General features: G+C 54.9%; 7 protein-coding genes across 14 annotated transcripts; 4 read left to right on the top strand and 3 right to left on the bottom strand.

The window, feature by feature from the left end:
* Positions 1-6399: 6399 nt before the first annotated feature.
* On the top strand, positions 6400-38188 carry ZAN (zonadhesin; the record flags this gene model as incomplete). The annotated part of the gene is made up of 46 exons (XM_079945242.1): positions 6400-6747; positions 7229-7375; positions 7517-7788; positions 7965-8052; positions 8846-8998; positions 10906-11070; positions 11408-11499; positions 11685-11763; positions 11855-12001; positions 12535-12806; positions 13116-13200; positions 13674-14786; positions 15445-15629; positions 17883-18024; positions 18189-18305; positions 18806-18930; positions 19126-19271; positions 19931-20074; positions 20441-20548; positions 20670-20839; positions 21691-21893; positions 23089-23230; positions 23524-23771; positions 23978-24158; positions 24426-24537; positions 24849-24943; positions 25241-25417; positions 26554-26762; positions 27027-27171; positions 27481-27725; positions 27813-27977; positions 28120-28244; positions 28588-28883; positions 31671-31882; positions 32395-32536; positions 32875-33122; positions 33618-33747; positions 33941-34115; positions 34423-34596; positions 34869-35008; positions 35452-35651; positions 35751-35889; positions 36406-36546; positions 37816-37915; positions 38019-38056; positions 38148-38188. Exons 1-46 carry the CDS (start codon positions 6645-6647, stop codon positions 38186-38188), a joined length of 8076 nt encoding a protein of 2691 aa, XP_079801368.1. The 5' UTR covers positions 6400-6644.
* Positions 38189-40209: 2021 nt separating this feature from the next.
* On the bottom strand, positions 40210-57311 carry EPHB4 (EPH receptor B4). Its single transcript, XM_079944949.1, has 17 exons — positions 56746-57311; positions 53915-53985; positions 53412-53699; positions 52316-52712; positions 51172-51327; positions 50656-50988; positions 49953-50077; positions 49276-49441; positions 47678-47780; positions 47418-47482; positions 47197-47310; positions 46816-47063; positions 44013-44228; positions 43553-43702; positions 42933-43126; positions 42584-42739; positions 40210-41498 (listed from the first exon to the last, which is right to left on the bottom strand). The coding sequence occupies exons 1-17, from the start codon at positions 56795-56797 to the stop codon at positions 41369-41371; spliced, it is 2964 nt and encodes a 987-aa protein (XP_079801075.1). The 5' UTR covers positions 56798-57311; the 3' UTR covers positions 40210-41368.
* Positions 57312-67201: 9890 nt separating this feature from the next.
* Positions 67202-76634, top strand: SLC12A9 (solute carrier family 12 member 9). Its single transcript, XM_079946351.1, has 14 exons — positions 67202-67302; positions 68049-68271; positions 68429-68563; positions 69027-69158; positions 69572-69880; positions 70764-70871; positions 70993-71104; positions 71680-71837; positions 71946-72028; positions 72213-72337; positions 72484-72676; positions 72869-73043; positions 73267-73413; positions 75345-76634. Exons 2-14 carry the CDS (start codon positions 68091-68093, stop codon positions 76235-76237), a joined length of 2751 nt encoding a protein of 916 aa, XP_079802477.1. The 5' UTR covers positions 67202-67302; positions 68049-68090; the 3' UTR covers positions 76238-76634.
* A 278-nt stretch (positions 76635-76912) lies between these two features.
* Positions 76913-80927, top strand: TRIP6 (thyroid hormone receptor interactor 6). 2 transcript variants are annotated; one of them, XM_079946221.1, is made up of 9 exons: positions 76914-77224; positions 77515-77642; positions 77732-77857; positions 78154-78540; positions 78855-78948; positions 79066-79235; positions 79986-80164; positions 80438-80558; positions 80673-80927. In XM_079946221.1, exons 1-9 carry the CDS (start codon positions 77116-77118, stop codon positions 80802-80804), a joined length of 1446 nt encoding a protein of 481 aa, XP_079802347.1. In that variant the 5' UTR covers positions 76914-77115; the 3' UTR covers positions 80805-80927. The 2 variants fall into 2 exon arrangements, with proteins under 2 accessions (XP_079802348.1, XP_079802347.1); XM_079946222.1 differs by lacking the exon at positions 77732-77857 and having other exon boundaries at positions 76913-77224.
* A 1072-nt stretch (positions 80928-81999) lies between these two features.
* Positions 82000-95733, top strand: SRRT (serrate, RNA effector molecule). 5 transcript variants are annotated; one of them, XM_079944562.1, is made up of 20 exons: positions 82000-82194; positions 82541-82680; positions 87876-88004; positions 88266-88412; positions 88670-88858; positions 90704-90873; positions 91005-91189; positions 91376-91474; positions 91556-91673; positions 91870-92027; positions 92364-92425; positions 92537-92615; positions 92914-93102; positions 93450-93623; positions 93723-93876; positions 94101-94225; positions 94422-94578; positions 95111-95212; positions 95325-95451; positions 95553-95733. In XM_079944562.1, exons 2-20 carry the CDS (start codon positions 82559-82561, stop codon positions 95626-95628), a joined length of 2562 nt encoding a protein of 853 aa, XP_079800688.1. In that variant the 5' UTR covers positions 82000-82194; positions 82541-82558; the 3' UTR covers positions 95629-95733. The 5 variants fall into 5 exon arrangements, with proteins under 5 accessions (XP_079800688.1, XP_079800687.1, XP_079800689.1 ...); XM_079944561.1 differs by having other exon boundaries at positions 94032-94225; positions 95123-95212; XM_079944563.1 differs by having other exon boundaries at positions 94032-94225; positions 95609-95733.
* A 16-nt stretch (positions 95734-95749) lies between these two features.
* On the bottom strand, positions 95750-96519 carry UFSP1 (UFM1 specific peptidase 1). Its single transcript, XM_079944564.1, has one exon. The coding sequence runs from the start codon at positions 96370-96372 to the stop codon at positions 95944-95946; it is 429 nt and encodes a 142-aa protein (XP_079800690.1). The 5' UTR covers positions 96373-96519; the 3' UTR covers positions 95750-95943.
* Positions 96520-97052: 533 nt separating this feature from the next.
* On the bottom strand, positions 97053-102826 carry ACHE (acetylcholinesterase (Yt blood group)). 3 transcript variants are annotated; one of them, XM_079945427.1, is made up of 5 exons: positions 102743-102826; positions 100067-101153; positions 99222-99706; positions 98279-98448; positions 97053-97387 (listed from the first exon to the last, which is right to left on the bottom strand). In XM_079945427.1, exons 2-5 carry the CDS (start codon positions 101129-101131, stop codon positions 97266-97268), a joined length of 1842 nt encoding a protein of 613 aa, XP_079801553.1. In that variant the 5' UTR covers positions 101132-101153; positions 102743-102826; the 3' UTR covers positions 97053-97265. The 3 variants fall into 3 exon arrangements, with proteins under 3 accessions (XP_079801553.1, XP_079801552.1, XP_079801554.1); XM_079945426.1 differs by lacking the exon at positions 97053-97387 and adding an exon at positions 97907-98166; XM_079945428.1 differs by lacking the exon at positions 97053-97387 and adding an exon at positions 97907-98166 and having other exon boundaries at positions 99222-99574.
* Positions 102827-121896: the final 19070 nt, after the last annotated feature.

The following is a 121896-nucleotide window of genomic DNA, read 5'->3' as shown; positions in this document are numbered from 1 at the left end:
ATTAAAAAAATTATACCACACACACACAATTTCTGGTTTTTAAAAAACCTTAGCTGTGCTGGTCTCTCCATCTTACAGATGAGGAAACTGAAGCCCAGAGCAGATAAGCAAAGTGTCCAAGGACACACAGGGAAGCCTGGACTGGCTGCAGCTTCCTGGAGTGATTCCCAGGTTCTTCCACATCCCAGGGTCCCTCACACCTATTCCTGTCAGTCTTGTCAGGTGACAAAGCCTCTGGGGCCTTGCCCATTCTGGACTCCCCAAAAGGCAGAGCCCGTGGTTCCCTCCCACACCACATTCCTTCCTGTCCTGCCCGAGCACCAACCCCCCACCACCAGACAGGCTGGAAGCTGTGACCGTCCAGCTCTGCGGCGCCAGAGGGAGGTCAGCGAGAGCAGCCCTCAGAGGACTTATTGCCTAACCTGGAGGGGCTGGGGATCAATTGGCTTCTGCTGCTTTTCCCTGGGTTAACCCTTTCCTGGCTTTGTCCCTTTGTTGAATGCTCTCCTAACCTGCTCTGGAGGAAGGGGAGATCGGGGTTTGGGCTGGACATCCTTTACACCCCCAGCTTTGATATAAAGGGGCAGAGGATCTCTCTTTTTCGGGATTGACCCCCTCCGTGGGCTCTGTGGGTGCTCACTTGGGCAGAAGGAGCGCCCAGGACTCCGAAGGGGGTTGGGACTTCCCGCTCCAACACCTGGGGCATGACAGCACCGGCCCCTCCCTGACAGCTCATGAGAATGGCTGGCCCAGGCAACCCTGTCACATGTCAGGGGCCAAGGCCAGGCACACTGGGCATAGATTTGACAGTAGGGATGGGGGCTGCCAAAGTAAAGGGAATGAAACTGAAGATTTCTAGGAACACCTGGGCGTGGGATACAGGAACTCTGGATTCACGATAGTTCATCTTGCTGCCAGGCCAGCCCACCAGCCAAGATAGAGCCATGAGCAAGCGTCAATGCTGTTTTTAAGAAGCGGCAAAACCACCCTCTTAGCTGCATTCTCATGTAGACTTGCTATTGATGAAACTGACAAAGGCAGATCTGCTCTGGCTGGGATGGAACCTTGGCCCCATTTAGATGCACTTCAGGGAACCATGGGACTTGGCAGGACACCTCGTAGGGACCGTCAGCACCATGCCCTTCTGCTGGGCAACTGACATCATTTCTCTAGAGCTCAGTTTCCACATGCAGGAAATGAGGATAAGAATTTTGCGATGAAGAGAACATGAGATTGGCACGTGAAACAGGCACATGAAAATATGCTCAACATAGCTAATTATTAGAGAAATGCAAATCAAAATTACAATGAGGTATCACCTCACACTGGTCAGAATGGCCATCATCAAAAAAATCTACAAATAGCAAATGCTGGAGAGGATGGGGAGAAAAGGGAACCCTCCTACACTGTTGGTGGGAACGTACACCTGTGCAGCCACTATGGAAAACAGTATGGAGGTTCCTCAAAAAACTAAAAATAGGGCTTCCCTGGTGGTGCAGTGGTTGAGAGTCCGCCTGCTGATGCAGGGGACATGGGTTTGTGCCCCGTTCCGGGAAGATCCCACATGCCGCGGAGGGGCTGGGCCCGTGAGCCATGGCCGCTGAGCCTGCGCGTCCGGAGCCTGTTGCTCCGCAACGGGAGAGGCCACAACAGTGAGAGGCCCGCGTACCGCAAAAAAAAAAAACCAAAAAAAACTAAAAATAGAGTTGCTGTATGATCCAGCAATCCCACTCCTGGGCACATATCTGGACAAAACTATAATTCAAAAAGATACATGCACTCCTATGTTCATAGCAGCATTATTCACAATAGCCAAGACATGGAAAGCACTTAAATGTCCACCGACAGATGAATGAATTAAGAAGATGTGGTACATATATACAATGGAATACTACTCAGCCATAAAAAATAACGAAATAATGCCATTTGCAGCAACATGGATGGACCTAGAGATTATCATGCCAAGTGAAGTAAGTCAGAAAGAGAAAGACAGGGACTTCTCTGGTGGTCCAGTGGTTAAGACTCCAAGGCAGGGGGCCTGGGTTCAATCTCTGGTCAGGGAACTAGATCCTGCATGCCGCAACTAAAAGATCCCGCATGCCACAACTAAAGACCCGGCGCAGCTAAATAAATAAATATTTTTTAAAAAAGAAAGAAAGGCAAATACCATATGATATCATTTATATGTAGAATCTGAAATTTGACACAAATGAACTTATCTATGAAACAAAAACAAATGAAACAGACTCACAGATATAGAGAACAGACTTGTGGTTGCCAAGGGGGAGGGGGCTGGGGGAGGAATGGAGTGGGAGTTTGGAAGTAGCAGATGCAAACTATTATATATAGGATGGATAAACAACAAGGTTCTACTGTATAGCACAGGGAACTATATTCAATAGCCTGTGAAAAACCATAATGGAAAAGAATATGAAAAAGTATATATATATATACAACTGAATCACTTTGCTGTACAGCAGATTAACACAACATTGTAAATCAACTATACTTCAATAAAATACATTTTTTTAAGAAAGAGGGAGAACATGAGATTCAGTTAGGTGAGCCGGCAAGAATTGCTATTTCCGGCTCCTGGAAAGATCTCGATCCACTTGCATCCCCCACTCCCGCTACCTTGACATCAGCGTCCATCGGCCCCTCCCATCTCTCACCTTCCACAACCTCCTCTCCCATCTCCCTAGCTCTGCCCAGCCCCTCCTTCATCCATATCCACCTGGGGATGCTGGAGTAGCCTTTTGAAAACGCAAGTGGAATCAAGTCACACCCACTGCTTCAAAACTGTTGGTGGCTCCACAAAGCTATGGCATTCAAGGTCCTCCAAGACAGGGCCCCTGCCTACACACACACACACACACACACACACACACACACACACACACACGCTCAGCTATCCTCCAAGTGTCATGCTCCCTCTAAGCTTGAACATTCCCTCTTCCTGGAATGTGCCTTCCCAACTTCTTTGCCTAGTTACCATCTCTTGGTATTTTTTTTTTGGCCACACCGCGTGGCATGGGGGATCTTAGTTCCCCGACCAGGGATCGAACCTGCGCCCCCTGCAGCGGAAGCTCAGCGTCTAACCGCTGGACCGCCATGGAAGTCCCTCTTGATACTTCAGAAAGCCCCTCAGGTGTCACCTCTTGCCAAAAGCCTTCCCCAACCAGCTCCCTTCCCTTCCTGTCATCAGTGACCTGAGTCACGGATTCCTTTTCCACGCTCCGCTCCGTAGCAAAGCACTTACCTGTCCAGCCCCAGGAATGCACATTGATACAGCTGTCGAGCCTGGCAGAAGGTGGGAAGGGGTGGGCGGCGGAGGGAGGGCTAGCATTGGCAGGGCTGGGAGGTAGGGACTTGCTGGCTGTGGGCAGCACCACCAGGGAGCTTGCCTGGGAGGGGCGCTCCTGTGACCTTCTTGCCAGCAGAACCTTCTCCATTCACCTGCCACTTCACAGATAAAATGGAAGCCGCTAGATGTGCACTGGCATGGTGCATCCCCCCACCGCCCCCCATCACAGAGCTGGCTTTTGCCCCTCCTGCTGTTTTCGTTCTGAACTCTTCCCACCCACCTTCCCATGAGTATTTATACAGGCTCAAATTTCTCTTATTTTGAAAAGACCTTACCTCATCCTAACTTCAGCACCTGCCCTCCGAGTCCCCTCTAGATGGCCAAACAGCCCCAAAACGCTGTCCCCTCCTGGTGGGATTCCTTCTTCAACTTCCGCTCCCTCCTTGAACCCTCCAGTCTGATTTCCTCCCAACCAGGCTCCTCAAATGGCTTTCACTAAGGTCCCTATAATGAACCACACCCGTTACACAGGAAGGCCTGGAAACATCCTTGTCGTGTGCATAAGTATGCAGAATGCATGGAGAGCCCGGCCACCCCCTCCCGGAGGGAGCCACCATGAACAGCTGTCTGTGTGTCCTAGTTCCATCTCTACACCTCTACTCAAAACACGTGCATATGAAATTAACACAACATTGTAAATCAACTACATCTCAGTAAAAAAAAAAAAAACTCATCTGTCTATGGGCCCTTGGGTTGCTGTCACCTTTCGGCTATTTTGATAACACCACTATAAACATAGGTGTACAAGTATCTGTTCAAGTCCCTGCTTTCAATTCTTTTGGGCATATACCCAGAAGTGGAATTGCTGGGCAATATGGTAATTCTACTGTCAATTTTTTGAGGAGTGCCATTCTTTTTAATACCTGTATAATATTCCTTTGTATAAATAATATTCCTTGAATACGATCCAAACACACAACTCCTGGCAAACATTTAGGTAACCTCGATTTCTTTTCCTATTGTAAATGATGCTGCAATTAACGTCTTTAAGGTATGTACATCTTTGTGAAAATACGCACGTATTTATGTGGGAAGATTCCTACAAAGGTATCGCTGGGTCAAAGATAAGCACATTTGAAAGTTAAACGGTCATTGTCAAATTATCTTCTAAGACGTTTTCACCAACATGCAGTCTTAGCATCAATGTATTTTAGTGTGTCTACCTGCATTCTGGCCAACACTCAATGCTTCAATCTTTTAAATTGTTGTCAACATGAAAGTTGTAGTTTTGACTAGCATTTCCCCTCTTATAACAGAAGCAGAACATTTAAAAAATTTTTAATTTCATATTTATTTATTTATTTTTATTTGGTTGTGTCAGGTCTTACTTGTGGCTTGCTGGCTCCTTAGTTGCCGTATGTGGGCTCCTTAATTGTGGCTCACCTGCTCCTTAGTTGTGGCATGCAAACTCTTAGTTGTGGCACTCATGTGGGATCTAGTTCCCTGACCAGGGATCAAACCCGGGCCCCCTGCATTGGGAGCATGGAGTTTTAACCACTGCACCACCAGGGAAGTCCCAGAAGCAGAAAATCTTTTCCAACGTATACTGGCTGCTTGTAGGTCTTCCTCTGTGACTTGTCTTTTTCAATTCTTTGCCAAGAAGCATTTTCAGTCCTCACTTTACTCCATCTTTCCGTCGCCTTGGATACTGTTGCTAGCTATAGCACTTTAGGTTTGAAATGGTTTTCTGTTGGAATTCTGCAGACAATGTTCCACTGCCTCATAGAATCCGTGGTTGCTAGTGAAAAGTCCCGTGTCACGCTGATTCCTGATCCTTAGTACGTGACCTGCTTTCTTCTGTCTGAAAGTGTTTAGGATCTTCTCTTCAGCCCTGATGTTCTGAAATTTCATGACGTGCCTTTCATGGGTCTCTCTGCATTCATCGTACCAGACCCCTTTTAATCAAGAGGCTCCTACATCTGTTCCGGGAAATCTTCTTCTGTGGTTTTTCTTAAGTAATTTCTTTTCCTTTGTTCTTTCTTTTTTGAACCCTTCTGGTTGAATGTTAGGCTTCCTGGACCAACCCTCCAAGTCCCTCCTTTCTTTCTTTCTTTCCTTCTCTCTTGCTCTCGTTTTGATTTCTCTTGATTTCAATGTATAACTCTTCTACTGGCTTTTACATTTCAGCGCTCACAGTTTTCATTTCCCAGAGCTTTCTTGTGTTCTCTGTCCAGTGTTCATGGCATCCTCAGGAGGGTGCCAAGTGAGGAGGGGTGGGGGTGAATAAGGTGGCCTGGGCCCCTCACTCCGCCTTTCTCCTCTCCCCTGAGAGCTGCTTCTGAGGTCCCGCATGGCTCCTCCAGTCTGGACTCTGCTGCTGCTGCTGGGGGCTGCCTGGGGCCAGGGCCTCATGCCTACCCCTGCCCGGTAAGCTGGGCTCAGGGGGCAGCTGGGGGTGGCTCTGAGGAAGAGCGAGGGGCGAAGCTGGAAGGGGCAAGTGGGCTAGCGATGAAGGGCACGGCCCTGGTAAGGAAGGCGGGAGTGATGGGTGTGAGAAGGATGCTGAACAGGAATGGGTGGAGCCCCGCAGCCCACAAGCCTGGACCTGAGATGCGTGAGCAGCTCAGTGCGAGCAGGACAGAGCTGAAGGGCGAGGAGAGAGGAAGGAGGTGCAGAGCCGGGGAGACAGGTCTGAGCATGGCAGGGGAGGAGAGAGAGGTCGAGCCTTCAGAAAAAGGACAACACCCAGAGCAGACCCAGCGGACAGACAGACAGCAAGTAGGAAGCAGCAAGAAATGATGGGTGGCTTGGTGTCCTGGAGCTTGTTTGAGGGGATTTGAACGAGCAGGACTTGAACTACTAAAACAAAGGGCTGTTCTACGTGGCCCACACCACCTGGAAAAGGGCAGCTGGCTTCTCTGTGGAATTTCTAAGGTGTTGCTCATCTGTGTGTTCAGTTGGGGCAATAACATCCCTGACACCTACCTGGCAACATGGGACCCATACAGTCCCTACTCTGTGGGGAACACTGCCAAACGCTTAGGCGCTGCGTGAGAATTCCCATACAAAGAAACTGGTTCTTTCTCATGCGAGAGAACCCCCTCGTGACATCCAGGGCATGGAGGGGTGGAGGGACCAGTGGGGATGTGAGGAACTTGGAGGGGAGATGCTTTCTAGGAGACAGATGACAGCTTAAGGTGAGAAGGCTGTGAGTGACCTATTTGAAAACCTTCAAGTAAATACATGTCACTGCATACACGTTGATACAATATGGATAAAAAGAAAGGAACAATCCTCCAGAAAGCTCACAGTCCTGGAGGCTTAACAGTTCTTGGTAACGATGAGGATCACATTTATTTTTTTTCTCTCTGTCTCCAAATCAATGCCAAGGAAAGAGAAGCCTCTGGACTGGAAGCCCGTCTCTAGCAGCTCGAGGGAAAACTGTGAGTTGGAAGCCGGGGCTGCTCAGTCCCTCCCAGGGGTGGCCACCCCAGGTGCCCTCAGGCAGGGTGATGACATAAATATGTAATAAATGTGTGAAGGGCAGCCCTCAGAGGATGGGGCGGGGAGGGAACCGGGGAGGAGTAGAGTACAAGTCCTGCCTGAAACATCCACATTCAAATGAACAACAACAAATGTATGCTTCCCAGACAAGCCTGCCTGCCTGCGACCTCCGTTTGCAACCCCTGACCTAGTCATTCTGCCCCTCACCGACCCCAGCCCTGAATTTCTCCTAAGAGAAGACTTATTTCTCAGCTTCCCTTTCCCAAATCTCTGCTCTGGACCCTAAATCTTAGTGGCCACCTTGCAACCCTTTTCTGCTTCCCTCCCCCCACCTCCTAACCCCCCCCAGCCCCACTGGCTCTGCAGCCGACCCCCTCCCCTCTGCCCTCTCCTGGCCTCACGGTGGCCCTTTCTTCCCAGCCGTTCTCACCCAGTGTGATTTTGAGGATGACTCCAAACCCCTCTGTGATTGGAGCCAAGTGTCTAAAGATGACGGGGCCTGGACTCGGGCCAGTGAGCCCTCCCCCACCAGCAGCACCGCGCCCCCCGGCGGGTACCCCAATGGAAGTGAGGAAGCCGAAGGTTTAGGGAGGCATCTGGGAGGTGGACACTGGTGGATCTGGGTGCAGGGAGGCGGCCGGAAGTGATACCCGGGCTCTGGGAAGGGGGGCGGCAGGGCCTCACCATCCCTGGCTCTGCCTCCCCCAGAGGGCTACTACCTGCGCATGGACTCCAACACCTTCCGCCCGGGCGGGGTGGCGCGCCTGCGCAGCCCCCCCGTGTGGGAGCAAGGCCTCCTCTGCGTGCGCTTCGCCTACTACATGTTCGGGCCGTCGTGGGGCGCCCAGCTCAAGCTGCTGTTGACCACGGACCCCAAGGGCAAGCGCCCCAACGTGCTCTGGAAACACAGGAACACCCAGAGCCCCTCCTGGATACCCACCGCCGTCACGGTGCCCATCGGGCGCATCCTGCCCAGTCGGGTGAGGCCGAAGACACGGCCTTGGGTCCCAGTGGGACTCTGGCTGTGGGGGGTCCAGGAGGGGCTGGGCTGGGACAAGGAGGGGCACGGGGGCTGGGCCACCTGAATTCAGGCAGGAAAGTGGGAGCCCGAGGCAAAGGGGCTCACAGCGTGGGTGATCCCCCCTCCCTCCCGCAGCTGACATTTGAAGGAGTCAGGGGCAGCACGGCTTATCTGGACATCGCTCTGGATGCCATCTCTATCCGTCGGGGCTCCTGCAGTCGGGGTGAGCCCCCGTCCCTCCTCCTCTTCCCCCCACGCCTATACATCTGCCCAGGTGGCAGGAGTAGCTCAGGGACCGAGACCCTGGTTTCTTCCAGAGCTGGGGCGACTTGCTTCCCCTTACTTCCACACGCCACACCTTTGACCACTGAAGCAGCCACATCTACAGAGACGTTCTCCTGGAACACAGAATTGTGGTGACACCTGTCCTAGAGTGGCCAGCGTTCTGATTTGTCCTGGGCGGTCCCTCTTTTAGCACGGAAGTGCTGCATCTCAGGAAACCCCTCAGTCTCTGGCAAACCTGGACATTTGGTCAACCTGGCTGTTACCCCAGATCTATCCAGAATTAGCACTCTAGGCTGATGTTAGAGGTTTGAGGGGAGCGAATTCAAGGGAAGGGACATTCCAGAAGCTGCATGCAAGGAGCCAACACTTACTGAGCACAGGAACTGTGCCAGATGCTCCCACACGGGGTGTAACTTACAACAGGCCAGTGCTGTTGTTCCCAGTTTATCGATGGGGAAACTGAGGTTTGGGCAGCCTAAGTAATCCGTGCCAGGAACACAGCCACGGGGGAGCAAGTCCATATCTGGCTTGCAAGCCGGCCGTGGCTCACATTAGGACCCAGGCTGAGACTCAAGAGTTCTGACTCCAGACTGAGGCATACTTTTCTTTTTTTAAAAATTTTTATCTTATATTGGAGTATAGTTGATTAACAATGTTGTGTTTGAGGCATACTTTTCTGAGCTGCCTCCCCTTAGAAAAAGCTAAATCCTTCCTCTTTCCTTTTCCCTCAGTCTGCAAGACGCAAACGTGCAGTTTTGACACTCCAAATGATCTCTGTGGCTGGAGCTGGATCCCGACGGCCTCTGGGGCCAAGTGGGTCCAGAAGAAGGGGTCAACAGGGGTGCCGAACGTGGGGCCTGAGGATGACTTCTCTAGCCCTGGTAGTGAGTAATGGCCATGCTTCTTCCGTCCTTTGACTTTCTGAGCTTCTAGTGACCTTTGCGGGAGTTTACGATGCTTGCCTGACCACCCTACAATAACTCTCTTGGGATGGCCTGGGGCGAAAGTCAGCGAGCTCAGACCTCCATCAGCTTAAGTTACAGGACAGAAAACAGATTTAAGCACCCAGCCAGCTTCCCCCACTGCCACCCCAAAAGCCCTACAGCCGGTAGACCCAACACAGCCGACTCCTCACCTCTTTTCCCTGACACCCTTCCTTCTTCATTCATCCAACAAATATTTATTGAGCACCTACAATATGCCAAGTCCCAGGCCGTTGAGATGCATCAGCTTACAAAACAGACAGAGGATGGTGGGGGACAAGGAGGAGACAGTTCCTGAAACAATAAAGAAGTAAATTATATAAGCTTTAAGATGACCAGCGCTATCAGAAAAAAAAAAAAAAGTTGAACAAAGTAAGGGGATCGGGAGAGCAGGGTAGGGTGGGTTGTAAGTTTTAAATAGGGTGGTCAGAGTAGATCTCAGACAGGTCACATTTGAGCACAAACTTTTAGGAGGTGAGGGAGTGAGGCACGAAATTATCGAGGGGAAGAACATTCTAAGCAGAGGGGCCAGCCATGCAAAGACCCTGAGGTAGCAGTGGCTTGGGGGGTGGGTGTTGAAGTGCAGCAAGGAGCCACGTGGCTGGGATGGAAAGAATGAGCTCAGATGGGTCCTAGGAGGGGCAGACCATTGTCAGGACTGATTGTGGCTTTTATTCTATGTGGATGGGGAGCCCTTGCAGGATTTGGAGCAGAGGAGTGACCTTATCTACTTACCTTTAAAAGGATCACCTGGGTTTTTTTGTATGAGAATCCACTGAAGGGATGGGGCAAGGACAGAGGCCATTCTTCTCCATCCTTCCCTCCCCCCAAATCCTTGCTCTCCTTCCTCTGATCTTTCCTGCTGCCTGAGGTTTGCTTTCTAGAAAGACCTGGTGAAAACCCCACCCCACGTTCATTCTAAGCCCCTGGAGAACAGGGCAGGGCCAGCCCATCTCTGCATTCCCCTTAGATTTAGCACCAAATCCCGTGCCCAGCAGTTTCAGTAAACGTTGTTGGGTTTGTTTGTTTGTTTGTTTGTTTCCATTTTCTCTCTCTTCCTTTTTCCACCTTGCTCCCTTCCTTATGTTTTTCCATCTTTCCTCTTTCTCTCCCGCATCTCCTTTTCCATTTCTCAGACGTCCCAGCATGGACACTTGTTGCGTTCTTTCACCATTTTACTCTTTCCCTCCTTCTTCCCTGTTGGCTCCTTTCTTTTCTCTCTCACTTCTGCCCACTCCCTCCTCTTCGGCCGTCTTCTCTCCCTTTCAGAAGGCCACCTTTCCGGGTTTCACTCTCCAGGCAGAACCCCGTGGGGCGTCCGGCACGTGCGTGCGCGCGGTCGGAGGCCTCTTTAATTCCCCCCTCCTTCCCACGGCTACCAGTTGCGTCACGGAGCGGGGTCCGGGCTGATTGGCTGCGTGAGCTGGCGGCAGGGGGCGGGAAATCCCTGCCGGTCCGCATCAGATCGGGACTCTCACCACTTTGCGTGAAGCAGCTATGTCTAGTGGGTTAAGAAAAGGAAGAGGATGTGCCTGTGGGGGGACCTCAAAAGTCTGAATCCAAAGGACAGGATTCTGGCTGCTTCTGAGAGGATGCCGCGTTTCTTGGGCGGCGCCCGCGTCCTCACCGAGACCTGCCAAGCACTTCTGGAAGGAACCAAGGCCTCAGCCAGTCGTGTGATGGGTTTAGGCCCATCTCAGCGCCGGCTGATCCTAGGCAACTGTTAGGGCTCCCCAGGGCCAGGCTCCCTGCCCTCGCAGCCCCTATCCCTGTGCCATCCCCCACTTTACTGGCCTTTTCCTTCCCAGGCGGCTTCTACATGCTCCTGGACCCCAAGAATGCAAAACCGAGGCAGAGCTCTGCCCTCCTGAGCCCTGTGCTCCAGTCCTTCGGCTGCCTGAGCCTGTCCTTTCACTACACCCTACGTGGCCAGTCTCCTGGCGCAGCCCTCACGGTCTATGCTTCTGACTTGGGTGAGAGTGACAACGTCATGGCATTTACACTGTCCTGAGGCTCTTCTCCCAGGGTTGGGTTGACGAGGAAACGTGGGGGCATCTCTTGGGGTCTGGGGAAACCTGGGATACTTGCAAGATGATTCTGCGGAGTGGAATTTGGGAGCGGAAGGCACAGGGTTCTGGAAAAATAGATAAAAACGCCAGGAGAGTGAGAGAGAGAAAGACGTGCTTGCACGTCGGGGAGGGGAATCCACTCCAAGTGGTCCCTCTGCTACTCATCCTTCTGAGTATAGGTTTGAAGTCATTTTCCAGCCCCCAGTCATCTCACTGCTCTCTTGGGTTCCTTCCATTGTAGGCAGCCGCCGGAAACACACACTCTTTTCAGGACAACCCGGACCCAACTGGCAGCCCGTTTCTGTCAATTACACAGGCCAGGGACAGATTCAGGTACAGAGGAGCAGGAGGTGTCAGGTCTCCTTGGACGTGGGAGGCGCACCTGTTATTGACAAGGACTGAAGATCTGGGCCCTGGAAGCCGGGTGCCTGGGTCCCTGAAGAGAGTAAAATCAAATGGAGGGGGCTGAACATTTGGGCTGTTTGCTCACTCCCGGCCCCTTCTCCCTCTCTCTTCAGTTCACCGTGGTGGGCGTGTTTGGGGAGATCCCAGAGCCAGTGGTGGCGGTGGATGCAATCAGCATTGCTCCCTGCGGGGGTGAGAGCAGCTCTGAGAATGGGGGTTGGGGATGGGGGAGGAATAGAGAGCATGGCCCAGATTTCTCCCATCTCCCATTTTGATCCCCCAGAGAGCTTTCCTCAGTGTGACTTTGAAGATGAGGCCCATCCCTTCTGTGACTGGGTCCAGGCATTACAGGATGGCGGACACTGGACCCAGGGAAGTAAAAACACGCTCATCCAGGGTACAGGCCCCTCGGGAGCCTCCCTTAATGGAGGTGAGGAGATGGAGGACCCCTCAAGCCAACGAGTTACTGAATCTGCTCCCAGCGAGGGGGTGGACTGGTATGATTGACGCAAGGTGTAGGCGGTGAGGGTCAGCCAGCGGGTGTTTCCTGGGAAGCCGCCATGGGGCCAGAGCTGTGGAGGCCACAGAGGTAGAGTGAGCTGAGGATTCTCGTGGTTCTGGGGTCACTTGAAACCCCCAGAAGATCCAGGTATAGTGCTTCATTGAGCCCAAGGCCTCAAAATCCACTGGGTCATTTTCAGTCAAGACATTGACTGGTACAGCCAACAAAGGAATCTGGGTTGCTGGCTTGGTTTTCCCTTTCTTTCTGATCCTGCCTTCTTAGTTAGAAGTCTAAAATGAGCAGAGAAAAAAACAAAACAAACAAACAAACACCCCACTGCAATGTGGGGAGTTTGGGTGTTTGCATCAGATCCCCATTTGGAAAGCAAGATGTCGCTCAAGAAAGCACCAGACTTGTCCTCTGCAGGTTTCTCACCGTGCCTGTTCCCTTCTTTTGCCCAGAGGGTCACTTTGTCTACCTTGAGGCTGACAAGTTCTCCCAGGCAGGCCAGTCTTTCAGACTGACGAGCCGGACCTTCTGTGCCCCGGGTGCGATCTGTGTGGAGTTTACCTACCACATGTATGGCCTCGGGAATGGCACAAAGCTCAGGCTTCTGCTGGGGAGCCCTGCGGACAGTTCCCCAACTCCTCTCTGGGAACGAGTTGGGTCTCAAAGCGCTGACTGGCTGAACGTCTCCATCACCGTCCCTTCGGGACATCAACAGCCCATGCAGGTGAGAGACAGAGAGAGTCGCTCTTTAAGTGTCACTGTGAGGCCAGGTGAGGGGGACATAACGCCTGGGATCAGGGAGCACAACCAGGGCTGAGAGGATGAGACACTGGAAAAACAGCAGAGCAGAGGGTGCTCTGTGTTCCCTGTGAGGCTCTCTGGCTCCTGGAAGGGGCCCGGGCCCCCGTTGCACTGTTGAGGCCAGAACAAGGCGACATCTTAGCAGAGGACAGACCCTCTGCCCGGAGAGTCGCTGAGTTGACGGGGATTCACTTTCATCTCTCTCTTGCTTCTTTCTCCCTCGTACCTTCAGCTGATGTTTGAGGCCGAGAGGGGCACCAGCACCGCCTTCATTGTTGCTCTGGGTTTCATCTTGATCAGTCACGGGACCTGTCAAGGTAAGACAAAACCCCAGGTCCCGGAAAGCGGGCCATGCTCCAGGATGACCATCTCTTGGGCTTCTCTGCGTGAGCTGCTTAAAATGCAAGTCCTCTTTTGTGTCGAGTCCTCACGCAGCTTTGTTTCCTATATTCTGCCCACCCGTACCTTCCCAGCCCCATCAGAATGCTTGCTTGAGTGAGTGGGACTTTGACGCCGTGGATTTCTGGGGTCAGACCCCTCACCTAGTGAATGGTGATCCCGAAGGGAAGGCTGATATCCTATTTGTTATTTGTTTCCTGTACCCGGCGCAAGATCGGGCGTATGTTAGGAATGGTGTTGGTCAGTGTTACCTGAGTGGAGGCTGGGGCGGGGAGGAGAAGGAGAGGCGTGAATGAGTTACTGCTTTGAGCGCACCCATTCCAATTAGATGTGAGTCAAGGGCGGGGTGGTACGATTCTGACTAAACTCCAGGGATTTATTTTCTTTGCAGGACCTGCATCAGTAGCGCCTCCTTCCAAACCTGCCGTTACCTGCACTGGCCCTCCTGAAACCCCTGTCTGCACAGAGAAACTTGTGGCCCCTGAGGAAACACCCACCGTCCCCACTGAAATATTCACCATCCCCACAGGGAAACCTGTGGCCCCCACCGAAAGGACCACCTTCCCCACTAAAAAGACCACCATCCCCACAGAAAAACCCACGGTCCCCACCGAAAGGACCACCTTCCCCACTAAAAAGACCACCATCCCCACAGAAAAACCCACGGTCCCCACCGAAAGGACCACCTTCCCCACTAAAAAGACCACCATCCCCACAGAAAAACCCACGGTCCCCACAGAAAGGACCACCTTCCCCACTAAAAAGACCACCATCCCCACAGAAAAACCCACGGTCCCCACAGAAAGGACCACCTTCCCCACTAAAAAGACCACCATCCCCACAGAAAAACCCACGGTCCCCACAGAAAGGACCACCTTCCCCACTAAAAAGACCACCATCCCCACAGAAAAACCCACGGTCCCCACAGAAAGGACCACCTTCCCCACTAAAAAGACCACCATCCCCACAGAAAAACCCACGGTCCCCACAGAAAGGACCACCTTCCCCACTAAAAAGACCACCATCCCCACAGAAAAACCCACGGTCCCCACAGAAAGGACCACCTTCCCCACTAAAAAGACCACCATCCCCACAGAAAAACCCACGGTCCCCACCGAAAGGACCACCATCCCCACTAAAAAGACCACCATCCCCACAGAAAAACCCACGGTCCCCACCGAAAGGACCACCATCCCCACTAAAAAGACCACCATCCCCACAGAAAAACCCACGGTCCCCACCGAAAGGACCACCATCCCCACTAAAAAGACCACCATCCCCACGGAAAAACCCACAGTCCCCACTGAAAGGCCCACAGTTCCCACCGAAAGGACCACCATCCGCACGGAAAAACCCACAGTCCCCACTGAAAGGCCCACAGTTCCCACGACACCCCAGCCCAGCCCAACTCTTGTACCCACCTGGCCAACAGTTTTCATGATGCCAAGTACCTCCATGACCACCGTGACCCCGGCCACCACTGCAACCCCAAGACCTACTCCAGGTTTGTGGTGGAGCATTGGACAAAGAGCTGAAAGTCAGAGACAGTGATGAGGGGAGAGGGCTGGGGAAACGGACGCTTCCAGTAGAAAACTGCAGTCTCAGAGGAGAGGGGAACCAGACACGATGACTTTAGAAAGGATGATGAGGACGACCCTGAGTGAGAGGGCCGCGGTGGGGTGGGCATGGGGGAGCGGGAGTTGTTGGGAACCAAGCACTAGACTTACTATTGCTTTTTTTTTTAATTGAGATATAATTCACTGCTGTAAAAATTCATCCTTTCAAAGTGTATGATTTGGTGGTTTTAGCATATCCACAAGACTGTGCAGCCATCCTCACTTTTCCATGTCAGGACATTTGCATCACCCCATAAGGAAAGCCCGTACCCGTTAGCGGTCACTCCCATTCCCCCCGCCCCCCAGCCCCTGGCAACCACGAATCTGCGTTCTGTCTGTTCGGTACATTTCATACCGAGGACCTGGTTTCTTTTTTCTCAGCATATGTTGTTGTCAAGGTTCATCCAGATTGTAGTTTGTGTCAGGACTTCCTTCCTTTGAATGGTGGAGTAACATGGACCTCCTTCTTCAAGAAGAACGGGAGTGGGGGGTAGAGGGGAGACAGGAGGAAAGCCGGTGGCTTGACGGAGGCTGTTTTCCCCTCAGCGAGCTGCCCGCCGAATGCCCACTACGAGCGCTGCGCCTGCGCAGCATCCTGCCAGAGCCCCGCGCCCAGCTGTGGGCTCCTTTGCAAGTCCGGCTGTGTCTGCGATCCTGGCTTTCTGTTCAGCGACTCCCGCTGCATCAATGCCTCTTCCTGCAATTGCTCCTACAAAGACAATTACTATAAGGTGAGACCCCAGGATGCCCAGATCCTCTGAGGGAGACTGAGAGCAGAACACCTGGGGTCCAGCGCCACCTGCTCCCCAGGTGACATGAATTTGGCTCCATGGGACATTCCCAAGGGGTCAGCTCGCCGGCAGCTGTGACACGGTGGTGGAGTCATTCATTCGGTGTGTGGTTTTTTGCCTTAACTTTATTATTTTCTTTTCTTGGCCACGCCACACGGCATGTGGGATCTTAGTTCCCTGACCAGGGATTGAACCTGTGCCCCTTGCAGTGGAAGTGCAGAGTCTTAACCACTGGACCACCAGGGAAGTCCCTCAGCTCTGTTCACACAGTAAATACTTGTGAAGCACCTGCTTTGGCCCAGCCTGACACTAGGCTGTGTGGAAGATCTTGTCAGCCCGTGGCCCTGTCCTCGGTGCTCCTGGCAGCTTTGATATTTCTGTATTTCTCCGTCCTGCACTGGCAGCCATGATGCATTAGACGATAGACCAGCCAGGTGGTGCAGGGTCCTCATCTCCATCCTGAGGAAAGTCAGGGGTCCCTGAGTATACAGAGAGCCCTGGACACTGAGTGTGTTCAGGCATTTTCAGGGCAGAATGAGGCATTCCAGAACCTTCTTCCAACGGAACTTGCCAATTTTGATAGGCTAGGTCAAAGGAGAGGAGATACTGTTCTTGTCTCTCCTAATTGATGCCCATCCCCATCCCCCCGGGAGATTCTGGTGGAGCACAGGCTCTGGGCCAGCGCTGTCTAAGAGGGATGGCATGCAAGCCTCACACAGCATTTACTTGTCCTAATAGCCACATTAAAAAAAAAAAAACTACAAGGAGGGAATTCCCTGGTGGCCCAGTGGTTAGGACTCCACACTCTCACTGCTGAGGGCCCGGGTTCAATCCCTGCTTGGGGAACTAAGATCCCGCAAGCCACGAGTGAGGCCAAAAAACAAAAAAAAGAAAAAGTACAAGGAAACAGGTTAAGTTAACTCCAGTCATCTACCCGTTTTAGCCTGTAATCAATGGTTATCAATGAGATCATTTGCGTACCTTTTTTTTTTTTTTCCTACTAAGTCTTCAAACTCCAGTGTGTATTTTCCACTTACAGCCTGTGTCAGTTTGCACCGGCCACATCTCAGGAGCTCAGTGGCATGTGGCTGGTGGCCACTGTATTGGACAGAGCCGCCCAAGAGTCAGGCCAATCTGAGGTCAAATCCCCGCTCCGCCACTCGTTTGCAGAGTGACCCTGGGCGAAGTTCTTTCTTGCCTTCTTCAGATCTGTTCCCATATCTATAAAATGGGCACGACAAGATTTTCTACCTCATTAGGTTGTTGTGAAGGTGAGGTTAGATCCTGACACAGAGCAATTACTTAATAAATGCTAATCACCATTGTTAGCAATTTATGGTAAATATATGCGACCTGTGAAGCAGAAGTTCAGTCAGCTATTCATTAGCATCAGTTCCTCTTCTCAGCTCCGGCATTCTCCCCACGGGGCGTCCGAGTTTCTTGCTTGCCTCTTCGGGGGCCCCTTCCTCCTCCAGCCGTCTTGACCGGTCTCCCGGGCGTCCCTGCGTCAGTGTTGGGAGTAGCTTCAGCTGCAGCCTGGGTAGAACTATCTGTCACAACCATCAGTACCAAGCATCTCTTCCCTCTGCCCCGGGAGACACATACGAACTTATTGTATGTTCATTTATGCATTCAATAAACGTTTATTGGGTACCTTCAAACCTCTCGGCATTGGGGTAACCACGAATAGGGCATGTCCTTGCTCTCCGATTCCGGGGGGCACATAGGATGTTGGTTCGTTCTTTCATTCAGTAAGTATTTATTAAATGAGAACTCTTTGCCAGGCACTGTGCTACGTGTTGGCGCTGAGATAGTGAGTAAAGATAGACATGGTCCCTCGCAGGGGCGCTTATCAAATAATCACAAAGATGAATATAAAAGTGCAATTGTGGTAAGTCCTGGGAAGGAAAGGTACCCAGAGGTAGTCAAGGAGGTCTGGAGAGTCTTCCTGAGAAGGTAGCAACCCTTGAGCTGAACCCCGCTAGTTGCACAGGAATGGGTTAGAGAGAGGGAGAGGGACACGTTCCAGCACAGCATGTGCAAAGGGCCTGGGTTGAGCAGGAATATCTGATAGGCAATGAGGAGAGGAGTCTGAGCAAGGTGAGGTCTGCAGGAGGAGAGGGGACTACAGCATGGGATGACAGAGTCTGCCCAGGAGCTACGGCCTCGTGACTCCGGCCCCCTTTCCCTCAGCCAGGGACGGGGTGGTTCAGCCCCAACTGCACAGAACGTTGCCGCTGCCAGCCTGGCGGTCGGACGGAGTGCCAGCCCTATAAGTGCGGGACACATACAGTGTGCCAGCTGAAGAATGGCCAGTACGGATGCCACCCCTATGGTGAGACCCTCAGGCTGTTCCCACCTGTCCACGTGGGTGTGACTCCAGGGTCCCCATCCCTCCCTCGACCAGGGGAGCCCGGGCAGGCCACTGGGTGGGTGAGGTGGGCCCTGGGGCCTGGCCTGGTGAACCAGCTTCACATGTCCCCGGTGTCCCCTCGGCAGGCACTGCCACCTGCTTCATCTACGGAGACCCTCATTACCTGACCTTCGACGGGAGGCACTTTAGCTTCATGGGCAAGTGCACCCACATCCTGGCCCAACCCTGTGGCAACTCGACGGGTAGGCCCCTGGAGATGCCCCCCGACGGCCTGGGCGTGGGGTCTGAGATTAGAAGAGCTGGGCATGGGGCGCACTGGCCGGCAGGAAAGGGCCAGAGCCGCTGGCAGGGGCAAGATGGGAGCAAGGCCGGCGGTCGAGCAAGGGATGACACGTCCATCCCCAAGCAGGACTTTGTGAGGACCAGACCATGGGGAAAATGCGGGTTAGGACTCCTCTCTGGATCCGTCGCTTCCTTGGCTGGCTTGGACTAGGGAGTGCCTGGCAGAGGAGGTCCCTGTGCCCTGGGGGGACAGATTCGTGGCACACAGCCCCACGCTGTTCTGGACGACGCCCCACTCCTGCCAGGGTCCTTCCTCCCCTCTTGAACCGTAGAGCCGCCACCTTTGTGGCCCTTTATCCTCGCAGGGCGCAGGGCCGGTTGGGGGTGGCACCCTCAGTGGGTGCTCAGAAATGCTTCTGGAATGAGCCCCTGGGCGCTCTCCGCCCCTCTCCCTGCCCAGAGCCATTCTTCAGGCTGACGGTGAAGAATGAGGAGCGAGGACAGGAGGGCGTGTCCTGCCTGAGCAAGGTCTACGTGACTCTGCCCGAAACCACCATCACCCTGCTCAAGGGCAGACACACGCTGGTGAGTCCGTTCTCCACTCAGCCCTGCAGGGCTGCCGGCCTTGGCTGTGGCCTTGTCCCGCCCATCTCCTCCAGAGCATTCCACGTGGAGCAGAAGAGGTCATTAGCGTGGCGATGGGGATCTGGGAGTCCGCTGGGGGTCCTCCTTGACCCCCGGATCTGTCTCTCGGTCTCTTCCCTCGGCCCCGCCTTCCAGGTTGGGGATCAGCGAGTCACCCTCCCAGCCATACCTTCTAAAGGCATCTTCCTGACTCCAAGCGGGCGATCTGTGCAGCTGCAGACGGCATTCGGTCTGCGGGTGAGATGGGATGGTGACCAGCAGCTGTCTGTGAGCGTGCCCAGGTGAGGGGGCGACCCAGCAAGGCAGCTACCACTCCTCCCACCCTGCCCCTCCCTCTCCCGGGACCCTCCCATCCCCGGCCCCTGCCATCCCAGGCGCTAATTCTCAGTCGTGGGTAGGAGACACCTAGCTCAACGGACAGGCCTCCCTTTGGTTGAGGAGGGGGAGGAAATGGTTTCAGGGCAGTGTGATAGTAGCAGGATATATACACAAGGCTTTGGGAATGTTCTAGAAGGGGTTGCTAATGAGTCGTGGGAGCCTTCAGAAGAGTGGTCCCTTGACTGCAGTCTTCAAGGATGAGTAGCTCCTCAGATGGCCAAACAAGGGAAAGAAAGACTATAGAAATAGTGAACAGTCATTGCGAGGGAAAAAGTAGAATGTCTTAGGGCCAGCAAGAAGTTTGTTATGGCTGGAAGATGAAGTGTGAGCAGAAGAGGACGAGGGGAGACGTCAGGGTGGCTCGAGAGTGAGAGCTTGGGGCCCTTGCGTGCCTGGTGCCTGGCGTGGAACCCTTGTTCCGAGTCTGCACCTCTGCATCCTCCACCCGCCTCGTGCCAGTGGCCCCCGCGACTCATCTCCTCTCTGCTGTGGTCCCTCAGATGCCGGAGGCCCCTTCTCTCCACTAACGCCTCCTCCTCCCCTCCCCCCGGCCCCCCCGCAGCACCTACTCTGGCAAACTCTGCGGTTTCTGTGGCAACTATGATGGAGACAGTAGCAACGACAACCAGAAGCCGGATGGTAGACCAGCGCGAGATGAGACGGAGCTGGGTATCAGCTGGCGGGCCTCGGAGGATGAAGACCACGAGTGAGGGCCTCCCCGCCTCTGTCTCCACCCTCCTGCTCCTTTGCCCCTTCGAGGAACCAAGAATCCCGACTGGCATCACCCCTTTTCTCCTCTGCTGCACACCCCCACGTCTGTCATTCTTCTCCCCGCTCCCATTCCCAGCAGAGTTCATTGCCACCACGTTCACCCCCAGCCCCACCATCAGTTAGTCGTCCCCAGGCGACTGTGGGCAGCCCCGCCTCTTGCTTGCCCGGCTCCAAGTTTTCCCGCCTCTTGGTGTTCAGATGTTCTCCACTAGGGGATGCCGAGAGCCGGGAGACTGTTGGGGCGGGCTGGGCGTGGAGGTGAGCCTCGGTCCTTAGGGCGTTTGGGGTGGGTCTCTTCCAGGTGCCAGGAGAATCGGGCATCTCCCCCATCTTGCGACACTGCCTTGCAGAACACTGTGTCAGGGCCAGAGTTCTGTGGACGGCTCACGGTCGCTCACGGACCTTTTGAGTATGTGCGGGGGCCCGGGGTGGGGGGACAGGAAGGGCCATGGCGGGGGGACCAGGTCCTCTGTGGCAGGAGGCGGGAAGTTCTGCCCCCTCATTCCTTCTGACCTGGCCTCTCTCCTCAGGGCCTGCCTGCCTCACCTCAGAGCCTCTTCCTTCTTCGACAACTGCGTGTTTGACATGTGTAATTTCCAGGGGCTGCAGCAGATGCTGTGTGCCCACATGTCGGCCTTGACCGAGACCTGCCAGGATGCCGGCTACGTGGTGAAGCCCTGGAGAGGACCCCAGTTCTGCCGTGAGTTGTACCAAGATGAAGGGCCCCTTCTTTCAGACGCAAACGCAGTGGAGGGCCGGCGGCATCTGAGAGTGGTGGCACAGGCTGGGCGGCGCCCTGGTGGAACCCCTTTGCCTCCACACTAGGACAGGGAAATCTGCAGAGTCAGAAACATGCACTGAGAAAATCACACGGTCACCTGCAAACTCAGAAAGCCTTCCCAGGGTTTGCTCCCAGCTGTGGATTTTCCAGGCAACACTTTCAGCCTGCATCCAGCTTGGTTTTGTTACCTCTGATTTGGGCCCTGACGACACTTTGACCTCTTTTTGCTCTATTAAAGTCTTAATTAAAGCTCTTTGGGGGGAAAAAAAAAAAAAAAGAAAGAAAGCTTTCCCAGCTACCTGAAGGTACGGGTATGCAGAGCAATGCGTATGTGTGTAAATTCACACCCAGGTCGAGGGATGCACACGTAGAATACACAGGATGTGGGTACAGTACAGACTGGTGGGGGGGATGGCGCGTCATGACGGCCCCACAGCCCCTGGGCGTGGCCCAGCCCTCTGGGGAGCCTGCTTTGGGGCCTTGATGGGACCACTTGGGTTCCCTCTGCTCCCCTGCACCCTCCACAGCAGTGCCGCTGAGGCTTCTGGGTCAGTCTGCTCCCGTGGTCCTGCCTCTTGGCGGTTCCCTGCAGGCCCCCTTCCAGGCCCGGGACGTGGAAGCTGAGCTCCTCGGTGGTTTCTCCCAGTCACTGTCTTCTTCTCGAGATGGGGCGGAAGCCTCTAGCCACCGGCCTTCTGAACTCTGGGCTGGGAGCTGCCTCTTTCCTCTTTTCCCCATCCCGCCTCACCTGTGCTCCCCCCCTCTGCCAGCGCTGGCCTGTCCACCCAACAGCCGATACACCCTGTGTGCCAAGCTGTGCCCCGACACCTGCCATTCCGAGCTCTCGGGCATGGCCTGCCAGAACCGCTGCGTGGAGGGCTGCGAGTGCGACCCGGGCTTCGTCCTCAGCGGTCTCCAGTGCGTCCCCAGGTCCGAATGTGGCTGCCTTGACCCCACGGCCGGCTACTTCAAGGTGAGCCGCTGGGGCTGGGACTCTCTCAGTCCTGCAGCCAGAAGGCACTCATCCCAGCTCTGAAGTCTATGGCCAGCTCGTGGGCAAGAGAGAAAAAGCAGGGGGAGGGGGCAGGGGCAGGGGGAGGGGTGGGGGGGCGGGCTGGGATTAAGGAACTTCGGGCTTAGGTCTAATTTCCCTTTTCCTTTCTTCAGTTCTAGTACTTTTCATCCCTGCAGACCGGGATGGAGTCACAGCACAGTTATTTCCCACGCTGCCCAGCAGAGCCTGGGACCCCTAGTTCTCTCCCCTCCTATCTTCCCCGCCCATCACATCCCTGAGTCACTTTCTCGGTTTCTCATCCTCTGAAGGCCCAGGCATGTCTGCATCTCACCTGTACTCTCTCTCTCCTACTGAGGGTCCCTTTCTCTGCTGAAGGATTTCAGCTGCTACCTGGGCCCCGTCTTCACCATCTTCTCAGAGGCAGCACTTGGAGCTAGACTCTCACCCTTGAAACTTCTCTCTCTCTTCCTTTGCCCGTCCCTCACCCGAGGCCTGGGGTGACACTGATGTCCATCCCAGCCCCCTCCCACCTGGTGTCCCCTGGGCTCTCCCTGCTCGGTGCCGCATTCCAGGCTGGCCCACGGAACTCTCCTCGTCTGCGCTTTGCTCTCTCAGTTTCACCTTCTTTTCAGCCCTTCCCCGCTGCTCTGCCTCCCAGGCACTATGCCTGTTAGCCACTCTCACCTCCTTTGAGGCCCTGTTGAAATGCTGCTTCTTCCTCGAAGCCCTCCTGAGAAGCATCTCTAAGCTCTCGCGGCGAGTGCCGATCGCCTGTGTCAATGGCACGAAACTCTCCCTGGGTGCCCTGATTGTCGTCTTTGGGTGCAGAGTGTGTTGGACCACGTGATCTATCTGTTTACATGTTGACTGCCCTCTCTGGACTGTGAGTTCTGTTAGGGCAGGGACCTCATCCATCCAGCTCATTACTGAATCCCTGACGCCTGGCACAAGGCAGATGATAACTGTCTGTTGAACTAGTGAACAAACAAACAGTGGAATGACTGAACGAGTGAGCGGATGCCAGGGTTTTGCAACCAAGCCTGGAGCTTTGGGATGACACGAATGCCTTCCTGGTGAGCAGGCCGGTGATCTGAATAGCAGTGCTAATCGATCAGGGGATAACTTATTTCCCTTCCTTCGGTCCGTCCGCCAGGTAGGGGAGCGGTGGCTCAAGCCAGGCTGCAGACAGCTCTGCATCTGCGAGGGCAGCAACAGAACTCGCTGTGAGCAGTGGAGGTGCCAGGCCCAGGAGGTGTGTGGTCGGCAGGATGGCATCTATGGCTGCCACGCTCAAGGTGAGCAGTCGAAAGAAGGTGCTCATGGGGGCTGCCCATGTGGCCTCGAGCAAAGGCATGGTCCTGTCCTAACGCAGAGAGCTGGAGCATAACCAGGGGGCTGGAAGGCAATTGCCCAGAGCCAAAGCCGCGTCTTCAAGGACCCAGAGAGTGAGGCTGGGGCGGTCCCTGACCTTGACCTCTCCAAGTCACACCAACCACCCCGTTGAGCCGTGGGTACCATTCCAATGTGGACTCGCCAAGATGGCAGCTCATGGTCAGTGCCTCTCTGAACGCCATCTCCTCCTGCCCAGGGTCCGCTACCTGCACTGTCTCGGGGGACCCCCATTACCTGACATTCGACGGAGCCCTGCACCACTTCATGGGCACCTGCACCTACACCCTGACCCAGCCTTGTTGGTTGAGGTCCCCAGAAAATTACTTCGTCGTGAGCGCCACCAACGAGTTCCGCGGCGGAAACTTGGAGGCCTCCTATGTCAAAACCGTCCAAGTGCAGGTCTTCAACCTCAGAATCTCCATGATCAAAGGCCGCAAGGTCATGGTGCGTGCCTGCGCCGGCCTCCCCGGCCCCACCCCCAGCCCACGCTGCATCTCTTCTCCGCGTCTCCTTGCCTGCAGGCCCTGTCTGGCAGACGCAGCCCCAGTTTCTGAGACACCCCCGCCACCCCCTCCTGCTCCCTGGTCTTGGCCTCGTTGTTGTCCTTGTCCCAGGCGCCTTTCCCTACAGTGTCCTCCCTGCCTCTGTAGCTGGATGGTCGCCGGGTGGCCCTGCCCGTGTGGCCTGCACAAGGCCGGGTGAACGTGAGGTCCAGTGGCTCCTTTATCCTCCTCTACACGGACTTCGGGCTTCAAGTTCGCTATGATGGGAACCACCTGGTGGAAGTGACCGTGCCCTCCTCCTATGCTGGCCGGCTCTGCGGGTTGTGCGGTGAGTTCCTAGGGCACCAGCAGGTGAGGCCGGGGTCATGGGCTGGAGCCTGTCCCGGTCCTGCTCATCCACACATCTGATTAGGCGTCCTTGGTGCTTGTCGACCTCTTACTTGGTTGAAGGTGTCGTGCGCTAGGGTAGGCATGAAGGGAAGCCGAAGATGAAGGAAGAGAAAGGGCTCATCTTGGTTGGTTGCATGAAGAGGGAGGGATGCTTCTTGGTCCCGAGGCTGAGTTCAAGGCCTCTGCTGACTGTTCCGTCCTGCAGGGAACTTCAACAACAACAGCCTAGATGACAATCTGCAGCCTGATAAAAGGCCTGCGGTCAGCTCTGTGAAGCTGGGGGCCTCCTGGAAGCTAAATGAGTTGTCTGAACCTGGGTGAGCCGGAACGGGGGCGGGGTGGGGCGGAGCCGGACCAGGGGCGCAGGCTTGGCGGGCAGCCTGGAGGTGTTCCCTGTGCATCCCCAGTCTTTCCTGGAGCTGATGACTGATCTGTCTCTTGGGAAGTCCACCCTGAGATCTAACCTTGTGCTTTCCTGCTGCATCTGCTGACCTTACTACTTGAGGCCATCACTGTTCTCCTCTCCCGTCCTTACTCCCCTCCCTGTTTCCCTCTCCACTTTTGCTCTGGCTTTTGGAAAGCTTCCTCCAATCCTAAACTCCTGTCCTTTCCCCTCCTCCTCTGTCAGCTGCTTTGCTGCGGGTGGCGGGCCCCCCAGGTGCCTGGGGAAGAAAGTGACGGAGGCCTGGAATAAGAACTGTGATATCTTAATGAACCCTCAGGGTAAGCCACGCAGGGGGCCCCTTTTTGCTCCCCGGGGGCAGGAGACAGAGGAGGGGCACTGAGCAGGGAGGGAGGAAGGGTGAGACAGGAAGTAGTGGCCCTCAAGAGGCAGGCAGAGGGAATGCAGAGGCAGTGGTCACCTGGGAACGCTGACGGATCTGTGGCGTTTTTTTGCATCTCAGGCAGTAGGTTCTCAATAATTACGGGTTCTGATGGAAATGGATGTTGAATTTGCCCCAGAGCAGCCGCGTGGTTCTGCTCCCTCCCCAAGCTTAGTCTCACCTACGTTTCATCCAGGACCCTTCTCCCAGTGCCACGGGGTGGTGGCCCCGCACTCCAGCTTCACCAGTTGCGTGTACGGCCAGTGTGGGACCAAGGGCGACACCTCGACCCTGTGCCGCTCCCTGCAGGCCTACGCGTCCCTGTGCGCCCGCGCAGGCCAGGCCCTCGCCTGGCGGAACACCACCTTCTGCCGTGAGTGACCTGACAGCCAGGGGGAGTCCCGAGAGCCCTGCCCTCTCTCCCTCTCCCTAAACTCTGCTCCTTCACTCTTCCCTTCGCAGCCCGGCCCCCAGGCCCCACGTGGGACCCTCCTCTGTTCCCGTCTCCCCGGTCTCTCGGAGCCCAGCCCCCAGCCTCTACTTGTCTCCCTCTTCTGGGAGCCTCCCTCCGATTCTCACTTCACCAGAAAGTTCTGACCTCCCAGGAATTCCCTGGCGGTCCAGTGGTTAGGACTCCGCGCGTCCGCCTCAGGGGGCACCGTTTCGATCCCTGGTTCAGATCCCACATGCCATGGGGCGTGGCCCAAAAAAAAGTTCTGATCTCATTTGGTTACTGCCTCCTTCCCTTCTTCCCTGGGCCAGCTCTGTGACCTTTCTTCTTTCCCAGAAACGCTTTTTTTTTTAATTGTAGTAAAACATACAGAACATAAAAATGACCATTGTGACCATTTTTAAGTGTCCGGCGGCATTGAGCGCACTCACCTCATTGTGCGACCATCACCACCATCGCCCCCAGAGCTTTTTCATCTTCCCAAACTGAAACTCTGTCCGCATTAAACACTGTGAGTCCCCATCCCCTCCCCCAGCCCCTGGCAACCACCATCTACTCTCTGTCTTTGTGAATTCGAAGACTCTAGGGACCTCGTCTAAGTGGAATCACACGGTATTCATCTCTTTGTGACTCGCTTATTTCACTTAGCGTTATATTCCCAGGGTTCACCATGTCGTAGCGAGTACCAGAATGTCCTTCTTTTTAAGGCTGAACCATATTCCGTTGTCTGATTGGACCCCATTTTGTTTATCCATTCGTCTGATGGACGTTCCCAGGAACTCTTTTTTTTTTTTTAAGAGTTTTTTGATATGGACCATTTTTAAAGTCTTTATTGAATTTGTTACAGTATTGTTTCTGTTTTATGTTTTTGATTTTTTTGGACTCGAGGCATGTGGGATCTTAGCTCCCCAACCAGGGATGAAACCCGTACCTCCTGCAGTGGAAGGCCAAGTCTTAACCACTGGACCACCAGGGAAGTCCCTCCCAGGAACTCTTGATGCCCCAAGGTCAGAGAGCTGGAAGTCACTCTTCCTTCCTAAACACCGATTTCTTCTTAGCTCTGAACTGCCCACTGGGCAGCAGCTACAGCACCTGTGCCAACCCCTGCCCGGCCACCTGCCTCAGCCTGAGCGCTCCATCATACTGCCCGTCCTCGCTGCCCTGTGCCGAGGGCTGTGAGTGCCAGAAAGGCCACATCCTGAGTGGGACCTCCTGTGTGCCCCTCAGCCAGTGTGGCTGTACCAGCCAGAGGGGCTCCTACCACCCGGTGAGAGGCCAGACCACAGGGGGTGCCCTGCCCTTCCCAGCTCCCCGAGTTTGGGGGCCAGAGGGCTTAGAGCCTGAAAAGGGGCAGGGTGGGCCAGTGCTGGGGGCTGAGGGGCAAATCAGAAGCCAAGAGCCTGAGGAAGGCTAGCGATGGAGGCGGGCAGCCAAGGGCAGCGAGCCTCATGCGGGCCCTGGGGTGCGGGTGGCTCCGACCACCTCTGGCTTCCAAGTTTCTATCGGCTCCACTGATGCCTGCGCCCCACAGGTCGGGGAGAGCTGGTACACAGACACCACCTGCTCCAGGCTCTGCACCTGCTCCGCTCACAACAACATCTCCTGCCTCCAGACCGCCTGCGAGCCTGGCCAGATGTGCGGGTCCCGGGATGGGCTGATACGGTGCCGGGCGGCAGGTAGGCCTCCACTGAGTGTGGAGGAGGACCTTCAGCCACCAAGGCCAACGCTCCCCAACTCCCCCTCTATCAAGAAGGGCTCCTTGGGGTTCACTCACGGTTCCCCGTGGCAGCCGTGGACTTAGACGGGATAGTAGAAGTCTCTCCCTGGCCGAATGACACCTGCCCCACCTCCTCGTGTCTTGACTCTCTTCTTTGTCTCCTTCCCTTCTGAGGCTCCCTCTCCTCCCATCCTTTCCTTGAGGCAGGGGAGAAGGCCTGTTCTCGCTAGAGGCTGGACCACTCCTCAGCCACCTGTCTGCCCTCCAGGGATGGGAGAGTGCCACCTCCGCAACGCGTCCCACTACGCAAGCTTCGATGGCAGTTACCATGCGGTCAGGGGCACCTGCACTTACGTCTTGGTGAAAATATGCCACTCCACCGTGGACCTGCCTTTCTTCAAGATCAGTGGCAAGAATGGGAAGCGGAAAGACCAGCCCCACACTTTCTACCTCCGCCAGGTCCACGTGGACATCTTCAATACCCTGGTCACCCTGAAGAAGGACCAAGTGCTGGTGAGCGAGGCCGGCGGGGAGGACATGGGCTCTGGGGACGGGGCTCTGGTCCTTCTTCCTGCTCACGGGTCCTGCCCTCCTCTGTAGATCAATGGCACACGGGTCACCCTCCCGGCGACCACCCAGATCCGGGGAGTCAAAGTCATTTCCAGGGACGGCTACACCGTGCTCACCATCAACATTGGGGTGCAAGTCAAGTTTGACGGCAATGGTTTCCTAGAGGTCGAAATCCCCAAAGCCTATTATGAAAAGGTGAGGAAAACACCTGGGTCTCTTCGTAGGGGGAGTCAGCCTGCAGGGAGGGGGGCGCCTTTCTCTTAAAGGGGATGCCGACAAAAAATGCCCTCTGCCATCCCTGGCACTGAAGATCTTTGGATCCCCTCTGCCCACACAGACCTGCGGCATGTGCGGGAACTTCAACGGCGAGGAAGAAGACGAACTATTGATGCCTAATGACGAACTAGCCCTGGATGACGTCATGTATGTGGACAGTTGGCAAGACGAGGAGATCGACCCAAAGTAATTGTCCCCGAAGAACCTCTGCCTTTGCATAGGAACACGAGTTGGGATTCTAGACCGTATGGCCCACCTGGATGGGAAGACCAGAGTGGTCCTTTGTGCGTGTAACTTGACAGGCAATGGCGTCTGGGTCCCAGGAACCTATATGGGGAAACGAGAAAGTCTTCCTGTCTTGGCTTCGAAACGTGGGAGGAGACCGAGGCCACATGGAAGGCTGGCCAGAGCTCAGGCCAGCTTCCCGGTGAAGACAGGAGGCGTCTTCAGGGTGTGGTTTGGGAGCGCCAAGTCATTATCATAGATGAGGCAGTGGCTGTCCCTATGATGACGCCCTTTCCCTTCCCAGTTGCCAAGAAGATGACAAGAAGACTGAAGCAGAACCTCAGGAGAAGCCAAACACGAACTGCCGGGCAGCTGACCTGGCAAGAGCCCGGGAGCAATGCCAGGCGGCTTTCCAGGCTCCAGCCTGGGCGAAGTGTGCCACCCGCGTGATTCCCAGTCCCTTCCTGCTCAGATGTACCCACAGCCTCTGTGAGTCTGGAGGCCTCAACCATGCTCTCTGCCAGTCTCTACAAGCCTTCGGGGCCGCCTGCCAGGCCCAGGGGATCAAGCCTCCGATCTGGAGAAACAGCAGCTTCTGCCGTGAGTGTGTCCTCGGGCCGCCCCCAAACCGCTCCCAAACCCTCTTTCCGTCTGTGTATCTCCGAAAGCGCCCCCATTCTCCATTTCAGTTGTTCCCGACCTATTTCTGACCTCATTTTCTCTGATGTGGACCATTTACGGCAAGCTCTTAGCTAGTGCCCCACACCACCAGGACCGCACGGGCTGCTTGTCAGCAGCTCCTTTCCAAAAGAAATGTGATCGTGTTAGGCCCCTGCACGGCTGTTGCCTGCAAGTCCAAGCTCCTCTCTGAGATGTCTGAGAGATCCTGCAAGCTGTGCCCCTCCCCCACGCCCCTTTCCTGTGCGCCAGCATCACCTGCATCAAACCATCCCATTCTCCACACAGGCCTCGCTTTCCCACACCCCTCCCTGCCTTTATACATACCATGCCCTGCACCCGAAAGGTTCTTTCTTCTCCCCTCCTGGCAGACTCTGAGGCATCCTCCTCTAGCTCTTTCCTTTAAAAAATTTTTAAAAAAATTATTATTCACATACCATATTCTTCTACCCTTTAAAAGGATACAGTTTACTGATTTTCAGGATCTTCACAAAGTTGTACAACCAGCACCACTATCTAATTCCAGAACCTTTTATTTTTATTTATTTATTTAGGCTGCGCCGGGTCTTAGTTGCGGCGTGCGTGTGGGTTCTAGTTCCCTGACCAGGGATTGAACCCCGGGCCCCCTGCTTTGGGAGCGCAGAGTCTTACCCACTGCACCACCAGGGAAGTCCCCAAGAACATTTTAAATTTTAAAACAGTGATTACGGTGTTTTTCCTATGTGATGCATTCCTATGGTTCAAAAACTTTGAAAGTATTAAAAGGTCCCCAGTGAAAAGTCTCCCTCTCGCCTGACCCCAGGGGCCCTGGTCCCAGCCTGCTCTTTTCAGCGTCTGAGTATTTTTCCAAAAGTCTTTTATTTCTGCACATACAGACAAATGCAAATTTATTTTCTGTATTTTCTTACAAACAGCAGACGGGACACAGTAGTTTGCACTTTATTTTTTTTCACTTGACAAACTAGCTTGGCGGTCCTTCCCCGTCAGATATGTAAAGAGTATCCTCATTCTCTTTTGCAGCTACGTCATAATTCATTTATCATAATTTATTTAACTCGTCTTCTAGCGATGGACTTTCTAGTTGTTTCCAGTCTTTGGCTATTGCAAACAGTGCTGCAAGGATAACCTCACGCAGATACAATTCTCTACGTGTGTGTCTCTTATCTGTGGGATAAATTTGTAGACCTGGAATTGTTGGATCAAGGATTGTGTGGATTTGTGCTTTTGAGAGATGTTGCCAAATGGCCTTCCATAGGGATTGAGGAATTTACATTCCCACCAGCAACATACGAGAGTGCCCATTTCCCCACAGACTGGCCAACACACAGCATTATCGTGCTTTTGGATTTTTGCCTATCTGATATGTGAAAGATAAAAAGAGCCTTAATTTGTATTTTTCCTATTATGAGTGAAGTTGTGCATTCTTTCCTATGTTCGGGAGCAATGTGGATTTCCCTTTCTGTGATTTCTTCGTACCCATTCACCATTTTTTCCACTGGTTTGTTGGTCTTTGTTGAAATGTTTTATAGATGTCCTTTGTCTGCTGCGGAGAGTAGCCCTTCATTAGTGCCATGAGTTACAAAAATTTTGTCCAGGTCTCTTTTTTTCATCTTTCACTCTTTTTTACCATGCAGAAAAAAAAATATATATATATATATGTGTATTTGTGAGGTCAAATATAATAATCTTTGTTTTATGGCTTCTGCAGTTTGAGCCTTAGTTACAAACGGCTTCCCCACTCTGAAGTTAAAAAAGAATTTGCCTGTGTTTTGCTCTAGTATTTGTATTGTTTCTTTTTTTTTTTATATTTAAATGTTTGATCCATGGGGATTTACCCTGGTGTGGAGGATGAGAACTGAATCAACTTTGTGTTTATTTTTTCTCAGTATTATTAAATGACCATTCTCTCTTTTTCCACTGACTCAGATGCCATGATTTATATTAAATTCCCACACGTATTTGGATCCCTCTCTGGGCCTTTTTCTCCGCTTCCACTGCTCCATTTATCTTCATTTACCAGCAGCACAATGTTGTGGTCATTGAGAGTTTAGATAGTGTTTAGATTTCTGGTAAGGACATACACTACCTACTGCTGTTTTTTTTTTTTCCCAGTTTTTTTTTGGTTTGTTTTAGAATTTTCCCAGCTTTTCTGCTTTGTTTAGATCCTCATTTCCACATTAATATCATCTTGTCCTATTAAAAAACAAAACAAAATCCTGTTGGTGTATTTTGGGGGTATCGTATTAAATGTATAATTAGGGAGGGACTTCCCTGGCAGTCCAGTGGTTAGGATTCTGCGCTTCCATGGGGGGCACAAGTTCGATCCCTGGTCGGGGAACTAAGATCCCACATGGCGCGTGGCGCGGCCAAAAAACTAAATAATAATTAAATTAACTTAGGGAAGACTGACATCTTCCCATCTGTGAACAGTTCCATTTGTTTGCAACTACTTCTACTTAAAGGGCTTTATGTAGCTCCTCCAGCACAGTGGATACCTCCCTGCCCTGTGCTCCTGTCACACCTCGTACACACACACGCCAGTCACATGCTTACTGACCAGATGCACCAGGGTCGCGCTGCTGCGGCTGCGGGCTGACCCCGGATTCCCACGCTGAGCGGGGAGAACCAGTTCTTGCTCTCTTCTGTCCTCGGAGCCAGCACACAGCCCACGCTCAGTCAATGTTCCCCCCCCCCCGCCCCCGCCTCCAGCTCTGGACTGCTCCGCCCACAGCGTCTACACCACCTGCGTTCCCTCCTGCCCTCCTTCCTGCTGGGACCCGGAAGGCCAGTGCAAAGGCTCCAGAGTGCCCTCCACCTGCGAGGAGGGCTGTGACTGTGAGCCCGGCTACGTGCTCAGTGGACAGCAGTGTGTGCCCAGGAGCCAGTGCAGCTGCAGGGACGCCCAGGGCAACTCCCTCCCTGTGAGTGGGGCCAGGAAGTAGGGGTGGGGGTAACATACCTTCGGGATGCCATGTTCTCCTTTCCCGTGCCTCTCTAGGCCTGGGCCACCCACGCCTCCACCGCTGGCCCTGGGTGTGAAGGCTGGTGATGGGGCAGGGTGGCCTCCTGGGTGGGCTAGAGGGTGTGTGGTTTGGGTTTGGGGACTGAGAAATGCAAACCACAGGGATGCAGCCGGTAGGGTGGCTTTGATTTGAATCCTGATGGTACCACTCACGAGTCAGGGGACCTCTGTGACCTCAGTTTCCTCATCTGTAAGATGGGTTCAGCAGTACCTCCTGAGCAGCCTGTGTGAGACACACCCAGCACAACGCCTCTAGGGGGCGCTACAGGTCCATAAGGGTGCAGATGGCGCGGGGACTGCCTCTGGCCCGTGCCCAGTGAGCCATCAGACTGTAGGCTTAGGCTGAAGTCGTCGAGGAAAGGGAGCTGGCCCTTCGCTTCTCACTCCCCGTTCTTCCTGCGGCGTCTGCAGGCGGGTAAGTCCTGGTTCTCCGGAGGCTGCTCCAAGAGGTGTGCCTGCAGAGCGGGCGTCATTCAGTGCGGGCCCTTCGCCTGCCCCTCGGGCTCCCAGTGCCAGCCCAACAAGGACGGCAAAGACTTCTGCGCACCCGAGAGTAAGGGGGCCCTCGGGGAGGTGGAGCCAGAGGGGCCTGGGCTGGGGGCTCTGGAGAGGGAGGGACCCGGCGCGGGCAGGAGTGGGCCTAGGCTCTCAGGCTCTTACCAGCTCCCTGGTCGCCTGCATGATCCTCTCTGGGATCTGCTATCTTCAGGGCAAAAAGAGGGAACCAGACAAGGAGATCCTCTCAAGCTGGGAGAGGGAGAAAGTGGACGATCAAGTCCACGGGGAGCCCAGGGCTAAGAGGGAAGGTGACAGGAGGCCCCAGGCAGGTGAGGGGCTCTGGGGCAGTTACATCACTCAGGGTGCCTTCTCAGCGTTGGCCCTTCTTTTCAGAGTCGGAGCAATGCACAATTTATGGGGACCCCACTTACCGCACATTTGATGGCTTCAGCTACCGCTTCCAGGGCCGCATGACCTACTTTCTGATCAAGACCTTGGACGTGCTCCCTGATGGGGTGGAGCCCTTGGTCGTGGAGGGCCGCAACAAGGTGTTTCCGTCCTTCAACCCCATCTTCCTGCACGAAATCATCGTGACGGTCTACGGCTACACAGTCCAGCTCCAGACGGAACTGGGACTTGTAGTAAGAGCCAGGCCAGGCCGGGAGGGTCTGGGGAGGCAGGTCGGGCCATGGGAGGCCACCTGGAGCAGGTGAAGCCAGGACTCTGTGTTCCCTGGGAAGGTCCCAGCAGAGGCTGCCTAGTTTTGGAAATCAGAATCAGTGCCACACTCACCTCCTTGTGGGGGGGAGGGCAGAGGAGGGCAGTGGGATTACACACAAGGTGGGAGAGAGGCAGGGGAGAGAGAGAAGGGAAACTCATGCAGTGTGAGGGTGGAGCTGTGCTGAAGTACCAGGGCACCCACCTGCCAGTTTCTTTGCAAGGAAGGGGCTGAGGCTGCAACAGGAGCAGACCTCAGGGAGGCCTTTGCCACTCGGGGTAGCAAAGCTTCCTGCGGTATCTTTTTCCCCGGGATGACGGCACCGAGCGGTACCAAGATGTGCAGAGAGACAGAGGCCAAAGCGGCAGAGGGTCACCTTGATTCAGGCCTCCGTGCGGCTCCTGTCTGCCTTCTCCAGGTCAACGGTCAGAAGGTGACCATCCCCTACGAGCCCAACGACCAGCTGCGGGTCACCATGCGAGGCCACCGCCTGTATCTGATCACAGACTTTGAGCTGGTCATCAGCTTCAATGGAAAGAACAACGCAGGTACCTGAGCGTGGGGACCGGAGGGCCGCAGGGACATTCCAAGGATGGGGGTAGGGAAAACCACGTCTTGGGCCGAACATAGTGAAAGGACCTCTGCCTGGGAGTGGGGCCCCCGAGCTCCAGGGGAGGACCCAGGAGGGGTGGGAAGTGACGAGGTGGGGAGTTTTGATGCTGGGACCCCTTCCTCCTGCAGTGATCTCCCTGCCCATCACGTACCGAAGGCTTGTGCGCGGCCTGTGCGGCAACTACGACCAGAACAAGAGGAATGATTTTATGCTGCCCGACGGTGCCCTCACCCAGAACCTCCTTGTCTTTGGCAACAGTTGGGAGGTGAAGAAGACCAAGGGAGGCCTCCCCCGCTTCTCAAGGTGAAAGGCCTGGGGCTCTGAGCAGGGAGGCCCAGCCTGGGCTGGAGGGGCGATGAGCGACACCATAGTATCTGTTTACACCCTGCTCACCCCCATATCCTCAGCAGAGGAGGAACCCCGAGGTCAAGGGCTCAGACTGGCCTGATTCTCCTAATCCCATCGTTTCTTTCCCCTCCCACTGACTGTGGGGCACCTGCCCTGTGGATCCCGGTCCGTGCCCGAGCCCTCCCCTCCCCTCCCCCCCCAGTTCTTCCTAAGTTCACAGCCATGGTGGGCCTCACCTGGCCCTTCACTATCTCTGCCCCAGGGAGGTACAAGAGGAGGAAGTGAAAGAAGAGGAGGCGTCAGGCTTTCATGTGTCAGAATGCAGCCCGGAGCAGCTGGAGCTCATCGAGCACACACGGGCGTGTAGCGTGCTGGTGGACCCCCAGGGCCCCTTCGCTGCCTGCCACGAGCCTGTGGCCCCGGAACCCTTCCTGGAGTGAGTCGGGGACCCAGGCCACGTGGGAATGGCCTTTCTCCAGGTCCTGGGGCCTGTTCTCTGATCGGCTCTCTGTTGGGCACAGTTCTCTCTGTGGCCTTGGTACTTGTCTCACACACACACACACACACACGCACGCACGCACACACACACACACACACACATGCACACACGCACACTGCCTGGTGGGCTTCCAGGGCCTCTTCTGTGGGGCCGGGTCTCCTTGCCTCCCCCTCTCTGACAGCACCCAACTGTCCCTGCCATCCCCCCAGGCACTGTGTGTCTGATCTGTGTGCCGCCCGGGACCCCAAAGAGCAGGACGAGCGGCGTTGCCAGGTCCTCAGCGGGTACGCCATCATCTGCCAGGAGGTGGGCGCCAACCCAGTCAGCTGGCGGAACCACACCCACTGCGGTGAGGCCCTGACCTTCCCCAGCCGCGGGCTCCTGGCCTCCTCCCCTGCCCCCGGCCATTTCCGCCCTCTGCTCCGCTCTGAGCCCCCACCGGTACCCGCACCTTGGCTTCCTGCCTTGCTTCCCCCAGCCCTGAACTTTCCCCTTGTCAACGCCCTCCCGAACTAACTCCTTCTGTGCCCTCACCCGAAGCCTCAGCCCCGTCACCCCGTCACCCCGTCACCCCATCACCCCGTCCTGCTCCTTCTCGCCGGTGCCCATCCTCGCTCCACCTCATGCGCTGGCGTCACAGACAAAAAGACACGTCAAGCTGGTCCACTCTTCCGGCTCCCCTGCCTCCACCAAGCTCTGTGCTCTGTTGGGTGACCTCGTTGCCCACACGTGGGGGGCCAGCCCCAGCGCAGCCACCTTCTGACTATGACTCTGTCCCCTCTGTCCCCTCAGCCTTGCCGTGTCCAGCCAATACCGTCTATCAGAGCTGCATGACACCCTGCCCAGCCTCCTGTGCCACCCTGGCAGCTCCCAGGGACTGCAAGGGCCCCTGCATGGAGGGCTGTGCCAGCCTCCCGGGCTACATCTACAGCGGTGCCCAGAGCCTCCCCCTGGCCCACTGCGGCTGCGCCAACAATGGCATCTACTACCAGGTCCGGGCTGGAAGTGGGAGGCCTCGGGAGAGCAGACAAGGAGAGCCAGACTCTGGAGGTGAACCAGAACCCCACCTCCCGCCCCTTCTCCCTCTCCAGCAGGGTGACGGCTTCGTGACCGAGGATTGCTCCCAGCGCTGCACCTGTGCCAGCTCGGGGGTCCTGCTGTGTGAGCCCCTCAGCTGCAGCCCTGGGGAGATCTGCACCCTGGGGAACCTCACTCGTGGCTGCTTCCGAGGTGAGCCTGGACCGGCCCTTGACAGCGGGCTGGGGGTGGGGGTGGGGGTGAGGGTGGAGGTGTCCCTGGACCGAGGAGCATCCCTCCCAGTCCTGTGCCTGGGACTCCATCTCATCAGTGTCAGGAAGTTCGTGCCATGCGATCCCACTCTGTCTTCTTCGGGAGGGGCAAAGGCACAGGCCCTGCCTTCTCTGAGCCTCTGCTCTCTGCCGGGCACCGTGCTGGGCCCTTTGCCCAGCGTTAGCTTCCCGGGATCTCCTTTAGTCCTTACTCACCACCTGGGGGTAAGCACAGCATCCCCACTTTATAGGTAAAGAAAATGGAGTTCAGAGAGGGTGAGCAGTTTCCCCAGAGCTCGGGGAGTGTAGAGCCAGGACTGGAAACCCGGCCAGCGGACCTGGCGAGTCTCTGTCAGCTGCTGCTTTCTTCCCTGGCGTCCCAGCCCCCAGGCCCCTCTCCCTGGCTGTGGAGAAGCCCCTCTCAGAACCCCCCTCCCAACCCCTTCCAACCTTGCAGACAGCCCATGCCTACAGAACCCCTGTCAGAATGACGGTCGCTGCCAGGAGCAGGGAACCCACTTCACCTGTGAGTGTGAGCTTGGTTACGGGGGACACCTCTGCACGGAGCCTCGGGATGTGCCACCCCCCAAAAAGCCAGGCAAGAACTTCATCCCAGCCTGTATCCTCACAGCCTGTATCCCAGCCCGTATCCTTCATCCCAGCCTGTATCCTCACAGCCTGTATATCCCAGCCCGTATCCTTCATCCCAGCCTGTATCCTCACAGCCTGTATCCCAGCCTGTATCCTTCATCCCAGCCTGTATCCTCACAGCCTGTATCCCAGCCTGTATCCTTCATCCCAGCCTGTATCCTCACAGCCTGTATCCCAGCCTGTATCCTTCATCCCAGCCTGTATCCTCACAGCCTGTATCCCAGCCTGTATCCTTCATCCCAGCCTGTATCCTCACAGCCTGTATATCCCAGCCCGTATCCTTCATCCAGGCTGTATCCTCACAGCCTGTATATCCCAGCCCGTATCCTTCATCCCAGCCTGTATCCTCACAGCCTGTATCCCAGCCTGTATCCTTCATCCCAGCCTGTATCCTCACAGCCCCTTCCCCACAATGGCCGCAGAATTATCCCATATAATATAGTATTACCCTATAATATCTATTATAGATGTATAATAGATAGTATAGTATCAATGTGGTATATTACTATATGAAATGTAATAATATTATAATATGATCCCTACAGATTAGCCGGGTCAGTGTCCTTCAAGGATCTCAGAGTCCCTTTGCCCATCTCCTACCCACACACTCTGGAATCTTCTGTCTGATCCTGAGCTCCCCACTTCTGAGCTCTGTATGCCTCACCCTGCTGTTATTCCCCTCCCTTGTGTCCCTCTGAGCCTCCAGTACCTTTTATTGGTATTCTCCATCCCAAACTGTAATTCCTGTGAGCCTCTGGGCCAGCGGTTCTCCAACTTTATCCTCGTGCCTAAGATCGGGGTGGAGCAGGGCTGTCTTGTTTACCTTGTTCATTCCGGGACTCATCCCCAGAGATTTGCATTCAGTAGGTCTGGAGGGGGCCCCAGAGATCTGCATTTTTCACAAGCTCCCAGGTGACCGATGGAAGTGATGCCTGGGCTACTCTTTGAGAAGCACGGACTGACATAATACCCTGGACTCTAGCGGACCAACTGGATAAACATCCCCTTAGAAGGTTCATGGGAGTTGTGTGTCCAGAAGCAGGAGGGCAGCACCAAGGCCTTGAAACCCCTGGGAGCAGCAGCCTCCTTGAGGGAGAAACAGCCACCAGGGATGTAGGGGATGCAATCCCTCCAGGGTGGCAGCCGAGGACTGAAAGGGAGTGTCTCTGCCACCTCTTCCTATCCCACATCCCTATTTCTCTTCCCCATGTCCCAGAAGCCTCCAACTTTGCGGTCATCCTGTTGGGATTGCTGGTGACTGTGCTGGTCATAGTGTCAGCAGTGACCAGAGAATGCATTTCCAGGAAGAGGAGGGGGTGAGTTTCAGGAAAGGGGAAGAGGAGGGGCGGCTGGTAGGGGAGCAAACACGGGGAGCGGGCGCCGACCTTCAAGCTGGTGTCTGTTCCCCACGCCCTCTAGGGAGAAAATGCAGGGCCAGACCAGAGACGAGCTGCCAGGTACCGGCGAGCACCAGCCCCACCGTCCACAGCTTTGGCTCCGGGAAGTCGGGTCTGCTTCTAATACAAGGTTTTCTCGCTTTCTCCTCAGATTTTGCTCCAGACCATGCCTTCAAAGTCGCTCAGTTTTGAGTTGTCCACAGAAGAAGGAGACATAAAATTATTTATTTTTGAGACGTGAATTTGTACATGATTCTGGTGGAGAAAGGCTCTGTGAGGGGGGTCTTGAGGGGAGAAGTAGGAGGGAGACGGGGTGTGAGGGTCTAGGGCTGGGGGCTCCACAGAGCGTCCAGAGGGGAGGGGAACAGAGGTCTGCGGAGGTGAGGGGCTGTCTGTCCCTTAGACAAAGCCACGTGAGGGTGGACCACCCGCCCTCTGCTTCAGGGATACAGGAGAAAAGACTTCATGCCAGGAATCCTTGTTCTTGGCGGACTTGGCCTCAGAGCTCCCCACCGGCAGGTAGTGAAAGGTAATCCTGAGGTTTTCCATTTCTAACGATGCGACTAAGGCGCTGGGCAGAGGCTAAGGACTGGGGATGTGGCTTTTTCCAAAGGGTGAACCGGCCGGCCTGTGACCAAAAGGGCCTTGGGGTTCCTATGGTAACTGAGGGTGGAGTCTGAGGGCCGGCTTGGGAGGAGTTTGGAGCTCCATCCTATTAGGAGTGAGCAGCTCACCTCGGCCAAAGGCCAAAGTGCAAACATTCCCACCCTGACCCCCGTGCCTCGCGCCTCTCACCAGGCAGGTCCTGGGGGAAGGGGTGGGACATCCTGCTTGGGCTCCAAGAAAAAGAAGGTTGTCAACGGGGGTGCTCAGGATGTGGGACCCCCAAGGACAGGGGATGCCAAAACAGGCAGGACCCTGGGTTCTAGAAAGGAATCCTTATTCTGTGCTTGTCCTCCAAATGACCCCAGAAGCCACCTTCATGTAAGGAAGCAGGACCCAAGCTGGCTGGGGAACGGGCTCCAAGGGAGGGGTGCCCCTGGCCAGGCCACCCAGCCCCTTAGCTGGGGGGAGCAGCTCACACTCTGGAGCTTGTGACAGGAAGGCTCAGGCATTCTGGAACTGGACTGGCCGTGCTTTAACCTGGGCATCACGGGGCTCCCGGCGGCATGCCTGCCCGCACTGAGCTCCCTTCTGCTCTTTGATCCTCTGCCTCTCTGTTCTTCATCTATATCCTGCCCCCTTGATCTCGGTTCCTCCCCTCACCCAGCTAAGGTCTCCTTATCTAGCCTGGATGTCTGGTTGGCAGCGAAGGAGGTGGCCTGGACCAGCATCCTCGAGATAGACTTCCTCTTTCTGGAAGTAGGGGGACCCAGACCCCCGCTGTCATCGGCAGGACGGACTCCCATCCACCCGCTTTTAGGGGTACAACACCTGGGCCGTGTCATCGAGGGAGGGAACAGAGGATTCCAGAGTATTATACTCCCGAAGGCAGGAAATTGGGGACAGGATCACTGCCGGAGGCTTCCTGGGCTGGGAGAGGCAGAGATTGTGATTTGGGGTCCTGTACTGACCCCAACACGACAACAGGGGTCAGCTGAGATGCAAAAATGGCAGGGCTGCACCAGCTTGACAAACCTGACCCGGTCCAGGGCTGCCCCTGCAGTTGTCTCCTGGGGCGGGCAGGCTGGGAAACCAAAGATGCTGAGAGACTTCGGGGGATTGACCCCCACCCTCATCTCATCTTCCTGTTTGGGAGGGAGAAGTTAGGGGAAGATACTCAGGTGGTTTCCCCTCCCTTCCCAAGAGGCTGGGAGAACCTGCCTGGGCAGCATCTTGAAAGGGGGAATTGTCCTCCCAACCTAGCGCAGCATCTGTACACGTGTGTGTGTGTGTGTGTGTGTGTGTGTGTGTGTGTGTGTGTGTACTTGTGGGGGGTCCACGTCCTCCACTCCAGCCTCTGCCCCTCCTCCACAGCCGATGCAGACACTCCCCCCACATTGCCTCTAAACCAACCCCAGCTGTCAACATCTGGCCCACATCTGTCTCTTTCATGCGACTGGACCTCCACCCCAGATTCCCCCCTCCCCCCTTCAGGGGGCTGTAGGGCCAGGCTCCGAGCTCAAGGCCTCCCCTGCCTCACAAAGCCCCCTGCCAGGGCTAGGGAACCAGGGCAGGGGAGGGAGGGCAACCCCATCCCGGAGGTGCCCCAGGCTATTGGCAGAGCCGTCTGGAGCCGTTAGAAGCAGCTGCCGATGACTCATCTTCCACTGCCCCCACCCTACCACCTCAAACACACCGTGGGGCTGGGAACCAAACACCCAGCCCCGTCTCCAGACCTCCGACCCCTCTCAGCCTGGCTCAAAAGCTCCTTCACACCAGTCCCCACCCTCCACAGAAGTCTATTCCCCCACCCACCCCACTCCCAATCATCCCCAGAGCCAGGACGCTTTCCATTTTCTTTTATTTATACAAAACAATTGTTTTAAATATAATTTAAGAACCCCTCCAAGCACCAGTGTCTGTCTCTTGTTTCTAACACCACTGCCCCCCACACCCCCTCATGGACACAGCTTAGGGGTACTTGGGGGGGCAGGGAAATGTCTGGGGTTGCGGCATGACCAAGGCACTGTTCTGGAAACACACAACGATGGGTCCGTTTCAACTTGGGCAAAGGAGGCGATAAACAGGTCCCCTCTAACACAAAAAGTTACAAGGACGGTATAAAAAAAAAAAAAAAAGGGAAGGAAAAATAAGACCGAAAACAAAAAATAAAACTCAAAAACCTTCAATATGAAGGCAGCAGATGGGGGAGGGGCATTTACAAGGGAAAACCGAATTCGGTGGAGACAGCAGCAAGGTTGGGACATCCAAGTCCAATGATTTTGTCACTGGGCCATGCCGCCCCTTCCTGCCTCACGACTCGCAGGCTAGTCCCCCCTTCTCTTTGGTCTGCAGGGTCGCTGCCCTTCAAGGTGAGGAGGGGCACCTGGGGGCTCTAATTGGGGATCGGAGGGAGGCCGTGGGATTGTGCCCAACCCCCCCCCCCCCGGGGTGTTGGCAGATTCTGGGCACTTCTTTTCCTCTGGTCAGACCCAATCCCGAGGGAAGGGCTCCCACACCCTCAGTTTGGGGTTCCCCGCTTGGGGAGGGTCTGATTTCTACACTCCCGTACGGCCGAATCCCCAAATCCCTTCTCTCCAAATTACCAGCTCCCCGCCCCCATGGGTTCAAAGTGCAATCCAGTGGGGCCCGGGGATGGGAGCCTCTTGGGTCCCCACCCGATTCTGCCCCGGGAATAAGGGGAGCGGTGTCCCCAGCGTGGGAGTTCCTGCCGCTCCAGAGCTGGGGGGCCAGGCGAGGAGGCGCAGGTCAGTACTGGGGCGCTGGTGCCCCCGACCCTCCTGAGGCTCCAGGCTTGGCCTGGGACTTCATGTGCTGCACACTGGCCAGGATTTTTTTCTGATGCCCCGCCAGAGTGACTCCGATTCGGAGCAGGTCCCTGGGGAAGAATGAACAGCTAGGTGAGGCCACTGGGCTCCCGGGCGGCTCTCCTACCAAAACCCCATCCTCGCCTCGGGACTGTCCGCCAATCAGAATGGCCGGCGGGAAAGGGGGCTGACGTCAATAGTTGCCAGTCAGTTTCCGGAGGATTTAGGAGCCGCCACAGTTCTGCGCAGCCGCAGTAAGGAGCGGGGCTAGGTACCCGCGGGGGTCGAGATGCAGGAGGTGGGGCGGGCTGAGAGAGAGAGAGAGAGAGAGAGAGAGAGAGAGAAGGAAAGAAAGAGCTGGGTGGGTGGAGAGGAAGGGGCGGGAGAGGACAAAAACAAACTGCTCCCAGCCCCATCCTGATGCGGGGAGACGGGGATAAGGAAAAAAGAGGTGAGAAATGGAGGGCAAGAGCTCGTGTCAGGGAACCCGTGTCAAGGCGAGGCTAGAGCAAGTCAGGGAGGAGATGCCCAGACCTGGTGGGGCAGACTGGCCCGGGACCTGCCTTCCAGGGAGAGGAAGGGCCTCCTGGACCCTCTGTGTCTGGGTTTATAGTCCTTCTATTTCTGTGATTCAAACCTGGGGCAAGAAGAGTCGTTGGGAGAGAAATGGAAAGGCAGAAAGGAGGACCAGGGAGAGGCCAGCTAGGGAAAACCAGTATTGCGGAGGCGTTGGAATCATAAAACCATTTAACATTAAAGCTGGAAAGGCTCTCCAAAACCTAGTCCAACCTTCTCCTTTTATGGGTGGGAAAGCATCCAGAGTTGACACGTCGTTAATGTGAGAGCAGGGTCTGGAATGCAGACAGATGCACGAAGATACATACAGATTGCGAGGTGGGAGCGAGATGGCCCCGGGCTGAGATGGTGCAAGGGGGTGAGGCGCGCACAGCTGACCGGGAAGAATCCTGGGGCTCTCAGCCCCTGCAGCTGTTACTGCTTTGGCAGGGGAGGGGCTTTAGAAAACAGAGTTGGCACCAGGAGTTGACCCCAAAGGCCCCTGCTGAAACTGTGGACCTGATTCTGGTCCCCAGACACCACCCCTCCTGGCTGCTTGGCCCTCACCACTCCCCCACCTCCATCTCCTGCCACGACTTACTCAGTGGAGATCTGGCTGACCAGCTCGAAGGAGCCAAACCCAGCGGCTGCAAAACTTTCTTCGTATCTTCCCATCTTGATGGCTCGAAGCCACTCTCCCACAGAGCCAAAAGCTGAGTAGTGAGGCTGCCGCTGATCCAGGAGGGGGTGCGAGGCCCTGGGAGGCAAGGATGGGGAGGACACACTGAGAACCAGCCCGTGTCAGGGTGGCGACGTAGAGCCCAGCCCTGGAGAGGTGGACAGGGACCATCCCACATACCACCAACGGGACGGATACTTCTCAGGGGGAAGCGAGGTTCTCAGGGGATGGCAGAGTGCAGGAAAGAGGGCCCATCCTCTGGGGTCCTCACCCGCCATTCTCGCGGGCCACGATTTTGAGGCTGGCAGGGTTCCGGATCATCTTGTCGAGGGCACTGACCACCTGGGGGAAGCGGGGCCGCGCGTTCCGGTCTTTCTGCCAACAGTCCAGCATAAGCTGATGCAGGGAGGTGGGGCAGTCTGGGGGCGGGGGCAACCGGTAGTCCTGTTCAATGGCATTGATCACCTGCAATGACAGGTAGACGCACTGGGTGAGGACGTCAGGGAAAACGAGGCTGCCAAAGGACCCCAGGGAAACGGCGACTTAACAGATGCCGGGATGGCTGCTACAGCCCCCCCAGAAGGGCAGTTCTGGGGGGCTCCTGGCCAGGGCCGAGGCCACTGGCTGTGGCTCAGCGTCCCAGAAGCGCGTGAGCTATGATCCAGACATGTAACTTCCCAAGGCTGCCCTCCATCACTGTGTCCTTCTGTGACCAGATAGGCTGTATTGAGCCCTTGGATACAGAGATCAGCTCCTCACAGCGCCACCCTCACCACCTCAAGGACCAAGCAGTGATGAGCTCTCTGAGAACCAACCCCACCCCCCCACCCCCCCCACCGCCCCATATCCCAAGAGAGAGGACGTTCCAGGAAAGCTTGGTAGGACACTTACATCCTGATTGCTCATATCCCAGTACGGCCGTTCCCCAAATGACATGACCTCCCACATCACAATCCCATAGCTCCAGGCATCACTGGCAGATGTGAACTTCCGGAATGCAATGGCCTCAGGGGCTGTCCATCGGATGGGAATCTTTCCTCCCTAAAGATGGGGGAGGAAAAGGTGAGCTGGGGGACTCACAGGACTCAGGCATTCTGCCCCCCACCTTTGCGTTTCCCCCAGCTCAGGCCTCCTTTCTTTCTGGGACCCAAACACCCAGCTCCCCGACTCTGTTCTTTTCCTAGACACCCGGTAGCCAGGTTCCTTAAGCTGCCCCCCCTGCCCCCACAAAGTCTACTCTTACAACCTGTCTTGGACCAGAGCTGTCAAGCCCTCAGCCTCCCAACTTTCCAACCTGCCCTGCTCACCTGGCCCTAAGAACCTAGTTCATATGCCTGCGCCCCAGCCTCACCAGAGAGCTCGTGTAGGTGGGATCAGAAGAGTTCTCCTCCAGGAATCGGGAGAGGCCAAAGTCTGAAACCTTGCAGACGAGGTTGCTGTTGACCAAGATGTTGCGGGCAGCCAGGTCTCGGTGGACGTAGCTCATCTCAGCAAGGTACCGCATGCCCGAAGCGATGCCCCGTAACATGCCCACGAGCTGGATGACGGTGAACTGGCCGTCGTTCAGCTGGAGATGGACATGGCGGGGGCGTGGTTCGGACAGCTCACCCACCGCTCCCCCTTCCTTCCACGTTCTAAACAGTATTTGTCCCTCCCAGACCCAACTCACAGACCCACCTGTAGGACTGGCCTGCTGACATCCCAGGGAAACCACCCCCTTTCTTTAAAAAAAAAAAAAAAATTTCTTTATTTTTATTTATTTTCTTATTTTTAAATTTTATTATTTGAAATCTATAGACGGTTTATTTTATTTTATTTTTTGGTCGTGCATGCGGGATCTTAGTTCCCCGACCAGGTATCGAACCTGGGCTCCCTGCATTGGGAATGCGGAGTCTTAACCACTGGACCGCCAGGGAAGTCCCTCCCTCCTTTCTTTTACCCTGAGTTCTCTCAGCTCTTACTATGGTATCGTGACACAATGCTTACAGTTGTCCCACTTTCAAATATTTGCTTTCAGTCTCTCGTAATTAGATTATAAGGAGACATTTTAAGATTTTCTTCCATTTAACCTTTACATCCAGTGCTTTACATCCAGGAAATACTCAACAAATGCCTTTGATCTATGTTCTCTTTATTTGACAGCAACAGAGCGCTGACAGTTACGAGCGTGCTCTGAAGCCGCCCTTCGACAGGTGGAGATGCGTGCGTCGGCGCTGAACCTGCCACAGTCTCGCTCGGCCCTCTTGGACCAACTGTATGCAGGACGCAAGAGAACAGTGAGGAATCGGGTGTGATCAGTGACCACAGCACCAAACCCAAGGTCTAAAGCCCGGCCTTGAGCTCTATAGAGTTGCCTCTCACCAGGTAAGCCGACCAGTCATGGACAGTTAACTCAGCCCACCTTCTGGGTCCAGCTAGCACGCAGGGGACCCTCGGCAGCCCTCCAGGGCCAGCAACACAGAGTTCAGAAACCGAACTCTGAATCCATCCTCCAAGCCTGCACCCACCCCACGCCTCACATCTCAGCTGGTGGACTCACTTCCAGACGCTCAGGGTAGAGACCTCGGAGTCTCCCACTCCCACGGCTTACAGTCCATCAGCAAGTTCTGCTGACCGTGCCTCCACAACGCACCCCAAACCAACCACTTGTGCGCATTCACTGCAGCCCCCGTGGCCTGAATGATGCCAGTGTTCTCATCGGCTCCTATCCCCCAGCATCCGTCAGAGGGATCTCCTCAAATCACCTCCCTCTCCTGCTGAAAAGCTTCCCCTCAGACTTCTAATCGCATCCAAACTTCTAAGGTCACGAGGCCCAGCCGCCAACCGCAACGTGATCCACTATCACTCCTCTGCTGACCTGGTTCAGCTTCACCGGCCTCTCTGCTTCTTAAACAGGCTGGGATCCCGCCCACCCTGGGTTGCTACTCTCTGCCCCTGACACGCTTCCCCCCATCTTCTCATGGCCGGCTTTCTCATCTACCCAAACGTCATCTCTTCTAAGATAGACCCCCTTCCCTTTCCTGCAACCGGACAATGGAACAGACTCCCGTATCCACAAGGGAGGGTCAGGCCATTCTGGCAGTGCTCCAGGCCTCAGCATCCCTCGTGTTGGCAGCCGGGTAGCCTGTGTCTCCTGATGCGGTGCCACGGGAAGTACACGGCTCCCCCTGATGTAGGCTGGCCACAGACGTTTAATTTTGAACTTAGCACAACATTAATAGACATTGCTTCCCTTACAGGAAACACAGAGAAACAAGCTAGATGACCCCACAGGGAAGAATCCGATAAATCCCGAAGATAAGACATTCAAGTGGACAAGTGGCCCAGCCCTTCAGTGTATCAGAACCCCAGCAAGGGACTGTCCTGGATGTAGAAAAGGCTCAAAACAATAACCACAGGTGCAATGCTTGATCCTGAACTGGATGCTGGGACATTCTGGGGACAACTAGGGAAATATGAGTATCAAGCTGGCATTAGGTGATACCAAGGAATTGTTGTAATTCTGTTAAACGCAATGTTACTTTGTTATGTAGAAAAACGTTTTGGGGACTTCCCTGGTGGTCCAGTGGTTAAGACGCCGCACTTCCACTGCAGGGGGGAGCGGCTTCAATCCCGGGTCAGGGAAATTCCGCACGCCGCGTGAAGCGGCCAAAAAAAATAGTTTTGGTTTTTTACAGAAGATGCATAGGAAAGTTTAAAAAATAATAAAATTCATACAGTTTTGTTAAGGTAGCAAAAATGAGCTCTTCTCTCTCATTTCTATGATCCTGTTTCATTTTTTTCACATCTGAAATCATGTTTACTTTTTGTAAAACCTTGTTTGTACTTGTTAATCTTCAGTCTCCCCCATTACGCCACCAACTCTCCAAGAGCAGAGATGGTCACGGCTCTATCCCCCGAGGCCCAGTACGGTGGCTGGTACACAACGAGGCGCTCAGTAAATATCTGTCACAAGGCCAGACGACACCCCTCCTTGTCCCAGGGTCAGCCGGCCCCACAGGGAGACCAATCCCAGGACTCCACCTTCCCTGATGGAGAATGAAGGGTAGAGGGGCAGTGACGCAGGACCCACTGTCTGTCCCGGGTTCTGAGCTCCTTGCTTGCACTACGGGAGCACAGGGTGGACGCGGAAAGCTGGGAGCAGGGGGTCTCACCCTCAGGAAGGAGTCCAGGGCGCCGTTCTCCATGAACTCGGTGAGAATCATGACGGGCACGCTGTTGGTGACCACGCCCTCCAGGCGGATGATGTTGGGGTGCTCGAACTGGCCCATGATGGAGGCCTCGCTCAGGAACTCCCGCCGCTGCCGCTCCGTGTAGCCGCCCTTCAGAGTCTTGATGGCCACACAGCTCTCCTTCTTCCCTGGGGCCTTCAGCCGCCCCCGGCACACCTCCCCAAACTCGCCTTCAGGAAGGAGGCCGAGGGTCAGCTCTCCTGACCCGCCCCCCCCAGCCCCGGCCCCAACCCCAGGTCCGGCCCTGCAGTCCCTTTCCCCACCCCTCCCCCCGACCCAGGCACCCAGGCATCTTCCTCTCACCTGCGCCAATCACCTCTTCAATCTTGACATAGGAGACATCGATCTCTTTGGCAAATTCCCTCACAGCCTCATTAGGGTCTTCGTAAGTGAAGGGGTCAATGTAGACCTTAGTACCTGAGGAACCATGCGGGGCTTGTCAGCCACCACTGCATTCAGATGCCCTGGTCCCTGGCTCACAGCTCGCACCCCAGCCCTATCTCCTCCAGGATGGGCCTACCCACCATGCCCAATGAGATACTGTCCGTGTTTGTCTGAGTATTCAGCTTCTCTCCCATTGCTCTGCTTCCTGTAGCCGATGGGAAAGAAGAGGTAAACTGAGTCACGCATCTCGATGTTTCCAGAGGGGAAGGATGGGAATCAGAGAAGGTTCCAGGTGAAAACAGGCTCCCGGGACATCGGGGGAGGTTTGCCCTGGAGCAGGAGAGCAGGTGGCCAGCTACACAGGGCTTCGCAGGGGCCCCCGGGTGCCCAGAGCCCTCACCTGAGGCAAAGGACAGCAATGACGACGACCACGAGGACCAGCACCGCGCCCACGACCGCCGTGCCAGCAATCAGGGCCAGCTGCTCCCGCCAGCTCTCGTTCTCTGGAGAAGAACTGGTGATCAGGGGGACCTGGCGGGCCCGTGGGCTCCCCTCAAGTCCCTCAGGGCAAGCAAAGAAGTTTCCCAGCCCTGGTGGGTTTGATTTTGTTCTGTTATAAATACTGGAAACCACAAAATGTTCCACTTGAACAGAAGGTTCCAAAGGCTAAAAATGAAAAGGTTCGTAGACAAAAAGTGGAAACAACCCAAATGTCCATCAACGGATGAATGGATAAATAAAATGTGCCGCAGCCATTCAATGGAGTATTTTTCAGCCACGAGACGGAATGAAGTCCTGACACGTTCTACAACACGGATGAACCTTGAAAACATCATGCCACGTAAAAGAAGCCAGTCCCAAAAGACCGTATCGTGTGCCTGCATTTGTATGAAAGGTCCAGAACAGGCAAACTACAGACACAAAAAGTAGACTAGGCTTCCCCGTGGCGCAGTGGTTGAGAGGCCGCCTGCCGATGCAGGGGACTCGGGTTCGTGCCCCGGTCCGGGAAGATCCCACATGCCGCGGAGCGGCTGGGCCCGTGAGCCATGGCCGCTGAGCCTGCGTGTCCGGAGCCTGTGCTCCGCAACGGGAGAGGTCACAACAGTGAGAGGCCCGCGTACCGCCAAAAAAAAAAAAAAAGTAGACTAGTGTTTGCCAGGGGCTGGGAGGTAATGGAAGAGTTATAAGCATCTCTTTTTTGAGGTGCTGAAATGATCTAAAATTAATTGCGGTGATGGTTGCACAACTCTGTGAATATATTATAAGTCAATGAATTATACATTTTATTTTATTTTAAAATTTATTTATTTTTATTTTTGGCTGTGTTGGGTCTTTGTTTCTGTGCGAGGGCTTTCTCTAGTTGTGGCAAGTGGGGGCCCCTCTTCCTTGCGGTGCGCGGGCCTCTCACTATCCCAGCCTCTCTTGTTGCGGAGCACAGGCTCCAGACGCACAGGCTCAGTAGTTGTGGCTCACGGGCCTAGTTGCTCTGCAGCATGTGGGATCATCCCAGACCAGGACTCGAACCCGTGTCCCCTGCATTGGCAGGCAGATTCTCAACCACTGCGCCACCAGGGGAGCCCATGAATTATACATGTTAAATGGGTGAATCATGGTGTATGAGTCATATCTCAATAAAATGGTTAAAAAAGTTCAAAAGTTTAGAAAACCACTGAGCCAGCATACAAAATCTATCATAGTGTCACCTCAGTTAATCCTGGGAGCCCTGTGAGAGAGGCCTCATATTTCCATTTTTTTGGATGAGAGAGCTGGGGCTCAGGGGTCAACTTTTTGCTGAAGGTCACATAGCTGGAGAGCCGCTGAGCTGGCCTTCACACCCAGCTGTTGCTTTTGGTTTCTACATCTTATCCCCAGGCCAAAATGCCTCGTGGTTGAAAGAGAAGCGTGGGGCTGTGGCTTTGGGGGTCCTGAGGGCAGAGCCAAGGCCTCCCGCCTGGTCAGGTCAGCCAACCCCACCTGCATCCGGCTCCCCGGGCTCACCGTCCAGCTGGGTCTGGCTGTGGTGCTCCTGGCCGAAGGGCCCGTAGCCAGCCTCGGAGCGCGCCCGCACCTGGACCAGGTAGCTGGCTCCCCGCTTCAGTCCCCGCAGCTCTGCCCGGTTCTCCGATGTCTTCAGGAACCGCACACTGCTGGGGCCCTCTGCGCCCTGTTCAGGAGAGGGGACTGGCCGTGAGCCAGGGCCTCCAGATTCCGCTGCTCTTCCTGCCTCCCCCCGCCCTGGGCCCGCATCCCTAGCATCTCTGTCCTGCTGAGTGCCAGGTGCGGCCTTTGTGCTCACTTATGTATGCACTGTGCCTTCTGTTCTGCATTAATTATATCATTTAATCCTTGTAGCGCTTCTGTGGGATAGGTTCCATTATCCTAAGCATTTTTGGGGGGTGGGGGAGGCCTCGCCGCGTGGCATGCGGGATCTTAGTTCCCCGACCAGGGATCGAACCCATGCCCCCTGCAGTGGAAGCACAGAGTCTTAACCACTGGACTGCCAGGGAAGTCCCACCCTAAGCATTTTACAATGAGGATATTAAGCTCAGAGAGGCCAAGGGGTTGACACAAGGTCACTTGGCTAGTACGTGGCAGAGGGCTGCAATTCAGGCGTCCTGGTCCCTGGAGCAGGTCCCACTGCCCACCCCCACCCCTGGGGCGGGGCCTGGTCTCACCTTCTCGTGATACTTGACCTCGTAGTCCAGCACTGCCCCGCTGGGTGCCCGGGGAACAGCCCATGCCAGGCTCAAGCTGCTGGGTGATGACCGAGTCACCCTGATGTCGGACACTGGGGGCGGCACTGCAAGAGACAGATGCCTTGGGGCCCTTGATCGTGGCAGGTCTGTCTCTCATCTTTCCCAGCTCTTCCTCTACTGGCCACACTTGTCTCGGTCCCCCAGCTGTTTCCGGAATTCCTTGTGGCTCTCTCTGCCCCGTCCTGAACTCTCCAGTCCACCTCTGCATCTTTTTTTTTTTTTTTTTTTTGCGGTATGCAGGCCTCTCACTGTTGTGGCCTCTCCCGTTGCGGAGCACAGGCTCCAGACGCGCAGGGCCAGCGGCCATGGCCCACGGGCCCAGCAACTCCGCGGCATGCGGGATCCTCCTGGACCAGGGCACGAACCCGCGTCCCCTGCATCGTCAGGCGGACTCTCAACCACTGTGCCACCAGGGAAGCCCCACTTTTGCATCTTTTTAATTCTCTTTCTGCCTCTTGCCCCAAAGGCCTTGACCCGCTATATTTCCTGGGGACCCCACTCCCCAGCTGCTGCCTTTTCCCCCTCAGGCCTTTAGACTGTCCATATCCCTCGCGAGCCTTTCCCACCAACGCCTCTCCCATCCGACCACAGGCTGCCCCCTGCCCCCAGCCCCCAGTCTCACCCTCACGGTCAGTGGTGACATTCACAGCCTCAAATGGAACTGGCCCGCTGGCTAAGGAGGACACCCCGTTCACGGCGGTGACCTCGAAGGTATAGGTGAAGTCAGGACGCAACCCACGAATGGCCACCCAGGGCTCCATCAGGTCCCGGGGGCCGGGGTCGAAGGTCAGGTCTCCCCCGCAGGGCGTGCAGGAGCCGCCGGGGCGGCACTCCCGGCACCGGAGCGCATAGGTGAGGTCCTCTCGGCCTCCCGACTCGAGGGGGGCACTCCATTCCAGGCGCAGGGAAGAGCCGTTCAGGCGGGGAACCACGCTTCTCGGGGCGGACGGAGGGGCTGCAGGAGACCAGGACGTCAGGCAGAGGCTGAGCAGACGGGCAGGGGACGGGCAGTGGGACAGACAGGCAGCCACACTGACGTCTTGTCTTGGCCGGGCACCAGACCAGGGTCAAGAGGAGGAAGGTGTGGGAGGATGGGACTGGGGTCGGGGGTCCACCCCAGGGGTCACTGGCCACTTACTGGTACAGGGTGCACCTCGGGGGTCTGTGCGGGCCCTGAAGTACCCGATGCGACACTGGCAGACGGGCGAGCCAATGGTGTTGGAGTGGCTGTTGGCTGGGCACGGCTGGCAGGACCCCTCCCCAGACAGGGGCTTGAAGGTGCCCTGAGCACAGGCTGCGAGAAAGTGTCCGTCAGAGACATTCAGCGGGGCGGGGGGGGGGGGACCAAAAAAAGGACATTCGGCAGCTACTAAAGTCGCACGAGGTGCAAAAGGGAGAACAGGGAGGGAGAAGCACCTCTGAGAGAAGACCTCCCTCCAGACCAGGGGTCTGAACCCGGACGTGTACCCCCGGCCGCTCCACGGCAGCCAGGTGAAACCCAGACCCCTGCTCCGAGGAATGATTTTAAATGCACACCACAAAATACACAGATTACCAAGCAAACCAAATAACTAAAAATACAGTGATCGAAACGTGAAGAAACTTCGCAACACAGCAACGTGTGTTTCTGTACGAACAAGATACAGCGGCAAGGCTGACAGGCGAGGAAATACTGAAGTCACCATGAGCGAAAAACAACATTTTGCCAGTCTTGCGTCATCTCTAATGGGCTGTGAAAACACCCAGGATTTGAATGGGGCCCAAGTCTCAGGTCCTGCTCGACCGCTGGGCTGTGGCTGACACTCCGTGAGAGGAGTGGCCAATTTCAGGTAAAGATGAGTGCAAAGAAATGGTCATTTATTTTCCTTTCCACCAAAGTTCACAGATTCCCCTACATTTTACCTACAAAACCCAGGTTAAGAAACTCTGCTCTGGAGAAAAGGCTACGTGAGAATTCAATATCAGTAAATTTGACGAAACCATAACAAAAAAGACTACAGACCGTGAAGCCTTTGTCCTCTGAGTCCAATAAGGTCCCCCAGCCCCGAGGACAGTCCCACAGCCCAGAAAGGAATTGGACATAGATAGAAGGATGAGTGTGGAAATGATGGAGAGCTCAGAACTGTGCTGGGGGCCCTGAAAACACACCCTCCAGTAACTGAGTGCCCAGGAGAATAAAGAACTTTTAAAATGGAAATTTAAGAAGCGGATCCAAGAGCAGGGTACCAGCCAGGCCTCCTGCAGACATAGGCAAGCTCTGTGGGGGAAGGGCTAGCCCTCACCTCGGCACCTGGTATTCCCCTCGGCGGCCTCAAACCCTGGAGCACAGCTGCAGCCCGTGACCGGCTGCTCAGCCCACTGGCCATCCTCCCGGCAGTAGAGGCTCGGGCTGGGGCCAGGGGCGGGCACGGCATCGGCCACGCAGCTCCCCGCCACGGGAACCACCAGCTCACGAGGCACGGTCTCCGGGAAGCAGGTGAGGTTCACGGTCAGCTGGGCGCACTTCTTATAGAAGAGGTGCAGGGACAGCAGGGCCATGCAGGCGCCCTGGTCCTGGAAGGCCAGATAGAAGCCGGCCTTGGTGAGCGGGCCCAGACGCAGCGTCTTGACGTTCACCTTCCCGGTGGCCTCGGCCCCGGGGCGCTTCCGGGTCAGGTGCTCAGCAGCAACTGTGTCCACCTGCCAGGTTGGGGAAGAGACTCACTGCCGCTGTCCTCCACTCCCCCAGGACCCCGCTGGACTGTCTTCTTCCCAGCTCACCCTCTCCCTGACCTGCCTGGCTCCTGTTCCAGAACCTTCTCTCCACCGTTCCCAACGTACGCTTTCCTGCAGGCCCCAACATTGTCCATTAACACCCGCCGAGCTCCTATGATGCATCCAGCCACTGTCCCGCACCCCCTTTCTGTGCATTCACTCGTCCTACAGACACTTATCAACACCCACTCTGTGCCAGGCCCTGGCCTCCACGCCAAGGAACCAGAAATGAAGGCAACGCTGATGAACTAATGATAAATTAAAAGTATGATGAGTGCTACGGCAGGCGGGACCCCAGGGCAGGGCACGGCACATCAGCAAAGGCGTCCCGGGGGGCACCTCGGAGCTGGAAGTTACAAGGCGAGGAGTTGGGTGGGAGAGGCAGAGAGAAGGCATTCTAGGGTGAGGCATCAGCTGGTGCGAAGGCGGGGGGCTGGAAAGGGGCGAAGTGTACTCAGAGAATGGGGAAGTGAAGGGGGGCACAGCACATGGAGTAGAGCGGCTGTCCCACCTAGCAGGCCACCCTCTCCCCTCCTCAGACCCGGGCCTCTTGCTCCTCGCCCCCAGCACCTCTAGACCACAGGCCGGCCCCAGACCCCACCTTGGCCTGGGGCACCTGGGTACCTTGATGTAGGGGTTCTCCATCCAGGCTGGCGTGTGGGCCGTGGCCGTGTCCGCGTCGCTCTCAAAGTAGAAGACGGTGAAGGTCTCCTTGCAGGAGCGGCCGGCCCGCGGCAGGGAGAGGCATTCCAGCATGGTGAAGCGCAGCGTGGCATACACGTGCACGGCGCCCCGGCGGGGCACCCAGCCCGTGCGCAGCCAGTGGGCCAGGCCCGGGGCCCGCTGCACGTCACACACCTCGTAGGTCCGAACACTGTGCTGCTCCTCGTCCAGGCCGCTCAGCTCCTCCCACTGCGGGGAGAAGGGCGCTCAGTCTGGGGGCTGCTAAGTGGGTGGGTGAAGGTCAGTGCCATAAAGCCACGAGGGTTGGGGGACCCTGGAGAGCAAGGGCTCAGAGGATACCTGCTTCGGCTGCTGCGATGGCTGTGTGTGTATGTGTGGGGCCTGGGAAGCAGGAGCACAGGTGGACCCCCTCCCTCGGTTTCTCTCCAAGCCCCAGCTCTTACCTGTCCCTCCACCTGAGGGAATGTCACCCACTTCAGATCGGCAGTTTCCAATTTTGTGTTCAGTAGGGTCTCTAAGACAGACAGACAGAGTCAGTAAGCGCTTGGGAGAGACACCAGGAAGCCCAGACGCCTGGGAGCTGAGACAGACAGACAGGCCGAGGAGGGGAGCGAGCCCTGCCCTCTGTCCCCCCAGCAAGCCCAGACACCTGGGAGCTGAGACAGACAGACAGGCCGAGGAGGGGAGCGAGCCCTGCCCTCTGTCCCCCCAGCAAGCCCAGATTCCCAGCCTCTTTTCTGAGTGCCAGCCCCGCCCCTGACAGCTGACAGGCAGGGAGCTGACCTTCGGGACTCCCAGATCTAGGCCTCTGTGAACTGCTGTGCCCCAGAGGAGAAGGGGGGACACAGATGCTGAAAGGGGAAAAAGGCAAACAGCTCAGAAAGGGCTAAGCTAGAGCCCAGACCTGACCCTGACCCCGAGGTGGGATACAGGGACACCCTTCCCACCAGGGCCTGCCTCAGCCTCTGCAGTCCGTTCCCAAATCCAGAGAGCGTGCTGCCTCCGTCCCCACCCCCTTCAGACCAAACACCCCAGCCCTTCAGATCCGTGAAGGCGGTGCTGACCTCCTGAGGCCCAGCCCTGACCCCCCATTCCCTCCCCACCAGCTAGCTGCCCTCGGAGGAGGAAGCGCTGGAGGCCGGGACGCTCGGGTTCCTGCCCTGGGCCCCTGTGTGCAGGGGCCTCACATCTGGATTTGGTTACGGGAAGGAAAAGGGGAGGAGATTTTAGGGGTGTGTGTACGGGGGGGGGGGTGAGCACACCTGGCTCTGCTCTGGCCTCTCTCTGGGGAGGAGAGGGGCGCGGCTCTGGCGGAAGGTGGGGATTAGGAGAAACTGCACAGCCCCCCCCACGCCCCCCGCCCCTGGCTGAGGAGGGGGGGAGGGTAGGGGAATCCCCTCGGAGATTTGTGGGTGGGGTGCTGCAGGCCTGCCCTGGGAGGAGCCGAGAGGGGGCCCCCAGGGGAGCCAGCAGCACACCTCAGACCAGGGCCCCCCTCCCTGGTGGGAGCTGCAGGAGAGAAGGGAAGGCAGGTGGGCGGGCAGCCTCCTCCCAGGGACCAGGTGATGTCCACGGAGGGCAAGGGGTCAGGCGGGACCCCGGCCAGGCAGCTGGGGGTGAGGCCTGGGCCCCCATGGATGGCGGGAGATAGCCCAGCACGCTGGGGACAGGATGCCCGGGTTCTGGGAAGGGGGCGGATAGAGGCTGCCGTCTCCACCCTCCATTGTTCCAGACTGGATAGTGTTTTCCTGTCTCCAATTTATACACTGTCTCTGTTTCAGGCTGTCCCGGGTGCTCTGAGCGGCTCACTTTCTCTCACCCTCTCTCTTTGATCTGTCACTTCTTTTGCCTCCCACCTCTCTCTCCCACTCTCCGTCCACCTCCATTTCTCTTTCTGACTGTCACTCTGCTTTCTGTCTCCCACCTTTCACCATCCCTGGGGCACAGAGCCTTGGATAAAAGACTGAACTCGTCTCAGTCTCCTCATCTGTAAAATGGGAGCAACAATACATCCCACCCACAGGGTTGTTGGAACCCTGAAAACATAAAGCACTCAGCATGGGCCTCGGGCCCAGAAAGCACTGAGGTAATAGAAATTAGAAGTTACTCCCTGTTCCTCTTTGCATCTTTCTTTCTCTCTCACCACACATCATCCCGACGGGTTTTCTCCCTGCTTTACTTTCCCCTTTCTCTCCCACAGTTCTTTCCCCATCTTTCCCCGAGCCCAGCAAGTCTCTCCTCTTCCCCCACACCCAGCCTTTGATCCCCAGCCCAGAGCAGCACTGCCCAGCCTGGGAGAGAGGGCTTTCTAACTGCCTTTGATTCCTTCTCCTCAGTAGCCCCCCATGGCCCACTCCCCAGAGACCCCTTTGATTCCAGGCAGTGAAGGAGGGGAAGGAGGCAGCTCATTGAAAGGAGATTAGGGCCATGGGAGGAGGGTTTACAGGGCTCTTGGCTCCCCCTCTAGGGGTTGGGGGGAGGGCAGAGACTCATGGATAAAGTAACATTTTGGCTGGGGTGGGGGGATGCAGAAAAATTAGAAGTTTAAGAGAGACAAGTAGACAGCAGTTAAGCTGAGTTCAGGGGACACGAGGGCTGTGTAGGTCAGTTTCTGCCGGCCTAGGGTTAGAGGAAAGGACTCTGGTGGGACTGAGGCAGGGTCTAGACAGCATTTAAAGGGCTGGGGTGCAGCTTGGGGAAACCAGGGAAGGGGCCTCCCTGGCGCAGGGGCCGTGGCTTTGGGAGAGATTTGGAGGTCTGGAGTGTGAGTGCAGAAGGTGGCCATCCCCACGGCGGTGTGTGGAATTGTAGGGTCAAGGTGTGAATGCTCCGGAATGGGGGGGGTGGGGTAGTTTTATGGGCTACCACAAAGTTCTGCCTTGTCTTCTTGTTCCTCCAGAAGTGTTTCCTCCTGTTTGGCAGAGGTGGGAGGAGAGGACAGCAACTTTGGAAAGAGTTTTGAAGATGGGAGTAGAAAATTGGAGAGAAAAGGAAAGGCTGCCAAGGGCGTCTGGAGTCCGGAGTAAGAGTGTGGGGAGCCGGGACCGGGGCATGTCCCGGGACAGAGCTCGCCTCCATCTCTTTCCCAAACAAAAGAAAACTCCACTCCCCGCTGGGCCGCCTCCTCCCCGCCCCCCTCCCGGGCTAGCACTATTGGTCCGGAGTGTTCGCTGTTGGGGTGCCGGGTTTGGGGGAGACAGATGTCGGCCCTTCCACCCCGAGGCCCATCTTCGGGGGGCCCCAGAAATGGCGGGGTGACTCCAAGGAAACTCACCTTCTAAAGCGGCTACAAGCGAAGCCCAGCAGAGCAGAGCCCGGAGCTCCATGGCGCCGCCTCACTCTGGTTGGATCCGATCCGAGTTTGGGGGGCCCTAGCCCCCCCAGGTCTAAACCCCCCCCGAGCGGGTGGACGTCGACTCCCCGCGCTGAACTCGGTCGGGGCCCTCAGCGCGGGCCCATGCGGGCGCGCCGGGCACCCGGTGGCGGCGCCCAGGTGTGGCCCCGCGTCCCAGCCGCGCACGCAGACGGGAGGGCGGGGGCGTCCTGGCAGCGGCCGCGCCGGGCGCGAGCAGAGCAAGACGTGGCTGGAGTCGGGGTCCCTCCGGGGCCTCGGGGTCCCGCCCCGGGTAGCTGGGGGTGGGCCGGCCGCTCGCGCTCTCCCCCCCTCCCTGGAGTGGCGCTGCTCGCGCCGCCGGGCCGAGTGCGCTCCGCGTCGGCAGGGAGGGTGGGAGCGGAGCGGGGACGGGAGCGGGAGGGAGGGGACTGCGGCGCGGGGCCGAGCAGGCTGGGGCTGGGCCGGGCGGCGCCTGGCCGGGGAGGGCCGGGCGCGCGGGGAGCGGGGGGAGTTACCCCCCAGCCCAGGCGAGGCGAGGGGGCCGGGGCGTGCTGATTGGAGCGCGCGCTGCTGAATAATTCATGAGGGAAGCGGAGCGGGGCGTCGAGCTGAGCAGGTCGGGAAGTTGGGAGAAAGTTTGGAGAAGGGGGAGGGGCGGCGGGTGCGGAGCCCGGGGACCGCCCAGACCTGCCCCGTGGCCGTGCGCCCCTGATCCGGACCGCGCGTGTCGGGGCCGGAGCCCAGGGAACCCCGGGTCAGGTCCGAGCCCGGCAGACACCAGGGAGCAGAGAAACACACCCCGCAGCATGGAGGGCCGCACGCTCGAAGCCCTATCCGATCTTCCTGCGGACTTCGGATTCCCACCACCCCCTGGTTGGCGCAGGGGACCGTGTTTGGGGGAAAATTTTAAAGATGGAGGGTGGCCCAGCGGGCCCCAAGGCAGAGGTCTCAGCTTAGATACGCCTGGAGCGAACGTTCACACAATCATTCAACAAACATTAAGTATTGGGGACCTACTGTGCGCGCAACGCAGCGCTGAAAAATGTGCAGAGGAAGAGGGGCACCTGGGTTGAGATGGGGAGTGTAGAAAACCCAGGAAGCAGGGGTAAGTAAAAGGTAGTTGGGTCCGAGAGAGTGAGGGGCCCAGACGGATTCCCAGATCATGGTCCACACTCTCTCCGTCGCGATTAGGAGGGCTCCGCGACACCCTCAGTCCTGACCCCTGGGGCTCGGGCCGGGGCTGCTGCTGTCTGTCTTTCCTAAGGCTGTTTCCTGTCGGGCTCCTGGGGGCCCTCGGCATGGCTGGGAGGGCCTTTCCTCTCGTCGCCATCCACCCCCTACCAAATCTCGTGAGTTAGAGGGGAGGGTCCAGGAAAGCAGCTCCTCCCAGAAGAGCTGGAAGGAAAGAGCTTAGACTCAGAAGGTATTTAAGGGGGGGCGAGTAAGAGGAGCTGAGCAGCCGAGAGAGGGAAAGAGGAGTCCTTGGTGCTTGGGGGGTTGCCAAGCCCCTCTAACCCACAGCGAGGACAGCCAGGCCTGCAGTGACCTCTTGTCCCAGTGCACTTATCTTGCTGCCACAAGTGGTGCTCCCCACACCCTTGCCCTTCCTCGTAGCCCTGCCTGGGTCCTGCTCCGGGGTGGGGGGGGGGGTCACAGGGGGCAGGAAACAGCCAGCTTGGCTGGAGCCAGGCAGACCAGGCCAGGGCTGGGAATTCCCTCCTCCCTCCCCGATCCAAGCCCAGTATCCCTTGTTCAGTTTCTCCTCCAGGCTATCCATCTCCTGCGGACTCACCTTTCCCTGCTCTCACTCTGCACTCATTCTCTAGCCTCTAAGAGTTATGATTGTGTCTCCTCCTGGGCCCTGCCCTCAACCCCACCTCAGGCTCTTGGTTGCTTGAATTGTCTCCTTTGATGGGGGATGTAGTTCATCATCATGGTTGGGGCGGGGGGAGTCGGTGCATGGCCGGAATTGAAGAGAAACCCAGGTGCACGGAGAAATGAGGCTGGGTGGAGCAAGGGGCTGATGAGACTGGAGGGGTGAAGAGATGGAACAGCTCACCGCAGATTCAAACCCTGTATTTCTGACCCCCTGAGCACCAGGACTCCCTCAGCTAGAGCGAGCAAAGCACCACAGCTAAGAAGATACCCAGTTGGTCCCGCATCATAGGTCATCAGCCCCCATCCCCCAGCAGGTAATTCAGTTCCTAATATCTAGTGTACACCAAACAAGGAATGATTAAAATGAAACCTTTATTGAACATCTACTGTGTGCCAGTTTGCAAGATTTGTAAAACAGGGCTTCTCACCTCAAAGGTCGATACTCTGGTGGAATTCCCATTATTTCCCTCTTCCATGGAGATGACAGCTGAGACTTTTCACTCCTATCCTCAAAAATCATCCTCGGTCTCTCCTGGGGGTGTGAGGTCATTTCCTCCACCCTCGGACCACTTCGCAGGCAAGCGAATTCAGTCTCCACTGAGTGTCATCACACAGGCGAGCACCCATGTCACTACCTGGTTTGATGCTTGCTCCACAGACCCAAACAAATGTCAAGCCCTCCTTCCTTCATTATTAGAGCACTTAGAGCACTTCACTGTCCTCCCAGCCCAAATATGTGGCTGTCCTCCCTGTTGCCTGTCCATGATCAATATATTGCTGTGGCAGTGCCTGTGTGGAGCACACCTCTCCCCCAGCAGCTGGTAGGGTTTTCTCTTTGCTATCCACCTGGTTACAGTTGTTTGGAGTGGGCTTGGAGTTCGGACTTTTTTCTATATGTAATAAACAAACAACAAACAAATCACCCCTTTCACCATCAGTTGTAGAAATCATCACTCCTTTTCCCATATCCAAGTCCCCCTTGTAAGGCCCACCTGACCCCGTCAAGTCTAGAGTTAAGTTTACCTGGGAGCACAGCAAGTTTAAATTTAGGCACCCCTCACCTTCCAGGCTCCTCTCACCACCCTGGTTAATGAGTGCCGTCAATTTAAACAGTTTTCAAGGTGACTCACAGTAGGAGAATGTTTGAAATGGCCCCAAATCTCGCACCTCTTACACGAAAGGAATTTGATAGAGATTCTGACAGTACCAATAATAAGCTGTAGAGCTCAATGAGGTTTTTATAAACTCTCAACAATGAAAGAAAAAAAATTGAATTGGCCACACTAGAGAAAGACAGAGAGACAAAGAGAATAGAAAATAATATTATAAAATCATTATCATATGAAGAGGTGGTCAAAGAGTTCGTATCTAAGAAACAGGACATGAAATTATTATAGCGATGTGCTGGCAGCTATTAACTACAAATATTTCTAGATTTTGTAATATTTATGGTGTTTTATCACCTTAACATTGCAACTGGTTGTGATTTCTCAATCTAGGTAAACATTAACTTTTACACCTAATTTTATATTCATGGTTTTGTTTTTGTTTTCTTAAGGAGGGTTCCCCCAAATTGTAAAAACATCAGGACCGGGCTTCCCTGGTGGCTCAGTAGTTAAGAATCCGCCTGCTGATGCAGGGGACACGGGTTCGAGCCCTGGTCCGGTAAGATCCCACATGCCTCGGAGCAGCTAAGCCTGTGCGCCACAACTACTGAGCCTGTGCTCCAGAGCCCGCGAGGCACAACTCCTGAAGCCCGGGCGCCTAGAGCCTGTGCTCTGCAACAAGGGAAGCCACCGCAATGAGAAGCCCGCGCACTGCAACAAAGACCCAATGCAGCCAAAAATAAATTAATTAAATAAATAAATTAAACAAACAAACAAAAGCATCAGGACCCAAAAAACCTGAATCCACTGCTCCTATGACCACCACAAACCTTCCTGAACTCATCATATGCAAAGTTGTAATAGACACATGCCTTAATTTATTAGTGATTGTATATTTGCTTGTATGTGGTTCTAAGCTTCATGAAAGCAGGTGCAACATACGTTGTGTTCACTGCTTTAAGTCCCACGCAAGGCTTTCTCATAGTAAATGCTCAATAAATATTTGTGGACTATTTATCCCCTTATTGATTAGTCATTCTTTAATTTACTCAGCAATAATTTTTTGTATATATATATATATATATATATATATATATATACACACACACACATGGGGTTTTTCTTGGCCACGCCGCGAGGCATGTGGGATCTTAGTTCCCTGACCAGGGATCGAACCCGTGCCCCTCTGAAGTGGAAGTGCAGAGTCCCAACCACTGGACTGCCCGGGAAGTGCCCCAATAATTACTTTTTGAAGAATTACTATGAACCAGGCCTGGAAATACAAAGTTATCCTCTACCTTCTAGGACTTGACAGCCCAGGGGTAGAAATTGCCATAAAACCTCAACAGAACACAGGAGGCGACGTGTTGAGCATAAAGGGTGGCAGGCAGAGGGTCCTATGGGATCACAGAGGAAGCACACGAATCCAGCCTGCAGGTTCAAGGTGAGCTTTCTGGAGAAGATGATGCTATCTGAATGAGTCCTGGAGGAGACTGGTGGGAAAGGTTGCTTTCAAGGCAGAAGGAACAGCAAGTACAAAAGCATGGATGTGGTGAGATTGTCCTCAAGCTGCCAGCGTTCACATCGCCAGGGTGTGGGGTGCAGAGATAGTGACAATGGGTGAGCTGCAGACCTGAAACCGAAGGGTTTTTGGCAAAGAAGCAACATCGTCAGATTTGTTCCCACTTGTACAACTTTGGAGAATCGATTGAAAGTGATCAAGGTTGAAGGTAGAGAAACCAAATGCAGTTCTCCAAATGACAGTGAGGACTTGAACTGACATGGATGAGTGTGTGGGGTGGGGAGAGGGGGGAGGATTCAAAAGACGCCAAGGAGCTAGAGTGGGCAGGACCTGGAGCCTGGCTGGGACGGTGAGGGACTGGGCAGCTCGGTGGGAGCTAGTGAAACGGGCCGGAAGATGATGGGCATGTTGCGTTTCAGATCCCTGTGCACCATCCAGGCGGGGCCAGAAGTGAGCTAGATCTGAGCTCAATGGGTCTGCAGCTCAGAGACAGGTTTTTGGCTGGAGATACCAGTTTGGGAGTTATTGGCATATGATGGCGATGGAAACTGCGGGGAGTGGGAATGGGGGTGTGGGGGAGGCTGTAGAGATTGGGAAGACTGAGGAAAGCTTTACTACTTCACCTTTTTTTTTTCTAAACAAGCATTATCGAATTTAAATCATCATAGGAACCCCGTAAGCGGATGGGCGTTATCATGACATCCACTTTAAAAATGAGACAGGCTCGGAAGGTTAAGTGACCTGTGCAATGCACTCAGCTAGTAGCCAGCAGGTGGGCCTGACTCCGCACTCAGCATACAGGACAGCCTTCCAGCCCCACCCCCAAGGACCTGTAGGACACACGTGTCCTTTTCCTCCTTCCTCGCTCACCCAGGCCAGGCCGGGCACTTCCCTCCCTCAGCCTTGGACCCTTTCTCTTGTGGAGCCCCTACTTCCCACTAGACATTAAAGGGGTGTGATTTGGCCCCTAACAGTCACCAGAGCCTGGCTCAGCCAGCCCCCAATCTTGGTGATGGGGAAGAGGAAGGACCCTGAGCACTGATGGAGTGGCAGAGGACCGAAACTGCCAAGACTGGGAGAAAGCATCTGTGCGAGCTGATAAGAAGGAGGGCGGGGGAAGGGCAGAGCTCACCACAGAGGCCAAGGCTACCAGAAGGCAAGGAGGTAGAGAGAACGGAGGCAAGGGGGCTGGGGACCAGAGCTTAAAGGGAGGGCTGGGGGTGGGTAGTGCGGGAGGGGGGGAGAGAGGTAATGGGAGGCTCATTGTCCCAGCAGGGGGAAGTCTTTTGTTTCCTCTCTTCCCTTGGCAGCCTGACAGGATATGAGGCCAAGCCCCCCGCTCCATGCCAGCATCCCCCCCACCCACTGGACAGGGCCCTTCCCTTACCATTGTATCCTTGACAGGGATGGGGGCAGGGGCAATGGCTCTAGGCGGGAATATAAGGACTATTCGTGGCTGGGGGCTAGGCTACCGAGGTCCTGATGGGACCAGAAGCCCCCGGGCTAGTTCGTGGAGCTTGGCAGGGAAAGCTTCGTGCCTGGGGAGGAGCAGGAAGCCAGGCCAGGGTGGGGCCTGCACCGAGGGTAGCAGGTCGGGCCAGGGGGCGGTAGGCTGGGCCCAGAGGAGATGACGCAGCCCTTCAGGCCTCTCCCAGCCCCCACCATTCCAGCGTGGGGGCCTGAGAGCTCACCTGAAATCCAGTGTTGACACCCCCCCCCCCAACCAGGGCGGTTGGGAGCTGGTAGAGCCCAGCGAACTCCGGGGTCCGGCCTGGGCCCTCCACCGCCGCTTTCCTGTACTCCCTCCCTCCCTCCCCAGGATCCAGGAGTCTGGCCTCCCGCTGCGGTCCTCCAGGAACCCTGGAATTTCATCCATCCCCTCCTCTCCCTCCTGGGTCATTTTGCTCCATCAGCTGTTCCTGCAGGAAGGGCGCCCTGCTCAGCCTCGCCTCTCTTCCCGAGCCTTTTGTTTGCTGGGTCTGCAGGAAACTGTAGGGGCGGTGGCCAAGGGCTCATCTGCCCCTGGGGCCTGGGGGAGGGGGGGGGTCCGGATTCACGAGACTTAATCCTGGGGAGCTCACGGCGCGGGTAGGGAGGCTCGATCGCCGGGGAATTGGCATTTAGGGCCTGAACTCGGAGTTGGGGCACCCGGGGGCGGGGATTGGACGTCCTATCTCCGAGGGGCGGTCCGGGTGTGTGTTCGGGGATTCCTAGAACTGGAGGCTGGAGGGACACCCCGAGGTGACCTAATAAGTGGGAGCCAACACGAGGGGAGAAAAATCTAGATACTGAATCCCACAACCTCGTCCTACACGCCTCGAATCCCGAGAATCCCAAGCGGTGGGGAGACGGTAGGCAGGTCAGCCCAGGCAGTTTCTGAGGATTAGCTGATTCCTTTTTCTTTTAAAAATGGTGGGGAGGAAGACCAGCACTTCGCCTAAGAATTCACGCTTTCCCAGGACGCGCCCGCAGACTAGGCGGCGGCGTGGACGCTCTAGCAAGCAGGCGCCCTCTCTTTGGTTGCCCTCTGTCTGAGGCTACCCTGGGCGCCGCCATATTCCCTTCACAGTGGGCGGGGCGGGGCCAATGCAGTCACGTGAGGAGCAAGCCTTCAGGTCCGCGATGGTTCCCAGAACCGTCAGGGAATGGTTCCTGAGGTCCCCTCGAGTGCCAGGGGCTGTTAGAAGTACCGGAGCTAGAGCAGCGAAGAAAAGACAAGTTCCTGTTTCGTGGAGCTTAATTTTCTGTTGGGAATAGACAATGAACAAGATGCACAAGTAAACGACATGTATTAGTGTTAAGAGCTATGGAGAAAAAAAATAGGAAAGTGGGATGGGAAGGAAGGTGTAGTTCAATATTTAAATGGGACTGGCAGAGAAGATTTCACTAAGAAGATAATATTTGAGTTCAGAAGACAAAGGAGGCTCATGCCCTGTGTGCCCACAGGGCGTTCTTGGACACAGCCCAGAGGTCGTTGTGGGGTAAGATCAGGAGATGAGCAGAGGTGAGGGCAGGATGCAGATCGGGTAGGGCTTCATGTGTAGGGTGCCCATGTAATATGTAGACCGCTCTGGGTCACTTCTGAGCGAAGGATATGCTGTTAATACTTATGCTAAGGCAGCAGGCATAACCTGGTAGCTGGACCGTAGTCGGTGAATCAGAAGGTAAGTATGGTTACCTTAAGGGACTTTGATTTTTACTCTGAGGAAAATGGGAAACCACTGGACAGTTTTGAAAAGGGAAGTGTCATGAATGGATACTTGCTTTGATAGCATCACTCTAATCTGTTGAGAATAGAATGTAGGGGCCAGGGCAGAAGCAGACACACCAGTTAGGGGGCCACCAGTCAGGGAGCTGTCGCAATAATGCAGGCAAGAGATGATGGTGACTTGGACTAGGGTGGTAAATTGGGGTTGGATACTGGTTGTATTTTAAAAGTAGAGGCCAAAAAAAAAAAAAAAGTAGAGGTCAAAGGAATTGCTGATGGGTTGGATGTGGGGTGTAAGAGAGAGTTTTCAAGCACAACCCCAAGGTTTTTGACCTAAGCACCTGGGCAAGTGGGACAAGCACAAGAGGCGTAGGTTGTGGGGGTATGTTCAGGCGTTGGATTTTGGATATGCCAAGTTTGAGTTGCCTGTTTGATGTGCGAGCAGAGATGTTAGTATGTTTTTGGAAGTCTGAAGTTCAGAGTAGAGATCTGGGCTGTAGATACACCCTTAAGGCACTGTTATAGAGATGGTATTTAAAACTAGAGGATTGGATGCGATCACCAAGGGAGTGGGTGTAAGTGGTGAAAAGATGTCTGTGGACTGAGCTTCCAGTGCTCAGTGGAGCCTCCAGTCCACAGTGGCCTCTTGGCTGTTCCTCCAACACCTAGGAGTGCTCCAGAGTTGAGACAAGAGATGAGGAAGAACCAGCAAAGGAGACTGAACGGGAGGATAGTTGCATTTACCAGGGCTGTGATTTTGCCAGGAGGTGTAATAAAGTGAGAGAGGGGCAAGGGAGTGCTTTTCAGTGACCGTGAACTTTAAGCTGGGTAAGAAGGGAAGTGAGTGGGGGACAGTGGGCAGAGGGCAGGATCGATGGATTGAGGCACCAGTGAGGTGGAGGAGTGTTCGGGTCAGGGCATGACAAAGACCCTCCCCTTGACCAAACTTCAGTCAGTTTCCTCTGAACCTTCTTCTGGACTAGGCTTCGACCTTAGCCCCCATCCTTGCTGGGCCTTCCTAGCTCAGTTTAGAGAGAACCCACCCACCCTTCATATCTGATCACCCTGGCCTGCCTTCAGCAAGGATCCTGTTAAGTCCCTTTAGCTAGAATCCCCCAATGCTTGGTGCTTCCTCCTAGTAATTTTACATTCACTGACCCCCTCATTCTGCTTGTGGGCTCTAAATCCCCAGCTGTTTTTGCTGTATTTGGAGTTGAGCCCGTTCTCTCTCCCCTACTGTGAGTCTTGACACCTATTTCAATAGCTCTGAATAAAGTCTTCTTTACTGTTTTAGCAAGTGTCAGATTATTTTTTTTCCTCAACAGGCATAACTAGAAGTGGTGAATGAAAAGAGGAGAGGGTACATTACTGGTAATGACAAAGTCTAGGCATCACCATTGGGTGGGATGGAGGGTGAGATCTATGCAGAAGTGGAGTTTAAGCACCTGCCAGCCCAGGGTGTTGGAAGTCTCATCCATGTGGATGTTGAAATCACCAAAAATTGTGACAGGAGGGATGTTGGAGAGACCCAGGAGCCAAGCTCCGTGTTGTGGGTAGCAGAGATGACCACTGAAAATGCCAGATTAACTGCTCATGAGACCTCTTCCTGGCAAAGCCACATTTGTGCTGCTTTGAGCCCCTTCCTCTCCTAGGGAAAGGTTGCAGATAATTTACAGCCAAAGGCCAGTGGCAGGAAAAGCGGTGTTCATTTCCTGAGGCTCAAATGACAGTGTAACCATGAAGGACTCTATAAAGTTAGGAAATTATTACTGAAATTCTCCAAGCTTCAATTTGCTAATGTGAAAAATGGAAATCATAGCGGGATCTACCTCACAAAGTGGTTATGCATATTTCATGTAGTACCGTATGCAAATAAGTTGTTGAACATTTCGGTATTGTTCTCAAGTGCCTATTAGTTTATTGAACACTCACAGCAACCTTAACCGGGAGGGTCTAGTTAATCCCCATTTTACAGATGAGGAAACGTTGCCAGGTGGTGCCGACGTTGATGGCACCTGTAGAGTGAGGAGTGGGTCCTAACTCTCAGAGGTTCAAAAGTCTGGAGGGGACAACGTTGCGGGGAGGCGCGAAAGCGGGCGGGGGACCAGTCCGACCTACGGCAGCGTGCGCCTCCCGGGCTCGCCCGGATCGGCGGCTCAATGGCTCCCTCTGGTGGCGGAAGAGAGGAGAGCAGCCAGTGGGCTGGACAGGGCGCGAGGGGAGGGCGCCGCAGGGGCGAGGGCTGAGGCCAGGACCTGGTGGGCTTTGCAAGGATCCGAGAGGCTGGAGGAGTAGGGCCCCGCGTTCCGGGTGGCGCACCTGGGCCAGGTGTTGTGGCCCCGCCCACCTGCCGGAGGCCTTCCGCCGTCACGACACGCCCCTTTCAGCAGTGTCTCCTCCGGACGCCTCCGAGCTCCGAGTGGGGTCCCGCCCGCGCGGCGGGGGCCTGTTTGCACCAGGGTGATAGGCGCAGTGGGAGCCGTGGCCCACACCCTGCCGGAGACGCTCGTCCGAGTGGCGACCCCGAGCAGCACCCGGGTCGCACGTGGGGCGGGAGCCTCGCAGGCAGCGAGAGCTGGGTGGGGCGGGGCTTCCCCGGGCTCGCCCACGGGGCGGGGCCGAGCCCGGGGACCAATGGGGCGCTTGTGTGCTGGGGGTGGGTCAGGCTCGAGGCCTGGCATCCCGGTAGCCACAGCTGTCTTTCCGGCACCCTTGCCCCCTCCGCCAGTAGCGGACCCTCCGGCTCTCGGGGATCACTCCTGAGCGGCTGCATCCTCCGGTGGGTAAGTGAACGCCCTGCCACACCCGGGCGGTGAGGGTGCGCCTGGCCGGGGAGGAGCGAATCTCGGCCCCCTCCAACCCGCCCCGGGAGAAAGTGGGCAGGAACCGGTGCGGGGAGGAGGACCACCTTGTGTCGCCGGACGGTGTTTTTGTTTTGGTCGTCGAGGAGTTGTTGGGGCGGTGGAGTTTGGGGGACGCCTGTGTGGGTGGGAGGAATCTGGTGAGATTAAGGAAAGAGGAGGCTGTTTGAGATGGGTTGAGGGAGAGTGTTGATGGAGGGTGGGGCTTTGGAAGATTCGGAAGTTTCTTATCGCCCGGGGATGAGGTGATTGCATGGAGGATCTTGGGGGGCGGCTCAGGACTCCGGAGGATGGGGTGAGGAGGGCCTCCTGCCCATCACTCACTTCCCTTCTGGAGGATTTGCTTCCTCTTGCGCTGCTAGTTAAGAAGGCGGAGGATCTTTGCACCTTTCCAGACCCACTGCCATCCCTAGTCTCAGGGATACGGGGGAAGGGGTGGCCTCAGGAGCTGGGAGGGGCCATGGTACCCACTGCTGAGGCTTAAGAGTCTGCCATTGTTGCGGCAGTGGCCGGGACCAGTCTGCCCTCCACTAACTCTTTGAGTTGTTGGTGAACGTGAGTGTGTCTGTGTGTGTGTTTCCTTTTTGGGGAAGCTTCTGGGTGTTTGGTTAGAGGTGTTTTGTGGGGGGCTCCACGGAGCTGCCTTCCACTCAGCAAACTCTTTGCAGGCTTCATAACCCATTGGCGGCTTCCTCTGCCCGCTGTCGACCATGGCCAATGAGAACTCTCCTCTGCTGGCCTACCGGCTCCTGGGGGAGGAGGGGGTTTCCTTCCCTGCCAGTGGAGCCGGGGGTCCTGGAGGGGCGCCTGCCCGGAAGCTCTCCACCTTCCTGGGTGTGGTGGTACCCACGGTCCTGTCCATGTTCAGTATAGTTGTCTTCTTGAGGATTGGTGAGTGGCAGGGGTTTACTTGGGGGTGCAGTGGGGTGGGACTGGGATGAGGTTGGGGAAGGGCCCTGGGAGACGCGGGTGGATGAAGGGCTTGGGGTGGGGTGGGGGGTGCGATGGGTGAGCCGCCGTCTCACCTGCTTTGCCACTCCTGTCGCAGGGTTCGTGGTGGGCCACGCTGGGCTGCTGCAGGCTTTGGCCATGCTCCTGGTTGCCTACCTCATCCTGGCACTCACTGTCCTCTCCGTCTGTGCCATCGCTACCAATGGAGCTGTGCGAGGGGGCGGAGCCTACTGTATCCTCCAACGTCGGTGGACAGGGGTCTGGGCTCTTCTGTCTTATGGGGGGAGGAGAGGGCCCCTCCCTGCATCCCCTGGGGGGTAGGACAAGAGGGGACAAGTTCTAGTGAATGTCCAGCAGACAGGTTGGTATGGGGAAGGGGGCAAACACGACCTGACTCGGTAGTGCTACATTCCAGTTCACCAGGTGTCTTCCCAGCTGCCATTTTGGTTCTACTTGACCGTCTTGTTAGGTAGTATTCATCTTATGGACGAGGACATTCAAGAGCGTTAGTGACTTGGGCAAAGCCACGTGGCTTGGGAGTGGCTGCAGTGGGACGCACTGCCTCTGGGCACAGTCCCGTGTGTTCAGGGAGAGGCCTGGAGGGCCAGCTTCATGGTGCTTCGTGCCCGGGCCCTTCCTCACGCTCCAGTTCACTTTCTTTTCCCTTAACGCTCACCCCCTGCTTCCACTTTCAGTCATGATCAGTCGCACCCTGGGGCCTGAGGTCGGGGGCAGCATCGGCCTCATGTTCTACCTGGCTAACGTCTGTGGCTGTGCTGTCTCCCTGCTGGGGCTGGTGGAGGCCATGCTTGATGTCTTCGGGGCTGGTCTGTGCTCCCCACGCTGGTCTGGGCAGCTCTGAGGATTTGCCGGGTCTGGGATTCTGGGATCATGGCAGGGAGAGAAGCCCTCTCCAGGAGAGATGCTCAACTTTCTTGAGCTCCTGCTCTGTGCCCAGCCTCGTGCAGACATCCAGACATCCGAGAGAATGTCCTGGCCTGTGAGGAGCTTCCCATCTAGTCAGGGAGGCCAGATTAACACTCCTAAAATTGACAGAGCAAGATTGGTGGTACCCGCCAGGCAGGGCTAGGATGCTGGGGTACAGCTGGGCGGGGGAGTGGGAAAGATGGCCTCTCTGAGGACTGGTGGGCCAAAGATGGGGTCCCTTCCTGCTCGGAGTCATGGTTGGGGTCCCTCCTTGGGGGTCTGGCTTTCTAACTCTGTTCCTTCCTCTCTACAGATGCCACGGGGTCCAGCGGCCTCCGCACCCTACCGCAGGGCTACGGCTGGAACCTGCTCTATGGCTCCTTGCTGCTGGGCCTGGTGGGCGGAGTCTGCACCCTGGGGGCCGGCCTCTACGCCCGCGCCTCCTTCCTCACATTCCTGCTGGTCTCCGGTTCCCTGGCCTCTGTGCTGGTCAGCTTTGTGGCTGTGAGGCCCAGGGACATCCCCTTGACCCCTAGGCCTGGCCCCAACGGCTCCTCCCTGCCGCCCCAGGTTGGCCACTTCACCGGCTTCAACAGCAGCACCCTGAAGGCCAATCTGGGCGGTGAGCTGGGTGCAGGAGCCCTGGGGGTCTCGGGGCGAGGGGCGGGGCGTGTGTGTGGGGGCGGGGCTTGGAATCCCTGGATGGGCAGTGAGCTGGGTGCAGGAGCCCTGGGGTTCTCGGGGCGAGGGGCGGGCGTGTGTGTGTGTGTGTGGGGGGGGGGGGCTTGGAATCCCTGGATAAGCAGTGAGCTGGGTGCAGGAGCCCTGGGGTTCTCGGGGCGAGGGGCGGGTGTGTGTGTGTGTGTGTGTGTGTGTGTGTGTGTGTGGCTTGGAATCCCTGGATGAGAAGAGATGTCAGAGAAAATCAGGGGTGGGAGGTCTGGACCTGGAGCAGTACAGGTTGATTAAGATCTGTTGGGCGTGTATTGGACACTGTCTGTTTGACCCAGCTGGGCACGAGAGTGACCACGAGACAGTTCCTACCTTAGAGGAACTTGTTTAGTTGGACAGATAAGATGTACATTCAGGAAACAAACTGCATAATAGGACCGAGTGTAATTCAAGTAGACAAGAAGCACAGAGGAGTCCAGAGGAGGGAGACCTGGGTTTGGGCCGGGGAGCGCGCGGGCCGGTGGAGCTAGAGGTGGCGTGAGTGGGGTTGGGAAATTCAGACAGGAGGTGGAGGGAAGGCGTCTGAGGAAAGAGCGTGGATGAAGGCCTGGAGGGAGGAACGGAGAAGTGTGGGGAGAAGGAGGTGATGAGGTCAGCTAAGCCAGGGCCAGAGACGGGTCAGGGCTGGGGTCTCGGTGAGCTGGTGAGGCTGGTGGAGAGGCAGTGGGGGCAGGTTTAGAACGTGAGGAGAGGGTAGCAGGGCCAAAACGCCCGGATCCCTAGGACGGATGCTGATCCCCTCTCCTCCCTGGGAACGATTCCCCTCTCCTCAGCTGGCTACGCCAAGGACTACACCACGGGGGCCACGATGACCTTTGCTAGCGTCTTTGCCGTCCTTTTTAACGGCTGCACAGGCATCATGGCTGGGGCCAACATGTCAGGTGAGAGTCCTTGGGGCAGGGGGCTGCCTTGCCACCTTGTGCCCCTACAGGGCACTGAGGCTTCAGGGATACAGGGCGTGGTGGAGGGTTGACCTCCCTCCCTCTGCTCCCTGCCCTCCAGGGGAGCTGAAGGATCCCAGCCGGGCCATTCCTCTGGGCACGATTGTTGCCGTTGCCTATACTTTCTTCATCTACATCCTGCTTTTCTTCCTCTCCAGCTTCACCTGCGACAGGTGCCTGGGGAGGGGGTGCGCCTGGTCCTTGAGGGGGTGGATGGAGGCATTGTCACACCTGGATCGCCCAGGGAAGCACGGGCCAGGGCGGGGTGGGGGCAGATACCCAAGCTGTTGGGCGGTGTGGAGAAAATGGGGCCTGTTCCTCCCACTGGGAGAGAGTTAGAGCTGCTGCCCTGGATGTGGAGGGCTGGCTACACGGTAACAGCCAACCCGAAGCCAGCATTTGCTTTGTGCCTGGTACTATTGTAAGTACTTGGCTTGGGGGTGGGGTGGGGAAGAGCTTTCTAGTCAACTTGTATTTCCATAAATATTTGGCTTCTTGTGCACGTACTGTTGGGAATGTCCACCCTGTGATTAAATCCAAAGCGGCCCAACGACAACCAGTGAATGCCACGTCTAACCCCTGGGCACACTTGATCTGTTAACACGGTCCCTGAGATCGGGGCTGGGGTCAGCTCAGAACACCCAGCGCTTAACCTCCGCCAGTGTTGAGAGAACTGTTCTCACCAGGCCCCTAGGATGGAGGCACGTTTATTATCTGCATCCTCCTCCTTTCCTTCCCTTCCCTGTAGGATCCTGCTGCAGGAGGACTACGGGTTCTTCCAAGCCATCAGCCTGTGGCCCCCGCTGGTGCTGACCGGTATCTATGCCACGTCGCTCTCAGCCTCCATGAGCTCCCTCATCGGCGCCTCCCGCATCCTCCACGCCCTGGCCCAGGACAACCTCTTTGGTGCGCTGTCCCCTGCCTCGTGCCCGGCTCTGAGCGCACCCTCCCGTGTCTGTCTCGGTCCCCCCCTTGGCCCAGGCTGATGTGTCTGCTGCATTTCCGTTTGCACAGGAGTGATCCTGGCGCCAGCTAAGGTTATATCCCAAGGGGGGAACCCCTGGGGAGCCGTGCTGTATTCTTGGGGCCTAGTGCAGGTAAGCTTTCCTCTTCAAGCTGCCCTCACCCTCACCCTCACCATAAGCCCCCCCTGGTTACACTCGCGGGACCAGGAAGGGTCAGACGCGCACTGGGAGACATGCCTGAAAAGGCAGTATGTGTTGGCGTTTGATGGGGAGCGGGGCGCGTGGATGAACGCCCAGCCTCTTGGTCCTTGTCCAGCTGGTGCTCCTGGCTGGGAAGCTGAACACGCTGGCCGCTGTGGTCACTGTCTTCTACTTGGTGGCCTATGCTGCCGTGGACCTGTCCTGCCTGAGCCTCGAGTGGGCCTCGGCCCCCAACTTCCGGTGAGCGAAGGAGATGCCTGTGTCCCCAGAGAAAGGGAGGGAGGAACGGGGAGGCCTGGGACCAGGCGGGCGGAGGCTGGGGATGGAGTGGGGCGGCTCGCCGTCGGGGCAGCCCCGAGCCTCCTTCCTTCCGTGTCGGCCCCCAGCCCCACCTTCAGCCTCTTCTCCTGGCACACGTGCTTGCTGGGGGTGGCCTCCTGCCTGCTCATGATGTTCCTCATCAGCCCCGGGGCCGCTGGCGGCTCCCTGCTTCTCATGGGCCTGCTTTCTGCCCTGCTCACGGCTCGAGGAGGCCCCAGCAGCTGGGGTTACGTCAGCCAGGCCCTGCTTTTCCATCAGGTGGGGGGAGTGGGGAGAGGGGGGAGGGGAGGGGGAGGGGAGGGGGGCTGGGACGGGAACGCCCGGAGGAGGCCTCCTCTTCCCCCGGCTGCCTGCCGCTGCCCCCGGCTGCCTGCCGCTGGTTCCGGCCCAGGTGGTGAATGGGCGCCGCGCCCCGGAGCCCTTCCTCCTGTCACCTCACCTGGTCCCCAGGTGCGGAAGTACCTGCTCCGGCTGGACGTCCGGAAGGACCACGTGAAATTCTGGCGGCCTCAGCTGCTGCTGCTGGTGGGGAACCCCCGGGGCGCGCTGCCTCTGCTGCGGTTGGCCAACCAGCTCAAGAAAGGGGGCCTCTATGTGCTGGGCCATGTCACCCTGGGAGACCTCGGTCAGTTGCCCTCCACTCACTCCTCCGCCCAGACCTCTCTCTCCCTCCCCTTCCCGGAAGCTCTTTGTGTTCTTTGTGCCCCAGAAGCCTCGTGCTTCTTCCCAGATGACCCTCCCTACCAGCCATACCCCTGCCCAGACCTTTCTTTTCTGCCCACGTGGACTTGGACTCTAGGAGAAAGTACGTGAATCTGGCCCACATGGGCTGCCTGCCTCCTCCGCAGACTCCCTGCCCTCGGACCCCGTGCAGCCGCAGTACGGGGCGTGGCTGAGCCTGGTGGACCGGGCCCAAGTGAAGGCCTTCGTGGACCTCACCCTCTCGCCCTCCGTGCGCCAGGGGGCTCAGCACCTGCTGCGGATCTCAGGTCTTGGTGAGTTGCTCCGCTCCGTGGCCCCTCTCAATCTCTGCTCCCCTCCCCCAGAGAGTCAACCACAGACTGCAAACTCCAAAAGGAACCCACAATCTAGTGCAGACAGGACTTGGTTCTCAAAGATAAAAGACAGTGTGTGATAAGGTCTCCGAGGTGATGCCTTAAGGACTAGAGACGGAGCGACACCGTTTGTTTGTTTTCTTTCTGACCCATGCTTGGGGCACAGGCTCTGCAGAACACGTCGTCTTTCAGGGGGCAGTGGGAGAAGTATTTGAGGTGGGGCTGCCCCATCAAATCTAGGGTAGATGCTTTCTAACCACCAGAGTTCAGAGAGAGGAAGACCACTGTCACCAATGTGGCCGGCAGAGGTTTTGTGATGAGATGGTATCTCAGCTGGGCCTTGCGAGCAGCAGAGAAGTAGGGGGCCGTGTGACGTGGCTCCCAGAGACTACGAAGGATGCCAGGGGTGTGTGGGTCTGACGCTGTCGCATGGAGCGGAACAGTCGCAGCTCCGTGACTGTGTCTTTGTGCCAAGGCCTCCGGCCCAGCTCACCAGCTTCCTCCAGATCCCTGCTCAGCGCCTCCATCTTTCTCAACCCCGGGACTGGCATCTGTGCCGTCTCTGAACGCATGCTTCCTGCTCCACTTACAATCTGGCTAAAGTTCAAGTGTTGGACATTGCCCTGGTCGGTGTCAATCAGAACCCCGGGAAATGCTCAGGAGGGGGTGTGACTAGTTTAATTTGCAAGATCAGTTGGAGTTCCCACCTGCCAAGGTGTTTTAGGGGTGTTATCAAGCGTTGTCAGCTAGAACCTGGAGCGTCTGAGGGCTCGTCTCTCCTCAGCCCCACCTTTTGTTGGGGAGAGACCCTTGGTCTCTGGACCAAGAGACCACTCCTTTCACGCAATTCATCCTGCAGAAAATGATTCAAATGAAAAGGAAAAGGTTTCCTTTAAGTGGTTAATCCCCCAGCATGGAGAATTTGATATACTGGCAGATGTTGAGTATACCTTTTGTCCCGTGAGAAGGGGTCTTGGAGGAGGTCTGAGTCTTCCTGTAAACTCAGCCCTGGTACAGGGGAAATTATCCGATTCCGTATTCGTTGTTCAGATACTAAAACCCAGGAGCTGTCAGCAGGGACTGGGGACTTTGTGGTTGGTGCAACACCAGCTTAGTGGCTCAGAGAATGGACTCTGGTGCTGGGTACATCGTGTTCACTTGCTGGCCCCAGTGTCTATCAGCCATGAGCCTTGGGGCAAGTGACTTCACCTCTCTGGGTCTCAGGTTCCTTATCTGTAAAGGGGGGTGAGTAATAGTCCCTACCTCATACTGTTGCTTCAAGGATCAGATGAGTTAAAACACCAAGTGCTTTCAGCAGGCTGGGGGCTCCAGTCAGCGTGCAGATGGTGGCTCACAGGGGACAGTGCTTTGGACACGCTGTCGTTAGGGCTTTGCAGTCATAGAAACAGATTGTGCAGCCCCAGCCCTGAGTTCTCATCCTCCCCTAGCAGGGTCTGAGCGCTGTTTCCCTGGGGATTGAGGCCAGGAGCTTGACTCATCAGGGGGTCCCGTCTGCCAGTGGAGTCAGACTTGTATCTCCTATCATGAAAAAGGTGTTGAAGGCCAGAGTGAATACATCCTACTGCCCCTGAACGGAAGTGCTTCTTAGTTACAAGACTCCTAAGGCGAACTTTGCCTATTTAAATGGGGGAGATTAGTCATGGAGATAAATCAAATAAATGCATGTGAAAGTGTTTGGGAAAACTAAAAGTCGTTATGCAAATGTGCATTATGTTGCCGTGAGAGGCCGAGCATGTCACACCTGATGGCTGACACACGCTGCTGTCAGCGGGTGGGAGTGGACACCTATTAGCATAGTGGGAACTCAGCCATGAGTCTGACTCTTGTGGGTTCCTTCCTGCCTACCCCAGGTGGCATGAAGCCCAACACGCTGGTCCTGGGTTTCTACGACGATGCTGCACCCCAGGACCACTTCCTGACGGACCCAGCTTTCTCTGAGCCTGCGGATGGCATCCAGGAGGGCGGGTCCCCAGCCCTGAGCACCCTGTTCCCTCCACCCCGGGCTCCAGGAAGCCCCCGGGCTCTCAGTCCCCAGGACTACGTGGCTACAGTGGCAGACGCCCTGAAGATGAACAAGAATGTGGTTCTGGCCCGGGCCTGTGGAGCCCTGCCCCCCGAGCGGCTAAGCCGGGGATCTGGGGGCCCCTCTCAGCTGCATCACGTGGACGTGTGGCCCCTCAACCTGCTGCGGCCCCGGGGCGGGCCCGGCTACGTGGATGTCTGCGGCCTCTTCCTGCTGCAGATGGCAACCATCTTGGGCATGGTGCCTGCTTGGCACAGTGCCCGCCTGCGGATCTTCTTGTGCCTGGGGCCTCGCGAGGCGCCAGGGGCAGCCGAGGGGCGGCTGCGGGCACTGCTGAGCCAGCTGAGGATCCGGGCCCAGGTGCAGGAGGTGGTGTGGGGCGAGGGGTCTGCGTCGTCCCAGGAGCCTGAGGAGGAGGAGGAAGGGGACTTCGTGAACGGCAGGCGGGGAGACGCCGAGGCAGAGGCCCTGGCATGTAGCGCCAACGCCCTGGTTCGGGCCCAGCAGGGGCGCGGCGGAGGAGGGGGGCCTGGTGGCCCTGAGGGTGGGGATGGCGAGGAGGGGCCCGCCACCGCCCTGACCTTCCTGTACCTGCCCCGGCCACCTGCTGACCCTGCTCGCTATCCTCGCTACCTGGCGCTGCTGGAAGTTCTGAGCCGCGATCTGGGCCCCACGCTGCTCATTCATGGCGTCACCCCTGTCACTTGCACTGATCTCTGATGCCCGTTCCAAGTAGAGAGTGTCTAGGTAATCGTAATCGGGTGGCCCACCTTGATTATGGGGTGAGGAGGGGAAGGGCCGCCTTCCACCCGCCTGGCACGTGGGACTTGGACCCTGGTGGAGGTATTAGGGGATCCTGGTCTCTGTCATCTCTTGGTCTCTAGGAGAGGGGCCCCGGTGCACTAACTAACGCAGGGCAGCTGTCCCCGCCACCACGGGGGAGGGCTCCCTCCCCCACTGCACTCCCTCCCTTCAGCCGTGCCTTGACGGGGGCTGGGTCTCCGCTTGTGACTCTAGGCTACCTCAGTCTCCCCACCTCGCCCAACAGACTCCCCGACCACTGGGGTTTTGATGTTTTTGTTCTGTTTTATTTTTCTAACTGCCGAACGTGAATAAAAGATCAAAACACTACGCGTTGGCCGGGCGTTTCTGGAGGGGGCGGGTAGCTGGGACGGAAAGAGGGAGAAATCTGTATGGGGGATGGGGAAAGAGGGGCGCTGGAGCGTCCCAGCGGCGAGGGGGCCACGTGCGGGACCCGGGGCTCCGGGCCTGGGGGAAGCTGGTGGAGATGGAGGCTGCCCGCAGCCCCCAGACTCAGGCTCCCGAGGAAAGCCCTCCCTGCTCGCAGGAGGGGGCCCGACTCGGGGAGGGACGGCAGTTTAGGGCCTAGGGGGCCACGTGACCCTCCCCCAGGAATGCGGTGACGTCACCGGGGGCGTGGCCGTACCCAAAATTAGGGAGGAAGGGGAAAAAAGAAGCCAGAAAAAGTTTCTTTCCTGGAGTCCCAAGCGAGGTGTGGGACAGAAGAAGGGATCAAAGTCAGAGGCCCGGGGCTCCGTGGGGCCCTGACCGCTGTCTGGGGTCCCCCTTTCCAGGCCATGTCCGGGCCCACCTGGCTCACTCCGAAGCAGCCGGAGCCTGCCAGAGCCCCTCAGGGGAGAGGGCTCCCCCGAGGCGCCTCGGGGCCGCCGGCGGCCCACGGAGCAGGTAAGGCAGCCCAGTGCGGCCGAGGAGGCCACCGGGCCACCAGCGCTCACCTCTGTCCTGTGGCTGCTGCCTCCCGCTGAGCCCGCCACTGCCGCCCCTTCCCAAGCCCGGCTGGACCTCGCCGCCCCTGCCCCCTCGCGGCCCTCCCTGCCTCCTGCCCCGTCCGCGGACCCCAGGTGCGGGGGTGGGGGCGTGGGGGAGGGGAGAAGAGGGACCCAAGACGGCGGCGTCCACAAGTGTCACCCTCTCCTTCCCCAACCCCACCTTCACTCTCTCTTCCCTCAACCCAGCACTCCAGCCCCACCCCAGGGTCAATTTTTGCCCCCTCCCATCTGAGCAGTGTTACCAGGCCCCTGGGGGACCGGAGGATCGGGGGCTGGCCTGGGTGGGGTGCCATGGAGCAACCCAGCGCTCGCAGGTGAGCACGGGGATTGGGGGGTGGGGGGGCTTAGGGCAGGAGAGGAGACCGTGTGATTTGCTTTCTCCCTGCTTTTGCTCCATCCCCAGGGGCTCCCTGCAGACAGGGGGGGCTTGCGCCCAGGAAGTCTGGATGCTGAGATAGATTCCCTGACCAGCATGCTGGCTGAGTTGGACGGGGGTCGAGGTCACGCCCCAAGGCGGCCTGACCGGCAGGTGACTCCCCTGTCCTGCCCCTGTCCCTTCCGGTCCTTGTCCCGTGCCCCTCCCCCTCCCCTCCCAAGCCTGGTCCCTACTCTGAACTCTCACCCGCTCTCCCCCTCTGTGTGAGTGATGCCCACACCAGCGTGGAGGAAGCTGGGTCACCAAGACTCACTAGGTTGTCAACCACTTGAGGGAGGCCCCTTGTCAAAACCAGTGCTTGCCTGGGTGCCACATGGGGTAGGGGGTTCTACAGATGTGTGTCCTAGAATGGGCCCAGCTCACTCCTTCTGGTCTGCGTTTCTCCCCAGGCTTACGAGCCCCCTCAGCCCCCTGCCTACCGCTCAGGCTCAGGCTCCCTGAAGCCGAATGGAGGGGGTGTTCCTCCCCCGCCGCTCCCAGCATCCCCCTATGGGGGCCCCACTCCAGCCTCCTATGCTACGGCCAGCACCCCCGCCGGCCCTGCCTTCCCTGTGCAAGTGAAGGTGGCACAACCAGTGAGGGGCTGTGGCCCCCCCAGGCGGGGGGCCTCTCAGGCCTCAGGGCCCCTCCCGGGGCCCCACTTTCCTCTCCCAGGCCGAGGTGAAGTCTGGGGGGCCGGCTATAGGAGCCACCGCGAGCCAGGGCCGGGGGGCAAAGAAGAGGCTGCTGGGGTTTCCAGCTCTGCCGGAGGAAGAGGAGGCGGGTACGGGTCCCAGGTAAGCCCCTGGGCACTGGGATTTGGGGTCCTCAAAGACAACTGGACGCTGACCAGGTGGGGTGTGGGTGGGGTTTCACGTCCCGGTTGTCAGAGGTCTGCGGCGCTGGAACTCTGGATCCTCTGCGGGTGGGGGCAGGTCAGGAAATAAAGGAGGAAGGGGTCTAGACCTGCACACTGGCTCCTGCAGGGGCACCCCTGGCCCCTGAGCTGGGATGTTCTCCGATGAACTCTCTGGGTAGAATTGCCCGGTCACCCTCAGTGACAGCATCAGGAGCTAGAGGTAGGGGCAAGCCCCTGATTCTCACCGCCCAGGTCCCCCTGAGCCAGCCTCCCGAGGAGGAGCTGGAGAGGCTGACCAAGAAGCTGGTGCACGACATGGACCACCCACCCAGCGGGGAGTACTTCGGTGGGTGAGCTGACCCCGGGTGGGGCGGGAAAGGGGAGATGGGGCTGGAGAGTCAGAAGGCCCGTGGATCCAACTTCCCGGCCTGTGCAGATTGACCCTGTCCCTGCCCGTCCCCAGGCCGGTGTGGTGGCTGCGGAGAAGATGTGGTCGGGGATGGGGCCGGGGTCGTGGCCCTGGACCGCGTCTTTCACGTTGGCTGCTTTGTGTGTTCTACGTGCCGGGCCCAGCTCCGGGGCCAGCATTTCTACGCCGTGGAGAGGAGGGCATATTGTGAGAGCTGCTATGTGGTGAGTGGTTGGGGCTGGCGGGGGGAGGTTTCCAGTCTGAGATGGGAACTCGATATCCAAGCCCCAGAGAGGAATAGGGCTTGAAGCAGGGGAACTAAAACTGATACACAAGAAGAGATGAATGAAGTCAGTAGCAATACACGGGCTGCTGGAGAGGAAGGACGATATTCCCTCATACGTGTGAGGCATTTATTTTATTTTATTTTAAATTAAAGATTCTTTTGGCAGCATCGGGTCTTAGTTGCGGCACATGGGATCTTTCGCTGCGGCACACAGGCTCTTCGTTGTTGTGCACGTGTTTTCTCTCCTCCAATCGTGGCTCTCGGGCTCCAGGGTGCGTGGGCTCTGTAGTTTGCGGCACGCCGGCTCTCTAGTTGTGGCGCATGGGCTTAGTTGCCCCACGGCATGTGGGATCTTAGTTCCCCGACCAGGGATCGAACCCGCGTCCCCTGTATTGGAAGGAGGATTCTTAACCACTGGACCACCAGGGAAGTCCCGAGGCATTTATTTTAGATTTAAGGGAATGTGAGGCAGATATTACTACTAAAGGAAACTGAAGCTCAGGGAGGTTAAATAATTTGTCCAGGAAGCTGCAGTGCTGGGGCTCGCACTCAGATCTGTTCAAGGCCACCTTTCACTGAATCACATGCAGGGGGCTACAGAGAAACAGATGGGTAGGCTGGCAGGATGCCTGTAAGGGCTGCCGTGGGTGTCCCCAGCCCCCGACCTTCCTGCCCTCCTTCCCGACAGGCCACCCTGGAGAAGTGCTCCACGTGCTCCCAGCCCATCCTGGACCGGATTCTGCGGGCTATGGGGAAGGCCTACCACCCTGGCTGCTTCACCTGTGTGGTGTGCCACCGCGGCCTCGACGGCATCCCTTTCACTGTGGATGCCACCAGCCAGATCCACTGCATTGAGGACTTCCACAGGTCAGCGGGGTCCCCACCTTTTGTCTTAGGATGTCTGGCCTGGCCTTACCCACCTTCCTCATCTCTCCTTCATATCCCGGTACCAGCCGCTCCTGTTTCACACCCCTGGCCATACCTCCTTCTCATTAAAATCACTCTCTTTCCCTAAGATCCAAGACCCTACCTACCTCTGGCCTCTCCCGTTCCCTCCTGCATCCCACCTTCTCTGGGCTCTGTTGTTAGTTCCCTCTAACCCTGGGGCTTGACAGCCTCCTTGGTTCCCTTCCACCCCAGGAAGTTTGCCCCAAGATGCTCAGTGTGTGGTGGGGCCATCATGCCTGAGCCAGGTCAGGAGGAGACCGTGCGAATCGTAGCTCTGGATCGCAGTTTTCACATTGGCTGTTACAAGTGTGAGGTAGGAGGGCTGGGCAAGGGAAGAAGGGTTTTTGGGGTCTGGGGTGCTGAGCACGAGGGAGAAGGAACTCAGGGGTCCAGGCCTGATGGAGAGCTGTTGCTTCTTTCCGAACAGGAGTGTGGGCTGCTGCTCTCGTCTGAGGGTGAGTGTCAGGGCTGCTACCCGCTGGATGGGCACATCTTGTGCAAGGCTTGCAGTGCCTGGCGCATCCAGGAGCTCTCAGCCACCGTCACCACCGACTGCTGAGTCTCCCCAGGAGCACCTGCTGTGTTCTCCCTTCCCATCAACCACCCTCCCCGACATCTACCTTTATAACTTTGTCACCAAATGCTGTCTCCTCTTCCTCCAATCATGAAATAATAATCCCTCGAGAGTTTGTAAAACACTTTGAAGTCTGTTTTCTTATCTGATTCTCACAGCAGAACAACACAAGCACGGTTGTTGTGACTGCCTGCGTTTTTGGCTAAGAAGTGACTTCCTGGGACTTCCCTGGTGGTCCAGTGGTTAGGAAGCTGAGCTTCCACTGCAGGGGGCACAGTTTTGATCCCTGGTCTGGGAACTAAGATTCCCTCATGCTGAGCAGCACGGCCAAAAAAAACCCCCAGAAAACAAAAAGTGACTTTTTCAGCTTACATCGATCGCTCCCAAATGGCAGAAGCAAGTTCAGAAGGGTCTTCTTAGTCCTGGGCCAGTTTCTTTTGCAACTCCACTGTACACTCTTTTCAATGTAGTTTCTGTAAAGACACCCCTCGTCTCAGCGCTGGGAGCAGGGCTGCAGCATGTGCAAGGGAGGCAGCATTTCCTATTCTAAACAAGTCTTCGCACTCAACTCACTGAACAAGGCGGGGGGGGGGGGGCGGTGCATTTAATCTGGGGCAACCCAGATCCTGCTTGGTGGTCAGGCCCTAAACCTATAACCGATCTCATCAAAGTACTGGTTGGGGTTTGCCACTTTTGCTTATAGATGGGGTGCCTTTCTGGAAGAAGAGCAGGAACAATGGATTTTGCAGGTAGCACGTGCTGAGGCACCAACAAAGGCTGGTTCTCTGATGGGACCACAAAATGGTAGAAAATGCTTTAAAATGGTTGCCGTATCCGCTAAACGCCCTCACTCCCCAAACCCGTGCCCTGCGCAAGAAGAAGGGGGAACCACCCCCGATGAGGTCCGGAGGCTCCGTGATCAAAGCTGGGGAGAAAGCGGCTGGACGCGAACTGTTTCAGACCCCGGGCACATCCGGGAAAGCGCGACCTTCGACCTCGGCGGGAGGAAACTTCCCCTCACGCCCTGAGGGTTCTATCTCCCTCCCGAAGCTACGCTTGGTCCCGCTCCGCTCCCGTAGTTCCTCTCGCCCGCAGTTCTCGTCCTGGAAAGAGCGCGAGACTTCCGGCTCCCCGCCCCTTCCCATCAGTCCCCGGTGCTCCCCGCCTTTGCTTCTTTGAGTTGGTTCCAGATCAGGCACGGCGGGTTGTAGTTTGTGAGCAGAGGCGCCGTTCTGCGGGTGACGCAGGCGCAGCTCGGGCGGCGCGAGCCGACCGCCCATCTTCTGCTGTCCCACTTTGTTCGCGTCTACTCGGCCCCGTCGCTGAGAGCCCCGTGTCTCCCTCTCACACTCGCAATCCCCGTCGCGCGCCCGAGGCAAGGGGCGGGCCCAGGTCACCGGGAGAATCTGCTGGCCTGAGCGCGAGACGAACGGCCACCACCGCTCCCTGGTGGGGGAGGGGAGGGGCCTGGAGAGCCGGGCTGTGGCCGGCAGCTGGGACAGGGGCCTGCGGGTGGGCGGGGAGGTGGGCGTGGAGGCCCCTGGGGGAGAGTGGAGAGTCGGATCCCTACAGCTCCCGGGGCCGAGGGCTTAGGCTGGCGGGGACAGCGGAAGGTTGGCCTTTGCGGAGGGAGGCGGGCGTGCTGCTTCAAGGGGTGGGGGGGAATCCTTTGCTCCTGTCGTCATTGTTCAACACCCCGATTATTCCTGTCCGGGCTCCAGGCCCCTTCTTTCCGCGCCATGGGTGACAGTGATGACGAGTATGATCGAAGGCGCAGGGACAAGTTTAGAAGAGAGCGCAGCGACTATGACCGTTCCCGGGAAAGAGATGAAAGACGTCGAGGGGATGATTGGAATGATCGGTAAGACACTGCTTTTTCTTAATTTTGTCCCCCGTCTTATTCTCTTGCATTCAAGTCTCGTTGCATTTCCCTTAAGGTTTTATTAGAGCGAACCATATGAAATCGCTCATACTTGACCGTTTCATGTGGTTCAGCCTATTTGCTCTTGGCCAAGGAGCTAGCTGTGGCTTGATTTTTGAAATGTCCAGCAGATCAAAGCAATAGAGGTAAGAGTTTAAGTATGAAAAACCAGTGTTTTTGTGTGTGTTATTGTTTGTAAATTATACCCCAAAAATGTTGATTCAAAAAAAGTAGTATTACAGAATTGACTTGACTGGAGAGGTTGTCAGACAAGTACCCTAGCAGGATATGTAAATTTCTTGTAATAGTCTAACCTAAAAACTGAAAGAGTTCTTTGAATAGTGATGGTTGGGTTAATTGATTAGGTTTGACTCAGCTAGTGATTAGCTTTTTGGGATGTTCTTGAGTTAATTATAGTTGAGGTGTTTCTGTTAAGAAACAGCTGATAGGGGCTTCCCTGGTGGCACAGTGGTTGGGAATCCGCCTGCCAGTGTAAGGTACACGGGTTCGAGCCCTGGTCCGGGAAGATCCCACATGCCGAGGAGCAACTAAGCCCATGCACCACAACTACTGAGCCTGCGCTCTGGAGGCCGCGAGCCACAACTACTGAGCCCGCGTGCCGCAACTACTGAAGCCCGAGCACCTAGAGCCCGTGCTACGCAACAAGAGAAGCCACCGTAATGAGAAGCCTGCGCAGCGCAACTAAAGAAAGCCTACGCGTAGCCACAAAGACCCAAAAATTAAATAAATAAATTTATTAAAAAAAAGAGAAACAGCTGATATTTAAAGGAACTGTGGAAGACTTTTATCTAAGGGACATCATAAATATCTAATCGGTGAGCTGATGGCGCAGGCTTGATTTGGAAACAGGTTATCAGGGAAAAAGTTTGAGGTGGCTTATTGCAATAGCATTTATTCATTCAGTGTTGTTTTGAAAAGTGGGTTCAGTAAATCGTTCAGTCAGTATATCTCTTCACTGTGGAGACTTTATGTGGCACTTTGTTTTGTTTAGTATCTTCTAAGAATGTCAGACGACAACAAAAGGTGTTCTTAATTCTGAAGCTGGCTAAGGTATAGTTATTGCCCTTAAGGAGTTTACAGTCTGGGGCTTGGAGTGTGGGGCAAAATGGCCTTGGGTGTATTTTGCAAATGAGTATATATGAGAGGTCATGATGAAGATGTGAAATGTTGAGGGAACAGATCTGAGGGAGGGGACAAGTGGTGGAGGTGTTGTAGGGGAGAGCGACACGAAAGGGACACCTAGCAAGGCTTGGAAAGATGAGTGGGGATTCCTCAGACACAGGTGGAGTGTGCACCTTGGAGTTGGGGGCATAATGTTGTGCACAGAAAAAAGCACATGTTCTAGTTTTTTTAGAGTAGTGGTTCTCAAAATCCCTAAGAGGTCTTTGAGCTTACAACTATTTTTTTTAAAATTTATTTTATTTATTTTTGGCTGCATTGGGTCTTTGTTGCTGCACACAGGCTTTCTCTAGTTGCGGCGAGCGGGGGCTATTCTTGGTTGCGGTGCGCAGGCTTCTCGTTGTGGTGGCTTCTCTTGTTGCGGAGCACGGGCTCTAGGCGTGCGGGCTTCAGTAGTTGTGGCTCACGGGCTCAGTAGTTATGGCTTGCGGGCTCTAGAGTGCAGGCTCAGTAGTTGTGGAGCACGGACTTAGTTGCTCTGCAGCATGTGGGATCTTCCCGGACCAGGGCTCGAACCCGTGTCCCCTGCATTGGCAGGCGGATTCTTAACCACTGCGCCACCAGGGAAGCCCCTAAGCTTACAACTATCTTTTATTTTCTTTTTAATTTTTATTATTTTTTAAAAATTCTTTTTCATTATGGTGTATTGCAGAATGGTGAATATAGTTCCCTGTGCTATACAGTAGGACCTTGTTGTTTATCCATTCTATAGAAAATAGTTTGCATCTGCTAAGCCAAACTCCCACCACATTCCTCCCCCCCCCCGCCCCGGCGACCACAAGTCTCTTCTCTATGAGTCTGTTTCTGTTTTATAACAGTTCATTTGTGTCATAGTTTAGATTCCACGTATAAGTGATATCATATGGTATTTATCTTTCTCTTTCTGACTTACTTGACTTAGTATGATAATCTCTAGGTTCATCCATGTTGTTACAAATGGCATTATCTCATTCTTTTTTATGGCTAAGTAGTATTCCATTGCATATATTTACCACATCTTGTTTATTCATTCATTTGTTGGTGGACATTTAAGTGGTTTCCACGTCTTGGCTATTGTGAATAGTGCTGCTGTGAACATAGGAGTGCGTGTATCTTTTTGAATTATAGTTTTGTCCAGATACATGCCCAGGAGTGGGATTGCTGCATCACATGGCAACTATTTTTAGTTTTTTGAGGACTCTCCATACTGTTTCCATAGTGGCTGCGCCAACTTACCTTCCCACCAACAGTGTAGGAGGGTCCCCTTTTCTCCACACCCTCTCCAGCATTTGTTGTTAGCTTACAACTATTTTCATAGTAATATTAAGATAGACAGTATTGTTGTTTCACTGTACTGGCATTTGGTACTATAGCAGTGGGGGGTAAAACTGCTGGTGCCTTAGCACAAATCAAGGCAGTGGCACCAGACAGTTAAAAAAAAGTTTCACTTCATGTCATTAATGAAGCAATAAGAATTTTAAACTTTATTAAATTGGATTCTTGACTACATGTTGTTTTTTTTTAAGTTAATTAATTTAGTTTTGGCTGCATTGGGTCTTCGCTGCTGCATGTGGGCTTTCTCAGGTTGCGGAGAGCGGGGGCTACTCTTCGTTGCAGTGCGCGTGCTTCTAATTGTGGTGGCTTCTCGTTGCGGAGCACGGGCTCAAGGCACGCAGGCTTCAGTAGTTGTGGTGTGTGGGCTCAGTAGTTGTGACACGAGGGCTGTAGAGCGCAGGCTCAGTAGTTGTGGCGCACGGGCTTAGCTGCTCCGCGACATGTGGGATCTTCCTGGACCAGGGCTTGAACCCGTGTCCCCTGCATTGGCAGGCGGGTTCTTAACCACTGCGCCACCAGGGAAGGCTGACTATGGTTTTCAATACATGTGATGATAGGAAGGATGCATAAAGCACTTCTGCATGTAGTGTGGTGGTTACCTTGAGGAGGAGCATTTGTGGGATTGAGTTGTGAGCTGAACTAACAGTCCTCATCCCCCCCCCGCCCCGCTTCAGGTTTGTTACCTGAATGAAAGGCTATCAAACAGTGCTTATTCATATCTGGGTATTTGGTAGACATTTTGAAAAAAGTTAAGAGAACTTGTTACTTTAAGGAAAATTGTCAGCTTTGTTGCCAGTGAGGAAGTGGAACTTCCCAGTGTAAACTAAAATTTTGGAAAACTTGTATCTACCAGTGTCAGCTTGACAGCTTCCTATTACTTTAAAGACTTTTCTGGTGAGATAGGGAGTGATACTAAAGATTATGATATTTTGATACCGTGTAATGAGATGTGTGAAGATCTTTTCAAAGAGCAAGGTAGAATAATGAATTTTAATATAGAGTACAAAATGTTCATTGATTTAGTTTCAGATTCAACATTGCAGCTAGCCTTTAAGCAGCTATCTCTTGCCAAGCTTTGGGTAGTATCAAAAGCAAAGAATATCCCCAGCTATCTGAAAAGGTTATTAAAGTGTTCCCTTTTCCAACTACATATCACTGTGAGGCCAGATCTTCTTATTTTTCAACCAAACAGCGTATCATAATAGGTTGAATGGAGAAGTATATACTATGAGAATCCAGCTGCCTCTATTAAGCCAGACCTTGAACAGATTTGTAAATGAAATAACGATGCAACTTTTCTCACTAAATTTTTTTGTAAAATAGCCATTTTTTATAAAAATGTATAAATGGGTAGTTTATGTTATTATATAACTTCAAAATTATTAGGTTTTTTTTCTGTTCTAATTATGAATACAGTTAAGTATTGAGAGCTCTCATGCACATAAGCAAAAGCTCTTCAATCTTCAGTAATTTTTAAGAGTGTAAAGGAGGTCCCAAGACTGAACAGTTTGAAAACCACTGGGTTATAGCAGAGGATTTTCTTTTTTATTCTGTTCGATGGAGATGGGGTTGGCTGGTAACGGGTAGAGAACCTGGAATGACAGCCAGGAACCAAGGTTTTTTTTTTTTAATAAATTTTATTTATTTATTTATTTATTTTTGGCTGCGTTGGGTCTTTGTTGCTACATGTGGGCTTCTCTAGTTGTGGCAAGCGGGGGCTACTCTTCATTGCGTTGCGCAGGCTTCTCATTGCGGTGGCTTCTCTTGTTGCGGAGCACGGTCTCTAGGCACACGGGCTTCAGTAGTTGTGGCTTGTGGGCTCTAGAACACAGGCTCAGTAGTTGTGAGACATGGCCTTAGTTGCTCCATGGCATGTGGGATCTTCCTGGACCAGGGCTCAAACCCCTGTCCCCTGCATTGGCAGGCATATTCTTAACCACTGTGCCACCAGGGAAGCCAGGGAAGGTTTTGAATAGTATTTTGTACTGGCATTTAAGCAAGGGCATGGCATGATTGGATTTGTGTTTGAGAAAGATCACTTTGACCTTGGAGTGGAGGAAAGGGAGAGACCAGAGGTAGGGAAGACAAACCAAGGCTGCACTTAAAGGAGAAATGGCCAGGACCAGGGCACGTGGACTAGGGCAGAGTTTGTGGGGATGGCACGGAAAAGGACAGCTTTCATTTGAGGCAGAGGATTAACAAGCCAGTAACAAATTAGTGGTGAGGGTGACACTTGATAACTGGATACCTGGCGATAATGTTGGTGCAACTGAGAGTGGGAAACAGGAGAGGGGAAGCAAGTTTGGGCCCATAGTGATAGAAATAATAGGCTCGATTCTGACATGTTGATTTTGAGGTGATAGTGGCCGTCTAGGAGGGGTTGTTGATGTTGGTCTGAAGCTCAGGAAAAAGGCCAGGCTGGAGGAGTTGGCAGGCCATCAGTTTGTGGGAAATGGCTGAAGTGATGGAAGTAGACAAGAGTTTTTTCCTCTTAGAGGGAAGTTTTATAATTTCAGGCTTTTAGTCTCGTGTCTCAAATATGATGGGAAGGGCCTGTCCAAGAGTGTGATCTTGGGATATCCAACTGTGTCTTACTTACTGCTACTTGTTCTTATCTCCAGAGAGTGGGACCGTGGCCGGGAGCGCCGCAGTCGGGGTGAATATCGCGACTATGACAGGAATCGGCGAGAGCGCTTCTCTCCTCCCCGACACGAGCTCAGCCCCCCGCAGAAGCGCATGAGGCGAGACTGGTGAGATGGCCACGGTTTCTCTGTCTTCTCTTCTCAGCCTCGGTTCTACCTGGGCCTCAGCTGTCTTCCCTCACTTCTGCTGAGAACTTTCTTGGTCATTTCCTTTTCTCAAAGTTCCCATAAACCCATCTTTTTTGGTTCCTCTAAACCCTTGGGTGAGAGACCACATGGCAGGTGTGCCCCTCCCTCTGTCCCATCTGCCTTTGCGCTCAGGAGACATGATGGCCTTCTCTGTCTGACTTTTGTGTCCCCCACCCTCAGGGATGAGCACAGCTCTGACCCATACCACAGTGGCTATGAGATGCCCTATGCTGGGGGGGGTGGGGGCCCAGCTTATGGCCCCCCTCAGCCCTGGGTTCATCCAGACGTCCACATCATGCAGCACCATGTTCTGCCTATCCAGGCCAGGTAAAGACCTGCGGTTCTGGGGTTCTTGGGAGAAGGGAGTCGGTAGGCCTGGGGGATGGATTGGGGCTGCTGAAGACCACGGCTGGAGCCAGGAGAAGTGGGTCAGGCACACTGGCGTGCCCGTGGGGGTGGCCGCAGCTGGCGCCTGGGGTCATGTTCCTGGTGGGCGAAGGAAGGGGGCAGCTGGCTACCTCGGCCCGCCATCCCCCCACCCTCTTCCCCCACAACCAAGACTTCCTGACCGGGCCCCCCCTCAGGCTGGGCAGCATAGCAGAGATCGACTTGGGTGTGCCGCCACCTGTGATGAAGACCTTCAAGGAGTTTCTCCTGTCTTTGGATGACTCTGTGGATGAGACAGAGGCAGTTAAGCGCTATAACGACTACAAGCTGGATTTCCGGAGGCAGCAGATGCAGGATTTCTTCCTGGCTCATAAAGATGAGGAGTGGTGAGTGCCCCTCCTCTCCTGCTGTCTTTTCCCTGGCATGTTTCCCCTGGCCCCGCCAGCGGAGCCTGCAGCCCTGTCCTCTTCCCATTTTCCCCAATCCAGAACTTCCTGGGGGTGGGGGATGGGAAGCGTCACAGCACTGGCTGATGGGTTCTCCTCCTCACTTCCACGTCCACCACGGCCCCCACGCCATCTCCCTTCCCCACTGTCCTCAGTGAGTGAGACGCCTCCAGGCAGCTGGCCAGAGCCACCTGTTCCCTTGGGGCAGCAGACTGCTTCCCACTCGCTGATACTGGGTCACTGTCATCCCTGATCGCCGGGACCCTGTTTGGCCATGGCATCCTCCCAAAAGCAACGAGTGAATCCAGACAAGAAAAGCAAAGATCTCAGTGTCGTTTGACAGAAAAAGAATTTTAATTTTTTTCCTTTTGTGGATGTTTTAATTTTAATCAACCATCTTTTCCCCCCTTCCTGCTCCTCCTCCTCCTCATCCTCTTTCTGCTCCTCCTCCTTGAAAAGAGCCAGAACTGGGAACTACACCCGCTCATCGACGGAGCTCGGAGCAAACCCACCTCCACCCCCACCATACCCAGCCCATACATGAGCCCCTGGGCTGACGGCGCTGCCCCGGCCAGGCAGACAGGCAGGGCACTGCTGTGCACAATGCAGCGGTTTAGCTGAATGTGATTGCTCAGGCAGCTAGTCAGTCAGGGCCGCCTCCGCGGAGTCCCGCGGGGGTGGGGCATCCGGGCCGGGCGCCCCAGCCAGGAGCCAGCCGGTGGCCCACCAGCCAGCATGGGCCCTGGGCGCGGCTAGTTAAATCTTGAGCTCTGTTTGACCAAGCGGCCAAGGTAAAGATCCTGGAGGTGACGCCTGCGGCTTTCCTTTCCTCTTACGCTCAACTCGTGGTTCTGTTCTGTCACCGTCTCCTCTTTCTTCCTAATCTGTGTCTTTGTCTCACTCTCTCGTGAACCTTTCCTTCTTTCTCCGTCCTTGTTCTTGCTCCTGCCTAACGCTTCTTTCTCCTGTTTTTTTTTCCTCCCCCTAGTCTGTTTGGTCTTTAGTTTTCCTTTTTGTTTTTGACTTCTGGGACTTTCTCTCACTTTCTCCTTTCTTTTTTGCATAGCCTGATTTCTTCTGTCCCTCCCCCCCACTCCTGCCCCCCTGCCCAGGGTCCTAATTTAAGTGTTTCCTTTTTCATGATCTATCCTAACGCCCCACCCTGTCCTCTCTCGATCCCTGTGGGCAGTACCTGAGGTTATAAGGGCACTTCAGTTTCTCCCTTTGCTCTTTCCCTGTCCCTTCACCATCTGCTTATCTTCCCAAGGGGGGAGAAAGGTATCCTGCCTTTTTTGGCTTTTCCTTTCTGGTGATTTCAGGTTTCCCTGTCTTCCACCAAGGGATGGAGGGAGCTGGTGGGAGCAATCCTTTTAATGACTCTAGTTTGGGGTTGGCAAGGAGAGGGAGGTTCTTTGGGGCCTACTATTTCCTTAGAGTTCCTCTGGGAAGCTTTGGGAAACTACACTTTTTAAAATTCGTGTTTCCCAGATACTCAGGGCAGTCAGTCTGCCTCCAGCCCTGGCTCCCCCTGTAGTCATGCTCTTTCCAGATCCAGAGCTCTTAGTTCCTGGCTCTTCCCTAGATCTTCTCAGAGCATAACCTCTGGTTCCTTTTGGGGGGATTGGGTGGTTCTAGTGCAACCCTCTCCCCTCATCTCTGCTTTTATGATCTTTTGTGGGTTTGAGAGGATGGGGGCTTTCCCCTGATTTTCCTGGGCCCCTCCCCATGTCCTGGCTCTGGCCTCCAGTGACTGTTTGGCCTCTTCCCTCCCCACTTCCTTCCCAGGTTTCGGTCTAAGTACCACCCAGATGAGGTGGGGAAGCGTCGGCAGGAGGCCCGGGGGGCCCTGCAAAACCGACTGAGGGTATTCCTGTCCCTCATGGAGAGCGGCTGGTTTGATAATCTTCTGCTGGACATAGACAAAGCTGATGCCATTGTCAAGATGCTGGATGCAGGTGGGTGGATTGGGAGGGGTGGGATTGTCTGGTCACCAAGGTCTTGGTTGAAAATGGAAATAGATGGACAGAGAGCCAGAGGCTGAAGGCCAGGGCCCTTGGATGGTGACCTCTGCTCCCTTTGTTGGTAGCTGTGATTAAGATGGAAGGAGGTACAGAGAATGACCTACGCATCCTGGAGCAGGAGGAGGAGGAGGAACAGGCAGGGAAGCCTGGGGAGCCCAGCAAGAAAGAGGAAGGCCGGGTTGGACCAGGCCCGGGCGATGGAGAACGCAAGACCAATGAGAAGGATGACAAGAAAGAGGATGGCAAACAGGTCTGAGTGCCGGGGCTTCTGGGTGCTGCCTGTGCCGCCTGGGCAGGAGAATGGGGCTGCCTCAGGGGTCGTGTCTCCGGTGGGGGAGAGGCGAACTTGTGGGCTCAGCTGTGGAGGGTGGGCGGGGCCCTCTGACAAAGGCTGAAGGGGAGACCAGCATCCCTGGTGATTTGTCTCTACCTGTAGGCCGAAAACGACAGTTCTAGTGATGACAAAACCAAGAAATCCGAGGGTGATGGGGACAAGGAAGAGAAGAAAGAAGACTCTGAGAAAGAAGCCAAAAAGGTGGGCTCTCCTTTGCGCAGGGTCGGTGTCAGGGCTGGGTCCTGGTACCTGACTCATCTCCCCTTGCTGTGGCTCTTACAGAGCAGCAAGAAGCGGAATAGGAAGCATAGTGGTGATGACAGCTTTGACGAAGGCAGTGTGTCCGAGTCGGAGTCGGAGTCGGAGAGTGGCCAGGCCGAGGAGGAGAAGGAGGAGGCTGGTAGGTTTTATTCTCTTTGTTTCTAGTCCAGTCTCTTCATACTGACCGGTGTGGCGGGGGGAGGTGAGAGGTTTGTGAAATTGATGGGAGGGTGGCCTTTTGGGAGGGACTGATGCAGGGAGGTTTGACAGCTTCTCTATCCTCCCCTCCTCAATTGACAATAAATTTTCACCAACTCCTACCACTTCCTGCATAGAGGAAGCACTCAAGGAAAAGGAGAAGCCCAAGGAAGAAGAGAGGGAGAAGCCTAAGGACGCTCCTGGGCTGGAATGTAAACCCCGACCGCTGCATAAGACTTGTTCTCTCTTCATGCGCAACATCGCGCCCAACATCTCCCGGGCTGAGATCATTTCTGTGAGTGGGAAGAATGGTACTGGGGGCAGGGGTGACACCCAGGCTCCATTCCTTCGGGTGGGGGCGACAGCGAGAAGATAACCTGGCACTGCTTCTGACCTACATCTCTGTTTCTCTGATGGGGAGGCCCCCTTCCCATGGGCCCACGCCCTTCAGAGAGGCTGGCCCTGGTTGCATGGTTTGCTTTCAAGTGCTGTTATTCTTAAGCCCTTAATTGTTTCTTCCTAGTCCAAGGAAGGATGAAAAGGCAGTTCCCCAGGGTTCTGAGGACATGGGGATTGGAGGAAGAAGTGAATCCTTGAATCACAAGTGGGGCTTCTGTTTCTGCTTTTCCAGCTTTGTAAAAGATACCCCGGCTTCATGCGCGTGGCGTTATCGGAGCCCCAGCCTGAGAGGAGGTAAGGACTGGAGGGAGGTGTGACCCTGGATACCTCGGGGGAAAGGTGCAGGGGAGATTGGTGGCCAACATCACGTCCATCCCAGGATTATGCTGACATTTTCTTGTTTAGGTTTTTCCGTCGTGGCTGGGTGACCTTTGACCGCAGCGTTAACATTAAAGAGATCTGTTGGAACCTGCAGAATATCCGAGTGAGTCTGGGAGTGGGGCTGTTGAGGGAGAGAAGGCGGGGCTCCCCCTGCTCCACACAGTCTCTGATCCCTTCGTTCATTGAGGCTTCATCCATCTGCTCCTTATTTCATCCATTTAGTCTGCTCACGTGAATTGTATGCAGTTGTCTCTCGGTTTGGCTCTGAGACTGTTCCTGTGAACAAGATACCCCGGTCCCTGTCCTTAGGGAGCTCAGTCTGATCGCTAGCGTGCTCGGTCGGGCCAGTCTTTGAGTGGCTCTTCCTTGGCAAGTGTTGGTGAGCCTTCTGTTCCCTCCAGCTCCGGGAGTGTGAGCTGAGCCCTGGTGTGAACAGAGACCTGACCCGTCGTGTCCGCAACATCAACGGCATCACCCAGCACAAGCAGATAGTGCGCAACGACATCAAGCTGGCGGCCAAGCTGATCCACACGCTGGATGACAGGACCCAGCTCTGGGCCTCTGAGCCTGGGACGCCGCCTCTGCCAGCGGTTAGTGACTCCTCGTGGAACTTGTTAAAAAGCCGCTGGTTCCCCCTCATCTGCTGTGGGCGCCTCTGGCCTTACCTGGTCTGTAGCACTGACCCCCTTGTACCCACCCCCGTATTTGCCCCTCTCCTCCTGAGCAGCATCTCCAGCTTCCATCAAAACAGATTGGTATTAGTGATTACTTATCGGCTAGGGCAGAACACGTACACAAATTAAGACAAATAATGAGGCAAATGTAACAGCCCAGCCGAGCCCTGAACTCCTTTCTGCCCCACATTGCCTTTTCAAATGAGAAGGTTCCTAGGCTACCCTGAGGAGTTTTGTCTGCTCTACCTCTCTCACCCTACCAGAGTCTGCCCTCGCAGAACCCCATCTTGAAGAATATCACTGACTACCTGATTGAGGAAGTGAGCGCTGAGGAGGAGGAGCTGCTGGGGAGCAGTGGGGGGGCCCCTCCTGAGGAGCCTCCTAAGGAAGGGAACCCTGCAGAGATCAACGTGGAGCGGGATGAGAAGCTGATCAAGGTGCCAGTGGGTGCAGGGTGTGTGGGGCGTGGGAGAGCCTGGCTCGGGGCGGTAAAGGGGCAAGTGTATGGGGAACTCTCAGCTTCTCATTTCTCTTAGGTTTTGGACAAACTCCTCCTTTATTTGCGCATCGTGCATTCCCTGGATTATTATAACACGTGCGAGTACCCCAATGAGGATGAGATGCCCAACCGCTGTGGCATCATCCATGTTCGGGGGCCCATGCCGCCCAACCGCATCAGTCACGGAGAAGGTGACCTCCCAGCTTTCCCACTCCTGGTTTCCCTCTCTCCCAGCTGCCTCTGGCCTTAGTTCTGCTCTGGTAGCAATGCTCTGCCACCCTCTCCTCTGATCCCCGCCTCCGGGCTCCCTTCTCCAACCTGCTCTCCGTCTGTTCCAAAACCACAGTGCTAGAATGGCAGAAGACATTTGAGGAGAAGCTGACTCCGCTGCTGAGTGTGCGGGAATCTCTTTCAGAGGAAGAGGCCCAGAAGATGGGTCGCAAAGACCCTGAGCAGGAAGTGGAAAAGTTTGTGACCTCCAACACCCAGGAACTGGGCAAGGATAAGTGGCTGTGCCCTCTCAGTGGCAAGAAATTCAAGGTCTGGGATGTTAGACATTTGTGTGTTAGGACTGTGGGAGGAGAGGGTTCAGCCGGGAAGCCTCCTCAGAGCCTGGGGAGGAACTGCTCATTGGGATGAGACAGAGGGGAGGTGGAGTGTCCTTGCAGGTTGGGTCTGGGGAGCTAGGGAACCCTCATTGCTGACTCAGTTCTCACCCCCTCCTCTATTCACCCAGGGCCCTGAGTTTGTACGTAAACATATCTTCAACAAGCATGCAGAGAAAATTGAGGAAGTAAAGAAGGAGGTTGCATTTTTTAACAACTTTCTCACTGATGCCAAGCGACCAGCTCTGCCTGAGATAAAGCCAGCTCAGCCACCTGGCCCTGCCCAGAGTAAGATACGATCCATGAGGGTCTGCCCCATTCCCTCTCCCTTGACTGTTCAAAGACTCCTGGTTTTATTTATTTATTTATTTTTGGCTGCGTTGGGTCTTCGTCGCTGTGCGCGGGCTTTCTCTAGTTGCGGCGAGCGGGGACTACTCTTTGTTGCGGTGCGCGGGCTTCTCATTCATTGCAGTGGCTTCTTTTGTTGTGGAGCATGGGCTCTAGGCACGTGGGCTTCAGTAGTTGTGGCTTGCGAGCTCTGTAGAGTGCAGACTCAGTAGTTGTGGCGCACGGGCTTAGTTGCTCCGAGGCATGTGGGATCTTCCAGGACCAGGGCTCAAACCCGTGTCCCCTGCATTGGCAGGCGGATTCTTAACCACTGCACCACCACGGAAGCCCCTCCTGGTTCTCTTTAACTTGTTGTATCCTGTGAAGTTTCTACCTCACTCGCAGGCCATATTACTAAAAAGCCAGCTGTCCATCTCCCGCCACTGCCCGCCCCCCCCCCCCCCCGCAGTAATTCATGTCCCTGTCTGTATTGTACTCCCCCCAGGTCTGACCCCGGGACTCCCCTACCCACACCAGACTCCCCAGGGCCTGATGCCCTATGGTCAGCCCCGGCCCCCCATCTTGGGCTATGGAGGTAAGTGTAAGAGGGAGTTGAAAGGACCTGGACTGGGGCTGGGAGAAAGAAAACTTAGCTAGGATGTAGTTGAGGTCACAGTTTTTCAACTCAACACTGATCTTTTTCATAGCTGGTGCTGTTCGCCCTGCAGTGCCCACAGGAGGGCCTCCATATCCCCATGCTCCCTATGGTGCTGGCCGAGGGAACTATGATGCCTTCCGAGGCCAGGGAGGTTATCCTGGGAAACCCCGGAACAGGTGAGACTGGGCTAAGATGTCTAAGTTTTCTTGGCCCTCTTCAAACTCCGTTTCAGGGACCCTCAAATCTCACCCCCTCTTACCTCTTTCTAATCTCACAGGATGGTCCGTGGAGACCCACGGGCCATTGTGGAATACCGTGACCTGGATGCTCCAGATGATGTGGATTTCTTTTGAGTCATACACGTTTCCTCACTCCTGGTCATCATCTATACTTGTGACTGCCTCGTCCCATCCAGCTCTGAGAAGTTTTTGTACGTTCAGCCCTACTGCCAATAAAAACACTTGCGTGGTGACTCCTGGCTTAATGTATATATGTAATATACTTCCCCAGATGCTCCCAAAAATTAGCTGGGGCCATGGTTGGCTGGGCCTTGCCACTTTATTGACACCAAAGATCCCAGGCTCTGCTGGGGCTTCCTGAGGGTCTGACATCAGGCAGCCTCTGCCTTTGAGATGGGTCAGATCAACGGGTATGGCGCTAGAGAAGCCTCAGTCCAGGGTGGGCAGCTGCTTTTTTGAGTTACAGCTGGTCAAGCACAGGTTGTAGAAGGAGTTGGGGTCAAAGGCTGTGCTCACCTCTCGCCAGCCCACCCAGCCAGCAGCCTGTAGTTCACTGGGGTTTTTCGGGGCACCCCAGCAGTGAGGGTCCAATACCAGGACGTAGGCTTCCGTGCCTGGCCCCAGGCACACTCCCAGCAAGGCCTTTGACCGGGCATCCGCATCCCCTCCAACCATTACAGGTCCCCCGCCCCCTGCGAAGTGGGAATAGAGCCTCTCCAGTTCCCCCTGAAGCCCTGCTCCACGGGGCACGTGACATAGGCGCCCTTGGGGACCCCCGAAGTGGTCAAGGCAGAGGCTGGCCTCTACACAGCCGATCCAGCTCCGAGAGCCCCGGAACCCGGGGGGCTTGTCGCCCATGTCCTCCAGGGCCGCCTGCACTGCAGCTAGTTCGGGTACGCCCGCCGGCCGGCCCTCTGGCCACGAGCACAGCGTTTGCAGAGTGCGGTAGCCGCAGCCCCAGCCCCGGTCGTCCACGCCGTCGCAGCCGTAATGATAGTAAATGTAATGGCCCGAGAGGAGGGCCAGGCGAGCGCGGCCGCCACCGCGGCCGGGCGGGGCCAGGCCCAGGTGGACGTCCTTCAGCGGCTCCAGGGCGGTGGGCGGGAGCGGCGGTCGCCGGGCCGGGCAGATCCGTTCTCCAGGCGGCGCGGAGCGAACTCCAGGGAGAACTCTGGGCTCTAGCGCTTCCTCTCAGCCCCGAGTCTTGGGCTAACTGCGGGCGTACAGTCCCTGCGGTCGCTCTCGCCTGGCCCCAGGTTTAAGCGCGTGGCGCGGCCCGCGGCAACCACCACCAAGCTGCCGCGCGGGGCTCCCACAATGCACCGCCGCGTCCGCGCCGCCGTCCTCACTGCGCAGGCGTGAGCTCCACCTCGCCGGGCGGAAGGTACTCGCCGCAGCGGCGGGGGCGTGGCGCGGGCGCCCATCACCCCACCCCTCAGATTTAGCACCCATCCCTCCATTCATTCAATCCCAGTGGTTGAGGCATTCTGCCCGGACCCTGGCTCCCCAGGCGCGCACACTCCTGTGGCTGTTAACAGTTTATTGGCAGCCCAGAGGGGCGAAGGCACCGCGGGGGAGGGGGCTCGGCCCGAGGCATGCAGAGGGCGGGGAGCCCCAGGGGAAAGTCGGGGGTGGGTGGGCAGGGTCTAGGGATCCTCTGTGTTATATCCCAACCCTTAAATAAATAGTATATACAGCTGAGGGGCCGGGCGGAGCGGGCAGGGCAGCGGGACGAGGGGGTCCCTCCTGGGTCACAGATCTGAGCAGCGATCCTGCTTGCTGTAATGGTCAAACTGGTTCTTCCAGTGCACCATGTAGGAGCTCCAGCGGTGGAACTCAGCCTTCCACTGGCGCTCAGCCTCGTCCAGCGTGTCTGCGGCCAGGGTGCCCGGCAAGTGGGTGGGGGGGAGGACATGGGGAAGGACGGGAACGGACATGGAGGGGTGCGTGAGTTCAGGGAGGGCACACGGAGAATGTAGGAGACCACGTTGGGTGGTGGAAAGAGGATCAGGAGAACATGCAACAGACGGAAGACCAGGGGAAGGACGAGGGTAGAGGCGGGGCCGGAGAAGGATGGCGGGAAGGAGGAGGGAGGGGGAGAAAATGACCGGAAGACAGGGAGACAGAAGGGATCAGAGGAGGAGGATCCGTGGGTTGGTGGGGAAAAGAGAAGAGACAGAAATGGTTGGCGGTTATAGCCCCACTGGGAGGTGCTATCTAGCCCTAGGGCCTCCCTCCCACCCCAACACCAAGCTCAGGCTCCAAATAATAATTTTATAAAAAAAGAAAATTGGCTTTTTCATTTCCATTTAAACAATAAAAGCGTGTGGATCCCTGAGATGGGTCGTAGGTGTCCTCCCACCACCCCCTACCCACCCTGCCCCCAGCCCTGTCCAGTTTGAGTTTCTCGGTTTGAGGAGGCAGGGAGCGCTGGGTCGGAGATCCCTGAGTGGAGCCCTTCCCCACAGTCAGACCACTCATTAGAGGAGGGGCCCCCTGAGGCCGGAGGGGGAAGAGGCCGTGGTCACAGCCGCAGGAGCCGGGAGAGGAGGAGGAAGAGGAGGAGGAGGAGGGACAGGGGGAGGCCGGGCCTGGGCCTCGGGGCAGCCTCCCCGTGGGCGGGGCCTGAGCAGGTGCAGGGGGCCTCCGAGGCTGGGGGGAGAAGAGAGGGGTTACACCCGGCCGGCTCCCAGTTCCCTCTCTCTCTCCGCGCCCCTTTTCTCCCCCACCTCCTCCCAGTCCCTGCCCGCTGGCCCCTGCGTACCGGTGGCGCTGAGCAATTTGGGTAGGAAGCGGTTCCAGAAGGCGCAGGCCTGGGCGCGCAGCCCCCGCCGCACCTCTAGTGGCCGCAGGTTCAGGCTCACGTACTGCTGCGCTCCCGCCGTGTATGGTGGCCACTGCGGGGCTTTGGGGTCTCGGGGGTCATTGGGGTCCCTGCGGAAGGAAAGGGAAAGCTCAGCCCCTGGGGGCTGGGGAATGGAGATGGAGAGTAGGAGGAGGCAGGCTGCTTCCTGACCCATGCCGTTCCCTCTTAGGCTCCAGGGAGAGCCCCGTCTCCTCCCTCCCACATTCTCCTTCATCCTTTCTCTTTTCCAATATGCTCCGTCCTCCGGAGTCTTCCCCTTCCTCCTGCCCTCCCTCTTTCTGTTGTTCCTTTTTTTCCCTCAATTTTTCTGCTCCATCTTTGTTTCTCCCATTTAAAAAATTGCTATGACTTACTGAGCCCTTACTATATACTCAGGCCCAGTCCTATCTCTACAAACATCATGTTTACTTCTGCGGACACCCATGTGATGGGATATTTATGGTCCCCTTCTTCAGACAGGTAAACTGTGTGCGTGTGTGTGCATTCGTGTGTGTCACAGCTAAAAAAATCATCACTGGTCCAATTGATCCAGTTCTACAATCCACACTCCTAACTGCTCTGGTAACTCCTTTGTCTGTCTCTCCTTGTCTGTCTCTTCTCTTTGCCTCCCTCAGCTCTGTCCTTGTCTCATCAGGATCTGCCACCTTGCCTTCCTCCCTCCTTCCCTTCTCTTGGGGTCTCCTTTGTCATTCTCTCTCTCCCCCTTTGTCTCCTTTCCTTTGTGAACTCGGCCCCCCCCCCCCCCCCGCCCTTTCTGCTTGTCTCCCTCCCTCTCTGTCTGTTCCCCCCGCCCCTTGCCTCCTTGGCTCCTGGAGGCCCTCCTCCCCTCAGCCCCGCTGACCCTGTGCGGGCGAAGTTGGCCCAGTATCTCATCAGTCGTTGGGCAAAGGTTCTCTCCTCGACAGTGTAGTTTAGCGAGGGTTCCAGGGGGAGCCCGAAGATAAACTCGATCTCGTAGCCGTGGGGCACCCCCATCCAGAGGGGCCAGGAGAGCGTGGATGCACGGTGTTCAAAGATGTAAGCATAGACGCGAGCGCCTTGGGCGGCCAGTCGCCCAGCCAGCTGGGCTACGGGGCACACGACGTTGTGGTCGCCCACCACATCACTCATGGCCTCCCTCAGGCGTGCCGGGTCCTCAGGGTGCAGCCAGTCTGTGTAATGCAGGACCACAGCCTCGGCAGCCAGGTCACTTGCCTGGGGGACCCCGACCCGCACCCCGGCCAGGAACTGGGCCCGGCTGATGAGAGACTCGTTGTCTTTGCTGAAGCCTGGGGCCCCGTAAACCAGAAAATAGGATCCCTCATCCTTCACCACACCCACCAGCACCTGAGGGGACAGGACGGAGGGATGGGGGAGGGGAAGCACAGACAGACAGGCAGACAGAAACAGATGGACAAAGAGCCAGAGAGGTGAACAGTTATAGACCCAGGACCAGGGAGGAAGAGAGTTCGAGATGGGGGAAGGGAAAGAGAGAAAGAGAAAATACACCCACATTTCCTTTCCTCTCTGTCCCACGGACCACCCTGGGATTGAGCCCTCAGGGGAGAGGAGTGGGCCATGGGGCCCAGAAGCCTGGGCCTTTGGGAGTGGGTTTTGAGGACCCCTCATGCCTGGGTCCCCACGGGGAGGGGCAGGTGAAGAACAGGCCTAGAGGAAGCAGCTCCACCCCCTCCAGCCACTAGTCACCTGCAGGCCATGGAAGTCTCCAGCATTGATGAGGGCTTCAGGCGTGTCACTGAGGAAGTCTCCATCCACCACAGGCACGAAGGAGAAGCGGAAGACGCTTTCCTGAGGCAGCACATGCCACTCGTGGTCCACCAGATCCTGAGACGGCCGTGTCCGCAGGCAGGCCACCAGGTCTGTGTCATTGCCACCAGCCCCACCAGGCGGACAGCCCACGAGGCGGGCCAGCAGCGTGGCCCTGCGGCGGGCCTCTCCCACACCCACTGTGGCCCAGGGCCCATTGGGTGCCCCGCTCTGCAGCACGGCCCTGTGGAACAGGCCCCGGCTGGGTGGGGACAGCAGGTGCATGCCCACGGAGGCGGCACCTGCGCTTTCCCCAAACAGAGTCACTGACGTTGGATCCCCCCCGAAGGCTGCTACGTTCTCCTGCACCCACTGCAGTGCCAGCCTCTGATCCAGTAGACCCACATTGCCTGGGGCTTCCCGGCTCCCCGGCAGGGCCAAGAAGCCAAAGGCTCCCACCCGGTAGTTCATGGACACCAGCACAGTCCCCTCGGCCTGGGCCAGGAAGCGACCATCATACACGTCCAGGGAGGAGGCCCCGCTGTAGAAGCCACCCCCGTAGATCCAGACGAGGACAGGGGTGGGGGACGCAGGCCGGGGGTACGGTGTCCACACATTGAGGTAGAGGCAGTCCTCGCTCAGCTCACGGTTGGGGTTCCACATCTCGGTGCCCTCAAAGCCGGGGTACAAGGTGTCTACATATTGGTAGCAGACTCTTTGGAAGGCTGTGGCATTCAGCACCCCTGGCCAGGGCCGCTTGGGCTCTGGTGGCAGAAAGCGACGGGGGCCCACAGGTGGCTCTGCGAAGGGGATGCCCAGAAAAGCAGAGACAGGGCCCCCAGGGGCCATTAGGCGGAAGCCCCGTAGCCGGCCCCCACGCACAGTCACCAGCAGCTCTGGGTCCTCTGGGCCCTCAGCCTCTGCCCCTCCTCCCAGGAGGAAGAGGAGGAGAAGGAGCGGGGAAGCCAGGGAGGGCGTGTGCAGGGGACACCACGGGGGCCTCATGGCTGCCAGGGCAGGCAGGCGTCTGCTGGGAGAAAGAAAGGCAGAGGGTGAAGGCTCAAAGCTGCCAGGAGGGAGGAGATGATTAGGTAACACTCTTGCCCAGGGGTTATCACTGAGCTGCAGAGGAGGTGGGGCAGGTTGGCAGAAAGGAGAGAAATGGAGGGAGGGAGGGAGACAGGCAGAGACAAGGACACAGACAGGGAGAAGCAAGAGGGGACAGAGATCAGGCACACACACATACACCCAGACAGACAAATGCAGGGAACAGAGACAGACCTGCCAAGCAATACCCTCCCCTGCCCCACAGAAGACCCACCGCCCTCACTTCCTTCCCCCAGCTGGGTGGACTGCCTTGGGCCCAGTTCGAGCAGTGCGGGGCACCAGCACCAGAGGCCGAAGGCCACGCACAGTCCACCCGACAGGGGCGGGGCCCTCACTGACGGGAGGCGCCGACGGGGGAGCTTGAGGTGGCGTGAAGGCTCAGCCTCTCATGCAGTTGGCCAGGGCCGTACCCTGGGAGGGTGTGGGTTGGGCATTCAGGGTGTGGGAGTCGCAGTTCCCGGGGTACCCCAAATCCTGCCTACTCCACACCCTGCCCCACCCAGCCCCGCCTCATCCACTGTCTGACACAGCGCGTTGGTACCCGCGAATGCCCGTCAACTGCGCACCCCCCTCGCCTAGCCTCAGCCAACAGGCTCGCTAGCCCTGGCCCCACAGGACTCGAGTCCCCCATCCATCCGATGCTGCGGTGCACGCTGCCGCCAGCGGGGGGCAGTAAAGACTGAGAAAAGGACGGCGCTCCCCGCCCCGAGTCCAGGAGCCGGGAACTTGGGGCGGGGGTCTGGGGGCTCGCGGGCATTGCCAAGGGGTCTGAAGGGCGAGGCGGGACGCCTGCGTTCTCGGAGCTCCGGAGATCCCCGGCTGCAGGGGCAGGGGCGCTATTTTGGGGCAGCAGCTGCTGCGGTTCCGGCATCTCCAGCCAAGGGATCAAAATTCCCCGGGTCGGAACTCCCCCCTCTCCCGCCGGTCACCCCTCACCCAGCCCTCGCCGCCCTGAGCTGGGGTGGTGGTGATGGAGATTAACTAGGAAACCCGAGTGGGGCTAATTATAACTCGGGGCTTCCGCTAAGCCTCCCCTTCCCCTAAAATAGAGACGGAGTCCCCGCGGGAGGGGGACGCCTGGGCCTGGGAGGGGGCTTCGGCTGGGAGCTGCGCAGGGGCGCTGGGGTCGCGGGATCCCGGAGGGCCCAGCCGGGCTCCAGGAACCTGCGCAGCTTGGATTCCGCCCCCAAGCAGGGGGCATCTTCCAGTGGCCCCAGACTTGGGGGCGAGCAGGGGCAGCGGCGCTCGGGGGTCCCCACAGGAATTCGAGAGCAGAGGCGGCAGCTGGCCCTGCGGGATGCTGTCTCCCGCGCGGGCAATCGTTAAGTATGCGGCGGTGAGGGAAGAGTTAAGGGTGAGTGTGGGGCGTCGGGGGGCGTCGCTGGGCAGGCCCCGGGGCGCGGTGGGCGTCCTGTCTGGGAGCCTGGGTCCCTCGGGGCGCGCACCGTTCCCAGGATGCGGAATGGGCCGCGGGCCGGAGGAGGGTCCTGGGCGGGGCGGGAGACTCACCTGAGGCGGCCGGGCCGGGCCGCGCCGGGAGCTGGAGGCGGCCGATGTTCCCCAGCGCAGGCTGAGCCGACTCTGACAGCCGCCGCCTCCGGCCCCCCGCACACACCCCCTCCGGGCCGCTCGGCGCCCCCGCCCGCCCCCGCCCACTGTCTCCGCCCCCGCCCCTCCCCGCCTCCCCGGGCTGCCACCTCCTCTCCCTCTCCCTCTCTCGGAGCCCAGACCCAGAGACCCCGGGGCCCAGACGCACTCCAGTGACAGACGCCGACAGACGGACAGACACGCAGTGACAGACACGACAGAAAGACCCTCAGCGGCGGAGCAGACACCCACAGGGACAGATAGAAGGACAGAAGCCCGCGGAGACAGACACATGCAGACGGACAGTCTCATGCAGTGACAGCCAGAGACAAACGCAGTGACCGACATTCACAGACGGACGGACACACTTGGACACATTGACAAGTCGGGGCTGGGGGCCGAATAAATGAGCGTCCCTGGCCACGACAGAGCAGGGGTGGCATGGGAGGACCGGTACGTGAAAATGCGGTTGAGGACCCCCTCAGGGGCCCGAGTGGCACCGGTGGAGAAAAGGTGACACCTGTGAGAATGAGGATGTGAACATGAGATCACGAGGGGACACGAAGGGGACCCCCGAAGAGGGAGGAGACCCCCGGGGGGAAGGAGAGGTGACTCCGGGACACCAGACAAGGAAGGCCAACGTGGTGGCACGCGCGAGGCTGCGGGGTGAGGCCGCCGCCGCAGTGGAAACTTCCGGAACCCCCGCGGGTGGGTGTGCGCTGGTTCCCTGACGGGTGACCTCGGACTTCTCGTCACCAGGATCCGGTCGGGGCATGACATCACCACGCCAGGCTCTCATTGGCCGCCGCGGCCGGCCGGTGGGAGCGGCCTGGTCTGGGCTCGCGCAGCCTGGTCGGAAGGGCCTGGGCCGCACGGACCCCCAGGTCCCGCCCTGAGGGGGTCACCCATGAGGACGGTGCGGCCACGGCGGCGTCCCCACGCGCGCGAAGTGAGGTGAAAAAAAATGGGTCTTGGTGTGCCCGCTCTAGCTCGCCGCGCGTAAGCGCCTTCCTCTCCCGGGGTAGCTGGCTCGGGAGCTCGCTACCAGCTCACTGCGTGAGAGACTGCCCGGCGCGGGCGAGCGTCGGGGTGTGCGTGCGTGCGAGCGCGCGGCGGTGCGGGGCGATGCGTGGGGCGGGCGCGTGCGCGCACGCTCACTCGGCCGCCGAGCGCCCCGCAGCGTCCGACGAGGCCGTCCGCCGCCGCTAGGGGCCGGGTGGCACCGGGTCTCGGGGTCTCGCGAGGACCGCGGGATCCGCGGGAATCCAGAGACGTGCCAGGCCCTGGGCCGCTTGGTCTCGGCTCTATAAGGTGGGCGACCCACCTCCAGCCTACCCACCCGTCCCGCGGGAATCGGCCCGCGCTGGGTCCACTCTCCGCTTTCGGGCGGCGGCCGCCAGGTGGCGCCGAAGGCAGCCGCTCCAGCCTTGGAAACTGGGATGGCCCATAAAGGTCTTGGGGGTGATGGGGGCTTGCCTCCTTGTCACTCTCCTGAACGGGCTGTGCCACGCGGTCGCCTCACCTGACTGCTGTAGTCATGAAGTCCTAGGCCCGGACCACGGAGATAGAGAGGTCAGGGACAGCTTATAGCCTGGGGTTGTCATGAACTAGTGATAGCTTAGAAGGTGAAAAGACAGGGCATGTTCTAGGAGTTGGCCCAGCAGAGACCTCCTCGGAGAGGTGAGTGCTGGCTCCTGCGCTTGGAAATGGCATCAGTGGGGCAGTACCTGTGGGGGAAACCATGGCAGGTAAGGGCAAGGCTGGTTGTGGAGATTTCTTTTTTTTTTAATTTAATTTAATTTAGTTTTTTATGCAGCAGGTTCTTATTATCTGTTTTATACATGTTGGTGTATACATGTCAATCCCAATCTCTCAATTCATCCCCCCACCCCCACCCCCGCTTTCCTCCCTTGGTGTCTGTACCTTTGTTCTCTACATCTGTGTCTCTATGCCTTGCAAACTTGTTCATCTGTACCTTTTTTCTAGATTTGTGGAGTCTTCCGAAGCCAGTCAGAACTTTATTTTGGCGGGGGTGGGGTGGGGTGGAGCTGGGGGTGGAATATGGAAGGTCAGCCAGTAGGAGAGGGAAGGGGAAGTTGCACATGAAGATGCTTCAGATTCTGGGGCAGAAAGGGGATGCAGCCAGTTATGTCAATACCCTTCTCCGCCTTCCGCAGGCATGGGGAAGGCAGGGGCAGGGCTGCACTAGGGAGATGGGAGGAAGGGCAGGCAGGCCCGGTAGGGGGTTAGGTTGGGATCTGGGGAGGGTATTCTGATCTTGGAGCCCCTACTGTGCTTCCCCAGGCCCTGGGTCAGGGAGGGGTCAGTTGAATGTCCAGCCAGAAGCATCTGCAAGTCTGCGTGGAGTCCTAGGGCATGCAGGCCCTGTCGGGAGGTGCTGCAGAAGGAGGCCAGGGCTCTGCAGCTGCACACAGCTCTGGGAGATGCGCCGAGGAGACACGGTGTGTCCTCAGCCGGCAGTTTGTCCCAGGATTGTGAGCATGGAGGAGATCATGCAGATTGTGTCCCCATCTCAGAGAGTTTTAAAATTAGCAGCTGACCACTGGAGAGAGCCAAGATAAAGGGTGCAGGTGTTGGGAGATCCACAGGGCATTGGAGCAAGCCCTGGACTGGGTTCTCAGTGTTCTGCTGACGGGCAGGGAGACCTCTGGAGGGGCCACACTCGTTGTCTGGGCCTCTGTTTCCTGACATATAAAAAGGTGGGGCTTCTCTGGTGGTGCAGTGTTTGGGAGTCCGCCTGCCGATGCAGGGGACACGGGTTCGTGCCCCGGTCCGGGAGGATCCCGCATGCCGCGGAGCGGCTGGGCCCGTGAGCCATGGCCGCTGAGCCTGCGCGTCCGGAGCCTGTGCTCCGCAACGGGAGAGGCCACAGCAGTGAGAGGCCCGCGTACCGCAAAAAAAAAAAAAAAAAAAAGGTGGATTGAACTTGAGTATACGTCAGAATCATGGGGCTGTTTAGAGGGGCTGATCCATCTGGTATTGAGTGGAGTTCTTAAGTCTGTGTTTTTAACAGGTCGTCAGGGCAGTCCCATGAGGGTGGTCTGAGGACTACATGAGGAGAAATGCTGGGTGAGTTGCCCTCACAGTCAGGCCAAACTGACCTCCTCTGGATCAACAGGCTGTGTGGGTCAGCAGGAGGTGCTGTGGGCAGTCAGCGGATACAAGAACTAACAGGGACGCCTCTGGCCACCAAGGGAGATGGACAGGGACTTGAACTCGTTCTTTAAAATGGATAGAACTTCCAGGAACAATTCCTCTTTTTACCTTTAGCCTCTCTCCAACCTTTGTCGACACAGGGACCTCACCTGTCTAGCCATGACACCTGTCCCTACATAGTCCAACATGTTAACCTCCCCAATGTCCTCTGTGACCCCACCCTACACAGCTGCCACTACAGAGATATCCTTGATCCATTTCTTCCTTCACCATGTCTGTTTATCCAGTAATCAATCTGACTTCTATCACCAGTGCTGCCAATTCTATTGATACTTTCCTTGCATCTCTGTCTCCCACCTTTGCTAACACGGGGAACCCCTACTTCCATTACAGTCCTTGCCTACCTCTGCCAACAAAAAGGATTCTTATCTCCTCTGTTTATTGGTTAGGATTCAGTTCAGCTATGTGAGACAGAAAACCACACAGTAATGGCTTGAATGAAATGTAATGGAAATGTATTTCTCTCTTAGATAAAAGGGACCCATAAGTAGGCCATGCAGGATTGGCAGGGTGCCCTTGATATCGGGGACCTCGTTCCTTTACAGAGAATTTTGTTACTTAACTGTCTTCAGTATGTAGCTTCCACTGCATGGTGTAATATGGTTGCTGGAGCCTCAGCCATCACATCTACATTCCCAGCCAGCAGGAAGGAGGAAGGACTGAAGAAGGGCATCGCTCCTCCCTTTAAGGACATTTGGAAATCACAGACACAGCACTTCAGTTTCTATCCCACTGGTCAGAACTTAATCCTAAAGTCATAACTGGCTATACAGGAAGTTCTGGATGACAGGTTACTCATCTAAACCTTGGCTGTCCTAATACTAAGGAAGAAGGTGGGGCAGATACTGGGGATAGCAGACGTTTGCCAAACCGCATGAAGGCTTCCTTTGCCTCGTCAGTGCAAGACTGAAACACACTTCTAAAATGTTTCAATTCAGGGATGATGTCCCCCACCCCGGTACCCGCCTTCCCCGCTCCTTTTTTTTCTTTTTTTTTTTTTCCGGCCGCACCCTGCGGCTTGCGGTATCTTAGTTTGCCAACCAGGGATTGAACCCCGGGCTCACCGCAGTGAAAGCGTGGAGTCCTAAGCACTGGACCGCCAGGGAATCCCGCCCACCCCCTTTCTTTCGTGAACGTCCCCACCCTGCGATTTCTGTGACTTGGGACCTCTGCTGTCCCCAGCTGCTTCTCCACGGACACGCACTGGTTCTCGGGCGCTGCGAGGTGGTCAACCGCTGGAGGGCGCTGGGCGTGGGCCTGGCCAGGCCCCGGCTCTGCCGCTGCAGGTAGCGCCGAGCGTCTCCGTTGCGCGCGCTCCCGGAGGAGGGACCGGCTAGGCGGGTGCGGGGGGGCCAGTGAGCGCGCTGGGGGTGGAAGGGTGAGGGCTGCAAAGGGTTTCCAGACGCGGCGCTCCCACCGGGGTCCTCCCATCACCCCCGTGCTCATAGCGAGTCAGGGGCGCTGGTTCAGGCCAAGGATATTCTGCAGGACTGCCCCCACCTAGGGCTGGAGGGCGCCTGATGTGACCCCTGCTACAATCCACGTTAAGCCAGGTTGTTGATCTGCAGAGTTGGGAGCCTGAGCCATGCGAGAGGCTTTCCTCCCCTCTCCCCACCCCTCCCTGTGACCCCTCCTGAAGGTTGGCCTAACATTCATACTTGATCCAAGTTTCATCATTTCATGTGATTCCTCCTTGGACTCCTCCGTCCATCCTGTCTTTACCTTTCCCCTCTTTTGCTAGGTTTGAGTATTTCACACATTTTTAAGCCAGTCTCTGGATAGTCTAATTTTATTTTCACAGTTCTGTTAAATATTTAACCAGTTCACAGTTTTTCCCATGCAGTTCATCAAACATCCTTTATTTTCTCCCCTTTTCTAGCTGAGGACAGGGTGGAGCGGGGGTTTCATATCCCTGTGACCCGGACTGATTAATCAGGACCCTTCTGGGGTTGGTTTCCATCCATAAGCTGTAATGGTTCTGAAAGAAATGAAAAGTGTAATTTAATTCACAGTGAGTGCACTTAGCCCTGTGTTATCATTTATCTGCTCTGTGTCAGAACCCTGAAGGAACTCAGGATCCAGGAGTGTGACCCAGCACCCACCTGATGGATCCTGGAGCGCTGAACTGTTGCTCGCTCGGATCCTGGTTTCACACAGGCCCCAGCCGACTCTGATGATGGTTTTGGTTTAAAGGTTAGCAGTGTACCTTGGATGACTTCTTGGGAACAGCTGGCAAGGTTGAACTAAATACTATCTGTGACACCCAGGGAGCTCCTGTAAATGTTCCCAGCTGCTCCTGGCTGCCCTGCAGGTATCAGCCAGCCAATGAGAGCCATCTCAAAGCAGAGGTTCCTTGAATGAACCTGGCTGTGGTCCAGGGACACCAGGCATTGGATCCAGGAGTGGTGCAGAGGCCAGCAGGGCCTGTCTGGGGCTGACTGCATGGTTAGCCGCGTGGCCAGTGGTCCTGTGGACAGCTGTAGACCCAAGGTGAATGCCTACAACATGGGGACGCCAGAGTGGGGTTGGTGAGTAGCCCAGATTCAGCGTTACTTCCACATTAGCATTTACTGGGGGCTTGTTTGCCAGCTGCTGGACTGATCACGTGGCAAAGCATCACCCTATTTCATTCTCACTCACAACATTCCAAAGGGATACACCCTGTAATCCTTACACGTTAACAGTCAGGAAACTGAAACTGACACACAGAGAGGTTAAGCTTTTTCTTACTTTCATCAGCTGGTAAGTGGAGGCCCTGGATTTTGGACAGGAACTCTGTCCTGAGATGGTGTTGTGCTTCAGAGCCAGTCACCTCTTCTGTGACTTCCAGAAAGTTAACTCCTAGAGTCTGAGAAATGAAAAGGGATGGGGGTGGGTGCCTGCGCTTCCAGGGACAGCTTCCTACTTGCCTCCCACTCTCCCCTCCTCCCTTCCTGCCTACTGTCCCTCCCTCCCTCCCTCCGTTGCTCTCTCCCTCCTGGGATTCTGCCTGTCAGACCTTCTAGCTATCTTGGACCATTAAGATGACGGGGTCCGGGTGAGAGGTGCTAGGGTATTGCCCCAGCGTTCTGAGGGGCAAGAGCAGAAGCAGGATAAACTCTGGGGGAGAAGGACAGGTGATGGTCTCTGCAGTTTCCAGGGATGCTTCCTCCTCACAATTTGGGACCTCACACCTCCACTCCACTCCACTCCCACACCCAGAGGCCTCTCCCTACAGCAGGATGCCACCCTCCTCAGCCTGGACAGGGCCTGAGGGCGTGGGGAGGTTAGTGCTTTCTGAGTCGCTCTCAGGACCCACAGCCCAGTGCAACCCCAGGCCCCATCTCTCTGACTCTTCCCTGACCACTGATGAAATACTGTATAATTCTTTTGGGGATGTGTTTTCTTCCTTTGGTCTAATGCATGGTAAAGTCTGCATTAGCATGTTCCATTGGCACCTGCAAAAGAGATCTGTTCTCTGTTTTCAGCATACAGTATTCATTATATAGATCAGTCGGATTTGCCTTAGTATGTTATTCAGGCTTTTTATATTCTATTAAACCCTTTCTACATTCATTTCTTTTTTGGTCCACTTGATTTATCCTGGGCTAAGAGAAATGAATTAGTTTTCTATTACATGCTTCCATCTGTTTCTTCTTATATTTTGTATAAGTGTAGCTCAAAAAATGTTGATGCTTTGCAAATTGGTGCACAGATGTTCATAACTTTCATATCTTCATTGTGAATTGTACACCCTGCCATTAGAAAGTGTCTTTTGTGGTACCCAAAGCACCGTCTATAGAAGGAAACAAATGGATAAATTGGATTTTGTCAAAATTAAAAACTTTTGCTCTGTGAGAGACACTGCTAAGAGAATGAAATAAACTACAGACTGGGAGAACATATTTGCAAATCACACGTCTGAAAAGGGACTTGTATTCAGAATTTATAAAAAAACTCTCAAAATTCAACTGTAAGAAAACAAAGAACTCAACTGAAAAGTGAATAAGACTTGAACAGATACTTCACCAAAGAGGATATATAAATGGTAAATAAGAATATCAAAAGATGTTCCTCACTGCTAGTCATTAAGGAAATGCAAATTGAAACCCCAGTGAAACACCATTACACGCCTATGAGAATGGCTAAACTTCAAAAAGCACTGACACTGGGTAAAGTGCTGATGGGACTGGTGAGCAAATGTACCTTGCTGCCGGGAGTGCTCGATGGTGCAGCCGCTCTGGAGAAGTTTGGTAGTTTCTTACCAAGTAAATATCCACTCACCATAAGACCCATCAAGCCCTCTCTTGGGTGTTTGCACTAGCAAAGTGAAATTTTCAGTTCATGCAGAAATGTCACACACTGGAAACAATCCAAATGGCCCTCCAGCAGTGAATGAGTAAATAAACTGGTATATCCATACCATGGACTAAGTCAGCGATAAAAATGAAAGAACTGCTATTGATACACCAATAACTTGGATGAATCTCAAAGGCATTATGCTGAGAGGAAGAAGCCAATCTCAAAAGATCCATTTATGTGACGTTCTCACAAAGCTCAGGGATAGTGGACAGATCAGGAGTTTTCAGAAGTTAGGGGTGGGAAGAGGTTGTGACAGCAAAGAGAGCACGGAGGGAGGTTTCTGGACTGGGAGAATTGTTTTGTGTTCTGATTGTAGCGGTGGCTGCGTGAATCTAGACCAGTGTTAAAATTCATTGCATTGTACACCAAAAAGTCAATTTTACTGTATGATAATTTGTTTGTTTGTTTGCGGTACGCGGGCCTCTCACTGTTGTGGCCTCTCCCGTTGCAGAGCACAGGCTCCGGACGCACAGGTTCAGTGGCCATGGCTCACGGGCCCAGCCGCTCCGCGGCATGTGAGATCTTCCCGGACAGGGGCACAAACCTGTGTCCCCTGCATTGGCAGGCGGACTCTCAACCACTGCGCCACCAGGGAAGCCCTTTTTGGTATATTTTAAAATGGATACTTACTGCATTTTTCAACAAAAATGAGAAGTATAGTAGGAATTATACACTATAATTGGGGAATGCACACAGTACAACATTAAAATGTTTGGATTTGATACTTTATATACTTTATGAGTTACTCTATGATCTCAGTTTGGATGGGGAAGCTTTGCATGTTTATTTTCGGTTTCATTTAATCTGAGATGAGTGATAGGTGGAGGCATCTTGAAATATAAAATTATAGATTCAGATTAATAATTTATAGGTCTGCACACAAATTGCATGGGTTACCAGAGCAACACCAAACAATATTCTTCTGTGGGGTTTCTGTTTCATTTTTAGTTAGAAAAGATTCTAAGGCGTGGCAAATAAGGTTAAAAATGAAGTTGTACAATATTATACCTCAATGTAATTTTAATGTAAGGACTGAAACCAGGATATAGTTCAGTCCTTGGGTTTTTCCTCTTTCCCTTTGTATTGCAGCTATGTCTGTGAATCCACATACCGGATCTTTGCTATTTTCAGAACACTGTGCTCTAATTGCTGGCACACAGATTGCCAAAACTGTGAGCCTCGGATGCCTTGGCAGATCTTCCAAAGAAAGATAATAAAAATTTATAGAAAGGAAGTAAGGAATAAAAGAACACTATTATAATACAAAAAGAACAACTCAATATTATGACCTTCACTTTCTTGTTTGCATTTGCCTAGGAAACTTTTGGCCATCAAAAGTGTCTGAATCAAGAAAAGAATCTAAAAAAGAATGATATAAGTATATGTATTTATAATTGAATCACTTTGCTGTATACCTGAAACTAACACAACATTGTAAATCAACTACACTCTAATATAATTAAAGTATTAAAAAAGTTTCTGAATCACTTTGGGATGTGTCTTTTGTATGCAGTAGAGTTGGGTTTTCCTTTTTGTTAAAGTCTTTTTAAAAAGTAAGTGAGCTTAATTCATTTTCTTTATATGACAGCTTTTTTTTTTTTTCCTCACATTCCCCCCCCACCCCACGCTTTATAACTTAAAAACACTTTTATTGTTTGGGCTCTTCTTTCTTTTGTGTTCGTTTCTTCTGATAATTTGGAATATTAAATTATTTTACTATGGTTACTGTTATAGAATATGTAACTTATACAGTAGCTGTAATTCTGTTTCTTTAGGAATGAATTCCCTGCTGTGAGCAATAATTAGATCAATATACTTTTCTTCTTCTGCCTTCCCGTCCTTCACTCCCTTTGTTTGTACTTATTATCTTTTTGTTTTTAATTTTTTAGTGTAGTTGATTTACAGTGTTGAGTTTGGTGTATAGCAAAGTGATTCAGTCATACATATATATAATCTTTTTCACATTCGTTTTCAAGATATTGAATATAGTTCCTTGTGCTATACAGTAGTACCTTGTTGTTTATCTTATTATCTTTCTTAATATTTACCTTTGTACTGTTCAGTAGTTTTATAAGCTCATTACTGGTTAATCAGTTTTCAATGATGTGTGTAAATCTCCACCTGTAGAAGGTAAGGAAATCATACCTGAACTTCCTTTTCCCTCCCAATGAACAATACGTATTTTTACGTCGTTAGATTTTATAATGTATTCATTATCTTTTAACTATAATCCTCATATTGTTTTTAGTTTTACTTCATCAGTTAGAGAGATTCAGTGATCAGAGTTAGTAGTTTGTCCACTCATCTCTTGGTTGGCTGACTTTTTTATTTTAGTATTTTTTATTTTCATAAAAGGCTCATGAGAACAATATTTTCTAGTTTTTTCCTCACCCCCACCCCTACCCAATCTTCACTAGTTTTTAAAAACATTTATTTATTGAGAGGTACTACCCAATTCACCTTTTTAAAGTGTACAATTCAGTAGTTTTTAGTAGATTCACAAAGTTGTGTAACTATGACTCCAATCACATACAAAGGAAAACAAAAGCACAGCCACAGCAACCCCGGCCAGGGTTAGGGACAGGAGCCCCCAATCCAGGAAAGGTTCATGATGAAAGAATACACACCCGCTGAGCTTATGGATATAGGTGCTAAATTCCAGCCAAAGGCCAGGGAAAGTTACCAGGCACGGTTGGTGCAGCCGTGGGATATGAGCAGCTATGGTTTCTTTGACTGGGCAGGAAGCAGAGAAGATGAACAACATCAGACACTCTACCCTCCGACAGCGCCTGCGTGGTGCTGGGCTTGGCGGGAGGGTCCAGGTCCTCACTCCCTTATAGATTGGCTTATTCTCTCCTGCGGGGAGGCTTGCCCAATGACTGGGCATATGGGACCCTGGAAATGTATAGATGAGGTACAACAAATTCTTAGGGAGTTGGGAATGAGACAGGCAGTCTATGCCCCTGTCTTTGAAGGCCCTGATTGAGCCACATTCACTGCAGGAATGAGTTAAGATGCTCTCGTCTGCCCCCACCACCTGGAGTGGGATGGGATAGCCATGCTGAGCCCAGTTGTGGCACAAGATATTTATTTAAAGAAAAAAAAATTTTTTTTTTTTTGGCCACACTGTGAGGCATGCGGGATCTTAGGTCCCCTGCCAGGGATCGAACCCATGCCCCCTGCATTGGGAGTTGCCTGGGGAGGGGGGGCATAAGGAGATAGGAGAAGATGTCCATAAACCGCACTGCCTGGGTATTTTACGCCCCGCCCATAGTGCTTTCAGCCACCCAGGATGCCTGGTAAAAAAGCCAGATAGTTCACGTGGATGACGCTGGACAACCGAGAATTGAACAAGGTAGCGCTTCCCATCTGTGGGGCTGAGCCTCACATCACCACCATCCTAGACACCTTGGCCATGGTCCTGGGAGTGCATGGACAGTAGCATGGACAGTATGCACTGTACAGGAGTCCAGTACACGTGGTAAATGAGTACTTATCAAATGCCTTTATCAGTTCTCCCCTGGCCACTGAGTCACAAGATCAATTTGTCTTCACCTGGGAGGGACAACACGGAACCTTTCAAGTGCTCCCCGAGGCTACCTGCACATATGTCATGGGATGGTAGCCCCAAACCTGTCCCTGTTCTCCTTCCCCACCCCAGTAAAATGGGCCCATTACATGCATGGTTAATGTTAACATGTGGAGACTTGCCTCCGGTGCAGGACACTCTGCAGGCTTTGTTGGAACACCTGTGAGGGAGTTGGGCAGTGAACCCACAGAAAATTCAAGGCCCAAGCACAGCTGTAAGGTTTTGGAGTCGTTCGGTCGAGTGAGAGGCGTGTTGTCCCAGAAGCTGTGTCGGGTAAGATGCAAGCCTATACAACCCCTAAGAATATAAAGGAGATGTGAGGCTTTGCAGGGATTTGGGGGTTTTAAGAGGACTTTTATTCCCCACCTGGCACAGTGCCTCCACCTCTATGCTTCCAGGTAAAGAAAGGTACGCATGGGACTGGGGATCCGAGCAGCAAACTACTTTTTTTTTTTTTTTTTTTTTTTTTTTTTTGGCGGTACGCGGGCCTCTCGCTGTTGTGGCCTCTCCAGTTGTGGAGCACAGGCTCTGGACGTGCAGGCTCAGCAGCCATGGCTCACGGGCCCAGCCGCTCCGCAGCATGTGGGATCTTCCCGGACCAGGGCACGAACCCATGTCCCCTGCATCGGCAGGCGGACTCTCAACCACTGCGCCACCAGGGAAGCCCAGCAAACTACTTTTGAGAAGGCAAAATACTAGTGAAGCAGCTCTGGGTATCGCCTGAGTAGGGCGGTCATTTGAGTTAGATGTGTCTGTGACACCAGAAGGCATGGGTCAGACACTGGGGCAGAGACAAGGGAAGGGGATAGTGCCCCTAGGATTTTGGTCCCAGCTCTGGAAGGGGGCAGAAACCCCATATACCCCCACAGAGCAGCAGCTCCTAGCAGCGTACACATGCTCCTCCAGGTGGATCTCTCGGGGACTAAACCGCAGCCGCCAATGGCCGGAACTCAGAGTAGTTTGACTGGTGACCATGAGCCCTGGTTGTTAGCCCTTTGTGCTGGGCTGTTCTAAAGAGATTAACCCTGTGGCTTGGGCAAGGGGAAGCCAAGGGGTGGATGATTCATGAGTGGGCACTTATGGGGTCAGGATGTGTGAAGGGACATTTTGGTTCACCTGCAAGAGCCTGAGGCAGTCCTCACTGTTTCCCACATCCCAGCTCCTAAGGCATTGACACACCCTGGCAATCATGAAGCTGATGCCCTAGCTTGGATATGAACCCTAGCAACTGACACTTCAGTAGATACAGTAGATTGGGTACCACAGCAGCAAGAGTGGCCACCTCAGTGCAGGTGGGGTGGTGTACCATCAAGGATGCTGGATTGCCCTTGAAATACAGTGACTTGGATAATGCAGTAACAGCATAGCCTGAGAGTTCTAAACAACACCCAAGGCAACCACCAAAAGAGTCTGGGGCCACCACTAGAATTCCAGTTGGTGAGGGATTGGCAAAATGATTATATCAGCCTTCTCCCTCCGAGTGGGGGCTCTAAACCTGCCCTGGTTTGTATGCACACTGTGTCTGGCTTAACCCAAGTTTTCCCTGTCTCCTTGCAAACCAGGTGCCACCACTAGTGGATTAGAGAAGCTGAGTGCCATGTATGGACACCCTTGTTGAACAGACAGTGATCGGGAGTCACGTTTCAAAGGTCATGATGTGGAAGACTGGGCGAAAGAACGTAACGTTGAATGGAGGATCCATCTCCCCTATAACCTGCAAGTAGCAGGGTTGGTAAAAATAATGAAATTAATATTTAATAAGTAGCAGATTAAATTACTAACAGGTAAAAACCACCTTGGCTGGGTGGACTAAAGTACTGTTTAATCAGTTAATACATTTAAATGATTTTACATATTGAAATGATCAACCAGTAAGGCCCGATGCCCCACATGCCAGAGTGGGGACCCCTGTCAAGACACCCAACACGGTAAAGGGGTGAAAGTGGTGGGAGACAGGCATTGCCCTGACTGTCACCGTGGATCAATGTGCTATGCTGTAGAGAATACCAAGCGGCATCATGCCTGGGAAAGGCATTATCTACTGGAATTTGCGATGAGATATCCCACCAGGATGGGTGAATTACTTCACACCCTTGGGGGAGGAGCAACTCCTCAGTCTCCACTGGGATCCCATTGTCCTGCTACAAGCTGGACCTGTTGAAACTCTCAGTACCTGGAATGGAACACACACCACTGAGGGGAGAAGGTGGGGGTCCTGGTCTGGCATATCCGGCCCCCAGCCCATCTGACAGTGCCGCCTCCCCCACCCAACTTGTACGGTATGTACAACCAGGTCAAGTTCCTAAAGCTGCCAGCCTCCCTCCCCTCAAGACCAGGTGGGCACGTTCTGTTTCCTACACATAGAATCATTTGGCTGCTGACTTTGTTCCCTCCATGGTCCTGGAGGACATTATAGCCCTTACTGAATTCACCCAGCAAGGCTTAAGTGACAACAAGCAAAGCTTGTCCTTACTGAACGCTGAAACATCTCTAAAGAGAAAGGCTGTCCTCCAAAAAAGAAGGGTCTTGAACATTATTACTGCCTTACAAGGAGGCATCTGTGCCATTATCCAAACAGAACATCGTGTGTTCATACCTAGTGAGCCTGCCAGTGTGCCGTCTTATTAAATCACATGAAGACACAAGTGAACACCCTGAGTGATCCGACCCCCCAACCTAGGGGACTTAGTAAATCAGTGGTTTAGATCATGGGGTTCTTTGTGTTTTGACCCAAGATCTGGACCTGGACAATCAGAAGCTCCTCACCCACCCCACCCCCAACCTGTGCTTGGAATATACACTCTCCCCACTGTTCTCAAAGTGGGAGCCGTTTTCAAGGATGCAACCTTGAGAGAGCAATATGCTGTTGAGACCATCTAGACAGTGACTGAACCCAGGTAAGGCCTGTATAGAAACTTTTAAGATTTGGCAAGTGGGTGCAGAAAACTACTCATCTTGTGAGCAGCCCAACACAAGCCTGGTAAGTTCCCTTGCTCATTAGAACTGCCACCTACTAATCTGGAGTGGTCTGCCTCTTTCTTCAGTCTCTCCTTGCCCTGCGTGTATGGGGGTTAGTTTTCGAACCAAAAAGAAAACTGGTCCATTTCATCTGGGTTATCAAATTTGTGGGCATAGAGTTGTTCTTAGTATTCCTTTATAATATTTTTAATGTCCAGGGGATCTGTAGTGATGTCTTGTCTTTTGTTTCTATGTTAGTAGCTTGTGTCCTGCCTCTTTTTTTCTTAGTGAGCCAGGCTAGAGTCTTATCGACTTGATTGATCTTTTCAAAGAACTAGATTTCGGTTACATTGGTTTTTCTCTCTTTTTTAAAATTTTAATTTATTTTTTATATCCTTGGCTGTGTTGGGTCTTCGTTGCTGCGCCTGGACTTTCTCTAGTTGTGGTGAGCAGGCGCTAATCTTCGTTGCGGTGCACGGGCTTCTCATTGTGGTGGCTTCTCTTGTTGCAGAGCACGGGCTCTAGGTGTGAGGGCTTCAGTAGTTGCAGCATGCCGGCTCCAGTAGTTGTGGCGCGTGGGCCCTAGGGCATGCGATCTTCAGTAGTTGTGGCTCGCGGGCTCTAGAGCGCAGGCTCAGTAGTTGTGGCGCATGAGCTTAGTTGCTCCACAGCATGTGGGATCTTCCTGGACCAGGGATCGAACCCGTGTCCCCTGCATTGGCAGGCGGATTCTTAACCACTGTGCCACGAGGGAATTCCTGATTTTTCTCTCTTGATTTCCTGTTGTCAATTTCATTGACTTCTTTAATTCTTATTGTTTCTTTTCTTCTGCTGACTCTGGATTTAATTTGCTCTTTTTTTTTTTTTAGCTTCCTAAGGTGGAAACTTAGATGATTAATTTTAGATCTTCTTTTCTAATATATGCATTCAATGCTATACATTTCCACCTAAGCACTGCTTTCACTGCATTCCACAAATTTTGAAAAGTTGTGTTTTCATTTTGATTTAGTTCAAAATATTTTAAAGTTTCTCTTGAGATTTCTTCTTTGTCTCATGTGTTATGTAGAAGTGTGTTGTTTAATCTCCACATAGTTTGATGTTTTTCCAGTTATCTTTCTATTAGTGATTTCTACTTTAATTCCATTGTCATCTGAGAGCAGACATTGTATGATTTCTATTTTAAATTTGTTCAGGTGTGTTGTATTGCCCAGGATGTAGTCTATCTTGGCGAATGTTCCATGTAAACTTGAGAAGAAGTAGTTTGCTTTTTATAGTCTCATCAACAACGGACTCATTTCAAACCCATTAAATTAAATTTCCTGTAGTATAAAGTATAAGAATGGTACTGGCCTAGTTATATTTTTTAAATATGGTATTCATTCACATCATAAAAGTGGAACTGAATTGTAAAAACAATACCCAGGAATGAAAAGTGTGACACAAAAGCTACCTGTAACAGTTATTTAGTAATCCATCATATGTACCACAAGCCAAGTTTTCTAGACATCTGTGTGTTTAGTATATGTTTTGTCTTAAATTTTACTTTTGAATAAAATGCACACTTTAACAAATTCACCAAGACAAGTCATGCTGTAGCTACTTAAAACTGTAGTTAGAGAATAGAACTATTAAAACTGCTAAGCATAGTCGTTAAGGTCACCAACAGGGAAAAACCAGTTTTAATTTCTAAAACATTCCTAAGGTTTGGAGCCAAAAACATTTACTAGCATGGTTCGAGGTGGAAGTTGATCTAGATATCAGGATTGAAACTCAGCAAGAACTGAAGTTCTCCAAAGCCAAAAGAAGACTTGTGCATTAATTTCGTAAACAGATGAACAAAAACAAATAAACCTTAAGAGCAAATTTGTACTTATAAATACATACTCTTACAAAAGCAACTTTTCCAACCAGAAAACAAAGCCAAAAAACCAAAAAACCAAAAAAACCCCCAAAAACCAAGAGCTTGGAAGCAGCAAGAGTATAACTAACAGGAAGTGAAAACTGAGTGACAGCTTATGGTCTGAGAAACTCAACAAATAGTTCTTTCAGTTCCATTAGCTGTGGCCCAAAGCTTCAATCATGTTTTAGGTGAGTGTTTACTGTTCAGTATTCTGTTGGCATTATAAGTAGCAGGCCAGTAGCACCCTCTGTATTTATAGGAAAGCAATAGTTGTTCCTGGCCTGACTGTATGGGGTAGACTAGTGTTAACAGAACTTCCTAATATAACAGACTTTAGGAAGAAGACTGAGTAAAAGAAGAAATAAATGCCAGGGAAAATTGAGATTCAGTTTCCTTGAGTTGATATCATTTTGTTGAACCTTCAGAAATGTCCTCAAGCTGACCTGGTCTTCCTTATATGCAATCCTCAGAAATCTATTGCCACGTGAGAAATATTTGTACAAGCTTTCTGTGAGTTTTGTTTTGTTTTTTGATTTTTTGTTTTGTTTTTGTTTTTGTTTCTGCGGTACGCGGGCCTCTCACTGCTGTGGCCTCTCCCATTGCGGAGCACAGGCCCCGGACGCGCAGGCTCAGCGGCCATGGCTCACGGGCCCAGCCGCTCCGCGGCGTGTGGGATCCTCCCGGACCGGGGCACGAACCCGCGTCCCCTGCATCGGCAGGCGGACTCCCAACCACTGCGCCACCAGGGAAGCCCTGTGAGTCTTTTTTTTAACTCATAAATCTATAAATGGTGGCATTCATTTCTCTAACTTAAGGTGAGCATTCCTCCTAAGAGGATAAATCCCATACTTAAATTAAATAGGGTGTTAGTCCTCATAAGAAAGAAAGTGATGGCAACAATATCAAGTCATACTGCACACAGAAACTGGCAAATTCTTGTTCTCTCCCTCCCTCCCCCACCCCACACTTTCTTTTCTCAGGCTAGTGTTTGCATTAGATCATAAACCTTATAATGGATTTATAGAAACGGTGGTAATAAAATAAAACTGTCAAAATGAAAGTTAAGAACAGAACTGGCTGCCACTTGGAATGGCATCTTATGATCTTCGGTTCCTGAATAGTGTGAGCTAGGCACTCGATTCTATCCTAGGAATCACTATGGATACGTGAAACAAACAAGGAAGGAGAGATGAGCCGGGCTGAGGGAGGGGGATATTAATTAATGGAAAAAACTTCACAAGGAACAAATTTCACATGGAAACAGAAGTTTCAAAAACTATATTGCAAACATTTTACCCATGACATTCCTGTATCATAAACATACTACAGACACACAGATAGCCAACAGGTACATGAAAACGTGCTCAACGTCACTTACCATCAGGGAAATGCAAATCCGAACCACAATGAGATACCACTTCACACCTGCTATAATGGCTATTATCAAAAAGACAAGAAACAACAAGTGTTGGAGAGGATGTGGAGAAGAGGGATCCCCTGTGCACTCTTGGTGGGAATGTAAATTGGTGCAATCACTATGGAAAACAGTATGGAGGATCCTCAAAAAATCAAAAGTAGGACTACCATAGTAAATGGATCTAGTGGATCTAGCATTTCCACTGTTGGGTATTTATCAAAGGAAAAAACCCTACTAACTTGAAAAGATACCTGCACCCTCATATTCATTGCAGCATTATTTACAATAGCCAAGGCATGGAAAGAAACTGAATGTCCATCAATGGATGAATGGAAAAGGAAACGTGGTATATATATACACAATCTAATATTATTCAGCCATACAAAGAAGGGAATCCCAACATTTGTAACAACGTGGATGGACCTCGAGGGCATTATGCTAAGTGAAATAACTCAGACAGAAAATGACAAGTACTGTATGATCTCACTTATATGTGGAATCTAAAACAAAACCAAAGCTCATTGAAACAGAGAACAGATTGGTGGAGTCTTTTGTAGTTCCTTATAAATTTTAGAACTTTTGGTTCTATTTTGTGAAAAACATCGTTGGGGTTTTGATAGGGATTACACTGAATCTGTAGATTGCTTTAGGTAGTATGAACTTTTTTTTTTTTTGCGGTACGTGGGCCTCTCACTGTTGTGGCCTCTCCCGTTGCGGAGCACAGGCTCCGGACGTGCAGGCTCAGCGGCCATGGCTCACAGGCCCAGCCGCTCCGCGGCGTGTGGGATCCTCCCGGACCGGGGCACGAACCCGCGTCCCCTGCATCGGCAGGCGGACTCTCAACCACTGCACCACCAGGGAAGCCCGGTATGAACTTTTTAACAATGTGAATTCTAATCCATGAGAACAGAATACTTTTTTTTTTTTTAAATATGTGTATGGCACATTGGGGTAAACTGAAGGGAACTTGGGGAAACCTATACGGGGCATGAAGACATCTTTCTATTTCTATTTCTTTGCATCTTCTTCGATTTCTTTCAACAATGTCTTACAGTTTTCATTGTGCAGGTCTTTCACTTCCTTGGTTAAATCTATTCCTAGGCTTTTTTCTTATCACTATAAATGGGATTGTTTCCTTAATTTCTCTTTCTGTTAGTTTGTTGTTAGGATATAGAAATGCAACAGATTTTTGGATATTGACTTCATTCCTTGCATTTTACTGTATTCATTTACTTTTTTCTAGTAGTTTTTGGTGGAGTCTTCAGGGTTTTCTATACAGAAAATCATGTCATTTGCAACTAGTGACAGTTTTACTTCTTCCTTTGCAATTTGGATGGCTTTTATTTCTTTTTCTTGCCTAATTGCTTTCCCTAGGCCTTCCAATGCTATGGGTTTTGTTTGTTTGTTTGTTTTTGGTTTTTTTTGCAGTACGTGGGCCTCTCACTGTTGTGGCCTCTCCCGTTGTGGAGCACAGGCTCCGGATGCGCAGGCTCAGCGGCCATGGCTCACGGGCCCAGCCGCTCCGCAGCTTGTGGGATCTTCCCGGACCGGGGCACGAACCCGTGTCCCCTGCATCGGCAGGTTTTTAAAAACTCTTAAGTTGTTGAGTTTTGTCAAGTGCTTTTCCTGCGTCT

The sequence above is a fragment of the Stenella coeruleoalba genome, assembly GCF_951394435.1.
Source record: "Stenella coeruleoalba genome assembly, chromosome: 15".
Taxonomy (NCBI): Eukaryota; Metazoa; Chordata; class Mammalia; order Artiodactyla; family Delphinidae; genus Stenella; species Stenella coeruleoalba.
Note: the sequence above shows the minus strand (reverse complement) of the source record. Positions and strands in the feature narration are given on the sequence as shown.

What these genes read in the sequence shown, in the direction of transcription:
- TRIP6 (XM_079946221.1), top strand. Translation starts at nt 77,116, where the DNA reads ATGTCCGGGCCCACCTGGCTCACTCCGAAGCAGCCGGAGCCTGCCAGA. An exon ending in ATTGTGAGAGCTGCTATGTG is followed by an intron (nt 79,236 to 79,985) that starts GTGAGTGGTTGG and finishes CCTTCCCGACAG; the next exon opens with GCCACCCTGGAGAAGTGCTC. An exon ending in TTGGCTGTTACAAGTGTGAG is followed by an intron (nt 80,559 to 80,672) that starts GTAGGAGGGCTG and finishes CTTTCCGAACAG; the next exon opens with GAGTGTGGGCTGCTGCTCTC.
- ACHE (XM_079945426.1), bottom strand. Translation starts at nt 101,131, where the DNA reads ATGAGGCCCCCGTGGTGTCCCCTGCACACGCCCTCCCTGGCTTCCCCG. An exon ending in GAGACTTCCATGGCCTGCAG is followed by an intron (nt 99,707 to 100,066) that starts GTGACTAGTGGC and finishes CTGTCCCCTCAG; the next exon opens with GTGCTGGTGGGTGTGGTGAA. An exon ending in CAAATTGCTCAGCGCCACCG is followed by an intron (nt 98,167 to 98,278) that starts GTACGCAGGGGC and finishes TTCTCCCCCCAG; the next exon opens with CCTCGGAGGCCCCCTGCACC.
- EPHB4 (XM_079944949.1), bottom strand. Translation starts at nt 56,797, where the DNA reads ATGGAGCTCCGGGCTCTGCTCTGCTGGGCTTCGCTTGTAGCCGCTTTA. An exon ending in TCCCTCAGGTGGAGGGACAG is followed by an intron (nt 53,700 to 53,914) that starts GTAAGAGCTGGG and finishes TTCTCCCCGCAG; the next exon opens with TGGGAGGAGCTGAGCGGCCT. An exon ending in CAGCCAGACCCAGCTGGACG is followed by an intron (nt 47,781 to 49,275) that starts GTGAGCCCGGGG and finishes GTTCTTCTCCAG; the next exon opens with AGAACGAGAGCTGGCGGGAG.
- SLC12A9 (XM_079946351.1), top strand. Translation starts at nt 68,091, where the DNA reads ATGGCCAATGAGAACTCTCCTCTGCTGGCCTACCGGCTCCTGGGGGAG. An exon ending in CCTGAAGGCCAATCTGGGCG is followed by an intron (nt 69,881 to 70,763) that starts GTGAGCTGGGTG and finishes CCCTCTCCTCAG; the next exon opens with CTGGCTACGCCAAGGACTAC. An exon ending in AGGCCCTGCTTTTCCATCAG is followed by an intron (nt 72,677 to 72,868) that starts GTGGGGGGAGTG and finishes CCTGGTCCCCAG; the next exon opens with GTGCGGAAGTACCTGCTCCG.
- UFSP1 (XM_079944564.1), bottom strand. Translation starts at nt 96,372, where the DNA reads ATGGGCGACAAGCCCCCCGGGTTCCGGGGCTCTCGGAGCTGGATCGGC.
- SRRT (XM_079944559.1), top strand. Translation starts at nt 82,559, where the DNA reads ATGGGTGACAGTGATGACGAGTATGATCGAAGGCGCAGGGACAAGTTT. An exon ending in TGTCAAGATGCTGGATGCAG is followed by an intron (nt 90,874 to 91,004) that starts GTGGGTGGATTG and finishes CTTTGTTGGTAG; the next exon opens with CTGTGATTAAGATGGAAGGA. An exon ending in CCCCATCTTGGGCTATGGAG is followed by an intron (nt 95,213 to 95,324) that starts GTAAGTGTAAGA and finishes TCTTTTTCATAG; the next exon opens with CTGGTGCTGTTCGCCCTGCA.